This window comes from Carassius carassius, chromosome 2 (genome assembly GCF_963082965.1).
Source record: "Carassius carassius chromosome 2, fCarCar2.1, whole genome shotgun sequence".
NCBI lineage: Eukaryota > Metazoa > Chordata > Actinopteri > Cypriniformes > Cyprinidae > Carassius > Carassius carassius.
In genome coordinates, this window is record NC_081756.1 from 15,703,029 (window position 1) to 15,821,733 (window position 118,705).

General features: G+C 37.5%; 10 protein-coding genes and 1 non-coding gene across 18 annotated transcripts; 1 reads left to right on the top strand and 10 right to left on the bottom strand.

The window, feature by feature from the left end:
- Nucleotides 1-1,433: 1,433 nt before the first annotated feature.
- On the bottom strand, nucleotides 1,434-3,944 carry LOC132097159 (transcription factor HES-2-like). Its single transcript, XM_059502784.1, has 4 exons — nucleotides 3,754-3,944; nucleotides 2,958-3,053; nucleotides 2,720-2,792; nucleotides 1,434-2,551 (listed from the first exon to the last, which is right to left on the bottom strand). Exons 1-4 carry the CDS (start codon nucleotides 3,814-3,816, stop codon nucleotides 2,091-2,093), a joined length of 693 nt encoding a protein of 230 aa, XP_059358767.1. The 5' UTR covers nucleotides 3,817-3,944; the 3' UTR covers nucleotides 1,434-2,090.
- A 25,472-nt stretch (nucleotides 3,945-29,416) lies between these two features.
- Nucleotides 29,417-30,380, bottom strand: LOC132097168 (lysophosphatidic acid receptor 6-like). Its single transcript, XM_059502796.1, has one exon. It carries the CDS (start codon nucleotides 30,340-30,342, stop codon nucleotides 29,428-29,430), a length of 915 nt encoding a protein of 304 aa, XP_059358779.1. The 5' UTR covers nucleotides 30,343-30,380; the 3' UTR covers nucleotides 29,417-29,427.
- A 1,545-nt stretch (nucleotides 30,381-31,925) lies between these two features.
- Nucleotides 31,926-33,583, bottom strand: LOC132097177 (transmembrane 4 L6 family member 5-like). Its single transcript, XM_059502806.1, has 5 exons — nucleotides 33,308-33,583; nucleotides 33,065-33,130; nucleotides 32,672-32,808; nucleotides 32,281-32,467; nucleotides 31,926-32,131 (listed from the first exon to the last, which is right to left on the bottom strand). Exons 1-5 carry the CDS (start codon nucleotides 33,497-33,499, stop codon nucleotides 32,123-32,125), a joined length of 591 nt encoding a protein of 196 aa, XP_059358789.1. The 5' UTR covers nucleotides 33,500-33,583; the 3' UTR covers nucleotides 31,926-32,122.
- A 1,590-nt stretch (nucleotides 33,584-35,173) lies between these two features.
- Nucleotides 35,174-36,480, bottom strand: LOC132097188 (metallo-beta-lactamase domain-containing protein 1-like). Its single transcript, XM_059502817.1, has 3 exons — nucleotides 36,029-36,480; nucleotides 35,974-35,981; nucleotides 35,174-35,940 (listed from the first exon to the last, which is right to left on the bottom strand). The coding sequence occupies exons 1-3, from the start codon at nucleotides 36,431-36,433 to the stop codon at nucleotides 35,700-35,702; spliced, it is 654 nt and encodes a 217-aa protein (XP_059358800.1). The 5' UTR covers nucleotides 36,434-36,480; the 3' UTR covers nucleotides 35,174-35,699.
- A 7,472-nt stretch (nucleotides 36,481-43,952) lies between these two features.
- Nucleotides 43,953-53,465, bottom strand: LOC132104223 (uncharacterized). Of its 3 annotated transcripts, XM_059509542.1 has the most exons (6): nucleotides 53,089-53,465; nucleotides 51,761-51,812; nucleotides 47,927-48,927; nucleotides 47,677-47,832; nucleotides 45,733-45,822; nucleotides 43,953-44,381 (listed from the first exon to the last, which is right to left on the bottom strand). In XM_059509542.1, exons 3-6 carry the CDS (start codon nucleotides 48,026-48,028, stop codon nucleotides 44,073-44,075), a joined length of 657 nt encoding a protein of 218 aa, XP_059365525.1. In that variant the 5' UTR covers nucleotides 48,029-48,927; nucleotides 51,761-51,812; nucleotides 53,089-53,465; the 3' UTR covers nucleotides 43,953-44,072. The 3 variants fall into 3 exon arrangements, 1 of the variants encoding a protein (XP_059365525.1); XR_009423518.1 differs by lacking the exons at nucleotides 47,677-47,832; nucleotides 47,927-48,927 and having other exon boundaries at nucleotides 49,133-51,812; nucleotides 53,089-53,378; XR_009423520.1 differs by lacking the exons at nucleotides 51,761-51,812; nucleotides 53,089-53,465 and having other exon boundaries at nucleotides 47,927-49,082.
- A 1,500-nt stretch (nucleotides 53,466-54,965) lies between these two features.
- LOC132104234 (transcription factor Sox-19b-like) lies at nucleotides 54,966-58,341 on the bottom strand. The gene is made up of 2 exons (XM_059509555.1): nucleotides 57,395-58,341; nucleotides 54,966-56,739 (listed from the first exon to the last, which is right to left on the bottom strand). The coding sequence occupies exons 1-2, from the start codon at nucleotides 58,024-58,026 to the stop codon at nucleotides 56,502-56,504; spliced, it is 870 nt and encodes a 289-aa protein (XP_059365538.1). The 5' UTR covers nucleotides 58,027-58,341; the 3' UTR covers nucleotides 54,966-56,501.
- An 11,668-nt stretch (nucleotides 58,342-70,009) lies between these two features.
- On the bottom strand, nucleotides 70,010-78,084 carry LOC132104242 (eukaryotic initiation factor 4A-I). Of its 2 annotated transcripts, none has more exons than XM_059509573.1 (11): nucleotides 77,980-78,084; nucleotides 76,506-76,554; nucleotides 74,624-74,756; nucleotides 74,188-74,327; nucleotides 73,627-73,795; nucleotides 73,355-73,464; nucleotides 72,828-72,971; nucleotides 72,371-72,508; nucleotides 71,697-71,786; nucleotides 71,332-71,411; nucleotides 70,010-71,250 (listed from the first exon to the last, which is right to left on the bottom strand). In XM_059509573.1, the coding sequence occupies exons 1-11, from the start codon at nucleotides 78,000-78,002 to the stop codon at nucleotides 71,106-71,108; spliced, it is 1,221 nt and encodes a 406-aa protein (XP_059365556.1). In that variant the 5' UTR covers nucleotides 78,003-78,084; the 3' UTR covers nucleotides 70,010-71,105. The 2 variants fall into 2 exon arrangements, with proteins under 2 accessions (XP_059365556.1, XP_059365550.1); XM_059509567.1 differs by lacking the exon at nucleotides 77,980-78,084 and adding an exon at nucleotides 77,912-77,976.
- On the bottom strand, nucleotides 72,589-72,724 carry LOC132112578 (small nucleolar RNA SNORD10). The gene has a single exon (XR_009424991.1). It is a non-coding gene; the product is annotated as a small nucleolar RNA SNORD10 (small nucleolar RNA).
- Nucleotides 78,085-78,854: 770 nt separating the features above from the next.
- Nucleotides 78,855-83,696, bottom strand: LOC132104272 (uncharacterized). Of its 3 annotated transcripts, none has more exons than XM_059509629.1 (11): nucleotides 83,580-83,696; nucleotides 82,111-82,817; nucleotides 81,694-81,846; nucleotides 81,291-81,402; nucleotides 81,036-81,183; nucleotides 80,886-80,933; nucleotides 80,535-80,612; nucleotides 79,956-80,093; nucleotides 79,714-79,797; nucleotides 79,551-79,601; nucleotides 78,855-79,321 (listed from the first exon to the last, which is right to left on the bottom strand). In XM_059509629.1, the coding sequence occupies exons 2-11, from the start codon at nucleotides 82,778-82,780 to the stop codon at nucleotides 79,211-79,213; spliced, it is 1,593 nt and encodes a 530-aa protein (XP_059365612.1). In that variant the 5' UTR covers nucleotides 82,781-82,817; nucleotides 83,580-83,696; the 3' UTR covers nucleotides 78,855-79,210. The 3 variants fall into 3 exon arrangements, with proteins under 3 accessions (XP_059365612.1, XP_059365601.1, XP_059365620.1); XM_059509618.1 differs by having other exon boundaries at nucleotides 83,465-83,690; XM_059509637.1 differs by lacking the exon at nucleotides 79,956-80,093 and having other exon boundaries at nucleotides 83,465-83,675.
- LOC132104260 (activated CDC42 kinase 1-like) lies at nucleotides 82,858-100,610 on the top strand. 3 transcript variants are annotated; one of them, XM_059509605.1, is made up of 14 exons: nucleotides 82,858-82,877; nucleotides 92,964-93,146; nucleotides 93,265-93,335; nucleotides 93,419-93,607; nucleotides 93,715-93,867; nucleotides 94,077-94,354; nucleotides 94,513-94,639; nucleotides 94,751-94,897; nucleotides 95,276-95,370; nucleotides 95,803-96,009; nucleotides 96,130-96,194; nucleotides 98,914-99,401; nucleotides 99,900-99,995; nucleotides 100,095-100,610. In XM_059509605.1, the coding sequence occupies exons 2-14, from the start codon at nucleotides 92,987-92,989 to the stop codon at nucleotides 100,245-100,247; spliced, it is 2,229 nt and encodes a 742-aa protein (XP_059365588.1). In that variant the 5' UTR covers nucleotides 82,858-82,877; nucleotides 92,964-92,986; the 3' UTR covers nucleotides 100,248-100,610. The 3 variants fall into 3 exon arrangements, with proteins under 3 accessions (XP_059365588.1, XP_059365569.1, XP_059365579.1); XM_059509586.1 differs by lacking the exon at nucleotides 82,858-82,877 and adding an exon at nucleotides 90,379-90,689 and having other exon boundaries at nucleotides 92,966-93,146; XM_059509596.1 differs by lacking the exon at nucleotides 82,858-82,877 and adding an exon at nucleotides 90,379-90,685 and having other exon boundaries at nucleotides 92,966-93,146.
- A 5,140-nt stretch (nucleotides 100,611-105,750) lies between these two features.
- LOC132098644 (phospholipid scramblase 1-like) lies at nucleotides 105,751-111,692 on the bottom strand. Its single transcript, XM_059504722.1, has 6 exons — nucleotides 111,471-111,692; nucleotides 111,075-111,230; nucleotides 110,736-110,800; nucleotides 110,602-110,644; nucleotides 110,231-110,430; nucleotides 105,751-105,774 (listed from the first exon to the last, which is right to left on the bottom strand). The coding sequence occupies exons 1-6, from the start codon at nucleotides 111,616-111,618 to the stop codon at nucleotides 105,751-105,753; spliced, it is 636 nt and encodes a 211-aa protein (XP_059360705.1). The 5' UTR covers nucleotides 111,619-111,692.
- Nucleotides 111,693-118,705: the final 7,013 nt, after the last annotated feature.

The window sequence follows — 118,705 nt, forward strand, 5'->3', positions numbered from 1 at the left end:
TCGGGGTGTGGCAACGCTGGGAAGTTAAATAGACTGTAAAAAAAAATATATTAAAAACAAACAAATAATGTAAAACAAATATATTAAAAAAACAAAATCAACAAGGACAAACTGTTAAAACTGCCTGCATGTACAATGCGTGACAAAAGTTTTAAAGCTATTATATAGGGTGTGCAAACACTGGGTCACATTACCAAGAAGTTAAATGTATTTAATGTTTTAAAAATTGCTGTAAATTCAAAGACAAATTTCTAGAAACAACTTCATGTACCATGTGTGGAAATGTTTGTGAAGATATTATAGGGTGTGTGGCAACACTGGGTTAGCCTTCTTGACCAGTGGGTTAAAAAGAGGTTATATGACAATATGTGTTGGAGGTGTATTTTACACGTGCTGAGACATCATCAATGCTATTTTCAGAAGAAATTATGTTATAACAATGGAATAGTTACTACTGAATAAGTCATTTATGTCATCGTCATTTACTCCACGTGTTACACATAAATTAATTAGGCTATCCTTTCACATTGTTTTTTATGACAAATCTTTTATAGTATTGCACTTTTGAGATATTCCCCAACGTTTGTCCGCGAATGTCTGAGGAATATCCGATATAAAAACAACTTTACCGCGATGGAAAAACAGCAATATTACTCTGTAAGGGTTTAAAGAAACTTTGTAAGAAAAAAGGAGGCAGTTATCTTATTTTAGCACGTGACTAATAACTGTGGGACTTGGTTATGTGACTAGTAGGTATTGACATCTAGTGGATATTTTATGTAATTGCACAATTTTCATACAATATGGAACAAGTGCACATTTTGTTTACCAGAAAGGAACAGTTTAACAAAAAAATAATAATAATAATAAATAATAATAATAATAATAAATTATTAACCCTGCAAACTTAAAATGTACTCCCCCTCAGACCATCCAAAAATGTAGATGATTTTGTTTTTTCATTGGTACTGATTGAACAGATTTAGCCTTACATAACTTGCTGAGAAATGGATCCTCTGCAATGGATAAGTGTCTTCAAATTAAAATTTCAAACTATTCCTTTAATTCAGTTACTTATAATTTAAAAGATCTTTTGATTCTTTGATATTTTGATGATCCTGTGCTCTTTTCTTTTTGTCATGCTAAACTATCCATCAAGAAATTAGCAAAACTGAAAAAAGTGTTTTCTAATTTTCTGTATTTACACAGTGTATTGAAAATAATTTTCAGGTTCAAATTGTTGGCATAGTAACTGATAATACAATAGGATTGTAATTTACAAAATATTGAATTTGAGTAAATTAATTTAGAAGTGTCTGTGGTGCTTGTGAATGTAAAAAAAAAATTCCTAACCATATTTGTTTGTCAGTGGGCTAAGAGCCAGTTCTTATGAATGACAGATTAGATATTAGTTTGAAAAAAAAGCAAACTGATCAGTGTCATTTTCATTTATTTTACCTTTATTACCTTTATCATAATCATCATCATTATCAATTATTTGAGAGTACAGGTCAATACAATACACAGTTCTGATTTTTCATAAAGGAAATCAGTTTTAACTGCTTCAATATGAGGTACTAGTCAGACTCCTCTCTTCTTGTAATATACAAGGACGGAGTATATTTTTCACAAATGATCCTGTCAGTTCTACCCTTTCTGAATCACCATTAGCGTTTTGCATTTAAGGTAGAGAAACATGCATAATTTCAACAAATCCCCTAACAGCACACCACATCTAAAACCAAACTAGTAAAAAAATATAATTGTTAAAAAAAAGTAAGCAACGGTCATCTAAACCTGCCCTACAAGTGGTCAAGACAGCAATACTAGTATATATAGTCATTGAGGGCAACTTTGGTGTCATTTGTGATCATACCCTCAAAACAAGAACATAGCTAAAAATTAACTTCCAGTGCTTTAAATGATACCACACAACCCCATGAGACTTTGTACCCCAATATGATGCACCCCTTTGAGTGGAAAGCACTCCCACCTCCCAACAGATCAAATGTAATGGAAACTATTAGGTAGAAGAGGGCAGGACAAGGAAAAGCAAGGGGAGGGCAAATAGGGGGCTGGGCTTGATTCATTCACCAGGGTCTCCACATGGAGGGATCGGCTCCTGGAAAGAAAGGGGGAAGGGCTGATTGTGTTGGAGACTGAGGGGAAGGAGACCTGGGGGGAGAGGACTGTTCATGGGGTCTCTCTCTAATCGGTGGAACTCTGGGAGAGTGAGGAGGGCTGGAGGGTGGGGAAGGAGTTGGAGGGGTGTGCAGGTGGAGAGGGTGGGGATATAAAGAGGACAGGTTTAGAGGAGATTGGGTCGGGGATAGAGGAAGAGGGCCGGGAGTGCCAACAGAACTCGTGCTACCGGCTTCGGTGCTGATATGGGGAAGAGATTTCAGCAAGTGGTTTAGCAGACGAGCGCCCAGAGTCTTGTCCATCCCAGGGCAGCTCAGGAGCAGGTTGTGCACCTCATGCATGCACTGAATATAGCCACTACTGTATCTTTGTCGAGACTCAAAGCCAGTGCCTGGACTGAGGCTACCACCTAAAAAAATATAGATATCTAATTTACACATATAGAACCATGGGAGTGTTTGACCTCATGTAAACAATCATAAATGTACCGTTAAAGATCAGAAGGGTTTGTTTGTATGTTTTAAATAATATTAACCTCAAATATCTTTGAAAAGATATGGTTTTAACATAGTCTAACCTGAACCTCTTTGAAGGCTCTCCATGTGCTGAACTGTTATCTCCAGAACATCTGCCTTCTCTAATTTAGATTGCTGTGGGGAAAGTAAAAGTTAGAGAAAAAATACAATATACAATTATTTTTTAATTATTTATTTTAATAGAAAATAAATAAAATCAATGTATTACTTGAATTATATTTGTGCAAGGAGATCTATAAAGAGTGTTTCTATATTTTATTGTTTATTTAGGTCACTTACATCCAAATTGTATGCATCCACCATAATACCCTTTAGTTGCTCAAGGCTCGAATTTATCCTCTCTCTGCGTCTCTTCTCTATCAAGGGTTTCCGCAGCTAAAATGATGAACAAGCATGTTTTAGATTGTATGAAATATTCATTAGACATCCTTTAAGGGATTTATAATAAGTACAAATTTGACAATACAAGACTTACAGCACATGTGCCAGTTTTGTAAGGTGTATGTCTGAAGTGTGAAATATTAATTGGACATCCCAAATAAGTAAAACGCATGTAAGTATTCAACATAAATTATTGTAATGCCTTGACTAAAGTTTATTCGAGTGTCAAGTAATTTTAATGATTTTATTCGATATTTAATCACTGTCAAACTCACAACAGTATACTTGACATATATCAACAGATTTGAGCACTAGTTGAGGGGAAAAAAACACGTCGAGTCTCTTTACACTCATTTTCAATATGCATAAGGAACTAATAAAAATCTAAAACTAAGATACTAGATATACTGTGAAAACAATATTGAAAATAGCAAAGCAACTAAATAGATTTATGTAACAGAGTTCTTTCTGGAAATGTAGTTAAGTTTTTGTTTAGATATTGTCAATAGCTATAAGTTACACTATCAGCAATATACATTTTAAAGCTGTTCTGAATGATTTACATAAAGCTGCTGTTTTTTTCCTAGGTTCATTTATTTTTTATCTCTTCATGTATACCGCATTGAACAAATAAATACATATTTTGCCATCGTTGCATACATGAAAACAACACAAAATGATATTATGTCACTACCTTTCGCTCTTCTTTTGCGCTGAAATTCTTCTCCGGTCCGCTGCCGTTATTAGAGGCTGTCATTTTTCTGCACTTCTAGGTCGTTTAGAAACCCTTTCGCTTTCCCACGACTGTTTATGAAAGTTGAGGTTGCGGTGGCGCAGTCTTGATAAAGCTAGAAACTAAACAGTCTCACTTAACCTCGTTTAACAAGTACTCCCCCTCAAACCTCCACCCACTGAAATTACCATGACAATGCATGGGTGCTTTTTGCTGCGCAATTTCCCACAGTCTCGGGTTTTGCCTATTAAAGAGGCCTACAACGAATCCCACGTTCCACTGCATAGTGTTGGTGCTCTGAGAAGAAGCAGCACAGAGTTCAAAAGTTTGACTTTACAAGTGACTCACTGTCAGAAACAGTTACACGGATTTGACTCTTAACTCTTTATTTAGGGACTATTAACACTAAAGTAAAAACTGATTTTAGCACAACAAAGATGCACTATATATATGTGTGTATATATATATATATATATATATATATATATATATATACATATATATATATATATACATATATATATATATATATACATATATATATATACATATATATATATATATACATATATATATATATATATATATACATATATGTATATATATATATACATATATATATATATATATATATACATATATATAATTTTTTTTTTTTTTTTTTTTAATTGGATGAATGAAACATTTTTTCAGTGCGGGTATCCGCCACCCCCGCAAAGACAGAGGATGTTAAAAGTTGGAGGATGGTAACGTGCAACAATGGCAAAGGAATCTTAGTTTTTAAGTGTTTTCAAAGTAGGAGAACTTCTATTATCTCTTAGTTCCCCACCCCTTCCTCCATAGCGCGCGACCCATCCCCTCTAGCCCTATAGCCATTGTTCTTTTCACCTACGGGACGGGCACACGTCACTGAAGCACGCACGATCCCCTTTTCTGCTGTTGTCCGGCAATAATGACCCTCGGTCGACGGAATTAGACAGGGTGCCAAATCACTAATGGCCATCTTAAACGCTTCAGCAACCCAGAAAAACACCCCTATATCGAGTTTTCCAAGAAAGACTGATTTGTTAAAATAATGGCATATGAAAGACAAAAAAGAAGACAAATTTACAGGCAAATAATGTGATGTTATCAGCATTAAATATAAACCAGAGCCGCTGCAATAAACCAGCAAAAACGTGTCAAATTAATCATGATTATGTGTCTAATTAATTGATCATTTCCATTGCTCCGATTGTTAAAATGACTGACAAATCTGCTCCTGCGTTTAAAGTAAAATATTTGATTCAACCTACCACTAGGGGGTGCTCAGTCTACAACGGTGACATTAGAGTGCAAAACATAAATACATGAGCTGATAATGCTACCTCAAGATAGGTAGTAGGCCTCTGGTGCTTTAGAAACTCAAGAAATTCTACAAGTAGAACAGTCTATTATAGGCAAAATATATAATATTATAAAACATATAAAACAATTGTGACAGTTCCAGCGAGTAACCGGTTATTTCTGAGTTACAGGTGATTTGGCTGAGGGGTGTGGTTGCACACCTGAAGGTAATAATGGCGCTCTATGAAAGACTGGGACAGAGATGGACTGGGCTTGTGCAGCACTTGAGCTGTCTTTTTTTGCGCTGTACAGTACTTTGGGTTATTCATGAGGCTACCGAGGGAACTGATAAGTTGTGAGGTATATGGAAGATCACCACCGCTGTTGTGGTTCTTGAAGGATCCATTGACTGTGTTTGGTGGATTTCTGTCTCATACTCGTTACACACTTACATGTATCTGCTGACATACCATTTATATTGACATCCCGTGTTGTTCTGTTTTATACAGACAAATAAATTTACTTAATTAGCTGAGGTGTGTGGTGACTCCCTTATTTTGTTGTGATCCAGAAAAAGATCATAACAAATGGGGGCTTGTCCTAAATTTAAATTACATTATAACATATATATATATATTGATTGATTGATTGATTGAGATTTGGTATGATGTCGATTTGATTGAAGTCTTTCCTTAGAAAGCCACGTTTCTAGCATTTGTAAAACTGCATTTTTCCATCTCAAAAATATATCTAAATTACGGCCTATGCTCTCAATGTCAAATGCAGAAATGTTAATCCATACATTTATGACCTCAAGGTTAGATTATTGTAATGCTTTATTGGGTGGTTGTTCTGCACGCTTAGTAAACAAACTACAGCTAGTCCAAAATGCAGCAGCAAGAGTTCTTACTAGAACCAGGAAGTATGACCATATTAGCCCGGTCCTGTCAACACTGCACTGGCTCCCTATCAAACATCGTATAGATTTTAAAATATTGCTTATTACTTATAAAGCCCTGAATGGTTTAGCACCTCAGTATTTGAATGAGCTCCTTTTACATTATAATCCTCTACGTCTGCTACTTTCTCAAAACTCAGGCAATCTGATAATACCAAGGATTTTTAGGCTGCATTAATTAGGTAAACCAGAACCGGGAACACTGTACTTGCTACATCATTAGAAGAATGGCATCTACGCTAATATTAGTCTGTTTCTCTCTTATTCCGAGGTCACCGTAGCCACCAGATCCAGTCTGTATCCAGATCAGAGGGTCACTGCAGTCACCCGGATCCAGTACGTATCCATTAGGGTTGTGCCGATAGACGATAGTATCGTGTATCGACGATCGTCAGAGATATCGACATAAGCAGAATTCTCTGTCGATAATCAAGACGATATTAGGCTCATTTTCCTATTAATGTATTAGATTATAATAATAATAACTATTAATTTTATTTTTATTAGGCTGCTTATTATAATTCGGCTTTTAAACTGCCCAGCTATTTCACTTAATTTCACTGCCCGCATTTCACACACACACCTCGCACGCGCAGGAGGATTACAGCATGTAGTCGGTGAAGTTGTAACGCTTTGACTCGGATAACTCGTTAAATCCATGAAATGAAAGAGATAGAAAAGGACGAGTTGGTGTCCCACACATTTGATGGCTGGTATACGGCAACGCGCTCTTCTCATACATGAGAGATTAACTCTCTCTTGGTGTCACAAATAAAGTAAAGACAAAATAATTAACAAGGCGGCAGAGCGAATTTATCATCCATAGTGCATGCCCCTTTTCTTAAAGACTGATCACTTAACTTATAAAACACACTATGTGGTGATGACGTAGAAGTGTAGCCGGTCAATTTAGGCATTTGAGTTTTTTTTTAGTTTTTTTTATTTAAATTTTTTTTTATGCGTAATAATAAATGTAGTATATACTGTTAACTTCAGCAAAACTTGTTTTCAATGCACTGTTTTCAATGATTTTGATAGAGTTCCTATCCATTGTTGTATGTGGGGCTTTAATTAGTGGGACACCTACGTAAACTATAGCGCTTCTCCTTTAAGTGTTCGCGCTCAGACGCATGGTGTATGCAGACGGGGAAGCGGAGGAATTAGAGAGTAGGCCTTCTCGAATGTCCCTAATTGTGCCTCACTACTCTGTTTAAGGTGAATAAACAACACAGAGTATCATCACTTCAGTCGTTGAGTGGTCGTGTTTCCATGGTGTCCTGTGGTTACCACTTGAAGTCTGCTACATAAAACTGGTGCCGTGACCCGGATCCACTTGGTCAGCTGCAGCCGATCGCCGGGGTCTAGCAGTGTGCTGTGACGGGTTCTGCGTGGCCAGAGGATCTACAGAGCAGATATTCAAGTGAAGTTATTCGGACATTTGCACACAAACACACGCGTTTACCGGTCCGCCGTGAAGTTCCACTTAATTCCAGACTGCACCGTACACTGTACACGCAGGCGTACATCGGACATTTGCACATATTGGACGTTGACATTCACATTTACATTCCTTTGAAAACTGAGTTCATCTCAAACTATATATTTTCATTGAGTTTTTTTTGCAAATCTGTAACCACTGCATATTTACTTATTTCACAAATTTCTGTTAATTTATTTGGGATTCATTTTTGTCTTAGCATTCAGAATGGCCGGGAGAGGTTGAGACACTTCTGATATATTCACTCCATTAGCTGGGAGGGGTAGGGGTCTGTATAGTGTAAGAGAGAATACAGGGGCCATACCAAAACTGTTATTTCCAAGTACCTTGTCAGAGCCAAAAGTAAATCCCCATCCAGAGTTAGCACAGCCAACGTGTTCCACTCCAACTGACCCCAGCCCCAATGTCACACAGCAGCTACGAGAGTTAATAGGAGAGCTGGGTAGTCAGATTGGTGAGTCCATAATCAGCCATTTGCTAGCCAGTCAGAGTGTAGTCAACCCGTTACCTACAAGTCCACCAGAGCTAACCAAGAATGTGCTCCATCCTGAATCCCCCAAAGTCAACTTTATAGTGAGGTCTGACATCAAAGAGCCACCCATGTTCAAGGGAGACCAGAGTGACAAGTACACAGTACAAGAATGGATAGATGTTATGGAACTGTACTTGCAGAAAAGCAGTTGCCCTGAAGCAGAGAAAGCCGTTACCATCATGAGTCACCTCTTAGGAAGGGCTAAAAATATAATCAAAGTGGGACTAAAAAGAACAGCTTCTTCCAGTCCAGCTAGTGTTGAGAAAATTTATGACATGTTGAGACACTACTTTAGCGATCACCCAGTGTCACTGTTGCCATTGGCAGATTTCTACGCAACACAGCCTAAAGCTAAGGAAAGCCCCGTCGACTATTGGGTGAGATTGAACTCCACAGCTGAACGAGCCAATGGTCACTTAGAACGCAGTGGGAGTAACGTGGAGAACATGAGTGTGGAAGTAGCCATGATGTTCATACGAAACTGCCCTGACCCATAACTGTCCAGTGTGTTTAAATGTAAGCCTATGAGCAAATGGTCAGTCGAAGAGATACAGGAGGCTATTGATGAACATTTTCCCATCAGAGGGAAAGTCAGTTTTGCAGAGCACCCAGTACAGTTATGCCTCGCACCCTTCAAGTATTGACAGCTACAGCAATCTCTAACGTTGAAGTCGTGGAAAGTGAAATAACTGCTATCAATGCCGCAACATGCACTCCAAGTAGCCATCCTAAGACAGGTGATGCAGTCAATCCTGATGCATTAGAACGTGTCCTTAGCATGTTAGAGAGAGTGCTTGAGCGGACTAGTCAGCCGGCGTATGGTCCTTCAAGGCCCGTCCAAACACATGGAGCTCGCTTTCTGTCTTGCCGCATTTGTGGGGACACAACACACTCCACTCGCTCACACTGCATGCGAGAGAGACGGTGTCTTGTCTGCATGAGGGTTGGACACCATCGTAAAGACTGTCCTAGTGTTACAGAACCAGCCTCCCAGCCGAACATGGTGCCTCACACTCAGGAAAACTATCCTGCTCACATTGGGGAGGGGACTATGTGAGTGGGAAAAGTGAAACCCTCAACAGCAAAGATGACCTTTGGGTGTATGAAGAAAGCTGCAAAGCAATTCCTGATAAAAGTGTTCTATATCAAAATGTAATGAAGTTGGAAAGAGCTGACAGCCTGTTTTACACTGATGTTGTTGTTTCAGGGGCCCCAGTTACATTACGTGCTCTGCTTGATAGTGGGTCCATGGCCTGTACTATGAATGTGGAGGCTGAACGCAAGTTGAAGAGTGCAGGAGTTGCGCTCACCCCCAGTGAAATGCGCCCCGATATCGTCCTTGTTGGTTGCGGTGGTGTTAGCATTCAACCAGAGAGTATTTACCAGCTTGAAATGGAAGTGTATGGACATGAGGTTAGTGTTCCCACTCTTGCCGTACCTGGTCAGCGAGACGAAATGATCTTGGGCACTAATGTTATCAAGTACATCATCAGCCAGATGAAGAGTAAACATGGGTACTGGCGTGTCCTAAATCGACCTGAAAGTTCAGGAGATGAAGATATTATGCAGTTTCTGGACATGTTGTCTGGCCTCCACAGGTGGAAAGGCACTGAAATGCCCAACAAGATAGGAACGGCCAAACTCACCCAGGCCGTAGTGCTGTGTCCTCAGCAAGAACACCTTGTCTGGGGACGCCTACCTGATTCCACACCTGTTTCTGTGGGAAGTGCTGTCCTTGTGGAACCTGCAAAGTCTCAGTCACATAAGAACATAGTCATTGGGCGGGTGGTATCCTCCATGAGTGGTGACAGATGGGTGCCAGTCAAGGTGCTAAATGCTACAGACAAGCCCATAACATTGCGGAGGAACACCAAGTTGGCTGATGTATACCCTTGTGTAGCTTTGGAGGACTTGGATATCAGTCAGCAGCATCTAGCCAGTAATGAGCTGAAAGTCATGAACCAAACTGCAGGTGTTTCAGTCTCTGACAGTAGATCCGCTGATTCAAGTTTCTGCGATAGACTGAGCAAACTCGGTCTAAGCGACCTTGATGTTGATTCTTGTGAGGTGTCATCGCAATGGAAGGAACAACTTGTACAGCTAGTATGTAAATATGAGGACGTGTTCTCAAAGAGTAAATTAGACTGCGGTAAAGCGAAGGATTTCTCTCATCGAATACATCTTGCAGATAGTCGCCCCTTTAGACTGCCTTACCGACGTGTGCCCCCCGCCCATTACCACAAGCTCAGACATGTTCTTTCAGAAATGGAGGAGCTTGAGATAATTCGTAAATCCTCAAGTGAGTGGGCCTCCCCGCTGGTGCTCGTCTGGAAGAAAAGCGGAGATTTACGCATCTGTGTCGACTATCAATGGCTGAATGCCCGCACTACTAAAGACGCCCATCCTTTGCCACACCAGGCAGATTGTCTAGCTGCATTTGGCGGCAATGCCATATTCAGCGCTATGGATCTTACCTCAGGATTCTACAATATAGAGATGGCAGAGGAAGATAAAACATTCACTGCGTTCACAACACCAATGGGACTCTATGAGTTCAACCGACTCCCTCAAGGTTTGTGCAACAGTCCTGCAAGTTTTATGCGTCTAATGATGAGCATATTCGGGGACCAGAACTTCCTTACCATTATCTGTTACCTAGACGACCTTCTAGTATTTGCACCAAATGAGAGTATGATGATGGAAAGGCTCGAGCTGGTGTTCAGCCGCCTGAGAACCCATGGTCTAAAACTTGCCCCGAAAAAGTGCCACCTGCTACGTCGGAGTGTACGGTTCCTAGGTCATGTGATTGATGAGAGAGGGGTAACTGCCGACCCCGACAAAGTTCAAGCCATTACAGCGATAACCGAAACGGACCTTATGATGGAAGATGGGGTTACGCCGTCTCAAAAAAAGATAAAGTCGTTCCTGGGCATGGTTATGTTTTATCAGCGATTCATACAGAACTGCTCTAGCATAGCTAAACCCTTGTTCGCACTGACCGCTGCACCAAGGGGACAAAAGAGTAGTGGAACAAAAGCCATCTGCCTTCAGGAGGCTGAACCCAAGCGATTGGAAGAGGGAACAGCGTGACTCCTTCAATCATCTAAAGTCGGCCCTTTTGGAGTCAGTAGTGCTTGCACACCCAGATTTCAACCGCCCCTTCATCCTGTCAACAGACCCCTCTCTGGATGGATTGGGTGCTGTACTTTCTCAAGTCTCGGAAGGCGAAACTAGAGCACGTCCTGTCGCTTTCGCTAATAAGGCCCTCTCACGTTCACAAAGCAATTACCCTGCCCACCGCTTGGAGTTCCTGGCTTTAAAGTGGTCTGTCTGTGACAAATTCAGCCACTGGCTGAAAGGCCATTCCTTCACCGTCTGGACGGATAATAATCCGCTAACCTACATCCTGACGAAGCCAAAGCTCGATGCGTGTGAGCAGAGGTGGGTCGCCAAGTTGGCACCATATGACTTTAGTATCCAGTACATCCCCGTGAGCAAGAACGTGGTGGCAGATGCCATGAGTCGACAACCTTTTGTCCAAGGACGTGCAAGTCGGAGGTTGGTAACAGAGCCTTACGTGAGACTGCTGAAGGAGGCCAATCACTTCAAAGAGGACGTAGTACAGCACGCTTTCAGAATCAGTGCTAAAAAGTGTCGAACCCCCTGTCTCTGACCAAGAGCCAAATGGTTTCTCGTTCTCCTCTGATGAAGTGTCGGCCATACTGATGAACCAGGCTGAGTGGAATGCAGGGCCAAAGGGAGAAGTGCATTATTGGCTAACTCAGGATGTGCACAACTTAATTCCAGCAGGGCAAAGTGTGCTGCCAGTATTTACACTGAAAGAGCTTCAGGATAAACAGTCAGAAGATCCTGTTTTGGCTCGAGTTCTTATGTCTCCCGTGGCAGGAGGCCATCAAGACGTGAGAGTACAAAAGATTCATAAAATACTGAAGACTCTCAAACAGTGGGAGAGGTTGAAAATGTTGGATGGAGTTTTGTATCGTGTGTGCAAAGACCAGCTAACAGGAAAGAAACGTTGGCAATATATCGTCCCAGCTTCACTCACCGAACAAGTCCTGCAGGGAGTACATGACGATGCTGGTCACCAGGGCCAGGCCAGAACACTTCATTTGACCAGAGAAAGGTTCTTTTGGGTAGGCATGGAGCGGGATGTCAGAGAGCATGTTAGATGCTGTAAGCGCTGCGTGGTGAGCAAGACACCTGAGCCAGAAGCAAGAGCCCCGCTCGAGAGTGTTAAGACAACCAGGCCTCTAGAGCTGGTGTGCATAGACTTTTGCTCTGCAGAAGATCGCAGAGGTGGAAGTGTTGATGTGTTGGTGATTACAGACCATTTCACCAAAATGGCACACGCCTTCGCATGCAAAAACCAAACAGCCCAGCAAGTAGCTCGCCAACTGTGGGACAGATATTTCTGCATCTATGGATTCCCAGAGAGGATCCATTCAGATCAGGGTGCAAACTTCGAGAGTGAACTGATCCAGGAGTTGCTGCAGATTGCAGGTGTCAAGAGGTCGAGGACGACGGCTTATCATCCTATGGGGAATGGTCACACTGAGCGGTTTAATCGCACACTAGGCAGTATGATACGAGCCTTACCCCCAAGAGTTAAGCAAAAGTGGCCTCAGATGTTACAAACACTGACGTTCACCTATAACTGCACCGCTCATGAATCAACGGGTTACGCACCATTCTATCTGATGTATGGAAGGATCCCTCGTCTGCCAATAGATGTTATGTTCCATAGTGTTGGAAGAGATGACGACATCACAGACTATGGCAGCTACGTTGCAAAAATGAGATATGATCTCAAGGAGGCTCTTAACCTTGCTCAGGCTAATGCTAGTGCAAGTCAGCAACGACAGGCTGAATTCTACAATAGGAGAGTAAGGGGATGCGACATTGAGGAAGGAGACAGAGTACTGTTAGCCAACAAGGGTGAAAGAGGACGGAGAAAACTGGCTGATAAGTGGGAATCAGTGCCCTATGTGGTGGTTTCTAAAGACCCCAGATGCCACACTTATCGTGTTAAGAATATCAGTACGGGTCAAGAGAAGGTTCTCCCCCTCCTGCCTTCGACATCTCCACCCGGAACCGCTTCGCTCCCCTCCGCGAGACAGGACGCGACGCTGTGATCATCGGAGACTCCATCGTCCGACACGTAAGTGCTACGTTAGCCGAAGGTAAAGTGCACACTCATTGTTTGCCTGGTGCTCGTGTTCTCGATGTTTCTGCGCAGATACCCGCGATCCTAAAGGTCGACGAGAGCCCCAGAGCGGTCGTGCTTCACGCCGGGGTTAACGACACCACGCTGCGGCAGACGGAGACGCTGAAGAGGGACTTCAGCAGCCTGATCGAGACGGTTCGCAGCACGACGCCCGCGGCGACGATCGTCGTGTCAGGACCACTGCCCACGTATCGACGAGGACACGAAAGGTTCAGTAGACTTTTTGCTTTAAATGAATGGTTGTTGTCATGGTGTAAAGAACAGAAACTGCTATTTGTTAATAACTGGAATCTTTTCTGGGAGCGTCCTAGGCTGTTTCGCGCTGATGGATTACACCCCAGCAGAATCGGAGCGGAGCTGCTCTCTGACAACATCTCCAGGACACTTCGCTCCATGTGACTAGTAAGACAATTCTCTAATAACTATTATGATGACTTTTGTTCCACCCGCTTAAATGATAAAAGTACTTGTGCTGTAAAAACTATTAAGACTGTGTCTGTTCCCCGAATAGTGAGGTCAAAATATAATGTAGGATCTAGAAAAAATCTTATCGTAATTAAACCAGAAAAATGTAAAGTAAATGAACAAAAACAATTTTTAAAGTTTGGGCTCATAAATATTAGATCATTCACACCCAAAGCAGTTATTGTAAATGAAATGATCACAGAAAATAGTTTTGATGTACTCTGCTTGACTGAAACCTGGCTAAAACCGAATGATTATTTTGGTCTAAATGAGTCTACTCCACCAAACTACTGTTATAAGCATGAGCCCCGTCAGACTGGTCGTGGAGGAGGTGTTGCAACAATATATAGTGATATTCTCAATGTTACCCAGAAAACAGGATACAGGTTTAACTCTTTTGAAATACTTCTGCTAAATGTTACACTGTCAGACATGCAAAAGAAATCTAATGTATCTCTTGCTCTGGCTACTGTGTATAGACCACCAGGGCCATATACAGAATTCCTAAAAGAATTTGCAGATTTCCTCTCAGACCTTCTAGTTACAGTTGATAAGGCGCTAATCATGGGAGATTTTAATATTCACGTTGATAATGCAAATGATACATTAGGACTTGCGTTTACTGACCTAATAAACTCCTTTGGAGTCAAGCAAAATGTCACCGGGCCCACTCATCGTTTTAATCATACACTAGATCTAATTATATCGCATGGAATCGATCTTACTGCTATAGATATTGTACCCCAATGTGATGATATTACAGACCATTTCCTTGTATCGTGCATGCTGCGTATAACTGATATTAACTATATGTCTCAGCGTTACCGTCTGGGCAGAACTATTGTTCCAGCCACCAAAGACAGATTCGCAAATAACCTGCCTGATCTATCTCAACTGCTATTTGTACCCAAAAATACACATGAATTAGACGAAATTACTGACAACATGGGCACTATTTTCTCTAATACATTAGAAGCTGTTGCCCCCATCAAATTGAAAAAGGTTCGAGAAAAACGTACTGTGCCATGGTATAACAGTAATACTCACTCTCTCAAGAAAGTTACTCGTAGTCTTGAACGCAAATGGAGAAAAACTAACTTGGAAGTTTTTAAAATTGCATGGAAAAACAGTATGTCCAGGTATAGACAGGCTCTAAAAACTGCTAGGGCAGAGCATATCCACAAACTCATTGAAAATAACCAAAACAATCCAAGGTTTTTATTTAGCACAGTGGCTAAATTAACAAATTACCAGACGCCACCTGATTCAAATATTCCACCAACGTTAAATAGTAATGACTTTATGAATTTCTTCACTGATAAAATAGATAACATTAGAAATACAATAGCGAATGTAGATTCTACAGCGTCTAACACTTCAGTTTCATCCATCGCACCCAAAGAAAACTGCAGTGCTTTACAAATATAGGACAGGAAGAGCTAAATAAACTTATCACTGTATCTAAACCAACAACATGTTTATTAGATCCTGTACCCACTAAATTACTAAAGGGCTGTTACCTGTAGCCGAAGAACCGCTTCTCAATATCATTAACTCGTCGTTATCTTTAGGTCACGTCCCAAAACCATTCAAGCTGGCGGTTATCAAGCCTCTTATTAAGAAACCAAAACTAGATCCTAGTGTACTGGCAAATTATAGGCCTATTTCAAATCTTCCATTTATGTCTACAATTTTAGAAAAAGTTGTGTCTGCTCAATTGAGCACCTTCCTGCATAAAAATGATCTGTATGAAGAATTTCAGTCAGGTTTTAGGCCCCACCATAGCACAGAAACTGCACTTGTTAAAAATACAAATGACCTGCTTCTTGCGTCAGATCAAGGCTGCATCTCATTTCTAGTCTTACTTGATCTTAGTGCTGCGTTCGACACCATAGATCATGACATACTCATAGATCGATTACAAAACTATACAGGTATTCAAGGGCAGGCTCTAAGATGGTTTAGATCCTACCTGTCCGATCGCTACCATTTTGTTTACTTAAATGGGGTGTCATCTCATTTATCATCAGTAAAATATGGAGTGCCACAAGGATCCGTCCTAGGTCCCCTTCTATTTTCAATATACATGTTGCCCCTTGGTAATATTATTAGAAAATACGGAATTAGCTTCCACTGTTATGCTGATGATACTCAGCTATATATCTCAACGAGACCAGATGAAACTTCCCAATTATCTAAGCTAACAGAGTGTGTTAAAAATGTAAAAGATTGGATGACAAATAATTTTCTCCAATTAAATTCGGATAAGACAGAGATATTAATTATTGGACCAAAAAACACCACACAGAATCTTGTAGATTACAATCTGCAACTAGACGGATGTACTGTTACTTCCTCTACAGTCAGAAATCTGGGTGTTATATTGGACAGCAATTTGTCTTTTGAAAATCATATTTCCAATGTTACAAAAACCGCATTCTTCCATCTTAGAAACATTGCCAAGCTACGAAACATGTTATCTGTTTCTGATGCAGAAAAGCTAGTTCATGCTTTCATGACCTCTAGACTGGACTATTGTAATGGACTTCTAGGTGGTTGTCCTGCTTCGTCAATAAACAAGCTACAGGTAGTCCAAAATGCAGCAGCTAGAGTCCTTACCAGGTCAAGAAAATATGATCATATTACCCCAATTTTACAGTCTCTGCACTGGCTACCTATTAAGTTCCGTATCAGTTACAAATTATCATTACTAACCTATAAGGCCCTAAATGGTTTAGCTCCTGCGTACCTAACTAGCCTTCTACCACGCTACAACCCATCACGCACCCTAAGGTCACAAAACGCTGGACTTTTGGTAGTTCCTAGGATAGCAAAGTCCACTAAAGGAGGTAGAGCTTTTTCACATTTGGCTCTCAAACTCTGGAATAGCCTTCCTGATAATGTTCGGGGTTCAGACACACTCTCTCTGTTTAAATCTAGATTAAAAACTCATCTCTTTCGCCAAGCATTCGAATAATGTATCTCTTAAATTGTGAGTGTAGTTGCATCTGCATTTTTATTCTTTAGCTTGGGTTAAACTAATTTTACTTTGTTGGATCAGCAGCTATGCTAATGATGTCTCTATTTTGTTTCTATGTTTTGCCACGGGATGTAACTAGGATTTACACAAGCTCCAGTCTGGATCCAGAACACCTGAGAAGAGATTATGCTGACTCTCAGAGGACCCCAGATGATCCTAACCTTGAATCAACAAACAGAACTAACAACTATTGCTACATGTGTGACTGCATCCTATAATTACTATTAATTAATAATATTGATAGTTCATCATCTAGCTGACTACGTCTTGTATTATTATTATTATTTTTATTTTTCTAAAATCCTGTCAAACGTGCACAAACTACTAGCTACTACTAAATATTGTAGAAACATAATTTTCTGTAAAGTTGCTTTGTAACGATTTGTATTGTAAAAAGCGCTATACAAATAAACTTGAATTGAATTGAATTGAATTGAAGGTAGTACACCGTAACCTTATGTTGCAAGCCAACTTTCTGCCTCTTGAGGAAGGAGAACATGAAGATGAGTCTTTCCACGATGACTCATTAGCCAGCCAGGAGCAGTCAGGTGAAGCTTTGGCACATAATTCTGCACTGGGGAGTGACCTTCCTGAAACAGAGCGTACTGCTGAGTGGGTTGCTTCCTTACCTTACACAGATAATTCGGTGGAAGGGCGTTTAGATGCGGGAGAACAGGAGAGTGTTATGGATCTTGGAAAGCCTGAGAGTAAATCAGACGATTCTGACCCAGGGTCTGAAATTAATTTCCCTCAGTCCGACTCCCAAATCATCCCATCAAATCTTACAGACTCTCAAGACCAAGTGTGTGCAATTGGCGCAATGCCCAGTGCTAGAGATCAGTTGAGATCCACCAGCACCCTGTCCATCTCTAGCGCACCCCCTAATGTATCTGAAATAGTGACCCAGGTACGAACACGGGTTGGTAGGTTAGTTAGACCGGTAAACAGACTGATTCAAAATATGACTCAGAGAACAACTCACAACGCAGTTAAAGATGTTTCTAAGTCTCTTTTATTTTAAGAGGTTTTAAGTTATGTGGGCCCAGTAATAAGAATGTGAGGCAACAAAAAAAGTGTAAATTAAGTCACATCGAGTGGTGTATAAGGCACCTCTTGAGCAAAAGAATATCTGAGAGCCTGATCAACTTTCTTATGTTCTTTTTCCTGTGAGTGTCGGGAAACGTGAATGTTGTATGACAGAATGATGTTGTCAAGTAACAATCTAATTGCCCTATTTGCTCCTTTATTCAACACAAAGGTGTAAGCTCAAGTCTTGTGAAGTTAAGGGGGAAGTATGTAGCCGGTCAATTTAGGCATTTGAGTTTTTTTATGCGTAATAATAAATGTAGTATATACTGTTAACTTCAGCAAAACTTGTTTTCAATGCACTGTTTTCAATGATTTAGATAGAGTTCCTATCCATTGTTGTATGTGGGGCTTTAATTAGTGGGACACCTACGTAAACTATAGCGCTTCTCCTTTAAGTGTTCGCGCTCAGACGCATGGTGTATGCAGACGGGGAAGTGGAGGAATTAGAGAGTAGGCCTTCTCGAATGTCCCTAATTGTGCCTCACTACTCTGTTTAAGGTGAATAAACAACACAGAGTATCATCACTTCAGTCGTTGAGTGGTCGTGTTTCCATGGTATCCTGTGGTTACCACTTGAAGTCTGCTACAGAAGGACTACGTGAGAACCACTATGGATAATAAGTTCAATCTGCCGCCTTGTTATTATTTTCATGCACACCGCACTATAATGTGATGCATGCAAAATACATAGTTTTGGCCGTTACAAAGTCTCCATCCACAAACAGACGTAGGCTACATCGTCTGCAGATATAAGGTATTTCATTGCACTTTAACAAGTAATCTAAACGGCCTATATACTGTATGTGCAATATATTAAACGAGCCCTCACTAACTGAGTTTAATGCCACAGTTATGTTAGAATGCATCTCATTCTTGTTTCTGTGGCAGAGCGTCAAGCTCGTCATGAGGCGCGCGGTCCGGAGCGCTGTATGACTGATGCATCAGTTCAATTCAACTTTACTACAAATATATCAACTTACCTGTTTTAAATACTTTATATTTAAATGTTCGTTTATGCCCAATATTAGTGTTTAACTGTTGGACTTTAAATGAAATCTGCTATTGATTTTCACTGTTGACTGATTTTGGAGAACATTTAGACTGATAACTTCCCTGCGCAGATGCGGACGTGCGATATGACAGTTGCGTCCGACTATGTATGAACTAGCTGTTTTAAATACAGTATTTTTATATTTAACGTTATTTATATCAGTCAGTATGTTTGAAAGTAATTTTTTTTTTTATTATTGGTGACTCCATAGGCTCTCTCTCGCGTAACTGCGCGGTTTAAAACACCAAATAGTTATGCTATGACAAGAACAAAGAGTCTCTCTCTTGCTCCACCCATGCTCGATAATATTGTGTATCGTCGATCTCACGGGCTGACGATATGACGATTTGAAAAATGACCATATCGCCCAACACTAGTACTATCCAGACCAGATGGTGGATCAGCACCTAGAAAGGACCTCTACAGCCCTGAAAGACAGCGGAGACCAGGACAACTAGAGCCCCAGATACAGATCCCCTGTAAAGACCTTAGGTGTTTCTCAATGTCAAGGATCCTTTCTTGGCAGGACTGGTCCTTCCAAGTCACTTCCTTCAGAGGCTAGGCGAGACTCCTCTTAAGCATTCGGAGAACACGTAAATGGAACAGGCTAGCAAGTGCACGTAATTGCGTCATTACGTCAGTGAAAAGATCCGTTTGAATAATGCTGTATCGTTAAATTACTTTGGACAACTTAACTAGTTATTTATAAAAGAAATGCCGATGACGCAACCAATTGATAAATGACAGGTCCGGTTCAGTTAACCATTTGTATTTGTATAATTTACAATATAAATATGGTAGTAATTTGTACTGGCATTTAAACGTTAAACTTTACTTATATTTACTACAGTTATAACAAATGTTTGGTAACGTAAATAAAAACCGTTAATGCTCCGACTCCGCTAACGTTCAACATTTTTTAATTTTTGAACAAGATAGCAAAGCTGCGCGCATAGGATTGTGGGTGATTTGAGAGCGCGAAGAGCGCGAAGGATACACATATGCATCCTTTCCTGTGTATGGGATATTCTTCGAACGAAGGACTCAGTCCTTGGTTGAAATTCCGAGGATCCTTGACATTGGAACAGTCCTTCGACGGATGTTGATAACGTAGCATCCTCGGAATACTGGCTTCCGAGGATCCTTCCTTGACATTGAGAAACACCTCTTGTCTCAGAGGACCACTAGGACAAGACCACAGGAAACAGATGATTCTTCTACACAATCTGACTTTGCTGCAGCCTGGAATTGAACTACTGGTTTCGTCTGGTCAGAGGAGAACTGGCCCCCCAACTGAGCCTGGTTTCTCCCAAGGTTTTTTTCTCCATTCTGTAATCGATGGAGTTTCGGTTCTTTGCCGCTGTCGCCTCTGGCTTGCTTAGTTGGGGTCACTTCATCTACAGCGATATCGTTGACTTGATTGCAAATAAATGCACAGACTTGACTTTACTTGACTTGAAGTAACGTAAAGTTTTTAACTGTGTAAAATGAGCTTTCGGTATGCGCGTTGTTTTGAGAGACACGCATAAATATTGTGCATCTAAACTGTCTCATGAGTTGAGATATATCCAGCTGCAGACCCGCAGCACCAACAGTTTCAGAACCGCAGCCACTGGACCGGAAGTGAGGGCCTTCTCCAGTCGATGATCAAATTTGTTACTCAAAGTGTAGTGTAAAATCTATTGATCATGTTCATTCATTTTCAACCTTGTGTACTAACGTGAAGCAAAGGGGTGTCCTGCCGATTTGTTTTGGTTATCTTGTTTGGGTTCTGTTTTGTGCTAGGGGAGTAAAATGTATTTTACTTTTGTTACTCAGTTAGGTTATTTATTATTCTATTTTTCTTTTTAGATTTGTTTTGTTTGTTATTTTGGCCTTGGGACACCCTGTAGAGATACTTTTTGTTTCACTTCTTGGTTTTAAATTAAAGTGAATTACTTCGCAAATTAACATCGTGTACCTGTTTGATTATCGACCGGAGTGATTCGTACTTGGGATTCCATCACCCAGTCTTGTTATGCCCTGTTAAGAGTTTTTCCTACTACCCCTAGGCATGGGGTATATTCCAGCTTGTGTTAAGGGGAGTTATTTTTGTAGGATTTTCATAACAAAATGGACCTAAGAGTAAATTGTTAATTTTGTAAATTTTCATGCAGGATTGTCATGACAAAATGGGCTTAAAATGGTGGGACAGACTAGACTGAATAGCAAACAGGCAATATTGGATTAAGGAAAAAGAAAACTCATACGTTGCATTGGTTTGTCACATTTGATGACATTCAGAAATCATATAGGATACCTATAAAGAAAATAACATGTAAACAATTTTAAGCCTAGTTGGTTCCGGAGGTGTATTTTCCACTTATTGACATCCTGTCATCACTGATATCTCCCATGTCCCCAAGGCATTTGGATTCCTAATGGGTCTCTCTGTCATTAAATTTGATAATGTTATGACTTGGAATATGTATGTTCTCTTGAAAACAAATGTTGTTTCACATCACATTCTCTTATACAGTAGTGTACACATTTTTCTTTAAATTGACAAGTGCACTGCTTTTGCTTTCCTTTTTCTATCTGTTTCTTGTATTATGACCACAAAATTTAATCTTGGTTTCTCATTTTGACCAATAACTTGCACTATTGTGGGGGGAGTGCAGGTAAACTTGTGCAGGGTTAATATACAGTGTTTAACCTTCTGACTTTTCATATTGAGGTATGAAATTTAAAATGATCCCTTTTGACAAACACATTGTCTGTTGATGTGTTGACAGCAAACGTACTCGGTTACTAAACGTAACCTCGGTTCTCTCTAGAAGAGCGAACGAGTACTGCGTCTTAGCTAAGATGCTACGGGAAAAGTCTCTTTTCACGAAATACTGAAGCAAAAAATTATCCTTAATTTTGTATTTTTGTAAAGCGCATTTGCAGCAGTACACAGCCATAGGCGAGACGGCTCGTTCGTTCATTGGCTTGTTCTGCGGCAACTGCACAGCGTATCGAGCGCAGGCTGATGCAACATCAGACCAATAAGGGCACTTCGCGCCCTTCTTGCCACTTCCCGCTGAAACGGGTGTGGCCCAACCTATAAAAGGAGCTCGAAAAGGCTGACTCACCCGAAGCGAACCAGAGTGAATCGTACGCACAGCAGAGAACGCAGTACTCGTTCGCCCTTCTAGATAGAACCGAGGTTACGTTTAGTAACCGAGTACGTTCTCTTACGAGAGCTCTCTCGTACTGCGTCTTAGCTAAGACGCTACGGGAACCCAATGTAAAACGCCGTGCGCGCAGGGATCACACACCAATAAACCTGAAGCAATGCCCAGGATTTACAGTGCACAGTCACCTGAGGGACTCACAGAGAGTCCAGGACAGGAAGGGGGAAAGCCCTCCGTCCCATATCTAGCAACATCCGTAGATGCGGCAATATGACATCACACAGCCGAGGCAAGGCCTGACCAATGTGGCAATGCGGGTCTTATGCAATACCGCCCATATAACAGTCGGCAGCGCATAACGCTCACGAACTCAGAGTTCCCCTCAGGGCCCTGATTCGACTATACCGACAGCAGCCTTGCTTGCAAGGCGGGAACCTCCAGGTTATAGAACCTGATAAATGTAGACGGCGAGGCCCAACCTGCCGCCATACATATATCCTGCAAGGAGATCCCAGTAGACCACACCCACGACGAGGCGACGCCCCTTGTGGAGTGTGCTCTGACTCCCAGCGGGCACTGAAGGCCCCTGGAAGCGTAAGCTAACGCTATGGCGTCAACTATCCATCTGGATAGAGTCTGTCTCGAAACAGCCATTCCCTTGGAACGTCCACCGAACGAGACAAACAGCTGCTCCGTCTGCCGAAAGGCAGCAGAGCGAGACACATAAGCTCTTAAAACCCTGACAGGGCAAAGAAGACTCGAGTCTCTATCCTCTCCTGACACCGGCAGGGCAGACAGGGCAATAACCTGAGCCTGAAATGGCGTGTTGAGGGATTTCGGCACATAACCGTGCCTAGGTTTGAGTATGACCTTTGAGTCATTAGACCCAAACTCCAAGCACGACTGGCTCACCGAGAGCGCGTACAGATCACCCACACGCTTCACTGAAGCGAGAGCCAACAAGAATACTGTCTTGAACGACAGATGCTGAAGGCTAACTGATTGGATAGGCTCAAAAGGGGGACCCTTCATGGACTCCGCCCTGCCAAATCTCCCCCACACTAGCCGGACTGTTTGCGGGTGTAGAGACCATTCGCCCATAGGAACATTGCCTCTGGACAGCCTGTCTGGACCCAGATTCTGTAGCCCAGGCACATGCACTGCCCTCAGCGAACTCACGTTTGCCCTGAGCCCAAACCAGGAGGCGTTCCGCCAGCCTGTACAGGTTTCGGGACCCGAGACCGCCCTGGCGATTTATGTAGGACACCACAGACATGTTGTCCGAACGGACCAAGACGTGGTGGTCCTTGGTGAGCTGCTGGGCCTCTGAGCAGAGGGCGCGAGATCCACGGAGCTCGCCCAACCCTCACTGCCCGAAGCAAGCAGAGAGCACATGTCCTCTTCCTCCGACACGGGCTTGAGATCCACTTCCTCAGATGACGCGTCGGCAGACAGCGGACGGGAAGCGATGCAGGGGAGGCCGGCGAAGCGGAGGGAACTGGCGAGCTCGGCAGAGCTGGAGGCGGTTCTGGTAGACGCTGCTAGCGGCTCTTCTTACGGCGCTGCGGCGCAGCGGATGATGCAGGCTTCGAGAAGAACGCCCGGCGAGTCCTCAGAGTCACCATAGGCCAAATCAGGTGAGTCAGCCTTTTTGAGCTCCTTTTATAGGTTGTGGCCACACCCGTTTCGGCGGGAAGTGGCAAGAAGGGCGCGAAGCGGCTTTATTGGTCTGATGTTGCATCAGCCTGCGCTCGATACGCTGTGCAGTTGCCACAGAACAAGCCAATGAGCGAACGAGCCGTCTCGCCTATGGCTGTGTACTGCTGCAAATGGGCTTTACAAAAATACAAAATTAAGGATAATTTTTTGATTCAGTATTTCGTGAAAAGAGACTTTTCCCGTAGCGTCTTAGTTAAGACGCAGTACGAGAGAGCTCTCGTAAGAGAACTGCTTGTTCAACTTAAATGTGAATGAAATTGTTGTCTCTATCATTTAATAAATTAAATAATAAAAAAGTGTCTTGTCATTTTTATTAAAAAATTCAAGGCAGTGTAGTAACATTTGCTTAAGTTTATTGATCCAAGTAAATAAAACAAATGAAAAATCCCAGCTGACAAAACGTGATTTAGGTCAACTGGACTAGGAAATAATAGTCAAGTCAACTTAAACAAGTTTATTATCTGGACTAATTCCACTCTAGGGAAGTTGTTTAAACAAGAATTAAATTGTCAAGATAACAAAAACATTTAGCCAGCGGGGTAACTAAGTATTTTTAGTTGACTCAACAAATAATTTTTTATAGTGCATACATTTATCGGTGAAGTCGAACTCTGCCATACAACTTCTTTTTTGCAAAGGATCATGGGGGCCTGAGGTGTCCATCAGTTGTACCCTTCAAAATCCTTCAATCCGAAGAGCCCTGAAATGGCCAGTTTTGAGCACTTCGGTTTGGGACAACCCTTCAGTTTGGCAGTCTTAATTGTTTTCACTTCGAAGTGCCCTTTGGAGGGCTATATATCCAGTTTGGAATGCTAATTTTACCCACAATCCATTGTGCTTTGACCAATGATTCAGTTAAGAACTACAAACATGAATAAAAACGTTAAAAAAACATTGGTGGATGTGTGCGAACGACCGTTAAGTAGAGAGGTTTAGATAAAGGGGTTTGAATTATTAATAATAAAAATTTGACCTGTTAAAAATGTTTATTTAATGTTATTTGTGTTATATTTCATCTTCAACAACAATGTGAACTTTTTTCCATTAAAAGGATACTCCACCCAAAAATGAACATTTTGTCATTAGTAACATGTCGTTCCAAACCCGTAAATGATTTGTTTGCCTTTGAAATACAATTTAAGATATTTTGGATGAAAACCGGGAGGCTTGTGACTGTCCCATACACTGGCAAGTAAATTACACTGTCAAGGTCCAGAAAAGGATGAAAGACATTGTCAGAATAGTCCATCTGGTATCAGTAGTTCAATGCAGGCAGCTTACACTCTTCTGTGTCAACTGCGCCATACGTTTTAGTTTTTTTAGATACGTTTTCTATGTGTATTTACACTTTGATTTGAAAGAAAACAGTGCATTCTTGTGGCGCAGCTGACACAGAAGAGTGTAAGCTGCCTGCATTCAGCTCATATTCTCCAAAATGGCACTACAGTGATGTGGAGAGACACAAAGGAGACAAATTGTTGAATAAAGGCAATTTTTTTTTTTCGTACAAAAAGTACTCTGAGCAGCAATGTTCTCATTGCTTCATAATGTTAAGGTTGAACCACTGATGGCAGATGGACTATTCTGACTGCATTTCATATTTTTCTGGACCTTGACAGTGTGTTTTACTTGGCGGTCATTGGGAGATAGAATTGGCTGAGAGCGGACTTCACAAAACAAAAAAGAGACTGACATTCCTGCCCAGAATGCACAATTTCAAAGAAGATTAACTGACTGTAGCATTGTTTTTCAGATAAACAAGTATATTAACTTAGCATGTTTCTTAAATATCTGCAAACATATTATAGTATTTTTATGTTTTAGTAGAGTCAAAAACATGCATGCAGCACCTTTAAATGCAACATTATGAAAATTCTCTTCAATACGGTAGGAAGTTAAATGAAATTAAACAGAGAGGATGATTGACAGGGTAGTTTACAGAGACAGGATGCATGTAACTGTGCAACAGAGTGGTCCATTAGTCAAGTCACCTTTATTCATATAGCGCTTTTATCATTACAGATTGTGACAAAGAAACGGAACAGCATTAAATGGGAAAATAGTGTGTCAATACAGCAAAAAAGCAGTTAGTTTATCATTGAATTCATGGATGTCATCATCCAGCTCAGTTTAGTTTAAATAGTATCTGTTCAATCAAGTTGACAATATCGCTGGAATTTAAGTTTTAATTAAATTATAATTATATTACGTGATAGTATGTCCCAAAGATTGCTTACTCTTCTACTACACACTTAAATGTGTGCACTTTTTCTTCACTAAAAGAGTACATACTTTAAGGTCGTAGTATATGTAGACACATTGGGATGCAGCAAGTGCGTGATTGAATGTGGTTGAATGTGATGCAAAAATCCCTCCCTTTAGTATTTCCCTTGAGTCACCCCTGCTTTTGGGTTAGTCGATTACTCAGCAGACATTTGTGGTTATCTACATATCTTTCAAAATGTCAATCCTTAACTAAAATAAATGCACAGCAAAACCATTTTGAGTCTGCATTTAAATTTGACTAATGTTTTAGCACATCTGATCTCTTCTGGAAGCTGATTATTTAGAGGGTCTAAAGAGTAGGTCTGTTTTCCGGGAAATTATCTTTCATTTTACTGCCTTCATTTTCATTTTGCACCACTCAATGAGCAATATCCGAAATGATTGCACTATATTTTATATATAATAACTTTCTATTCTTGACTGTTTTAAAATCCTTTTAAACCTCTTAAATATTTTTTTAAATAATTTTCTAAGTTTTTAAATTCCTTGTTTCATTGTTGTGATTATAATTATGTATTTTTCTTTTATGTAAAGCACTTTGAATTACCATTGTGTATGAAATGTGCTATATATATAAACTTGCCTTGCCAGGTTTTAGGCAGAGCCATGAAAAACAACGGCTTCTTAGCAACAAGTAAATGATTCAAGTCAATCATTTATCATTTATGCAACGAGTAATTTTTTCAACTTCACTAATGAAAAGGTAAAAAAGCAGAACGATTAAAGCCGTTTGTTGGGAAACAGGCCATAAGAGGAACATGTTTCGCCATCCTTCCTTTAAATAAATAAGTAAAAAAGCCATATGTTTTTATTTATCAATGCAATGCCTGTTTTTTGTTTCCCTTTGGCATCAGAAAAAGAAAGCCACATGGATGGATAACAGTAATTAAAACTGCAAAAAGAGAATTAAACAAATATACTTTGGTCAGTTTTAATCAATTTCAATAACATATTTACACAATTTTTGTTGTACTCAGCACAAGCTATGTGTACCAGGTCAAACAGATGTGGTGGAGAGGGGGAAGGGTTTGGAAACAAGCAAGAAAGAGGATTTTGTTGTTTATCAAGACTTTCAAAACATTTCACTATGTGTAACAGAAAATTTCTAAATTAAACGCATATGTCCATACATACAGTCTTCTATTATATGAAAAAGTAACAAAATGTCACACACCTATAAAAAAATGCACATGCAAAATTATAATGCACCAATACTTACAAATTTTAACATTTGAAATACGTGTACAAAACTGCTGCAAAACTGAAAGGTTATGAATAATTACTGCAATGCAGGTGATCGAACTGTCCACTGTCTTTTGCATATATTCATAAAAAAATAATCTTAATTTGTCATACTGTTACATTTATTACAATGGCTTCCCAGTGAGAGCTTGTTGTGAAAAAAATAGGGGTTGCACATCAATGACTGAATGAGTCATTTATATACTTTATCAGAGATGTATATGATAAAAACCAAGGCTACACAGAACATTTATTTTTTGCACATACAGTGCTTGCATGCAGTCAGCAATTCATCCAGAAATGTAGAAGTCAAACTTCTTGTGGTTTTCTTTTGAAAAAATTGAATATCATGGAAAAGTTCTTTATTTTTTGTAATTTAATTTAAAAAAGTAAACATTCTTATATTCTATATTCATTGCACACAAATTGAAATATTTCAAGAGTTTTTTTGTTTTAATTCTGATGGCTATGACTTAAGAGGTTAGGAAAATAAAAAATTCAGTATCTCAAAAAATTTGAATATTTTCTCAAAGATCAATCAAAAAAAGATTTACAAGACAAAAATGTCCAAGATCTTCAAAGCTGGTTTTATTTATTCACTCAATACATGGTTGGAGCTCCTTTTGAACGAATTACTGCTTCAATGCAGTGTGGCGATCAGCCTGTGGCACTGCCGAGGCGTTATTGAAGCCCAGGTTGCTTTGATAGCGGCCTTCAGCTCCTCTGTATTGTTTGTCAGATCTTACTTATCTTCCTCTTCACAATATCCCATAGATTCACTGTGGAGGTTCAGATCAGGTGAGTTGGCTGGCCAGTCAAGCAATACCATGGTCAGCAAACCACTTGGAAGTGGTTTTAGCACTGTGTGAAGGTGCTAAAGTCCTGCTCCAAAATAAAATCAGCATCTCCATAAAGCTTGTCAGAAGATGGAAGCATAAAGTACTCCAAAATCTCCTGGTAGATGGCTGCATTGACTTTGGACTTGATAAAACACAATGGAGCAACACCAGCAGACGTCACGGCACCCCAAATCATCACTGACTTCAGAAAACTTCACACTGGACTTTGGAGTCTGTGCCTCTCCAGTCTTCCTCTAGACTCCAGAGCTTGATTTCCAAATGAAATGCTAAATTTACTTTAATTTGAAAAGAGTACTTTGGACCACTGAGAAACTGTCCAGTTCTTTTTCTCCTTACCCCAGGTGAAATGCTTCTGACGTTTTTTCTGGTTCAGGAGTGGCTTGGTTCTAGGAATGTGACAGTTGTAGCCCTTTTCCTGAAGATGTCTGAGTGTGGTGACTCTTGATGTGCTAACTGCAGTTTTAGTCCACTCCTTGGGAAGCTCTCCAAGTTCTTGAATTGTTTTTTTCCTGACAATATTCCCAAGGCTGTGATCATCCCTGTTGCTTGTGCATCTTTTCCTACCACACTTTTTCCTTCCAGTCTACTTTCTATGAATATATTTTGCAGCATTCTGTGAACAGCAAGCCCTTTCAGCAATGACCTTCTGTTGCTTACCCTCCTTGTGGAGGGTGTTGATGATTGTCTTCTGGACTATTGTCAAGTCAGTAACCTTTCCAATAATTGTGGTTACATGTTCTAAACTAGCACAAGAGGTACCAAGTATTTATACTCAAAATTAATCAAACTAATCAAGCTCAAAATGGAATATTATATATATTTTTTGAGATAATGAATATAAGTTTTCCTAAACTGTAAGTCATAACCATCAGAATTAAAACAAATTAAACTCTTGAAATATTTCAGTTTGTGTGGTAAGAATCTAGTATATAAGAAAGTTTGCTTTTTTGAATTAAATTGCAAAAAAGAAAGAACTTTTCAATAATATTCAATTTTTTTAAATGCACCTGTATCTCTCATTTTGTTTCCTAAACTATGTCGATGTAAGCACGAGAGACCTAGCCTACATGAACATTCATTTTGATCTTGTGAGTTGAATAGACACCCCACTGATGCTCTCACGTTGAGGGCACATGAGCAGTTGTGTCCGTCTGAGCTGTGTCTGTTCAGTTACCATTTTTGTATACAGCTTTGATGTCCTTTTTTTTCCGAAACGTCTCTGTTGTGAAGTAGTATGCCATGGGGTCCAGCATTGCATTCAGGCAGGCTATCATGAGGCTATACTGGTAGGCTTTAAACAGTGAGCAATTATCTTTATAGTCATCAAGTAGCACGAGCATAACGTGATATGGCAGAAAACAGAACAGAAAGATGGCCAAGTTTGTTATTATCATCCTTTTAATCTTTCCGCTGTCTACTAGGTTGCTAGTCTGGACAGCTGTGCTTTTACTTATAGCTCGGATGAGCGCCCATGAGCTGACAATCATTACAGTTAGTGGGATCCCAAACCCGACAATTAGAGTGGAAGCGAGAGCAGGTTTTTGAGTCGAAATTCTAGGAAAACCACTAAAACATGTGATGTTTTGTTTATTTTCTTGATGGTTTTTTCCATTATTGTTTAGCTTCTCTTGAAAGTAGATCAGTAAGCTTGTTGTGATAGTAAGTATCCAGATTCCCAGACACACGCACCATGCTTTCTTGCGGCCCTCACGGACACGAGAAGACATCGGGAAGCAGACGGCTACGCAACGGTCAAAGCTAATGCACGTGAGGAGTAAGATGCTGCTGTACATGTTACTTAGCAGTATGACACCAGCAAATTCACAGATTTTTGAACTTGGAACCCCCAACCCCCCATGGTAATAGATCCGCACAGGAAGTGTACAAACCAGAATAATATCAGCAAAGGCCAGGTGAATCATGTACACTGTGGTGTGCGAGCGGGATTTAGAGTTACGGAAAAAAACCACAAGTGCAGTCAGGTTGAGAATTAGTCCAAAAATGAAAACCACTGAATACACGGCAACAAAAACCTGGTCTTTTTCTGATTTTGGACATGTCATATTCGTAAGATTTGGCATCGCCGCTCTCAGGATTTATCTTCTTGAATAACCTTCAATGGCCTGTAATGACAGAGAAACAAATGGTTGTGTGATGATTGTTAATGCAACAACATCATGCCTAACAATCTTTGCACCAAGAAGAGATCTTGCAATCACTGGTTCTTTGCAGATGTTCAGCAGAGTATTGCAAGAATGTAGTAGCTTGTGTGTGGGGGAAATACAAAAGTGTCTGAGAATAAACCTTTGATCTACTCAAAGTGTTTAGAAATGAGTGTAGGGTTAAAATTTGTATTTTTAAAGGTCAAGTGACATCAACAGTCTCGTAAGGGGTACAATGTACATTTCAGATCTTGCCATCCTGACATCCACACATTTGCAATCTCTATTGAAAAAAATGAGTTGTAGAAAAAATAAAACTTCTGTATGTTCTGACACCTATTATTATTATTGTGTTGTATAAGTGATGTTTTTATCTTGCATGGTTTACTTAAATATATTTATAGCCTCTATATATATATATATATGTATACACGCTACTTGCACACTAAAGGAATACCTTAAGTGTAACATGCAATACTTTAATAGAAGTTGTTAAGTCAGGACTGCCCCAAAACATGCCATTTTAAATGTATTTATAGATGTGAATATATAGATGTATATATAAAGTGAAGTCAAATCCCTTTAATACACAAGGAATTTATTTTAATCTTATGTTTTACATTTACAGTATTTGGTAACACTTTGCACTAAGCTTTCATTTGTTAACATTAACTATATTATTAACATAAAAAATAATTACAAAGCATTTATTAATGTTAGTTAATATGAAGTTCAAAACATACATTTAATAATAATCCATTATAACAATTTAAAGTTGTATCTGTTAACATTTGTTAATGTGAAAAAATGATTAGGTGGATGTTGTAATTGCACTCACCGTTTGAGTTTTATAGAAGAGAGTTTCTTCTTTTGGTACTGATGCCAATGAAACAAAACGTCTCTTGTGCTGCTGTGTCACCACTTCACTTCAGGAAATGCTTTTGTGGTGAGAGCAGAAACAGTCCACTGCTTGACATTTTCTTTTTAAAGTCTCATCTTACTGTATACTGCTTAAAATACTAATTTTATGAAAATAAACATACATGCAAAGACACTCCAAAAACCACACTGAACCACATTGAACTCCTCAGTAGCAAGATTATCACAAAAGTGCAATAAAGTTAAAATGGAGTTTTATGTCAGCCACTACAACCAACTACACCAGCTAAATCCTTTTTTTTAGATTAAAAAGCTTTGAAAATCTGGGTATTCAGATCATAGTCAAAAAAGTCCTGCCTGGCATAAAAGTGGTTGAATATGCTATTACTCTTGATACACATGCACTGATGTAATTCCTTTTCTACATTTTTTACATAACATTATTTTATTATATTTTGCCATGTTAACATAAATGCATAAATATTAACATAACATTGACTATTATTAAAAGATCTGGATAAAATAAGAAAGAACAAAAAAAACTTTAACATATTTACATTTATACAAAAAATGGTCCAGTTATATTTGATTTGGAAATTACCAGAAAGGTTGTCCTGCCACATGTTCTCAATCTTTTATTCAATCTGTAAATAATGTTTTTATATGCAACATATAATGTTAGACAGTGAAGTACATTTTGTAGATCCTTTTTTGTTTATTACTATACACTCCTACATTTGCTAAAGGTCACAGATGAAGACTGATACGTGTCTGGTGATAAATCTTGCTCCTACGTTATCTGGCTGTTGTCATTTTGAACTTATGCAACCTAAAGGAAAAGAGCATAATTTAGATCAACTGTCAAAAAATTGTAAATCAATCTTTCTGTTAGATATTGTATGACTATCAGTAATAAATGCAGTAAATGAATGATTTGACCTTTAGAAATGAAGTCACCTTTGTATCTAGAGTACATACCTCTTTGTGATTGCATGTTCCACAGATGCAGCCAAAGAGACCGTTGAGCACCTGGAATCCACAGAGCAGCAGCTCTAAACAAGCAGCCACCAGCAGCGCAGAAAACAGCCCAATATTAAACACCACAATATCTTTTGGCTCTTCGCAAATGTCCCACATGTCAGAGTTCCCCAAGTAGCTTTCAGAGCTGCAAACAACAACAACAAAAATTGTCATATTAAAGAAAAAGAAAACCGTAACTTTCCAAAAACACAGTTAATAGAGCCATAGAGAGAAAGAGAGAGAGAGAGAGAGCCTCTGTTCCTCTTAATAATTTGTTTTCAGTAAATGTTCATTTTGGAAAACAATCTCATTTGCCATTTGAAATGGGACGGACCAGTCGTTTCCATACCTATTTAGGAATGGTCTGCTCCATGTGGCATTTTCAAATCTGCAAACTGGTCCACGAATCAGTCCAACCCCAGCTATAGTGCCACTGTACAGAGCACCAGCCACACCAACTGCAGCGAAGATAATGGACAGGAACATCTAATGGACAAATACAACACAACCAGCAAGGGTCACTTAATGGAAAAAGTAGAAGCACATTTGATCATGTTTGGAATGACACGAGGGTGAGTAAATGATAGAATATTTCTATTTTGGGTGAATTCTCTCTTATGAATAAATTATGAATATTCATTTTTAAAGTAAAGTAGACATGCCAGCTGTACTATTGAAGTGTATTAGAGTGTAGACCTCAAAAAAAAAAAAAAAAAAAAACATGAGCCTGGGAAAAACTCACCCCACAGCGATTTGCACAACAGCCTTGTCTCCCAGTGCTGTGGATGTGGATTGCAGGGATCAACACCTAAAACGGAAAACAGTTGCTATATCAGTATATATAAGATATGTAGCCCACAATGTATGCTCTGTTTTTAGGACATTCAGGTAAATAGTGCCAATAAACTGGTCAGACAACACCAGCAGAAATGTCAGGGGAAATGTGTCGTTGACAATACAATGAGAAAGAGTGGAATTTCCTCACCAAGATGCCTCCTCCAACAACACCTCCCATGTATTTGATCTCATCTGTAAGACGGTAGAGACCCTCTGCTTCCATCTTGGAATAACTGGTTTGAAAATCAGGGAAGAACATCAAAATGTTGCAGAAGATGGACAACACTGCCAGTGGATAGAGACAGATGCCAATACCCTTGGAGCACTTTCCTGTACACATGATGTAAATATTTTGTTTAATTAAAAGAAATAATAAGTAGACTTCAGCTGTGTAAGCCTTTCTTCTCAAGTGCTAAAGTGAGGAGAGGATGAATTATATACTGTATTTGACCAGACTAACACACCTACCTGTGATCAGGTCAGTAACTGATGTCACACTTTTACGATTTATTAGTTGCCATAAAAAATATGACTGTACTTTGAATTACCAATGTCAGTCTGTCAAAAACATTTTTTTTAAATGTAGAAACATACTGTATGTATGCTAGACTGAAAAACCGTGTTTTGAGGAAAGGAGACATTGTTCTTTCTTATAAAGCTTCTGTTATTGCTAACCAATCATGCATATAACCTCAACAGGTGCAATATAATCTATTAATTGATGTCATATGATAATTATTATATCCTGGGATCTATTTTGAAGCCAGATATCAGTGAATGTTATTAATTGTTGGAGATTTGCCTGCATGTGACTCTTTACTGAACTCTGAACCTTTCATTGCATTTATGTTCAGATCCCACATGTTCTCTTATCAAACAAAATATTAACCAGCAGTGCAAAATTAGATCAAGCTCATACTAGTACATAAGATATTTGCATAATTTTATTCCATGTAAAGACAGCATGTCAAACCTACTGGGTACCTGAGTATTTTTGACATTAAGTATCTTTAAAGGGATAGGTCACTCAAAAATGAAAATTTTATGTTTATATGCTTATCCCTAGGGCTTTCGAGATTAATTTGTTTCTTCAGTAAAACATAGACCAAGATTTTTAACTCAAACCATTGCACTGGATGGGAATCACAGCTAAAACATATAAAACTAAAACAAACATACACAAACAAAACCTAATTAAACCTCGTGGCTCGTGACGATACATGTATAAAGTTGTATGTATAAAGACACAAAACGATCTGTCTGTGCAAGAAACTGAACAGTATTTATATAGTTTTTTTCCTGATTCACACAATATCAGACTGTTTCGAACTGTCCTGAGCGTGTTCTCAAGCAGGCTTCTTCTTGGTTTATGGCGGATCGCAGACTTATAAGTGCATTACCACCACCAATCACTTTATTGAATATTTTAGCCGTGATTCCCATCCACTTACATTATAAGACTGATAGACTGCAACGGTTTGAGCAAAAAAATTTGGTTTGTGTTCTACTGAAGAAACAAAGTCATCTTTGATGCCCCGAGTTAAGCAGATAAACATCAAAATTTCTTTTTTGGGTGAACTATTTCTTTAATGTCAGGTAAAGTTCATTCCTGACCTAAATAAAGTACAAAATGTCAAATGTTGTACAGCAATAGCTCAGCGATTAAAAACTTACCATTACATTCAAAAGCAACTTACATCCATTATTTTTGACAGCACTCATGTGGAGTAAATGTTCTGTACTTAAATACTACCTGAATAATAATTAATTTCTCAAGCTGATGCAGCATTGCCTAAAGAAGGTTTGGGCTGATGATGAAAACAAGAACATGCAAACATAGTAAAATGCTGTAATTCATATTTATATCGACACAATAGAATCATAAAGCATATATTTTGACTGGCTAGGAGTTAACATTTAGGTCACATAAAAAGATATTAAAAATCATGCAAATAGTCACATTGTGTACCACACTGTACCGAACCGTACCACTCAGTGGAAACAAGCCATTAGATTGCTTGTTGCTACTTTTGATAACTTTATTTAAAGGCACAATATGCACGTACAAAAATTTTCAACAGCAGACATTTTTTTACAGGTTTATTTTGTATTAACCCTTTATAAAGCTTTAAGATGCCACACATAAAATGTCCTTTCCCCGTTTTTTTTTGTCAAAGTCCCTTCTTTGACCTCATTTACTGCTGAATTGCAACATACGACGACAATCATATCTTCCGTGGCCTTCTTTTGTAGCGAGATCTAAAATCAAGATAAGCCTAAAAATAACTCGAGCAAGTGTGTCACCTCTTTGAGCGCTGACTAAAAAAAACACTAAGAAAGTAGTATGAATCCCCGGCAAACACTGATAAATGAAGTTATCTCACACCTACAGTAGATGTAGCCTACAGTGTTAACGCCAAGGTAAAATTTTAAAATCCCTGCGTCAGACTGGTGATATAAATCAATGTGTTCTTTGTGATCAAGGTTTCATAATTGCTCAATAACTCTGTCTCAAGTCCAGGATTACGTCAATGCCGTTATTATTCCCGGTGTACTCTAAATAATGGCCCGTGTCCGGGAATGATCACGTCAGCCATCTGCAGCGCCTTCTGTCGGTGGGTCTCCTGTATCGGAGGATTCTCGCTCAGCTCTTTCCATGAATCTTCATCATGGCAGCGTTCAAACAAGTCTCCAGCACCAAGGACCGTCCCCTCCGATGTTCCCTTCACCAGGACACTGACATCTCTACCCATGTGGCCAGGCGTCGGAATGACGGACACCCTGAGGATAGAGTGGATCATGCTACTTAAGTACATATAGACCTTTTGTTAGTCAAATTATGGTCATATATAACATATGAATAACTTACGAAATCATCAATAGGGTATGGCTGTCCCTCAGCCAGCTGGTTGGGCAGATATCGATCCCCCACGCTTATGTCACATCCCACGATTATTTTGGAGTTTTGAAACAACCCCAAGTTTCCCACGTGATCAGAGTGACCGTGGGTTCCGACTACTGTAGCAACATCGTCTGGTGTCAGACCCTTCTCCTTAAGTTTTGCGACTAGAAAGCCTCGATCCCATGGACCTCCAGTGTCCACCAGGATAGTGTGTGGTCCAGTAATTAAAGAAATGGTGCCGTCAGCTCTGAACGTCCCGTCTGAATCAGCTGTGCAGTAGCCTTCTTTCAATACTGAGCCGCAATACGGTTGGCCCGAAATGTCGAAACTTAGTCCAGACTCACTTTTTCTTATTGAGCGATTCGTGTTCATTTCAGCCTGTTTAATGCTTCTTCTTCTTCTTCCTTTGTATTTATTGGGGGTTGGCAAACCAATTTGTAGGTGCTTTACCGCCACCGACTGGACTGGAGTGAGGAACAGAAGACATGCTTATGGGAGTGACATAATGCAAGAAAGAAAAACGGGGGGATTTTAATAATAATATTAATAATAATAAAAATAAAAAAATAAAATTGATTATTTTACTTAACTTAGTTTTTTTAATAAACTTAATGATGTAATCATATAAAGCCTTACCCCTATAATACCTGCTATAGAAAAGTATTTGTGATCAAACTTCTTTAACGACTTTAAATTTTTTTGAATAAAATGAAATCTTTCTTTGTTGTGTTTCCTGCATTGAACCAGTGCACTCTTTTCTTAAGATAAGAATCATTCTTTGGAATATATACAGCTGTACCTGCAGCATATCCTGTATCCTGATCTTTCGACCAGTAAATAAAAACACTGAACCTTGGAAATGTCTCTTAAAATCATTCTGCACTATATACCACACTGGAATTTGTTTAGATTTGTCATTTATTTCCCACTGTATTTCCCACTTAATGGAGGATATTGAGACTGTATTGCTGTACTTTAATTGACGTAGCCTTTGCATCACCTATCCACCCAAAACTTTTAAAGTTTGTCTCAATGTTCCTAATATACTTTTGACTGGATGCAAAACACTTTTTTTGCCCTGGATATTAAACTAATAAGCCAATATTAACTGGCATTACTCCCATTTCCACCTGCACTGATATTAGTAATGAATTAAATGATCCACTACAGATTCTTAGGGCTTGAGTTGCAATGCATCTTATTGTTTTTGAATAATTCTGTGAAGAAACAAAAAAACATTCTGCCAAGATTTTTGTAAATATACATTTCAGAATTGTAAAAAATACCAAAAATTACTAAAATACTTTAAAATTGCACATATAATTAATATGTCATCATATGCTATAGGCAGCCCTTACTAGAACATCAGGAAACTGTTATCCCCACAAGAAATTATTATTATTATTATTATTTTGTTCTATCTAGACAAATCCAACTAAATTCAAAAAGTCTTCCAGAACCTAGAAATGCCCATTTAGCTTCACACTCTAGAAAAGACATTCTTTTTACTGTTTTACTGTTGTATTTTTTATGTTGCAGTGGTCATGCAATACTTCATGTAGCCATGCTGTTGAGTGTAATTGTAGAAATTTACTACAAATAACTTTTTTGTATATAGATGTTATTATTCACCAATCAAAAGCAAGTTTCAAGCTGTCTGCAGGTAAAAGGAAAATTTTATTTGAATGATGAAAATTGCATATTTGCACACAATACATTTGTGAATTTATTTTCCATTTTTGCTTGTGAACATCTGTTGTTCTTTGTTGGCTTCTTTCATGAATGAAATATAACAAATATTTTTATTTTTTTTCATATCTAAAGTTGCAGTGTACTTCTGGCCAGTTCCATCAGATCATTTGTTGTGTTTGTTGTGTGAAAGGCTTTTAAAAAGACTCAAACAGCTGTAGGAAAAAAAAACATTTAAATAAATAAACTTTTATTCTTATATGAAGTTGTATTGCTGCATTTATCCATTATGGATGGTTCAAGTTAATGAACTGTGATACATAATTATACCACTAGAGAGAGGCAAAGAGTTACATAAACTTGTTTTCCACAATTTGACTTGAAATAGAACTAACTAAATTTTCATGGTTATGTGTTAATAAGCAATACCACATTAGCACGTGCTAATACAACCATCAAAGCTCCTATCACTATATATTTCCATGAAGTGTTTATCACCTTGAAGCTTTGTAGCCTTATCTCGTGCTATCCGCAAGCTTTACTCTTAACCACAATGATAAACTTATAAAACTAGTACATAAAAGAAATGTCGAAATAACAGAGCAGTAAATAATAGTAATAAAACATCTCCCCTTTATTTTTCTTGTGAAGAAAACACACAAAATAACACTTAATTTCAACATTTATTCTCCTTACACAATCTGACGTGAAGCATGCTGGGAGCTAGAAATCTGCTGCAACCACTCATCTCTATTATAAATCAGTGGCTCCAACTTACTAATATAACATTTTAGGTGCATATAACTTTTTTATTTTAAGTACAATGAACTTTCAGTAGTATTTGACTGAAACAAACTCATTTCTTTGCATTTCATTAGTTTAAACTCTTCGAAGTAGAAGTAGAAAGCATGGAAAGATACTAGCAGTATTAGTTCTGGTTCAGAAAATGCATTCAGTTGCTATTTTATTGAGACCACCTCAAGAAGTCTGAAATCAGTTAGACTGAAATCCGAATAAAGATTTTGTTTTAATTTACTACAACGAGTTGGATTTCTTTTCTTTCTTTCTTTCAAGAATGTCAGAGCAGGCAGACAAACAGAGTTAAACAAGCACTGCTTGAACAATATGAATGCACTCAGACAGGACGGCTGAATGCAAATGGCAGAAAGATAAGCCACAGGCATCTAATGAGAGTGTTTATCTAAATATTAAAAGCAGGAAGAGCAAACCATTTCTCAAATTATATAGTTCAATTTAATTTCATCATATTAATGCACAGACACTTAAAATGACTTGTGATATGACAATAAATATTACATTTAATTTAGTCTTAACACTGACAACCAATTTACAAGCATATCCTTTCAAATTACATTTTTTATTAATTAACAGTCATTTAATGGATAGTTACTCTAGTCCCATACAAAAAGTTTTCTGTGCCTTTATTTTCCCAGGATAAAAACTGCGACTAAAATTAAACTAAGAATGGATGTGTGAAGTGATGTGAAATGTGTGTGAGACAAAGCAATGAAACAATAAACTGGTATAAATTATTTTAAATAAAACAAAGTATAAAACATAATACAAAAGAATCTCCAAATCATCCACCCATTCTCCAAAATGCATATCCTTTGTAAATAATGTAGTGGAATTCTCAAATCAATTACGACAAACATTTACAAGCACCATTAAAATCGGCTAGAAGAAATATGTTTTGTTTCTGTATATTGTTCAATTTTTAGGAGGCGTTAGAATTAACCTATGTTTTTTTTTTTTTTTTTTACAGAGATTTCATATACGTAAACATAAAAGTGAAGCATAACAGAAAAGGTTCCTTTGTACGTTTCTCTAAAGGGATATTCTCTGCATGTTTTCTTTGGTTGTGGTCATAATTTAGGCTTGTTCATGGTTAAATAACTGCTTCAAATTTAGACTGCACATTTTCCTTAAGCTGCAGAGTCAACTCAACATCAGCATTTAGTTTGCTTTCATGTAGGTAGTGTAATTCCCGTAGACTGAAAAGCAGAAAGCATCTGATCTGATGGATCTCTTCTCAACTCCACCCCCAACTGCAACCGGCTAGTCTTGCTGATCAGCAGGGCTAGGCACATGTCAACACACCTACCATCAATGCTCATCAGACCCCATTTCAAATAAACTGTCAGACAGAGAATGCATTTTGTTTTTGATATTTACAGTTGAAGATAGCTAAAGATATGAATGAAGGTCATTCAAAGTGTAAATATCCTTGCACTATTCAAAGGTTTTGGGTCAGCACATTTTTTTTTAACAAGTTAAAACTTTTATTAAGCAAGGACACATTTAATTGATCTATAATGTTACAAAAAATCTCTTTCAAATAAATGCTGTTCTTTTGAACTTTCTATGAATCAAAGAACCTTAAAAATGCTCCACAAAAGTATTAAGCATCACAATTTTCAACATTGATAATGATAATAATAGTTTCTTGAGTACCAAGTGAGCACATTAGAATGATTTCTATAAAAGGTCATGCAACAAAATTCATCTTTTCAAACACAGGAATACATTTCATCTTAAAATATATTCAAATAGAAAACAGTTGTTTTTAATTGTAATAATATTTCAGAATAATATACCTTTTTTACAGTAAATTAATTCATTTACATAAAATACTTATTTTTAAATCATTCAAAATCTTTCTTTTAAACGGTATAACTTATCTATGTAAATAATATTCAGTGGAGTAAGGACAGAGGTTTAGTTAGTTCTTGAGAGTGCAGTTTTTTTTTTTGACAGTTAAATGAATGTAAGCCTATTATTAAAATCCATAATGTTGGATGACACAGTCTGTTGTCTTGTTTGTCAGGTCAAAGTTTGGCCTATATTGCTATCTTACCTCACCTGAGAAGGAGACTGTTTCCTGCCATATCTATATCTTTTAATCAGCGGTATGCACCAGCACCTTCCCATCTATGTGGGATGCTTGACAAATGTCCTATATCCAGCCTACAGTGGCAGATCTCCTGTGTCAGACCGGTTTGTCAAAGATATCCTTAGCTCCCAGCTTTTTGTCAAAGCATACACAATAGTAACATCATAGGTATGCCTGTTAACATGCATGTTAACATTGCATGCATAAAATCACAGGTGATGGATTTATCTTTTTTGGGAATAGTAATCCAGAGTATCTTGTTTCACTCTGCCTCTGTTTCACCCCACCTCGCTCTCCCTTGATTTGCTGCAAGACCAGTCTTGCCCGGGGTGTGGTGCACTCATTAGTGTTATCTGTCAATCACTCTTTCATTGCTGCACAAATGCTTCCTCTATTAACCACATTAAGAAATGTACACGTGCTCTGTCAAAGCCTGCCATGGATACTCAGAAAGCTGGGCTTAGACCTCTTGGGTCTCTCATTTTCAGTTTTTTTTTTCCCTGTACACCGTTTAAAAACGTCCTGTAGTTTGTACAGAAAAAAAACAGCCAGAATAATTGTGTAACAAATACAGTTAAAATGTAAACATATTCACAGAACAACCTATACATTTTACATCTTAAAAGTGTAATTTATATTATTAAATAGATTAGATTTTAAACTGGTAAACCCAACAGCACTTTTCTGCTGAATTATCAAGCCTATGCTGCTACTAAAACCGATTATTATGCACCATTAACATATACTGATAACCACTAATAACAAAGGTGGTAAGGCAAGATAAAGAATCAAAGTTCTTCACAAGTAGACTTTCCCCAGGCTGAGTGTCGTAACACAACAATACATTAATTGAACCATATAGGATGTATCATAAAACCATAAACTGATAACAAAACTATGAAGAAACACAATTATTTAAAATACCAACAAATGTGAAGTGTCAGCCAGGGAAATCTGGAAATGTCAGTCTACAGATTCACTTTAAATAAGATCCATTACAGTTTTCCTGTATAGTAAGAGAACATAGTGTTAACCAATTAACATGTTTTATGGTAGAATTTTAAAGTTTCACTTCACTAAGTTTTACAGTGTGAAGTAATAACACACTTTATTCAACTTCCTATTCAGCTTTTTAAATTCATTACGACAAAAAAAACTAATTTATAGGGGTATTACGGTTGTCTTATCCAAAAAAAAAAAAAGAAAAAACACATTTTACCCTGGTCATTGCCAACTATATGAGCTAAGCAGGTAGACTACTGCCTTGGCCTTATGCCAGTCTTTTGATGTAGATATGTTTTGTTGACAAGCTGGAATCTGTCTGTGTGTTTCATTTTATTTCCCTCTGAATAAATAAAGCAAAAAACGTATGAGGTACACACCTACTCCAACTTAAAATAGCATCCAAATCTTGATTTTAAAAGATAGCTCAAGATACAGGAGGTTGATAGATTTGGCAGAAACGTCCCACCAATGGTGTACAGATTTTTTTTCTCTTATCTTTTACATTTTTATACTGTGCTTTTTTGTCTGTGCACAAAATACAAAGTATAAAGTATACACAAACAGATGTTTCTATTTAAACAGGTTTATTAACCTATAAAGTTACATTTGACATGTGGCAGACACAACACAGACTGTTATCGGATGAGTCGGGCCACCCTCCTGTTATTGCGTGACAGGCAGTGTTCATCGAGGCTGACTCACAAACATGCGTGTATCCAGCCTTGGTGGCATTTCAACCAAGCATAGCGACTCGTTTAAAAAAAAGGAAGAAAAATGTACGCCCACTCACTCACCTGTGCATACACAGCGTCTGAGGTAAGACTGACAAGTCATCGTGCAAGAGTGATTAAACATGCTTTAATGTAGGCCTGTGAACAGGTTGAAAAATTCATTACTTAGCATATAGTCTGATTAAAGAAATAGCTCACTCAAAAATTAAAATGATGATAATATTTACTCACCATCAAGCCATTCAAGCCATTTTTTTTCTGTGAAACAGAAATGAAAATAAATGTTAAAGTATAGTACTGAGAATGCATAGTTTAAGACATTTAAGACAACCATAACGGCCATAAACAAACCATGCTGACAACGAAGAATGAGACAAAAAATTTTTAAACCTGCTCTGGACAAAAATGCAACATGCTGCATTGTAGCTATTTCCATTTGCATAACTGAAATCAAATCAAATATCAACATTTTACAGTAAATTCCTCAGTTCATACCCACAGTCACCAGGTTCTTCATATTCGCAGTTTTTATTTCACCTGTTGGCAGAAGCCTGTGCGTGTGTGTGTGTGTGTGTGTGCACTGAAAAAAAAGATTTGTTGGATTTACTCAATTGAATTATGGACATTGGTTCCACACATTCAGTTTGAGTTCAGAGTATCCTATGCATTTATGCGGTTTCATTATAATACGGTTGTGTTAATCATATGCAATTTCAAAAAGTAATGTGTACATAATCTTTTTAAGTTATACTTACATAATTCAGTTATGTTAGTTTAACATTATTATTTTACTTCAGATATATGCTTCAATCATGTTAATTCTGTGCAATTAAATCAAGTTATCTTAACATAATTTTGATAACTTCACTAAAATTCAATTTTAATAAATATTTCAATGGTTTGTTGTCGCATGTTTAATTTCATGTAACACAAAAAACCTTTTGTAAATCATTTATTTATTCATTTAAACAATGTGTAATTTAAATGGCATGTCTCAATAACATTGTGCTTTCAAAAACGTAGCATTCTGCATACTGTAGCATAAATAACTCAAAAATAACTTAAAATAAATTTAATAAAAATACATATCAGTTTTAATTAGACTAGTATAAAAACAAAGACAGTTCATTTTGTATGCATAACATGTAGATCAACAATATATGTAAACCTTCATAAGTTTTACAAGATTTACAACTTTTTAAAAGTAACATTACACTACATGTAACTGTGTGTTTAAAAACGAATAAAACATTGGAACACTAATTTATTTCATTTCTCTCAGAAACCTTAAAACTGTACCCAAGAAAAGCAGTACCTGGAACTGTTATTTCAAGAAAAACACTTTCGTTTCAAAGATAATTATATATAGACATTACAAAATAATGTGAAAATACAGTATCTGATCCTTACCTAAACTATAAACAGTGTATCTTATTTATGCTAGTTCATCCATGTGTCATAGATTCAGCTCTCTAATAAATCAATTTCTGAGCCAGTCCAAAGAAAGATAAAGATTAAAAAAAAAAGATAAAGAAACAAGAGGAGGCAAAGGGGAACAGTCTAAACAACAAGATCACGGTTTATCCTCTGCGGTGGTATTGCATGAAGGCTGCTGAAATTTTCTGAGGTTTCTTATTTGTAGTCTCAGTAGTCATTCAAAAATCGGTCCATCTCACTGGTGGAGTTTAGATTTGAAATTTTGGGCCTTGATAGAGAGTTCACCTGCATCCAACTCCATGATGAGTTTTTGCAAAATTTCAAATGTAAAACGCAACTTTGTGGGGTACTGCAGGTTAAGAGTATAGATTAGACCAAACAACATTGAAGTTGCAAAAGCCACGCTGTCGAGGTCCTGAAGCACTGCCACACCCTCTAGCACAATTCCTATATTATGGGCTTCATTGTCTGCAGTGTGCTTTATCACGAAGATGCCCATGGTAGTCTTCTCAATAGCACTCTGTAAAAGATCTTCTTCCATGTCCTAAAGACAGAAAAAAAGATGAATATGTAATTATCACATGAACAAGAAATATGAAGGGTAGCATAATGGAATATTACTTAAAGAAAGGACTATCACACCCCCCCCCCCCATTATATTTTTTACTTAAGAACTACTAAAATTGGGTTAGTTTTTTAGAACCCTAAACATCTGTGTTGACATCTCACATTCCAAATTAGCACATGGATGTATGTTAAATTTGACACCATCTGTAAAATATACATCAGGGGTGGCCAATCCTGCTCCTGGAGATCTAATGGAGATTTCTAGTAATCCTAAAGACCTTGATTAGCTGAATTAGGTGTGTTTCATTAGAGTTTGAGCTAAACTGTGCAGAGCTGCGCCAGGAATTGAGTTCGACACCCCTGGCTTTAAGTCATAACACTGTAAGAATAGGAGATAAGAAAAATATAATTAGACTTGTTAGAAATTAGAAATGTAATTTGTTTCCCACATGGGATACTAGCCATGTGCTGGTTTTAAGTAATGTGGCATATCATGGTATTGAATATGCACAGTAGTATTATAGGGAATAGGTTTGCTGCAATAGACAGTGTTTTTAGTTATACCGGTGTTAAGCCATACTGGTTATGTCATATTGTTTACCGCGGCACCGCCCCCCACCACGGTTTTGATTTTTTTTAATAGTAACAAAAATAATTTAGCCTAGTTCAGTTAGAGGACAGACATGTTTAAAAACTAAACGCATTCGATCAACGTCAGTGCATCTGAGCACTCACAAATCTTTCTGCAGTGTCGTGAGCAGAGCGGCAAGAGCAATCTCTGATGCTCTTGATGCCGGCGGTGTGAACGCACAGTAAGTATTGTTATTTTATTAGGCATATAAATTTTATTTTTATTTGTTTTGTTAATAAAAGTTCTGAGTTTGACGTATTTGTTGCTTGTAAAAGTTAAAGTAAAATGACAAGAAGCCAAGAAATCAGAGGAAAAGAGGAAAAACTCAAATAATTGGTTGACGCCGAATTGCAGCAATTCAATTGCTGCTAATTTGAAAGTGAAAGTAAAATGTGCATGGTACTTTTACAAACCATTTGCAAGCAAAGTAAATGAGGGAAACTCCAATGAACTAACACTTCCCCCCACACCAACGGTAATATCGGTATTACCAGTGTTGTCCTTGAATAAGTAAATATGTGTGCTCTGTACGAACATTTAGAAGTTAAACAATTATAGCTACATGTAGTGGATAAACTAATTTTAATTTAGTTATGTTGCAATGTGCATATTTGATAAAACCATGGTTTTTAGATTTAGTAATGTATTGCTTGTTGAACATAGTACAGATTCCATTAGTTAAGCTATAACTACTCACCACATACTCCTGAATGAGATCTTTAGGGTCCTCATTAAGATAGATACACAGTCCTCTGATGGCAAGTTCACGAGCTGCATCAATGTCATCCTTAAAAAAATAAGTCAGAGCAGAGAAAGAAAGGTTAGGTTAAGACATTACTCAAATCACAATTAAACAAAGAGCACAAATGTAGGTCTCATTCACTAAAAGTTTCGTAAAAATGTATGTGTATGGCAAATATGTTGTAGTCTAGAAAAATACAGATAATAGCTTGATTTTATTGTGAAATGTAACGCAACTTACCTAATGCTATTAACATCAATTACAAAAAATAGAGTGTGAATACATGCACACAAACAAAAAAAAAAATTAGTGTGCTAACCTGACATCCAAACAATGCATTTTGAAAAATCAGTTCAATAAAGTCAGGTGCAAAAATAACTGTTCATGCTAGTGCTGGGCGGTTTGACCAAAAATGTATATACCGTTTTTTTTTGTTTTTTTTTCAAAATTACACCGGTTTTCCGGTTTCTGACGTTTTTTTTTCATGAATAATCAGGTGTACAAGGCATTTTCTGCTGGTTGATATTCCAAGACGTGCTTGCGGCTAAGGTGCTGGAGCAAATTGCTCGTATTGCCGCCTTTGCGACAATTTAAGCCCAACAGCACTTGCATAAAATGGATATTATATATGCATAATCTGCCTGCAGTGCACATTCCAGCATAAATCTTTCACATTGATCAAGAGTGAATGGTTTGTCCAGTTTTTTTTTTTCCCTCATCGCTATTGTTGTAATGTCTGGGAATCCAGAATGCACATCCATCAACAGAAACATATATTAACTGCTATTTATAGCAAACCATATTACAGATGCTTTGGATTTAAGTTAAACCGCTGTCCCAGCACGTGCCGAACCATGTGTGGTGAACCGAACGGTACGGGTTTCTTTCAGCGAACCGTGCAACCCCTAATATACACTGACAGCAATTCATTCTTTATGAATTATGAAATGTTGTATCAATTATGAAATGTTGATGTAAGAGATTATGTGAGCCTGGAGACTGTAAAATACCTTATGACTTTATATAATTTTTGGTTAAGTGTGTGACATGAAATGGATCTTTTACAGGCAATCAGCCATTATCACAAGAATAAATCCAGACAGTGTGATCAGGACCCGACGTGAATGAGGGTCTTGTATCACACTGAAGGGGTTTATTCAGTTATAACAGCCAGCTGTCTGTACATTACCCTGCTTATTACGTGGCTACTTACCTAATAATTACTTACCTAGTAATTAAACATGATATATTGATTCAAATTATTTTATTAGCTAATTACTTTTGGTTTCAAGTTAAGACATGACGTTTAAGAAACCATGCCTTAAAACAACTAAGAATTGCAATTGTAAAGTTAAACTTTCCATTCCATTTTATTAATTATTTGAAGGCCAAGTCCCACTTATGTTCAGTTTTTGTAATGTTGAAAGGTTTAAATAAAGGAGTTGTTTGTACTGTTGTACTGACTGTATAATGTATAACAAACTATTTCAACACCTGAAGCACCGCTACAATGAGCTCTATGAACAATACATGACAAATAAAAAGTCCCCGGACACGGGATTTACTTATTTATATTTTTTTGCCATATGTCTAGACATTTTGTTACACCTTTAATTAGTGATTATTTTGACTTATGTCTGTTCTAGAGACATGTTACAACTTTTTGATAAAGCTCTAATTGGTTTTCTTTTGGAAATATGTTTCAAATTCATACTGAATGCATTAATTACTGTAAAGCATAGTCTATCTGTGTGTCAAAATTGTGATTAAAATCGAAATCAATTATGTTGCTGTCTATGGGTGCGACTCAGAAAGCCTTCTGAAAAGACTTTGTGAAAGGGGCTTATGTGAATGTTTTTGATGTGATCACCAAATGCAAGTGCAACTTTGCTCACTTACTTCAACTACAGTTGACATCTTCTCTTTCAGCTTTCTGCCTTGTTGCCCTGGTCGCCTTTCAAAAACCTTCAGAAAGCCTTCATAGTGAAGGTCAAGCTGTGACAGAAATTTTGACTGTAGAGGAACTGTTGTGATTCGCTTGAACTCTGCATTCACCTGAAAGCAGAATGTTAACAAAAAGAAATTAGAGCAGCAATAAGATGACTCTCTGTAAAACATATTCAACCAATTTTGGAAATCCATCACAAACCTCAGTGACATCAAAGAGAGCTGGCCATCTCATCATGAAGTCGCTGATCATAGGGGCACAACGAAGCACTTCTTGTCTCCTAAGTGCAAATGTTCTCTGCATTTTAGTTTTAATAGTCTCTGTTGTTTTTTTTTTTCACATCTGAAAGAAGCTCAACTCTTGCAATCTCCAGAGTATGGTCGTTCTCTCCAGGGGAATAGGAGGGGCAGTGGTGCACTTCACCTCTCTTGGGCTTCTTTACATTGTAGGCAGGGCTTTTTTTCCCATCTGGCTTATGCTTTAAAGAATTTACAGTAACTTCAGGACATCCAAGTTTTCGGAGATGTGTGCGATAGTTAGATAATTTGTACTTAAGGCTCACTTTCCAACCCCCATACCCAGTGTCTGAGCCCCTTTCTGTTAAACATGGATGCTTCTTGATGAGTGCCTCTCCCACTTGTTCAAACTCTCTGTCTGTGACATAGACCTTGTATTGAACAATTTTTTGGACCAACCCCTCAAGTATATCTGACTTCAGCTTTATATCAGGAATAAGCAGTGTTCCATTTTCTCTAAAGACACTGTTTGCCTGTTCAAGCTTAAATTCTGCATCATATGAAAATGGTGGAATGCAGAATGTTTCAGGCCAAGAAGATCGTGTGGTAGAGGAGAGAGAAGAAATGGATGTAGAGACTTCGGAATGTCCTGGGGCAAAAGTTGAACTGTTCATTGTGCCAGCTGAAGTAGCATTCAGAGGTGAGAGGGAGTCAGTCATGTTTATTATTTTTATTGTGGCTTTGTCCTTAATTTCATTCATTGAAGTCAAATTCATAAACTGGTTATCAAAAAGAGTGTCCATAAACTGCAGACGAAAGGGGTCCTGTAGCTTACATTGACTCCTTACAGCATCTTCAAGTTCAGTCACAGATTCAGGCAAGCCAGATGGAAAAACTACTCTCTGGCAGCTGCTCTCCCCCAAAATGATTCGAAGAACAGCTGATGTCATTGTCCAGTGCCTCAGTCTGTAAGTTGAACAAAAAAAAAAAACAATAGTGAACACACCTGCAACACCTGTTTGCATGTTTGGATACAGCACTTTTTAAATGTGGAATAATTAAAGAATTTATACAATATCACTGTAAATCAAAGTAGCTTTTCCATTATAGGAAACAAAAAAAAAAACGTAAAAACCGATTTTGAAGCTATTTTTACTTTTTTATTCCTTACCTTTGCAGCAGACAAATCTCTTTAACGTTACCATCTGCAAATGTCCAATCAAATAGTCAGCCAAAGGGTATTCATCAGTTAATTCACTGACTTCTACAAGGCTTACTACCTTTGTTGGGGACTGACTTAGCTCGTAAGCTCTATAGTGCTCTCTATACCATCCACAGAGTTGTTTCACAATAAAGAACAACTTTTGATGCAAAACACAAATTTGCTCAATTTGACCAAATTCAGGTAATCCGCCTTCAGATCCATGAACAACGATCATTCCTGTCCTGTAGTTGATACCCTTGCTCCAAACATTTTTTGTGATATGAATTTCAGAGAGATTAGGATATCTCTGCCTCACAACTATAGCTATCTCTTCCTTCAAAATATCCACTGGGACTGCAGATCCACTTGATATTTCCAGCTCTGACTTCTCAAGACTTGGTGAAGTTAGCTGGTACCCAATCATTAGCTGATGTTTTGTGGCCAGGGAGAATGGGACATTTTTGAAGCAACTGGTATGTCTAATGGCCTGTTTAAAGAAGCTGTGCTTTGCTTCAAACCTGATTGTCCAATACCCCACAAGAGGACCAAACAACCTGATTATTTGAGGGTAGTGCTCCAAGTAGTGGTGTTTGGGCAGCAATCTCTGTTCAGGAAATAAGTCCTGATATCTTTGTCTGTGCTCTGATATTTTACTTTCTAAGTAAGCAATGGACTCGTCATTGTGAACTGGGGCAACAACAAGTTCTACAATCTCTTTCAAGTCTAAGAGAATGTGCCATGCAGGCTCATTTTCAGGAATCTGAGGACCAATTAAAAATGGAAGCAAGCGCAACAAGCTCCAATTCTCATGAGCATTGCCTCCTATTGTTTTCCTGGTTGATAAAGGTTGAGGCAAAACATGAGGTTTATTAGTCTTATCGCTATATTTGTATGGAAAATCCAAAATTGATTTGTTGATTTTATCCAAGGTAATGTATTTTTTTGATATTATCAATGTGAGACACTGTGCAAGCTCAACAGGTACAATACCCTCAAAAATATCATGGGCAATGTCTGGAGGGTAGCCAGTGAGGACATGAAAATGAGAAAGAGCTTCAGTTAGAGGACAAGCTTTTTTCACTCCAAAATAGTTAGTATCACTATCCTCAGCCAGCCTCACATGAGCACTGTGGAGCTCTTTTGTTCTGAGGCTGAGAGCACCTGTTCTTACCTCTATTGACTGAATGTCTTGTTTGCTTGCAGTACAAAATCGACAAATATAATGCCCTGAAAAACTTTCATTAAAGCCAGCTAAACCATGAGCTCCTAAATTGTCTGCAGAAACAGTAACAACAGTTCCCTTCAGTGTTTCTCCTAACAGTGGTATGAAAATTCCATGTTCTTCCAAGTATTGGAGGTCTTTTAGGAGTGGTTCAAGCACTCTGTTATAGCCATATGTTTTGACATCATCAGTTCTACATAGTAGGGCCAAATATATAGAGGACAATGATGAATTGGACCCAGGAGGTAGGTTACTTAGCACCCAATAGACTGCACAAAGCTTGTGTTTTTTGCGGGATGTCCCCAGGGGGTTGCAGAGCTCAAAATCATCAACATATAAACCCACAAAAAGTCTTAGCTCCTGACCTGACAAAAAGCCATTTTGTTTAAAATGAAGACCATCTCTAAAAGACCGATACACCCTGTCTTCCTCAGTTTCTTGTGTTTTCTGATTCTGAGATATCTTTTCTAAAATATCTTTCCGATTTAAAAGCACTTGAAGGGAATCAAGAATTGGAATGTACTGAAAAGTCTTTTTGTTTTTAGCATCCAGAATATATTCAACAGGATCAACTACATTAAAGTTAGTCTTATAATACTGCCTACGTTGATAAGCAGAACCAAGACAGCCACCTTTTTGTATAGCTTTGTGTATAGGGTTATCTGTGGACAGTGTAGTTGCTATTTCTTTCAGGACAGATTTGTCAACTTCAAGATTGTGCTTTTGAAAAGCATCTACTAAAACATCTGTAGTAAGAGGAATTGACAAAGTGCTATTTAGGATGTAAAGCTCTTGTAAAAATTCATCAATGGCTGCACTGGGTACATGGGACAGATGTTCAAGCTTTAACAATGCTGCTGCAAAATTGTGTTTAATTTCATTTGGAAGGTTATTTGAAGAATGGACATCAGATTCAATTTCATAATATGCCTCTACCTCAACATCATCTGCAAAATCTGACTCTTGTGAAGCTACTGTTGTAGTTGTTACTATCCCAGGTTTAAAATCATTTAGTAAAAAAGAATGATGCTTTCTGTTCTTATGAGATTTAAAAGTACCACAGATATTTGTTTTAAAGTTACAACCTGAAAACATACAAGTTATCAATTCATTTTTCTTAAGATGTGCATTAATATGAGCCCAGTAATCTTTCTCCAAGTTAAGTCCTCCACAATTACATATATGGCAACTAAATATTATATTTTGAAACTGTTTCTGCCTAGTTTCAGACACATGAAATCTATTTAAATGAATTCTAAGTGCATTCCAAGTTCTAAATGTGCAGGGGCAGTTTGAATAAACACATGGAAAACGACTACTATATCCGAAATGCCTGTGTTTTAACCTATAATGCTGCAGAAGTTTTAACCTACTTGGTACAACAACTGAACAGGCTTTGCAATTCCACATATACAGCAAATGTCACTGTAAAGAGAGAAACATCAGAAATTAGTCATAAATAACAACAACAATTAATCATTTTAAGTATCAATTTACTGTACTCTTCCAAATTAAAGACAATGCTATTTATAAGATTACCCCCTTTTAAGATGTACCTTTTTGGAAAAAGGCTTTTAAATTTTTTCCAAAATGTATGGTAAGTACTAGAAAATTAACCAACATTCACTTTAAAAAACACTTTATAGCATACCATAAAATAACCTTTATTGCAGCAGTCATTTATATTAATTATGATATCCATCTCAAAGTGACAATCATGTTAGTTAGCCTACCAAAATTTAATTAAGTTAACTTAGATGTGAAATCCTAATATTGTAATTTTAAAACCTGTCTGAGAGAGATTTTTGTGAGTTATGGGGCGACGGCGGGGCTATCGAGAATTCGTTTACTTGATAAAATAGGTAATTGCACTAAAAACACTGTATGTTTAACTTAATGATTATTCGTTGGTAAATCAAAGACATGCACTGACGGAGCATTGAACGCTTGATCCATTGCCGTGATATGGTAACGGCTATGAACCCCTCCCCCACACAAATCCTACAGTCAGTGGAGGGGAGCTCATTTTCAGAGATGTAGCAAGATTGTAGAAATACCGGTCCTAAAAACACATAGCAGTGAACTTGGAAGCAGTGGGTTTTTTTCTGGATACAAAGCACAATAACGTTTACATTTTTAACTGATTTCAATGCTTTAAGATCCACGTAAAGTGCAAAAACATTTGTTAATCTCCAACTCGATAGTTAGACTTGGATAATTATTTATTTTTTGTCATTAGGTAATATTAAACTTCGATCTTGTGAAGCATTAATTTATGCTTCAGTTAGGTTCCTTCTTTTTTTTTTGTTAATACGTACGCATTATTTCCTATAAACCCTCAGCACAAAGAGTGAAATATTTATGATCACCGATTTTGAAAATCTAAATCAAGTTAGCCAATGTATTGAAAGGCATTATTATTCACCTGATGAAAACTTGGTTTCCATTTTAAAATTATTTATTCGCATTGTAGAAGTTTGATAAACTAATGTTACCAGTAATATTTATGGTTTACTTAACATTACAGTTAACCTAAAGTTACCCACAAAAAAAAAAAAAATCTGCGACGACACTCGACGAAATATACCATCGACATGATTTAAAAGCGTGTGTGGTTATCTTAAAACATTATTATTGCATTTAATCTGACAATGACTGCATTTTTATAATATATCATATGATTTTCTACTGAAATTCTTACCTTTTAACGAGCTTAAACAAGTCAGTCAGTCCCCTCGTGTCCTTTCCAAACCAACGGTCCTGGTGTGGGCTGGATTTCAAAGCGCATGCGCACGCGCACGTTGCTCCCGCGCAAACGACGTATTTCACATAACAGAATTAGATTAATTATAGCCTACACAATGGAATTAAGTTGAGAAGAAAATACAAAGTAATTGTGTGACACGGGCCTATTTTAATTAAGTAAATCAAACAGCAGAAAAAAATCATTTTATGTGAACACCATTTGTTTGAAATCTGAAACAATTTGAACATTTTCTTGCAAAGTGATTATATCATGTTTTGATGATTGTGTTGAATTTCATTTAGAATTTAAACAATAAAATGATGTTTCCATCTTAAACATAAATGTATTAAGTAGACTGTAAGTGTATTGCTTTAGTAAATTCAGTAAAACTGCTTTTCCTTTTTTTCAGTGTGTGTGTGTGCGTGCAATAGGGGAGCGGCTCCCTCGGAATGCATGTAAATATTACGCCCCCCCCCCCCCCCCCCAGTTTCCAGGGCAACCATTAATCTCGTTCCAGGGTTTATGACGAACTTGCAACAGGCTGTCAACTAATTTATAACTTTTTTTTAAATACACATTCTCCGACATCGAATTCTGGCCTTAATCTGCAAACTGGCAACCCACAATATACACTGGTAACAGTTCGTTGAAGCCTCACTGGTTGTTGCTAAGTGATTGTATTTCTCAGCAGAGCATCCAGCTCCCCCCCCACATACACCCTCTTACCCCCCACCACCACAAGTTGTCTGACCATACGCGAAGCTCTTTAAAAAAACTAAGAGGGCTTAATTTTCTTCCTTTAAACATTTTTATCCAAAACTGATAATAGATAATGATTTACTTAATCTAACTTGAAACACGCCTGAACTGTAATCAAGGTAAATGTAAACGTGACAGCCTCTTCTCCCCCCCGCCCCCCTGCGCCCTCCGATTAGCCGCAGCGAGCTCTTACATTTTCATGAGAATGACATTAGGTGGAGCGGGGGTTAAACCCGAGGAGAAAACGGGGAGAAACGACGGCAACGCTAATTTTCCGCACAGCGGGGAGCGAAAAAAGAGAACAAAGTGGTCCAAGGGAGCCTCTCCGGATTCAGTGGCTTACTACGTACACCTGCGAGCTCAAAAGACACGGACAATGTGCCTCCGAAACGGCCAATTACGAGCGAGACAACAACCAGTTTTCAATCTGGATAGAGAGGGTTATGCTGAGGTGGACAGTGAAAGTAGATGCGTTCGCCCTTAAATCGCTCCTTTCTGGCTGTTTGCTCTATATTTAACCCTCGTCTCAAACTTTTTTACGACACAAACGTATTATTAGAAAGTTTATTATTATTAGTGCCCCCCCCCCACACAATACAGTAGTCTACATTAAGGACTCAGCATTTTTCCTCGTTAAAAATCTTAATAGGCCTAGTTTAGAAGAGGTTTTAATAAAACTATGAAACAAATTCATAATTATAAGATATTAATAATAAACACTGGGTACTATTTAAGGATTTTGGCCCCATAATGCATTTTACATTTGTTTATAATTTGTGAAAAATATAAAGCTATAAGATAAATGGCCTTATTTTACATGGAGCAGCACCTCTTTGAGATCACCATGTTAATATCACAAACATTGTGATTTTTTAACCTTTAGTTATTACCAGACATGGTCACATTAAACAGACCATGACTGACTGCAAATAGTAGGTACTTCGTCCATTAGTGTGATAAAACTATTGTGTTGATACTGAAGGTCCAAAATGAAAGCATATGAGTTGCATGCGACTTGGAAATTACAAACATTCAAAAAGATTCACTTCAAAATTACAACTTGAAACTAGACATTGTGTTTTCATTTTTTATTCTGCAAGAATGGCCCTTATAAGAGCCACAAAAACACCTGTACAAAAAGGTATTTACAACCAACATTAAAACCATTTTTTTAAAGAAAATTTAAACAGCAAGCTGCAAACTCACTTCAATGGCAATGTAAACTTTTCATTGTGCTTAAAATCATTTAATTAACCAAAACATTAGTAACTAGCTAACCAAGCTTTGTGGCAAAGGACTGACAAACTTAAATTTTTGACTGCCACAAAATGCCACTTGCACAGTTTGAGTTCAAAACAAACCTCAAGACTGACATAACTTTGCATTTTGTTGACAGAGGACCAAGGTCACTGTGGGGGGTATATTATAAAAAAAAAAAAAAAAAAAAAAAAAAAAAAAATAGCCACCAAAAGAAATATTCAGTCAAGTGCACTGAACTCACTGGTCAACCATACTGTAATGGCAGAGGCAGACTTAATGCTGTGGTAGAATAAGAATGACCAGGTGATTAGTCGATAACCTCCTAGTCTAACGAAGTGCATTGACTGACAGCAAAGATCAGTGCAACGAAGTTTGACCCATAAGAGGGAAAAGCTGGAATGCTAAGCCAGACAAACTAAACATTTAGCAAGCTATAAATATGGCAAAAATTCACCATTTACAGGAGTGCAAACAAAAAAGGACTATAAACAAAAAAGTTAGTTCACAAATGCATGTGCACACTGGTATGGTACATATGAATTTACAGCTATTATTAAAAGTAGGAAAAAGCAGATTGTGACAATTACTTTTTTCTCCCCTCAATTACAAATTGAGGAACAGTTCCAAAGATTTCTAATTATATGAAGTAAAAGTTAAAGCTGATCTATATGGTCATGTCCTGCTATTTATTTCAAGAAAGCCCTGAGATATTCCAAAACACTTTACTATATCATTGCCCAAATTTAAAGAGACACTTAAAAGGTAAACTTAACCCATTACTCAGTTATTCCATGTGCTGAGCCAGTTGAGCATACATCTGGGGAAAACCGGGTTCAAAAAACTACATTTTTACTCTCCTCAAGGTCACATATACCATCACTGGCCATTGCGATCATCATTAGCTGACCTGTTTTTTAAAGTTCCCAAAATGCGGTTTCGCCCCATTTTGTGCCCCACTTAAGACTTTGAATAATGATTGCCCAGTGCTGCATGAACAACACATGTTCTAAACATTGCACAGAGCACAAAAGAATACTTGTAGAAAAAGAAAAAAATCTATTGGTGGAATAAAGAGGATGGCTGTGCAAGAATATCTGGAATACAGAAAACGGTTGACTTGACCTTAATGTGATGAGAAGTAGTTATGCCTGGTCATTGTGTGACAGCAAAGACAGAAAACAAGAGACTGAAACAGCTAAATTAGCTATACAGGTTCAACAGACAACTTCAGATCATTCACAGCCAGGAGGTAGTAAACAATCAGAAGTGTTCAGTAATCCATACAGTCTATTTGTAGCACTACGGTCCCAATAAGGGTCCAACTAATAGGAGTTCAGGGAGCATTCCCTTCAGATATGAGTGAGGGGAATGGTTCCACCAAGATAGTGCTGTTGGACACCAGGGTAGGTTCTCTGGTTTGAGCTATCACTGGCATCACCACCTGGAATGTACATGCTAATCATGTCCCTCAGGTCCCCTTGGAAAGCCCCACGGTGGTGGCCAGTGGGCGAATGGGATAGTGGTTCCGGTTTAACCATAGACATCACTGGACTGGGCTGCTGAGGGCTGCCGCTATATGACATTTGGCTGTGGACAAAAACAAAAAGACAATTAGCCATAATAGTGAAAAAAAACAACAACATTTTGATATATAGATCTCAGACAGACAAGAGCAGCATTAAGAATCTGTATCTTTCCACACATAAAACGCCCATTTGCTCCCAGTAATGCTGACAAGCAATTAACAGGTCTACACAGGTGAAGCCAGCTTAGTTGTGGTGATTCTGAGAGAAAGTGTATAGGCAAATCATGAATTAATGTAAGGATATGATGAAAGTAAATGTATAGGCAAATTGTGAATAAATGTGCGTTGATAACGATATTATAGACTAAATAGGTGTGCGGTTTAGAGGATATTAAGTGACAAGTTGAGCACATTCAGCACAAAAATCGTTAGTCTGAGAAATGCAATCTTCAAAAAACTTAAACTAAATAGAAGTACTTTTACATACTAGAATTTATTTTAAATATACTCCAATGGGAAGAATTAAAGAGAACGATGTGAAATTGTTCACAAACGTTCGATTCGTCAACTTCTCTTCATAAAATGTATGCAGAACGAAAATCGAAACGTTTAACACAAATTTCTGTGCGCGTTCACCCCAAACCACTAGATTTCCAGTTCCACAGATTGTCAAGCCAACCTAAACCTAAAAAAAAAAATGATAATCACAAAAGAAACCTGTAAGAGCTGGCTCCGTTCATGTAGGTCTGTGCCGGCGGGTACTGGAGAGCTGACAGCTCGTACCGGTGCAGTTGTTGCGGGTATCCGAGCGCTTCACCCTGCATTCCCATATAAGCGCCGGTGTGACCCCAGCCATAGCCTTCCATTCTCGGGCTCCCGCCTTGTCCCTGTGCCACGGCTGATGCCAGCAGGCTGCCGGCTCCGAGAGGATATTTACCGACGGGGTTATCCTTCCTGAGGAGAGCTTTGGTCTTACGCCGAGGTTTGTATTTGTAGTCGGGGTAGTCCTTCATGTGTACGGCCCGCAACCGTTTGGCCTCATCGATGAACGGCCGCTTCTCCGTGTCCGTTAAAAGTTTCCATTCCGCCCCGAGGCGTTTGCTTATCTCCGAGTTGTGCATTTTGGGGTTCTCCTGTGCCATCTTTCTCCGCTGACCCCGGGACCACACCATAAACGCATTCATGGGGCGCTTCACTTTGTCCATGGGGTCCCCGCCGGGTGGACATGAGGTTTTTGATCCGTGGTGCGCGTTTCCAACCCCGCTGACCGGAGGAGCCATCCCTGGACTGTTGTGGTGGGGATGAGGTTGACCCGTGGTCTTCATTTCATACTCCATCATGCTGTACATCGTGCCACTACACACTTTGAGTTTCAAGCGCTCAATGTGTAAGGCAGCCAATTAAAAGTGTCCAACCGAACCTAATCAGGTCAAACAAATCCGGCGCAGGTGAAGTCTCTTTACAGCCGGGATTGTGTGGCCGAATGAAACGCCAAAAAGCAGCACTGAGGAAAGAACTCCACGATGTGTCAAAACATGAAGAACAAATTCTCAAACAAACTAAAGTAAAAAGGGGGCGAAAAGCTCCTCAATCATAGCTGTTTGCCTAACTTCTGCTGAACTCTATCCACAAGCCACTTGTTGAGCCGCAATACTTTGCAGTCCACGTTGAACCGATTGTATAATTGTATTCCACGTCTGACCAATCAGCGCTCAATGCAACCATTTGCTCATTTGCATATCAATTGTAGGGGTGTGGTGTTTTTATGTAGCAGATCACTTGTTGCAAAAAGGAAGAGCGGAATCGAGGCAAGTTTGTTGTTCTAAGAGCACTAATTATCTGTTACTATTAATAATTACATACTGTAGTAGGCTAGATATGTTCATATAATGTTTTCGACACACTCCTTTTTTAAATGAACGAACTTTTAAAAGATGCACACGTAAATGTGTTATTCCGGACCTGCTTTCTTTGAATCACTTTCTATGACTTCATTAGTTTCACTTACACTTTTACACTTTCTGTGTCTTCTATTGTTAGTTCTTAACCCTGACACCCTGGGGTCATGGGAAAAGGACTGGTCTGAGAAATTTTTCTGTGAAAACTAGCAGTGCATAACAAAAGTTATTATTTTGATGTTATTTCAAACTATTATTCATAAAACACTATTATAAAATAAATGAGTGTTTTGTTGTTATATTAATCAGTTGTTATTGTAACAATTGTAACTGTATCCTTATACAGTATTGTGCCATTACTCCATTTTGTTGACAATTTTTGGCATGTGACTTTCTATAGGTGTGGGATTTTCTGTGTTCGTAGTTGCTTGAGAAAAGGTGTGGGAGCGAAGCTTTAAGATGGCTCTTTTTTTTTTTTTGTAGACACAGGTGTGAGTGCTTGTGAGTTTGCAGGTCCTTTGTGAACCATGTGAGTGGCCTCTGTTCGTGACTGACAGTTACGCCTTTATGCCAATCAAACCACAAACTGTTGGGCTTCATTCTTATAACCATATCCAAAAAAATAAATAAAACATATTTTGGATGAACAGACAACCTCTTATGGAGAATGCCTGACTCGTTCAGCCATTCTCTTTCTTTCTCCCATTTGGTTTGTGACAGCACCAAGACAGCTCTTTCTCTGTCCAAAATGTTAAGGTTGGCCCCTACAAACAAACACGGGTCGTTTAAAGCCCTCATGTTTGCATACACATGTGCTTCACATGCCTCTCTGACTATTGTATGGCTTTTTTTAAACCAATGTTTTCATGGGTTTGAATATGTATGTCCAAAACAAGTTACAACACAGTTGTTTTTCCAAAGCGCACACAAAAGATAACCACCCATTCAGCTGGGCTCTAAGCTGCTCAAACACTTCTACCTGAATCAACCTGTAAGGGAGAACCAACGTGAGTTGAGTTCTCTTACTGAACTAAATAAATATTGTGTCTAGACTGTTTTTGCTTATTTGTTCTTCCTTTGTGTGTGTGTTTGCGTTTTTCCCCCATTTAATTATAGTCATTGAAATATAAATTATAAATTCATCAGAAAATTTCAAGAAAGTTTATTCGAAAGTTTCATTAGAATAAAAAAAGGCATTGAGCATCCTAGTTGAATATTTTAGCTTCCTTGATTTGACAAGAACTTGACATAGAAACTTTGTTATGCATTTTTAAAAGGACAGTGAAATTCTAGAACTTAGCCAGTTGTTGTTGTTATTATTGCTATTATTATTTTGTAAATAGTAAAGTACATTTAATCATCATCGCTGGCTCCATCAAAATGTGTAAATAAATGTAAAATCTTTATAAATGCAAATAAATAAAAGAAAAAAAATATATATTTTGCCTGATTGGAGGGAAAGAAAGAGAAACAAACATACGAAAAAAAAACTTTAAAAAGGCTTTAAATGTTTTAGTTTGATGCTTTTTTTTAACAATATTTGGACTCAAGCATTCAAAGAATCCTTTTATAAGTTAGAATATATTATAGTGTATTGATACCTTTTTTTGGAGTTTTTGTTTTAATCTGTCAACAATGAAACTTCAAATGCTGGGACAAATATATGACAATTTGATATGAATTCGGAAACCCAATAGAGTAAAAGAAAAAAAAAATTAAGTGGCCTAAAAATGAAGAGACTGAATACCCAATAAATTACAATGGCCTTAAGAAAGGAGGACGGATGAGGAAAAGCTTGAGGAGAAAGGAGAATGGCAAAGATAAAGAAGAAAAGAGAGACTGAGAGGGGAAGAGGGCAACTTGGAGAGAGTGCAGTTTGTCCCTGAGTCCTTCCTGACAGACTGAGTGAATGGGGCCTCTATTCTCTCCCTTCTTATGTAAATGGAGGCTTCAGTCTCCTAGCCATCCGTCACTGCATAGAAAGACCCTGGCAGGCCCTTTACGAGCCTCCTGCTCGCATAATCCCTGAACCCACAATCATGCACCCAGCAGGGGGAGAGGGGGGAAGTGGCGGGGGGGTTACCATGCAGACAGTGATAGTGTTCAGCAGGCCACCTACACTGAGCACACATAATCCAAACATTTCTCATAAGGTGTATAGCCCTCGGTGAGATGGAGGGGAGAGGCTGTTATGCCTCCGACAGAGGGCTGTGATAGGAGGAAGAATGTCAGAAAAGAAGACTGTGGGTATAAAAGGGCAGGAAAGAGAGGGGATTGGTACAATGAATTGAATGAAGGGGACGTGGGACAGGGGTACATGATGCGGGAATTAACATAGTGTTTGCGTGATGGACAGGAGAATGAGAGCCCATGCATTATGTCAGGGAATGTTGGTGAAGAGATCTCGCTGAAGTGATCAAAAGTTGCAGCCGTGGAATTGTAGTGACACAGGCCTTCTGAGAGTTCGGATAACTATCGGCTCACATATGTGTGAATAAAACATTTCCTAATATATCCTCGTGTGCTGGAATGCCAAGGCCAATCTGATTATTATGCGTCCTGAGTTTGTGGCACAGCTGAAAGCTCCTTTCGCTCCTGTGGATACAGATGTTGTGTACAAATCTGCCATCCTGTGGACGCACTCAGAACTTGCCATTAAAAAAAAACCTTGTAAAATGATCTCTTGGGTCTTGGTTCATGACGTGCATCTCGCAGGAGTTCTTCACAGTAAAATGGGTACCGGATTTACCATAATAATATAATAACGTAGTGATTAAATACCTCATTAAGTATGTCTATCGAACAAGAAGTAATAGTTTAGTTTTGCCCAAATGAGAATATAGTTACAACGAATAAGATTTAATATAATATTTAACTCATTGATCAAAGTGCACATGCTTCTGTTAATGTAACAAACATCGTAACATAAAAAGGTAATTCTGTCAATAGTTGTGATCAGTAGGCATTGTTTTGCAAGGATCATCCCGAGTATCTAACAAAATGTAGGATACATATTTTTGAAACAATAGTCGTAGTTTATCTGTGTCAATTTATCTACATTATCATATTAAGTATATTCACACAAAATCCTTAGCCATCACTATAAATCTTTGTCAAAATTACATTTAATTATTTTAAAAAATGTATAAAGATTGTTTAAATATAGCTGGCTGAAGAACAAGCAATATATAATTAGTTAAAATGTAAAAAAGATAATTAAATGAAATGTATTGAGATATATAAAAATGGATAGTGTATTTAAAAAAAAAACATTTATTAGTATCATGACATAAATCAGACGGTTTTATTTGGTTGACAAATATGCACCAAAGGTTTAAGTTAAAACAACACAATTTATAAGGACGGACATTTGTACATGCAAATTTAAATATTCATTTTAAAGGTATGGCTGACTCTAAAATGAAGATTTGCTGTACATCTACTCATCCTCAACCCGTCCGCAGTTTCTTCAAAACAGCATTACACTGCACAAGGCAATAATTGTGAATTAGTTATTCTGTTGTTTTTAATCCACTGTTTTGACTCTCAATTCTGACAGCAGAGGATCCACCGGTGACCAAATGACCTACAGTCGTGGCCAAAAGTTTTGAGAATTACATAAATATTAGTCTTCAAAAAGTTTGCTGCTAAACTGCTTTTAGATCTTTGTTTCAGTTGTTTCTGTGATGTACTGAAATATAATTACAAGCACTTCATACGTTTCAAAGGCTTTTATCGACAATTACATGACATTTATGCAAAGAGTCAGTATTTGCAGTGTTGGCCCTTCTTTTTCAGGACCTCTGCAATTCGACTGGGCATGCTCTCAATCAACTTCTGGGCCAAATCCTGACTTATAGCAACCCATTCTTGATTAGTTCTTTTTTTATTTGATTAATGCCAATGTACCAAAGATAAAAGTACAGATAGGTAATGTCAATATTGCATACAAAGAAGTGGCATTATATGCAAAGCACCATTTACAGACGTATGTAAACATAAAAATAAATAATACTAATCGAAAACTTAAATAGCATTGAAAAGATTAAACATTTTTGACAGCCTTAAGATTTTTGGAAGATTAAATAGTTTGGATATACTGTTGAACCTCTTTTAAAAAAAACAAAAAAAACAATATATAATGGATTTTGATGAGTGAATTTACTGCGGTGAATATGACATTTTGCAAGAAGTCATAATTGGTTAATAATGAAATATACATTAATTTTGTCTTTTTGAATATTAAAGAAGCCAAACAGTACATCCTTAAAAAGCAGAGAGAAACCCTGTAGCACACTGCGATAGATAACATTAGAGAATTCATTCCAAAATAGCTGTGTGTGAGGACAATCCCAAACGATATGTATATCAGTTTCATTAGGGTCTCCACAAAAACAACAGCTTGTATCTATGTCTGATTTAAACCTTTTCAAAAAGCTGGGTAAAATCTGTGTAACAATTTGAATGAGATTTCTCTAACCTTGTTAGTTATTATATATTCCAAAGACAGAGTCCATACTTTTTTCTCATCAATATGATCAACCACATTCCTCCAATAAGACACCACATATGGAGTCGTTACACGCTCCTTTTGAAAAAGCGATCTAATCTTATAGTTACGTGATGAAGGATACTGGACAAAGTCGTGGCCTAGTTGTTAGAGTGTTTGACTCCTAACCCTAGGGTTGTGGGTTCGAGTCTTGGTCTAGCTATACCACGACTGAGGTGCCCTTGAGCAAGGCACTGAACCCCAACTGCTCGCCAGGTGCCGCAGCATAAATGATGAACACTGCTCCGGGTGTGTGTTCACAGTGTGTGTGTGTTCACTGCTGTGTGTGTGCACTTTGGATGGGTTAAATGCAGAGCACAAATTCTGAGTATTGGTCACCATACTTGGCTGAATGTCACATCACTTTTTCACTTTCATGTAACAAAAAGCATAGCTTTCCTACTGGGATTTCAAATGGGTGTAAAGATAAAGATAAAGTGCTGGATGATCTAATGAGTCTCTTGAAAGCGTAACAACTCCTTTAGGAATAGTGTCCATGATGATGGAGAATTCTTTGGGAGTTACTGGAAAATTACATTTAAATAAGAATTTTTTGTGACTTAAAATAAGACCTTCCAAGTTAAAGAACTAGGAAACAACCAACACAGATTTCCAAATGAGGTACGGCTGAGACGTGCTTAAAAATGATTGACCATGCAAGTAATGCCTGTTTATGAAATTTGGTTAAATTGTAAGGGATTCTAGCAATATTGTAAATACAGATCAATAGGAAAGGGAGACCACCTAATTTGGAAAAGTAGTCATTGGGGATAAAAATCCATATTGAGTTTGGATTACACAAACACTGTCTTATCCAATTAATTTTGAAAGTGTTGTTCAAAGAAGAGAAATCAAGGAAATTAAACCCACCATAATCATATGTGTTCATTAATAAGTACTCTTTATTACCTTTGTTACAACATTCAGTGTATAGAAAATAACCATTATGACAGAAATTTGTACATTTATAAACTGTAAGAAGTAAAAAGCTCAGAAATGCAGTAACTGTAAGAGTAAATAATAATTATAATAATGATGATGATAATAATAATGATTAGGCACCTGTTTGTAAGGAAGCATGTAAATTCATCCATCCAAATGCTGTCACGTCACGTGACAAAAGAACGAATGATAGGATAAAGCCTTTTATACAGTCTTTATTATTATTATTGTAATTATTAAACAATACAAACATTAAAACATTAAGGCAATACACTTAAAACCATAAAGACAAATAATAATAATAATATACACAGAGATTTGTTGCCAGGGTAACTCCAGTCTATGGTCAAAGCTTATGGGTCTGTCACGTGAGGAGCGACTCGAAAACCCGAAAGACTCAAGAGATGAACTAATCAATTCTCTAACACCGGCACCCACTGCATTGACTGAAACAGGTGAACTAGACTATTCCTGTACAGAAACTATAGAATTTTGCGCATGCGCGACTGAAATGACCGAATCGTTCAAGAATGACCGTCACTAACTAGCATCAGACGATAACACCAACGTGAAACACACACGCTTGATATCCGTTTTTTAAATTCTTGATATTAGCATAAATTTGAAAATCGGAAAACGAAGCTTTATCTGTTTTTTCATTTTGGTTTTGGAAACAGATAAAAAAAAACAAGTCGTTTTTTTATTTTTCCATTTTTGGTTTCAATTAGAAAAACGAAAGAACGAATGATACACGGATTGTGTACGTTTTGATAGTTTGTTTTTTCGTTTGAAACACAAAACAAAATAACGAGAAACCACCTGTTTTTCGTTTGTCGTTTCAAACCAAAAACAAAGAAACGGTAAAAAAAGAGCCGTTCTCCCGTTTTTGGTTCTGAATCCAAAAACGAAAAATGACAAAACCAAAATCAAATAACGGTCCGATTTTGGTTTTTTGAAATTCCTTTTTCCATTTTTTCGTTTGAAGATCTACATTGAAATACAGACAGGTTGGCCACGTGACCCGGAAGTAATAGTAAATATGGCCTATCAAAATAAAAGCCAAGCTTTTAGAACGGTCATAATATGTAGCGCTTACGTTATACCAGAGTAACGTTAGAAGAAGAAAAATCAATTAATAAATAGCCTTATATAAACCTGGACCGGAATAAATATGTTAGCAACAGTACTTTATTACAGCTATTTAATATCGTGCCTATCCAGACATCACCAGTCACGTTTAATGAGCGAATTATTTGGCTCAATAACCGAAGAACTTATTGTGTGTGCAGAGTTGTTACTGTAAGCGCTATATTATATAATTAAATTTATATTTAATGTGGTTTCCACCATAATGGACAGCGAACTGACAGCGATTCAACGTGAATTCCCACGTGACGTCATGCGTAGGCCTAATAACGTTACTAATAATGAGGGATATTGGGATTCCGCCATCAAAATATCAGTCCCTATCTCGTCTTTGCCATTCGATTGACACCCTCGTAAAACCTGTGTTGGTCCTCAAATATAATTTTATCCTAACGCATCATATCTATTTTCAAAAATCCCAAGGACACGCTGTACCTCGCTCACGTTGTACAGTGTTAATAGAAATGTATTGAACAGGCTAGTTAACTAATAGTGATAGTAGTTTGTTTATAATACAATCAAAAACGACATATGTGAAGGTTCTCAGTCCTCCATGTAACGTTAATAATCCAACGAAGTTTAAAATCAAGGGCAGTTCAAAACGATTACAGACACCAGTAGGTGTCGCACTGTGTCTGCTTTGTGCGAGCTACTGTCATGGAGATATTGATTTATGTTCTGTAATTAAAACACTTTCCATTATTTTAATTACAACTGTGCTTTCACAAATCACGTTTCTTAGCACAGCTGCTTAAGGCATTAGCCTACTCAATAGAATGAGCTCTTTCTCCTCATGTTTGATTGTCTGATTTACATGTGCTATTATACTGCGTGAAGTTTTAGGAGTTGACTGTAACACTCACAAATTTAAAAACATGTCTCACATATAGGCCTTCAGTCCAGTGGGGTGTGTGGTTCTAGTGTGTATAATAGACAACAAGCAGTATGCCATGCAAGTGAACATAATTTATTTTATTAAAATATTTATATTAATTTATTATTTGCATAAAATAACATAAAATGAATACAACAAAAGGAGTTCTGCAAGTGAGAATAATAGAAAATAAAATTGAACAATTTATTAATTGCATAAAATAACATAACAGATGAACATAACCAAACTTAACCATTTAACTTAACTTAAAACCTAAACCTAAAATAAAAACTAACTAAAACAATCCCCTAACTAATAGTGTCCTTCAAAACATTCACAATCTCCCCCATCCCTGTAATTTCAAAAAAAGATTCTTGGAACATCTCGTCCCTGCATTTTGGGCAGTGTGGCAAGGTAGTTGCCCACTGCTCAACGCAGACCCAGCATCCAATGAGGCTGATGCAGCACGGTGCCACAACTGGGTTTTCCATCACATCTGCAAGATGTTTTGTTTCCATTCCAGATTGATTTTAAAGGCTAGTTGTTGTCAGCAATTACTAGGCATATTGGCAATGATAAGCAGAATAGCCTATACTTAACAACTGCCATCATTATTTGATAAAAGACCACACTATGAGAACACCTAAAGTTTTGATAATATTTATGGAATATAATTTATGGAATTCTACTTTTACATACATTTTTCAGATAAAGTTCATGTAAGCATAGTGATGCACAGTTCACTTCTCCATCATCTATTGTGATATCTGTCATTGCACAGTCCAAATGATATATTGAGCTGCAGTCAGAGGGACTGAAAGCAAACAAAAGTTGAATGCTTATGCTGATTAAGACACAAAGGCTAGGTGTACAGATACATTCTCATTTCTTAATTTTATGCCATTCTAAAACATTTTTATGTTAACATTGAAATATAAAGACAGTGCTGCAAGTCTGATCATAAGTAAGGACATTCAAAGTATGGACAGATGAGGTCACCACCAAGGAGAGCCTTGAGGATTATACATCATCAGTGTGACACGTTACATCAGCAAATGGTGGTGATCACCTGACTGGAAACATCACAAATCGCCATGGGATGTGCACGGCCCAGGACCGGAGGGCTCTGCAGCGGGAGATTAAAACTGCTCAGAAGATCACTGGTACCCAGAGCCAAAAGGATACAAAAGGACAGTACCCACCCAGCCACAGCCTGTTCATCCTGCTGCCTTCTGGGAAGAGATATAGAAGTTTCTGCTGCCACACCAACAGACTGCAGAGCAACCCCCCCCAAGCTATCAGACTCTTAAACTATAGTTCATCCTCAGCACTGCTCCACTGATCATAGTTTATTTCTGTTTACCATTTTTATAATTGCTTCTATATTAGCCTGATAATGTCTGCTATGTACCAGAAGGGAGTTACAAACTCAATTTATACTTTATACTATTATATATATTATATTGTGACAAAATATACCCACCTACCTTAAAGAAGAATAAAGTGAATGTTTTGGAAAGGCAGAGTCAAAAGTTATGACCTTAAAATGATTGAAATGTCGTGTAAGGATGAGGAAGCAAGCAGCTCATGTGAGGAAACCCACCAACATCCAAGAGTTGAAGCTGTTCTGTACAGAGGAATGGGCAAAGATTCGTCCAAGTCAATAAGCAGGACGTATCAAAAGTTACTGGAAACGTTTTGTTGCAGTTATTGCTGATGTAATCAGCGTTGACAGCCTGTTTTTAGTAATGTAATTATGTTTTTGGGTTTTCTTTTGAGGACCTTGTAAAATGTTCTTACCTTAGGGCTTAACACATTTTCCGCAGCCATTGATTGTACATGCAATGCCCTTGAAAGCATGTATGTGCTATATAAAGTTTCAAGACTTGTATGGATTCTCTTCACTTGCATGACACAATTGGAGTTTTGTATGTTATACAAACTGGAATGTGTATAGAGAAGAAAGATTCACACAGTATATAGCACACTGGTAAATCATTCGTTTGGCCAGATGGCCTACATTAAAAATAAAATCAAAAACAAAATAAAATGAACAACAATAAATACATCTGTATCAGTAATCTTGATTTAAAACGGTTACCAAAGACACCATACAGTCAGTCATTTAAATACAGCCACCTGCTGGTAGAAAGGGGGAACAGTTATCCATTACGGTGGAAACCACATTAAATATCAATTTGATTATATAATATAGCGCTAACAGTAACAACTCTGCACACACAATAAGTTCATAGGTTAACCTATATTACCAACTGTATTGAGCCAAACAATGCGCTCATTAAACGTGACTGGTGATGTCTGGATAGGCACGATATTAAATAGCTGTAATAAAGTACTGTTGCTAACATATTTATTCCGGTCCAGGTTTATATAAGGCTATTTATTAATTGATTTTTCTTCTTCTAACGTTACTCTGGTATAACGTTAGCGCTACATATTATGACCGTTCTAAAAGCTTGGCTTTTATTTTGATAGGCCATATTTACTATTACTTCCGGGTCACGTGGCCAACCTGTCTGTATTTCAATGTAGATCTTCAAACGAAAAAATGGAAAAAGGAATTTCAAAAAAACAAAATCGGACCGTTATTTGATTTTGGTTTTGTCATTTTTCGTTTTTGGATTCAGAACCAAAAACGGGAGAACCGCTTTTTTTTTTTTTTTACCGTTTCTTTGTTTTTGGTTTGAAACGACAAACGAAAAACAGGTGGTTTCTCGTTATTTTGTTTTGTGTTTCAAACGAAAAAACAAACTATCAAAACGTACACGGACCAGGATGCTTTACTGTTGGCATGACACAGGACTGATGGTAGCGCTCACCTTTTCTTCTCCGGACAAGCCTTTTTCCAGATGCCCCAAACAATCGGAAAGGGGCTTCATCGGAGAATATGACTTTGCCCCAGTCCTCAGCAGTCCATTCACTATACTTTCTGCAGAAGATCAATCTGTCCCTGATGTTTTTTTTTTGAAGAGAAGTGGCTTCTTTGCTGCCCTTCTTGACACCAGGCCATCTTCCAAAAGTCTTGGCCTCACTGTGTGTGCAGATGCGCTCACACCTGCCTGCTGCCATTCCTGAGCAAGCTCTGCACTGGTGGCACTCCGATCCCGCAGCTGAATCCTCTTTAGGAGACGATCCTGGCGCTTGCTGGACTTTCTTGGACGCCCTGAAGCCTTCTTTACAATAATTGAACCTCTCTCCTTGAAGTTCTTGATGATCCTATAAATTGTTGATTTAGGTGCAATCTTAGTAGCCACAATATCCTTGCCTGTGAAGACATTTTTATGCAACACAATGATGGCTGCACGCGTTTCTTTGCAGGTCACCATGGTTAACAATGGAAGAACAATGATTTCAAGCATCACCCTCCTTTTAACATGTCAAGTCTGCCATTCTAACCCAATCAGCCTGACATAATGATCTCCAGCCTTGTGCTCGTCAACATTCTCATCTGAGTTAACAAGACGATTACTGAAATGATCTCAGCAGGTCCTTTAATGACAGCAATGAAATGCATTGGAAAGGTTTTTCTGGGATTAAGTTAATTTTCATGGCAAAGAAGGACTATGCAATTCATCTGATCACGCTTCATAACATTCTGGAGTATATGCAAATTGCTATGATAAAAACTTAAGCAGCAACTTTTCTAATTTCCAATATTTATGTAATTCTCAAAACTTTTGGCCACAACTGTACATTTAATTCTCATCATAATTAATGTAGTCGACATGACTGATATTTTGATAATGCAATAAAAATTGCAAGTTATTCACACTGAGCTTCAAAAGGGAAGTTTAAAAAGTTCAAACAGGACAGGAACCATGAACATACACTGGAGATCTCACGTGTATCAGATCAAACCATAGACTTATTGTAACTTATACAATTAACTGGTAAGAGTCAGCTTAGCACGTTAAAAATGGGAAATACCTTTATTTCAGACCATTAAAATAAATACTATGCAGAGTCCAATGTAGAAAACATTTAATACATGGCTTCCATCTCAAAAAGGTTAATAATCATCACATTTGTAATAAATTTGTTTAAAAAAATAGCACTGACCAATGTAAACCCCACATCCAAACCTACTCAACAAAAGACAGGCATTTTTTGAACAATACAAAGACAATGATCTCTATATACTCTACTACTGCAGTTTGGTCCTTTACATATTTAGACCCATCCAACACAGTTTGGTGAGGTAGGTTGTAGGAGCAACACTCCCCGATAGGACTTTGATGCAGAGAAATCTGAGGCAATACAAAGATAGGGTGTTAACCAGCCATACCAAATTCCTTTCCAATGCTTTCAGCCACCCATCCTGCCACAGTGAAGCCTATTTACAAAAAGCGACAACCACACAGACAGGACAACACAAGAGATGCAACAGAAGAATTGGACGAGAGAGAGAAATTAACATACTTTGCAACTTTACAATCTGGTTTGTTCTCACAACCCAGCTTCCTTTTGGACTGAAGCATCTTACAGTACTCAGATGCTTCTGTAAAAGGAAAATGGCAGTGACTAAGATTTGGAACAAGTCCTAGTTCCCCATATAAAACATGAATAATTCTGTATTTTACATAATTTGCCCTGTTACAAAAAAAAAAAAAACAGATGTTAAACAGTCACATCTCAAAATTGGTTAAACCAACACTATCAAGAAAAGCGGACATGTCTTCAATCCATTATACCAGTCAGTGCATCAACATTTACACCATACATGCAAATAAGCCTTGAAACGCTGCCTCTTGATCACTAGATGGCACTACTCAAAAAGGTCTAGATTAAATGAGCCTTAGGAATATGGAGTATTCATTCTGAATAAATGAGTGACCGACATACTGGATTTATGAAAAAAAAAAAAGCACATCCTCTGAATTAACAGTACTTGAATTTTGAGGGAGTTGCTAGAAAAGTTATGTGGGTTGGAATGAGATTAAAGAGGGAATGGAGCAGAGGGGAAAAAAAAAAATTGTGGGGAAAGAATGAGGCAAGTTCTTAGATCAAATCAGCAACATTCATGGGCATTTCCTCCACTGTTGTATTGTAGAAGGTCTCAATGTCTCGGAGTGTGCGCTTGTCATCTTCAGTAACCATGTTGATAGCGACACCCTTTCTGCCAAAACGGCCACCACGTCCAATTCTACACAAATAAAGCACAAGATATTACACAACAGCCAGAATTGCACAAATCAGACAAAAATAACAATGAGTTTTGACTTACCGGTGGATATAGTTCTCCCTGTTGGTTGGTAGGTCATAGTTGATTACCAGGGAAACCTGCTGCACATCAATGCCCCTTGCCTTAAAGTATATTAAAAAGAGACTTAGTACAGATTTAACAAAAAAAAAGTCAATTAGTAACCTAAAGATGATTAAAAGCACAGATTTATGCATGCGTTTGAAACAAATGTGAATGTCAACTGCTTTTTAGTTGTGTTTAGGGACTTGGCAGCCCAGGCACTGTGGAGAGCAGTTAGAATAGTCTCCCAAAGACCTTGATGCCCATCACAGCACAGAATGCTGGTGGAAGAGGTAATCCTTGGTGTGACCCATCAGAACTATGGATGAAGGTGAAAGATTGCTTACCAGCAGGTCAGTAGTGATGAGGACTCGGCTGGAGCCAGAGCGGAACTCTTTCATGATGACATCCCTCTCCTTCTGCTCCATGTCACCGTGCTATGAAGACAGAGTACAGGTTCATAAGACATGTTAAATTATATATCTTTACAAATGTCACAATATAGCCCATTACACAGTGCACATTGGACCCGGAAAATTGCCGGGTCACCTTCTGTGTCAACGCAAACACGTCCCGAGATTGATCCCGGGTTGTGGACCTATTAATTGCCGGGTTCAGTCCCAGAGCGAGCGCTGTGTGAACAAAAGCCAGAACTAATGCTGTAAAGGGTGTGTCATAGTGATGACATGTTATCGCGCAACTCTTTTAGCGGGTGTTTTGAAGGCAGATCAGCGTTCGCGACAAATTGATCAGTTAGTTCCTCACTTTCCGCTCTGACACTGATATCATTCGCAAGCTTAAGTGAAAGTTAACGTGCCTAGCATTTGACTCGTATATTACAAATCACATTCTGATGTCACGTGTCTTTGCGGGTTGTGTGTGAAAGCAAGCACATATTCCGGGTAATCACTGGCAGTGTGAAAGTGCAAAATCTAGCAACCCGGAAACAATTGTCGGGACACATTACCTGTGTATTTTCCGGAATCACAGTGTGCAAGGGGCTTATGTTAATGTCACTTACCAATGCAGAAACAGTGAAGTCCCTCGCATGCATTTTCTCAGTCAGCCAGTCCACCTTTCTACGAGTGTTGATGAAAATGACAGCCTGAGTAATGGTCAGGGTTTCATAAAGATCACACAATGTGTCCAACTTCCACTCCTTAAAAGATAAAGAGAAACAACTTAGCACCAAAAAAAAAAAAAAAAAAAAAAAAATCAGCTCCGCCACTGGGTGGTGCTGTTTTCAGACTAAAGTCAAGATCATGTTCACAGAGCCTGACAGGCTCAGATGCACAGATAAGCAAAACGCTCATCAGGCACTGAGCACTGCAGGGAGTCTGGGATCAGTTGACACGCATGGGGATCATCACAAAACAACATTCACAACTTTAGTATAAAATGATTGTAACTTTGAACAAATGATGAATAAAGCTTTGAGATACAAATACTCCTTCCTTAACCTTAAATTCTCCACTCACCTCTTTCTCAACATTGATGTAGAACTGGCGGATACCCTCAAGGGTCAGTTCTTCCTTCTTAACTAGGATACGAATAGGATCTCTCATGAATTTTGTGGTCACCTCCAGCACCTCCTGAGGCATGGTGGCAGACAAAAGAATCACCTGGAAATGGTAAAAACGTGCACAAGTTACAGTTTACAAAATGAGACAACTCTAACCAGAACCTAAAAAATGCCAATGACATGAAAAGGTACATTTACAGTCACAGTGACCTTATTGCAGTAGATTTGACCGAGACAGATATAATATACTGGTATGCCAGCTCTCGTCTCTCTTGAAGTCAAAATATACAGCAATTAAAAACTTTAGGATATAAAATGTCAGCTGCTTAAAAGTCATGAAGAGGGACCTAGGAGCCCAATCATAGTGGAGAGCAGTTACATTACTCTACCAAAGTTCATGATTCCCATCACAGCACAGAAAGCTGGTAGGTGAGGGACTTTGGTGTGGGTACCAAGAAAATCAAACCAAAAGGATTAGCTCACCTGAGTATCTGTGGCCAACTTCTGAAAGATCTCATAGATTTGGTCCTTGAAACCACGGCTTAACATTTCATCTGCCTCATCCAGTGCAAACATCTTTATATATTTGGGAGCTAAAAAAGCAAGGAAAAACAAGTGGTCTTTAAAGCCATTGCAATGCAGAATATTAAACATTTAAGTAACAACTCAATTAAGAGAGCAGGTAGTTGAGAAAACGCTAGTACATCTCAATTTAAGACAGTCCACTGAAACACGTGTTTGTCATCTGCACTTACAAAGATATCTGCGGTTGAGCATGTCAAACACACGGCCAGGGGTTCCAACCACTATGTGGGGCACATCAGCCTGAAGCTTCTGAACTTCATTACGGACATTTGTCCCACCAATGCATGCATGGCAGGATGCCCCCATGTAGTCTCCAAGAGCCAGCACCACCTTCTGAATCTGAAGACAAAGACATTTTATCAAGAACTAAAATAGATTCACTCCATTTAACTTCAACTGGATCTGAAAAACCACCTGTGCTCATGAGTCACTGCAAATTACTAGTCAATCATCTTATAAGAGATTTGACAAGTATCTGTGCCCATACCATGAAACAGTCTTTTCTCACTGTGTTGAGCTGACTGGGATGAATATGGCATTCAATTGTTCTGCCCCTACCAGATATAGGACTGTGCGTCACTAACAGACACAGCCTTGCCCAATTAATAGGGGACATGCTTATAAAACTGAAGTGTTAGCTACACTTTGTATTCAACCTCTCCAAAACCTCCAACAAAAAAGCAGAATCAGTACAAAGTGCTAAACAAACCTGAATGAGCTATGGTTCTCACCTGTTGGGCAAGCTCTCTGGTAGGAGCCAACACCATAGCTTGTGTAGCCTTCAGATCCACATCAACATGCTGCAGGATGGAGATAGCAAAGGTGGCGGTCTTTCCTGTGCCAGACTGAGCCTGTGCAATGACATCATAACCTACATACAGACAAAAACAGGCAGAAAATAAACAAATGCCTATTCAATCAATGGCTGTTACAATTTACAGTACAAGGGCAGCTTATGCCCATACCATGAAACAGTCTATGCCTCACTGTAATGAGTTGACTGGGATGAATATGGGTTTTATTTAATCTGCCCTTACAAGATATAGGTCAGAATGTCACTGACAGACACTGCCCTGCCCAACTGATAAGGGCGTGAATTAACTGAACTTATGATTCCTAAGTGACTAAAATACAGATAGACCATTCTAGAAATTAGGTTTTACGTACCCTTGATACAAGGGAGAATTGCCCTCTGCTGAATGGCGGAAGGTTTCTCAAAACCATAAGCGTAGATTCCTCTGAGAAGAGTCTCTCGCAGGTTCATATCATCAAAACTATCAACAATCTCCTTCCAGTTGCTCTGTTTAAAAAATAAAATGATTTTGAAAAACGCATACACACACATACATATATATATATATATATATATATATATATATATATATATATATATATATATATACACACACACACATACATACATATACTAATTACATAGGAATGACAGTTCCCTCTCTCACACACATATATACATATACTAATTACATAGGAATGACAGTTCCCTCTCTCACACACATATATACATATACTAATTACATAGGAATGACAGTTCCCTCTCTCACACACATATATACATATATATATATATATATATATATATATATATATACACATACACACACACACACACACACTACACACACACACACACATAAGGGGTGTAACGGTACGTGTATTCGTACCGGACCGTTTCGGTACAGGGCTTTCAGTACGGTGCACGTGTGTACAGAATGCAATATTTTGTTTGCGGAAAATATACATTTTCGTGTTTCCAAACGAAGATATTAAGTGGCGGAAGTCTCCGCGTTCAGCGCAAATCCCACCCTGCAGCTGATTCTAAGGCCGGCGACACACTGGATGCGTGGCTCAAGCGTCTCAGCTGCGTGGCGTTTCCGCTTTTAATTCGGCTCCCATGTTAACAGGTTAGAGCTTGCAGACTGCTTGCGTGAGACGCGCATCTCAGGCACGGCTCAAGCCTCACGGAAAACGCGTGCATGCTAGAAATAGAATCGACGCCTAGTTTTCATGCGACACGCAAGCGTGTTGGAAGCGTTTCCAGGCAAAATAGAATAGGAAAATATGTTTATATGTCATTTTGTACACAAATACATATTCATGACACTTTGATGTTTGAAAGTCTGTAGGTTGACAAATTCAGATATAAATGTAATTTAAAAAATAAATTAATAATTATCGATTTTCAAATACTGCACCTGTCAAACATAGTCTATTTTGCCGTCAATACTGTTCACGGTGTCCTTGATCTGTAGGCTTTATATTTATGCTCAACATGAAGTATAGATGTTATGAAGACAAGAGCCTGGGTCTGTCGGCGGTCTCCCTCTATGTCACCTACAGCAGCAGCATGCTGGGATTGGTAAAGCTGCACTGTAATCATGGTTATTTATATTTTTCATTATATTTTATTATATGATATCGGTTTGAGATTGAGAGTATTTTATTTAGTGGAGAACTTTGCAGCAGTATTTTATTTCTTATTCTATTTTTATTAAAAAGTATTAAAAAGAAAAAAAGTTTATAGTAATAAACAACCTGCAGTTTAATGTTTGCATTTCTTTCCCTTACTGTACCGAAAATGAACCGAACCGTGACTTTAAAACCGAGGTACGAACCGAACCATGATTTTTGCGTACCGTTACACCCCTAATATATATATATATATATATATATATATATATATATATATATATAGTGTGAGAGAGGGAACTGTCATTCCTATGTAATTAATTCCAAACATAAAGTGGGGATCAATACTACACCATCTTGGACAAGTATCTGTGCACATACCATGAAACAGTCTTTTTCTCACTGTGTTGAGCTGACTGTGATGAATATGGCCTTCATTTGCTCTGCCCCTAACTGATATAGGACTCTGTGTCACTCACAGACACTGCCTTGCCCAATTAGGGGACATGCTTATAAACTGAAGGGTTTGGCACATCTTTTTGGAAAGGTTTAATACACTGGAAAAGCACCAACATGCTTTACACACACACTTTACATTAAATGGCTCTTATGAGACACCAACCTCAATGACACCATCAGGCTCCATCCCCTCAGGGCCATTGTCTCTGGGTCTGAAACAAGACATTGTAATTAGTATAGCTTTTATGTTAAACTCATTTCACATTCAGTTGTGAGCACTTAAAAAAATAGCCCCAAAGAGCACATTTTCACAATACCTTTAACTAAACAGTAAAGAGTGGATTCTAACCATTATTTGCTAGACCCCGTCCCTTATAGTGCAGGGAATAATGCACGAACACATCCCATACATGTACATCTATTGTTAATGTGTGAAAGACCTAGTTCAAATGAAGTTTCACGCAAAAACTAAAACTTACTTAACCACATGACTGCTCTATGGAACACAAAAGCAGAATGACAGCCTCAGTCACAGTTCACTTTCATTAGATCATTTTCCATAAAATGAAAGTGAACAGTGACCCATCATTCTGTCTAACGTTTTCTTTTGGGTCCACAGGGAAAACGTCACACCGGTTTGGATGACGATTTTGATTGTAATCATCTGCAATACCCATAAAACAGCGTTAGTTTTAAATTTAAACACAGACATTGTAACCTCGTCGTTAAAAAGTGGCAGCCATTTTCGCTCTGCGCCATTAACAACGTGGCTCCACTAATTCACAAAGACGCTTCGGTAACAAACGATCATTAAAATGTTGGATTTTATAAAAAATATATAAAATTACCTTGTGCGTCACCACATTACTATTCCAATACATAACGACATTTAATTCTAGACATACAGAATACTAGTAGTTTTCAACGACGACATTGCTTCCCTTTTTCTTAAATTAAATAAATAGTATATTTATATAAATCGTAATTATAAAAGAGGCATATCTGATGATAGGCCTTGGGCCTGCTCTGCCAGACCATTCTATTGTCTCGCCCACCAAATGCCATGTGGCCTACGTACTCTCTCATTTTTAGGCCTAACGTGACATCTGCAAACAATCATAGATTTATCATTTCATGGGCACCGGATAAGGAGCTCTCAGGTAAAGTATATTACAACAAATATTTAAAATGTAGACAATCGGCTTAAAATGAGGAGAAGGGAGCGACCATCCATGTGCCGCATGGACACACGAGGAACTGAACGAGCGCGTGAGACACGTTGCGTCACAAGAACCGGCATTCTAACGGAACGTCGAATAAACGTTACAAAACCCATTTAAAAGACTTTCCAACAAACATTACGGATATAACGTAAAAATAAAGTGACTGGTACTTAACACTACCCGGTGAAAAAAAAACACTTTCCTAAAGCATTTCACGTTGAACTAGGCGGGAACCAGAGAACGGACGAACGTGCCAAACCGGCTGATAATGTTAGCTTTTGAATCGCTGATGGAAAACAAATGTTCTATATTTTCAAACAAATCCTGTGTAATCAATGATACTGACTGAACATTTAAGTAAACGGCGACCATTTACACAAACGGGGAAAAGAGTCTTCGAACACGTTCTCTTACCTATCTTCATGTTCAGACGACATTATCACAAAAGACTGTAGACTGACGGAAACGCGCAAATACTTAAACCGTGACGACCGCTAAAGCTAACCGATTGGACATCGTCCCGTTCAGTCAGCTTATACACCCGCCCACCGTGTTTTCCCATTGGTTCAGAAACGATCGGTGCCGCCTGTTTGAAGACGGACAATCCTAGCTGGACGTTAAAACCACATTTAAAAAAAAAATCTTTTTGGTTTTCCAGAATATGCTTTTTTAAATTACCTGTTTTAATAAGTAACTTTACTAAATTAATAACAATTTACAAAGGGCAAACCATGTTTTTTTCAGCCCTAAAATTTGAGGTTATTATTCTGATTTAAAAAAATGAAGACTATTTGTTAATGGGATTCTAATAGACTGTGAAGGTACTTTCATTGTTAATGTCTGTATAACTTATTTTTGCTTTTGTACTTTACTAACTGTACTTGAATTAAAAAGTTAAAACTTAAAATAAAAAAAAAACCCTTCTGTTACTATGTCAAATACTAATTGGTTCACTTCCAGAAAATACAGGGGTAACAGTTCCCTTATTACCCAAGAGCTGTTTTCCTGTACATAAATGTTGCAACTGAGTCATTTATGATTCACAGCTTGTGTTACTAGTGTCATTTAATAATCCATACAAATACGCATTGAGGAAAAATCAGCTAACTGGTATTATTTCCAGTCTGAATAAGGGCGAAAACAGCTTAACCTGAGAATACTTCAGCCTGACACATTGATTCAGTAACACTTCATTATAAATCCCGGCCATTTCAAAATATCATGTCATCATTAATTGCAATGTGACTGACAGAATAATAATTTAAGTGTTCTGACGAACACACAGATCATTATTTTCATAAGATTATTTATTAAAAACAAAACTGCAGACATGATTTGTCACTTGCATCCGGGCACAGATACCCTCATGCCAACATTTCGGATCAGCTACATCTTTATGCACAGAACAAAAGCAAAATCTGAAACAGTTTTCCTTTTAGGCAGTATGTCACAAGGGCAAGACAGGCTGTCCACCATAAATCACTTCATATTTCTCAGGCAATATGTTGGGCTCCAGTACGAAACCAAACAAAAAAAGTTATACAAAAAAATAAAATAGTAAGCGAGGATGAAATATCCTCAGTGTGAAGTCTCTCAGGTAAAATGTATCTTTTTCTCCACTGGCTGTGCAGTCTTTACACAAATATCACAGTAAGAGCTTGCAATAACACAGTTCTTTGTACATAAGTCTCCTCAGTTTGGGCATGTCCTGTTGACTGAAGCTGAAGGGCTGACGCAATGCGAGACATTTGCTATACTAAAGAAGAAAATAAAAAGAGAAATAAGAGGTAAATATTTTGTGTGTGTAACTGAGAAAAAGACATCTCAAACAACATATGTTCTGACAAATGTTTTGTGGTTTTTAAAAGAGCTTTATGGATTTTCCTCTGGATAGACTGCTATAAATGTACAGTGCTTTGTCAGGTTAATCTGATTCTGATCAACCACAGATAAAACTTCAGTATGAAGTTGGTGTATATACAAACCTGCAGGACAAATGCACCACAGTCACTGTCATTATTCTGTCTGCCAACATTCTGTAACATAAAATAGAGAGGTTTTAATAACTGTCATTCAAACAGCACTAAACATTCCAAAAAAAGTCAGGCAGTAATTTATGGTAACAGTCACTACAGTTACTGGTCTCACCATTTTAAATAAACCTTTCCACCCTGTGAGAAAGTCTCTCTTCTCTTTTATCATGGCTTCTGCCTGAAGGTATTTAAAAATATGCTGTGGAGAGAAAAAAATGTCACTTAGCTGACATGAATTACAAACATAAAACAAATAATTTTATAATGTTTTTGCATTACACACAACTTTAAAGAAATTTCATAGCTTTTAAAGAAGTTTTTGACTGTATATAAAACAATATTTTTTAGAGCTTTTACTTTGGGGCAGGGGCGATTAAGGGTTCGCTGAGAATCGAAGTACGTGATGGAGCGTTGTTTAATATCAACCGAGACCAGTGACCAGTGCACTTCTAAATGAATGGGAATCAACAACAGATCCTTCTGGAAGATGTCCACCTAAAACATGTTTGTACTTGTGTAAATAAAAGCATATCAAGAAAAGTTCTGCTGATTTGCCTTAAGGATTGTTACTAAAGAATGGACCCGAATCAATTAATCATTAGATAGTACATGTCATGCACACAAGAAAATCATACACTGAAAAATGTGGGGTCAATAAGATTATTATTATTATTGTTGATTACCAGGAATGCAGCAAGGATGCATTAAATGTATAAAAAATTACAGTAACAATATGTGTAATGCATTGCATTAAATGCTGTTCTTATGAATTTTCTATTCATCAAAAGAATCCTAAAAAAAATTCAAATTTCTTCAAAAATGTTAAGCAGCCTTGCTATCAAAGTAATACATCATTTTTTTTTAAATATATTAAATGATGCCTTTTAAACTGTAGTGTACAACAAATCAAATAATAAGAGTTTACAGCTTTCTTACATTCTTTGTCCACCGTTTCACTCCATCATAACCTTTGGTCCTCAACTTGTCATAAAAGAAACTGTTAAAGAAGTGCACCTAAAATGCAGGAGATGCCATTAGATATAACAGAAAGCACTGAACACAACGGAATACAAATAACTTTCCCCAGCAATCAACAACAACTGTAAAACTGACTAACCAACTCACAATAATTTGTGTCTAAAAATGTTCACTTTATTAAACGCATTGATTACTGAACTGTCCAGGATCCATTTGTATTTCACGACCTTTGTTATTAAGGTTGAACTAGGATCAGGTTAACTAATTTGACAGAATAGGAAAAAAAGAGAAATAACTAAAAATAGTCACCTTTTCAGGCACTGAATCCATCACAAGGTCTCCATACATGTTCATTACCTTAAGAAATCAGATGTGTGCATAAGAACAATGTGTGCTTTAAGCAGGACAGATGATAAATTAATGCAAAATAGTGCTGTGCATTTAGAACTCAAAACTGACCTGGTCATTGAGCCAATTCTGTCCATAGAGGGTGCTGAGATCATCCATTGTGAGAACATGACGCTTGTAATTCACCCGGAACCCTTTCACCATGGCAGTCCCTGATGATCTCTGATAGGACTGAATTAAATGTTGCACCATGACTCTCCTGTGGGCACATGGTAAAGAAAAAAAAATCATTAGTTCTTTCCAAAGATGCATGTGGTATAAAAAACTGAAAGAAAGAGTGTATTTGAGCTTGTGCATGTGTGAGACCTGTGAGGCTGAGAGAAGTCCTCGCTGAAAATGCCCTGCAATTCCTCAACAATGTCATCTGAATGTACAGGAATCAGACTTCCATACTTTTGAAGGTACTCGTCAAGAAGACCTGAGAAATAAATAAATGAATGCATTAAGAACCACAGAGTTCAGAAAATGTTTTCCATTTAAACATCAAATTATGTGGAAAAAAATGGATGATGCAGATGTAAAACAAAACTAAAAAAATATTTTCTTACTACCAGTTTCATCTCAATAGATTGAGGAGAACATCAACTTTAAACTGCTATCTTAGTGTATAGTCCTATATTATCACTGGACATACTTCCATTTCATTACCAAAAGAGATTATAAGAGATTAGATGTATGTTTCTACAGCTTTTAGAGAAGAAGAGTTTACCTTGGACATAAGACCTGTGCTCCTCTGTAAGAGTCATCTCCATCCTTTGAGCGGTGGGCTTCAGGGGCACAGAAAGATATTCCCGACCACCACTGACTGTTGAATTTGACCGAGAATCCCCACGATAACCATTGAAACCAGAGAAATTGGTTTCTGTGGAGAGAGAACAAACATATATTGCAGTTTTGACTATAATTATGCTTACTCTTAATCAGTGGTTTTCAAGTGTGTGTGAGGGACCAACTCTGCAAAATAATCAATTTCTATTATGTTACATTATTACCATTATATTTCTACTCACTATAGAACTGCACTGATGCATTTAAAATATAATTTATATTATAAAAATAAATAAATAATCAATTTTAATAATTTATTTCATTTATGTAGTTTAATAGATACAGATACAATCCAAACCTGTTTGTGATGAGCCTGTGGTGTCACATCCCTGCTCATCCCGACTCTTGCTGGCACAAAGGCTATACTGGCGGCACCTCCTTGCCCGTCGATACCCTAAGGTGTTGACCCACTGGGCCCGTTGTCTCCACGTTTTCCAATTCTGCACAAGCCGCTTGTGTAACCTTGCACTAGACCGTAGTCTTCGCCATCGCTTCAGCCTTTGCTGTCTAAGTCCATGAAGCCGAATCCGGAAGGGATTCTCAACAAAGTCTCTGGCTTGGAATTTGGCCTCACCTTCACACAAGGACTCCTGCTGCCGATAATTATTAGCGAGCAAGGCTTGCGGTTGTGATTCAAATGGCATTTGCCAGTCTTCCACTTCATCTTTCTCCTCCCATGGAGCACATTCTGAATTTATGTCTTCCTCATCTTGTTCTTCTTCCATATCTTCATCATCCTCATCAAAACCAGCTTCTTCATCAACCTCTACCGGTTCTATGTACTCTCCAGTCCAGACTTGTTCCTTGTGACCTAGTTTGAGGTGAATGGGGCTGGTAGCATTCAGAGGGGAGTTTGGATCCATTAGAACACCTCCCATTCCCCCAACACTGCTGGCTTCCTGGCTCACAATCAAGGAGAGTTCACCTTGCCAGTGGTTCTGGGCCAGGCTTCCACCGCTGTCTCTCATAGTCCACTGGCAACCTGCTACCTGCGCCAGCTCGTCTCTGCAAGAGTGAGAATTAGGGTCATTTCAGTGCCTTGAGTTTTGTTTACGTTGCAGGCAGGTAATTTGCACAATACAGATGTGTTACTTGTTACTTATAAGACAAGTTATCAGTTAGTTATATGGTGAATGGTATGTGAAGCAGATGTTAGCTAGCATCCATTTATCTACTTTTGACATTTTACATACAATAGCATATTTTAAATACTGTTCTCATTCACTCTTAATTTAAACGCATCGAATACTGACTGGAGCAGAACAATTTGAACAGAATGCAGCTATTGGCGTTTTTAGGCGGTATGCATTCTCAAAGTAATTAAATTGTCTGTGCTCGTTTAACAAAACACGATTCGTGAAATTTGCTGATTTATTCATGTCCAATATATTCAGATATGTCCACGGTCAATTGTAAAAATCAACAAATAAAAAAATGAACGGAGAACACGCAGCTTCATATCCACCAAGCTTTTCGAAAGCCATTTAATTTATTGGAACAACTCGCGTTTAGTGTGTTTTGCAATGACGGCAGACTTTATAATTCACGGTTCCTTTGGTATTTTTCGCTTGTTGGCATGTGCAAATTTGCTAACTAGCTTTCGAGCTAACAGCAGCTTACAGCCTATTCATTTGTGCTCACATGTCACTCACCTTTTAAGTGCAGTTTTACACCAGTGTAAGATAATATCACACACAGCAGCTTAGCCTTTATTTTCCACGCATTTGGGGCAAATAAACCAAATTATGCATGACGAGATTTTTTCACCTCAATCAATGAATATAGTCGCGTTGTTTGCACGAAAGCATAAACAGCAGCGCTGCGCGAAACTGATGACATCATTGGTCTCCTGTAATGGCGTTGCAGATGCTGACCAAGATCCTTGTCCGAATACCCACACTTGCGGTCTTTGCACTTGATCACTTGACTACTTGTATGGCGTATTTCCTGTATTTGGCCCTAGTGAGGATGAAGACAAGTGTGTAGAACTTTTCATTACCTGGTGGGACACAAGTGTTGTAAAAACGCATTTTTATTTTCGATACTTTGCATTTTAAAATAAACTTTTATAAATGTCTGTTCAGTAGTCTCTAAAACAGATGACACAATTTAATTTCTGGTGCTCCTAATTAAGTGATGAATTTTTTTTGTAAACGATGCACAAAATAAATATAGCTACTCACCTTTGCACCATTAAAACGTGTCGCACTTTGTTTTACTACCAAATTATATGTAATATCTTATTATTATAATGATCTTTTTCACTACATTCTAATTTATTGAGATGCCCCTGTATATGTGTACAGAGTTTCATAAGAATAGGTGCAAGTATGTGTGAGATATACATCACGTTTTCTGACTGTGTTCCAGGGGGCACTGTAGAGCCTCTGTGCCATGCCCAGGTCCCAGCCTCTGCAGTGTTTTCAAGAGTTTTTGAGCATGTTAAGGCCCCCAAATTACCCCGGATAATCAAATAAAAATAAATAAATAAATAAATAAAATCCTAAGGAAAAGGAGAATTTGGTGCAATTTGGGGGCTGGGACCCGGGCGTGGCACAGAGGCTCTACAGCTCCCCCTGGAACAGTCAGAAAACGTGATGTAGGCTATATCTTATACATACTTGCACCTATTCTTATGAAACTCTGTACACATATACAGGTGCATCTCAATAAATTAGAATGACGTGGAAAAGTTCATTTATTTCAGTAATTCAACTCAAATTGTGAAACTTGTGTATTAAATAAATTCAATGCACACAGACGTAAAACTCTTTGAATGTTTAAGTCTTTGGTCCCTTAATTGTGATGATTTTGGCTAACATTAAACAAAAACCCACCAATTCACTATCTCAACAAATGAGAATACTTCATAAGACAAAAAAAATGTTTTAGTGAATGGTTGGCCTTCAGGAAAGTATGTTCATTTACTGTACATGTACTCAATATTTGCTAGGGGCTTCTTTTGTTTTAATTACTGCTTTTAGTGCCAGAAAGCTCTCGGATTAAATCTAAAATATCTTAAACTGTGTTCCGAAGATGAATGGAGGTCTTACGGGTTTGGAACAACATAAGGGTGAGTCATCAATGACATAATTTTCTTTTTAGGGTGAACTAACCCTTTAACCTGAGGAGGGGCATCAGAAAGGCCAAGTACTGCTACAAGCTAAAGGTAGAGGAATACTTTTCCAACTCTAACCCCCGACACACGTGGCAGGGCATCCAGGTCGTCAGTGACTACAAGCCAAGCAACTCCAATCCAGCGGTCACAGACTTTTTGCTTATATTCATTCTGATTGACTATTCCGAACTTAATGTTTACATGAACGCTGAATAAAGTGATCGGGTTGATATGCGCCTTTATATGTCACAAGCTTCTGATCGGATTTACTCTTTTGACATGCGCACACTCCATGAATGTACAGAGGTTCCCGCTACTCTTTTAAAAAAGCACACATGATATAGATCTACTTCGGGTTCTAGACGATGACCAGCACATGAACTGTTGTGTAGTGCTGCTTACTTAAAAAAAATTGGTAAAATTGCCCCTTCCCACACCTAAAACTAGTCGTTTGTTGATGAGAGTCTTAAACAAGGACTCTGGTGGAATGTTGTCCTGCTCCACTTTACAGATGCTTCGTGAAATGGGAGTTTTATAATGATGGGATACTTATTTATGACACTTTATTCGCCTGGAAGAACAGCTCGATCCAAGCATCATACGTCATTACGCTATTTCTGCGTCACTGCGCATGCGCAGTACTTTCCAGTTTCAGTTTTCAATCTGATCAAGTGTTTACATGTTCTCTTGCTCGAATTACAAAAGGGATAGACCACCCCTTACAATCCGATCAAAATTTTAGTCAGATCTGGCAAATTCAATCTGTCTGACGTGTTTATATGTGACTTTTTTTATTCTGTGCTTCTAATCCTATTATGATTGGATTGGTAGGGTCCATGTAAACGCAGCTACTGTCATTCCCTCCAAGATGACCACAAAACTTGGAGACCTGGACATTAAAGGGATACTCCATCCCAAAATGAAAAATTTATCATTATTCACCCCCATGTCACCCGTAAAAGCTTTGTTCGTCCTCGGAATTGTGCCTTTACGGGTTTGGAATCGACATGGGGGTAAGTGATTAATTACAAAATTTACATTTTTGGGTGGAGTAAACCTTGAACACCTCTCTCTGTTACTGGATTATGGACTTTCTGACCTACAGACCTACAGCAAAAGCATATTAGGTCAGGCCACACCTGCTACACCAGCATCAAACTCAACATCTGCATACCACAGGGCTGTGTGCTGAGCCCATTCATCTACTTCCTCTACACCAACAACTGCAAACCTGTGAATGGATCCAACTCCATCATCACATCAAGTCTGCAGATGACACCACGGTGATTGGCCTCATCAGAGACAACAATGAGACAGGGAGGAGGTACAGCACCTGGCCACATGGTGTGCTGTCAACAACCTGCTCCTCAACACCAGTAAGATAAAGGAGCTCATTGTGGACTTCAGGAAGAAGAAAGGAAGCAAGCATGACCCCATCCACATTAACGGGATGGTTGTTGAACGTGTCTCCAGCTTCAAGTTCCTGGGAACCAAAATATTGGAGGACCTGTCCTGGACCACAATAACCTCCAGCCTGGTTAAAAAGGCTCAACAGCACCTCTTCTTCTTTAGGAAACTGAAGAAGAACCAGTTGTCTTCAGCCATCCTGGTGAACTCTGATAATGACCAGTGTGCGACTGAGAACATCCTGACCAGTTGCATCACGGTCTGGTATGGGAACTGCTCAATTGATGACCGCAAGGCACTGCAGAGGGTGGTGAAAACCACTCAACGCATCACAGGGATCCAGAGAAAACACTGTCTACGTCAAGCTTTCAGCATTCTCAAGGAATCCTTTCACACCCTGACCATAGACTGTTTACATTTATGTTTACATTTAGTCATTTAGCAGATGCTTTATCCAAAGCAACTTACAAATGAGGACAATGGAAACAATCAAAATCAACAAAAGAGCAATGATATACATGTGCTATAACAAGTCTCACAGTTAGCTTAATGCAGTACATACTGTATAGCAAGGGCTTTTAAATAATATAATAAATAAAAAGAAAACAGATAGAATACAAAAAGAATAGAGCAAGCTAGTGTTAGAGGTCTTTTTTGCTTTTGTTAATTGTATAATAAATAAAAAAATTGATAGAATACAAAAAATTAGAAAGCCAGTTAGATACATATACATACATATGTATATATATAATTTTTTAAAGAATATAATTAGAATAGTGAGTGTTAGAGGGTCAAGAGATGTGTTTTAGGCCGATTCTTGATGATGGCTAAGGACTCAGTTGCTCTGAACTCTGTAAAAGTGACTTTATGCTTCTTTGGGTTGGCACAATCAAGCGACGTTCACTTGCAGAACACAAGCTTCTAGAGGGCACATAAGTCTGAAGTAATGAGTTTAGGTAAAGGGGTGCAGAACCAGTGGTGGTTTTGTAGGCAAACATCAATGCCTTGAATTTTATGCAAGCAGCTATTGGTAGCCAGTGCATAACTGTTTAAACTCCTCCGGACATGGACCAGCAGACTCTGGAACAGGTTTTTCCCCTACATCTGTCTTCTTTCACACACACACAACTGTCTGTTCATCCAGAATACTGATAGATCCATTTGCACACTGGAATATTTTTCTATGCACTTTTTTTTATGTCCATTGCACTAGCGTAAATTATGTTTATGTTCATAGTTTCTGCTTATATACACTTATTACATAATCCATCTGTATAGTATGTTCATAGTACACCTATCTGTATGCTGATAGTATTAAAACATTTTAAAATTATGTCCATAGTACTGCCTTATCTGTATATTATTGTACATTTGTAACATATTGTAGACACTGTATATCCTGTACTTACTGCTTATTGCACTTCTGGTTAGATGCTAACTGCATTTTGTTGCCTTGTACCCTACATGTGCAATGACATTAAAGTTGAATCTAATCTAATCGAATGCGTTAATTCTGTATGAAATTATTTTCTCTGGCCATGAAAATATCCTTCCTAGAGTTGATATGAAATTACACTAAATATTCGCTGGATGTTTATGTTTTAGAATCTATGTAAATCAGATGTTTTTACACAACAAATGTTTCCCAGAACAAGTGCTCTTTAGCAGACATCTTAGAGACGTACCTGTGCAATCTGGGTAATAATATTCTGTAATTTTTACATTAATTAAGTTTTTGGGTTTTATACCAAAAATATTGTAAATTATGTTATTTCGGAAAGGCGTATGGAGCAAGAAATATGACAAAATGATTTGAATTGTGTAAATCTGAACTACAGGCTAATGTAATTTAACAAAACTGAATATTACGTGGCATTTTATTGAATTCAGTTTTTTAATGGTTTAGTTTAATTACTTTGAATAATGTAAATATATTTGTGCACGTATAACAGACATCGATCAACACTTTGACAAATTTGGCTGAAGTAAAAAAGCCAGAAGTGGTTTCTTACTAAAAAGAGACATCTGAGAGCCGAAACAGATGGTTCTTTTTGCTGAGCTGAGCCAAATCATCCGGATCCCTAAAAAGAGCCAGGATTCCCTTCACTAATGCTGACAAAAGCACTAAAAATAACACCCAAACAATTGTGATACTTGCAAAATGTATTCTAATACTGGATAAAAACCGTGTGATGAAGAATGAGCTTTAAATGTAAATAGTGGGTTTAAGCAAATTAAGAGTAAAGAATAAAAATAGAATAAAAATGAGAAACATAAAGGAACTTAAAGAAGTTTTTACATTTTTTTTTTCTAGATCAAGTATCTAGTATTTACTTAAAACAAAAAACATATGGTTAAGTACAGGCTGCATATTTCTAGGTCTGAGTCACAATGTGATGGGAAGGAAGAACTTATTTAAAAGATGGCACTAGTCTGGACTAAATGATGAGGCCTTTTAATTGCAAAACACAGTTGACTCAACCTATTCACAGTTAATGGGATTTCTCAGAACTCAGAACTGTTAATATCCCCCTTTACGAAAGGAAAATATACAGTATTTACCAATATATTTCTTAAAATATATTGTGATATATTGTAATATATCATTTTCCCTTTTTATTTTTTAATATATTATATATTTGAATACATTTAATAATATATTGATGATACATATATTATATAATATATTGCAAAATATACAAATGTTATATATATTAAATCCCATATATAAGAATATATGCCTAATATATTACATGATATTTTCCAATATACTGCAATATATTTTTGTTTCATAAGGGCCGTTATATTATACTAATGGTTCACTACGGTATACAAAGATTTTATTTGTGTATTTGGTTTATTTTCAAATAAAATTACTGTTCACTGACAAAATATTTAGTTGATGGCATAAATATATAGTGCTTAATAAGCATGTTCCCATGCAATGCAGCTAGTTTCTTTTCCATGGTTTAAATCACCTACAAAAAACAACAACAACAACAAAAAAAAATATATCTATATATCATAAATAACTATTGACTGTTAACTTTGGAAAAAAATGATATATATATATATATATATATATAATTTTTTTCCAAAGTTAACAGTCAATAGTTATTTATGATATGTACAGTATCATAAATAGATAACCAGGAAGTGGGTTGTTAATAAAAGTTTTTTTTTCCCCCCAAAGGGTAATTTTTATAAGGTGACTAAGGATAATCTAATATATGATTTCACGTGATCATTTGCATATGTGTGCGTGTGTCTGTTTTTGTGAGAAGAAGAAAGTCCATAAATATCCAGTCAAACTGGAAAGACAGGATCAGAAAGGCATTACTGAAAGGAGCACTGGTGAACATAGTCTCTGTTTTCAAGTGCTAATAATGATGCAGGGCTTTATGTAATTTGTGAGAGTTTCTTCATGATGAGTGTACTAAGACAATATTTACAATTTTCTTTTCACGCCCATTTATTGCCATTTGTCACAATTGTTGACGTCCTTTATTTCAACACTTCCGACTTTTCAAAACCAATAACAAGAAAATAAGCCCATGTTTCCTGTAAAGCTAAACACATGGTAGCTGTGGAATATTACCTTTAACCTAGGCCTATATAACTACATGCAGCACGTTTAAATTTAATCATTAATTTAGTAAAATGTATTTAAAAAAAGGATATTGGAAAACCATGATATTGCCTTTGCCCACTTAGATAATAATTTAATTAAAATGCAAGTTGCAGATACAAACAGACGGTGTTTTGTATTATTCATCACACAGAGTAGGAATTAATAAAATATGTTTATGACGGGGAATACAAATAACAATGTGGCTTTGAAGTAGGCTATAGGGATGTAGCTTTTTGAAAAGGGGCTGCTCTACGAGCCAAGCATGGTAAACAATAGAGGAAAAAATAAGATAGCCTAAACATCATAATCCATATGAATATCAAATTTGCGGAGGAAAAACAACAATATTACGGTATGTAATAAAGGGCATAAATGCTGCAGGCGGTGAAGGGGAAATGTTGGTGTTGAGGGCGGAGGACGCGAGGAGGCGGAGTGAGGAAGAGCTCAGACTGGATGCTTTCTTTGGAATCGCAGAGAGACGTCAGATGCAGTCTATAAAACACCTGTCTTTAGGCTACTTTAAAAACTACTCATAACCCACAGATTAATGATAGGCGGACTATTTAGACTATGCTAGCACGGCAGATTATAATAAACATACGTGGAACTCACTGAAAATGAAAGATTCATAATGGACAGTTTATACCTGGAGTGCAGCAGACTTATGAGCTGAAGAAAGTGATTCGACTGCCGAAAAAAAACGTCGCGCATTTATTTGTAAGTACAAGCTATTGTTAACGGCAATAAGCATTTTTATTCTGAAAAGAAAACTTAATGATGCATGGAAAAAAGCAGTGTATTAATTCAAAATGAATGAGAGTCTAAGCACAAGGGATTGTTGGTCAAAAATAGCTAAAGATTTACCATGGAATTACTTTTTAAAAGCGTCATTTCCGCTTTGGTCTTATGCTTTAAACACTTACCTGGTTCAAGGTATCTAAAGCCGTCCATATCTGCCGTCATGGTTGATTTATAGCACAAGGTGAACACTAGTATGTACGTTTGTTTTCAAAAACTGCATTAAAGACTTTGTGTCAGTGTATATAATAATTACTCTATATTCTAGTATATACAGGCTTATATAAACTACAATATAGGCTTATATAGACCCCCCCCCCCCCCCACTGTATTTGTAAGTATCTGTGTAGTTTCAGATTCAGTATAGGCCTTTTTCATATTAGTTGAAATGACTGTTCTTCATATGACGCAAGTTTTGTTTCTCTCCTTATTGAAAAATGTATTATTAATGAGGGACCATATTGCTATCTGCTGCTATGAATTTTTTTTAAAATAACAAATAAAGTAGTTTTTTTGTCCTAAACTCATTCTAAATATCAGGTGGGCAGGTAGCATTATATAGTACACTTAACTAATCTCTCAAATAACTTTGATATCTTAATTAGTAGCTACTGTGCCATTAATTGGGAAATTAGTATGTAGTAATGACCTGCATGTTGTTTGTGATTAACTACCTGGTCATAGGTCAAGTGCAAATGTTTGACGCATTTCTAAAGTTATTTATACATGAAGGATTAAAGTCACGCCTTTTGACAAAACATGACAAACATAAGCTGTCATTTGTTTCTATACACTGGGTTTACACTTGTAAAAGTCCATTGTTTTCTGCTTTTAAGACTTTCAAAAGGTTTAAAACATATTTGATTACAATAATACTGTAGAAACAGTTTGATGCATCAATTCACACCCAGTTTCAGAGGAGATTGTATCAAATGTTAACAGAAGCATGGCTTTATCAAACAAGTCAGCTTGTGGACAACCAGCCTAAAAGTTGCAACCTCATGCTCCGATTAACGACTCAGTCCAATAATCCTGTAGTTATTACAAATGTAAGATCTGGTCTAGAATAGACCCTGACAGCTAAACTTTAAAGCCTTGAGTTTCACACAGAGTCTAGTTTTTGTCATTCAGGGTGTGGACTTTGGGTGTGTTGTCTTGGAGAATCTTACTTTGATACTCTCATGTTACCTGCTCAGACAAGCCTCCATAGTTTTAGAGCGGTCTGTTCTGAGGCATGCTGGCTGATTATTCACTAAAATGATCATGTGTCTGAGTTGGTCTTTATGTTGTCATGGTTCTGTAAACACAAGAGTGCAGAGAGTTTCTAGTTGTTTTTTTGTACACATGCTGAAAGGAGTGTGAGGTTCATGTACTTGTGAAGACAATGACACTGCTTGTTGACAGGCAAAAAAATGAAATAAAATCTATTCTGTGCTGCACATAACTTCCAAATCTTGCTTTGCATACTCGTGTATACAGTATGCAACTGTAAAAAGGGGATTTCCTTGCCAATACAAACAAGTTAGTATACTTCAGAGAGGTATTCAGTGGTCATTCATAGCATAATTGCTTTATGAATTTAATCCTGCTGAGCAGGTAAATCATTCTCTCTTAATCAAATGCCTGAAGTGGCTGGTAACATACCTCTCTTCTCATTGGCATCCACTGAAAAAAAAGTGGTTTGTTTGGTTTATAAACTCAACTGCTTCCTTAAGATTTAGTCTGTTTGTTAGCCTGTACAGTAGATATTAATTTCTGCATTTTTTTTTACCAGTAGTAAAAGTAACATGAAACTTATAAACATATATATATTTATGTAGTTGGTCACATGTGCAGTTGAACTATAGCTTAAAATTATCTCTTTAACAGTTAAACTGGCAATTAAAAATATATATGATTTATGTTCACCACCCTTTTAAATCTAAACTGAATAAAGTAAAAAAGGAAGTATTTTGAGTAACATGCACTTTAGAGGACTTTCTCAACACAGCTCTGGTCTCTTGTTTGTTTGATTTCTCATTGGCTTGCAGCAAATTCTCAACAAGCATCCATAGCAACCCAGTGAGGACTCAAATTGTAAGCAGCAGCCATGTTGTGTATATTCAGGAATATGGGAAAAACAACGAATGTCTTCGATTGTTCAGATTTATTTTACATTATTTTCTGATCTCATTTCATTGCTCTGTTGGTCTTTCAGAGCTGCTGTGTGACAGTCTAATAATGATGGATCATGACACTCAGTGGCTGTACCAGCTCCTTGCTGGTGTGCAGCTAGAGAGATTCTACCTAAGGATGCGAGATGGACTCAATGTGACACGTTTTGACCACCTGAACTACGTTAAAGAAGCTGATCTTGAACATATTGGCATTAGTAAACCAGGTTTGTCTTGTAAAGCAGTTTGTTATTTGAAGATCATGTTATTTTGTTTGATTTTCTTTGTGCACTTCAAGACCCCACAATGGTGAATATAACCATTAAGTGCTTTCTCTGTCAACAGGACAGCGTCGATTATGGGAAGGCGTCAGCCATTACAAAAACAACATGCAACCACGGTCATCGATGATTAAGGTATTTCACATCTTTACATACCCTCTCTTTTTATTCATTCACTTAGCCTAAATATGATCATCACTGTCTGTTTTTTTTTCTAGGCCTTCAATGGTCGCTCGGCAGAGGGACGTGAGCTGTTTAATGGTGTTGGGTCAGGCCAGGGGCCAGAACCAGCACGTGCACTCCCCTGTCTTATCCAGGACAATGAACTGATCTTTGGGGACAGGCTAGGCTCAGGTTCCTTTGGGGTAGTTAGGAAAGCAGAATGGCAAACACCGACTGGACGAGTGGTGAGTGCTTTAAACCAAATATAAGTATGTGTTCTTTTTTTTCTATCTAGAATCTTAATCACATAGTAATAAATAATGCATTAACAGTCCTGTTTTCCTATTTTAAGTTGTCTGTAGCAGTGAAAACCTTGAAGGGTGGTGCATCCAGATATGGAGAAGTGGTGACCGAATTCCTCCAGGAAGTTACGACCATGCAGTCTCTGGACCACCCCAACATTATACATCTCTATGGTGTTGTCCTTACTCATCCTCTTAAAATGGTAATTGTTACTTTTTTTTTTTTAAGATCATATTCTGCACTAATAATTGACTCTTTCAGTTTTTTAATGCATATATTATAAACATAAATAACTTATTACCTTTTCATATTTATTTTATTGTTCATTGAAGGAGTTTCAGTCTTGCTTATATTCAGCAAAGCAGAGTTAACCGCTGCACGTTCCTCAGTGAATCAGTATTTTTTTATTAGGTGACAGAGCTGGCTCCCCTTGGCTCTTTATACGACACTCTGCGTCTACAACAGGGAGAATATCCTCTTTCAAGGCTCTGGCTCTTCAGCACACAGATTGCTGCAGGTATGGAGTACCTAGAGTCCAGACGCTTCATCCACAGAGACCTCGCTGCCCGGAATGTGTTCTTGGCTGCCAGAGAACTAGTGAAGATCGGAGACTTTGGACTGATGAGAGGCTTGGATTTGGACAGGGACCACTATATCATGACGGCACACAAGCGCATTCCCTTTGCATGGTAAGAAAGCTGGATGAACCAGAAAGGGCTATCTCAGAATTTTGAATACAATTTCATAAATCAAAGGATAAGTAGAAACAGTGATCTTAATGAAGAAAAGTTGTCACTATTACCTGTTTGCTAGGTCGAGGATAGTAACTCTTTCTTGCTTCCTATAGGTGTGCTCCTGAGAGTTTGCGTGTAGGTACTTTCTCTCATGCGTCAGATGTCTGGATGTTTGGTGTCACATTGTGGGAAATGTTCACGTACTGTGAGGAGCCCTGGTTTGGGCTGTCTGGCAGACAGGTATATATGCTGGTTTGATGCAATACAATTGTGAAAAATGCTGTGTTCTGTTTATGAACTATATTTGTAATAAGCACTATTTCCTTTGATGAAATGGTGTGCTTTGTATAGATTTTATATCGTGTTGAGCGGGAAGGCGAGCGTTTGGAAAGGCCTCCAGACTGTCCGCAGGAGTTATATTCTGTGATGCGTAAATGTTGGGCTTGCAGTCCTGCTGACCGACCGACCTTCTCACAGCTCACCACCATGGTAGCAGAGGTCAGTTTTTAAGCTCTGCCTCTTATTGATCTCATTGATATTCACATTGGAGTAATGGCTGCTGAAAACTCAGCTTTGCCAATGCAAAAATAAATGACAATTTTCATTGTCATAATATTTCATAAAATTGCTGATTTTACTGTATTTTTGATCAAACAAAGGCAGTCTTGGTGAGCATAAGAGACTTATTGACCCCAAACTACTGAACAGTATACTGTACCTCTTGTGCTATACAAAAAAACATATCTAAAACCAGGACAGTTTCCTCCAGTCTTGGTGCAGTGTGTTAATTGTGTACATGTACTATAATTAATGAACGATACACATCAAATGTATTTTCTCTCACAATTCTGTCTTTCTTTTAAATTAATTTTTCAGGCACAGCCTATGGAGGTTCGTGCAATGAAAGACTTTGCTGAGCCCAGAAAACTCTCTCTACAGGCGAATGATCTAGTGACTGTAATAGATCATGGGTAAGAAGGGGTTTGAGGGCAATCACGATAAAATAATAAAAAAGTTTTATTTTTCTGTATTTTATTTCTCTCTTTATTTTTGCGTATTTTTGAAAATGTACTTTAATATATACATTTTCTATATTGTCTGTTTCCTTACCTTATGTAAATATTAATTTATAGAATTAAAATAATTAGCATGTGCAATATGCAATAGCAGATTGAAGGTAATAATGAACAATAGACTGAATTTTGGAGCACAAATTAAGAACACATATATTAAAGCCGATCAAGAATTTTCAAAAAAGAAAGGTGCTGTAGATTTTCCATCTAAATTTATTTGTTGACTACAAGTAGAGATGCTAAATCGGGCTTTGTAGTGATCACCAGAAACTATAAAAAATAACTTCCCTTCGATTTCTATATTTTTTATGCTCTTCTGTTGTGTTGTAGGTTGGAAATATGTGAGTGGAAGGGCCAAAACCAGAGAACTCTAAGTGTTGGCTGGTTTTCTCCTTCATTGGCTGCCCCCGCTCTCACAGCAGTTCCTGCATCTGGTCCGACTCTGATCTCTTCTCCTATTAAAGGTAGTCTACAGCACTCTGGCCATGGACATACTGACCCAGCACGCAGCTGGGACAACCCAGAACGAATAGAAGAGTGAGTGACATCTTAACTAAAGATATAAACTGAAGGTTTGAATTCACTTAACAGTTGGATGTCACTCTAATCCAACTGTTTATGTGACTTTTGCCATTTTTTTGTTTGTGTACTTTTCAGCTCCAAATGTTGGAGGATTCCATTAGCAAGAGAGAAGGAAGGCTCCAATCTCAAGAAAATGGCAGGTTAGAACTTAAAATATACTTTAACAAACTTCACACCTTATCATTTAAGTATTATTCAAGGCCTGAATTTACTATAAAAGAGGTTATTATCTTGTACACATACACTAAGAGTGTATGTGTTCAAAAGTTAAGAGGTCAGCAAGGATTCTTTGAAAGAAATTAACTATTTTATACATAAAGGATGCATTAAATTGATCCAAAGCTACTGTAAAGACTTTTGGTTGCACTTTATTTTACAGTACGTGTACTTGCATGTACTTATAGTGTACTTTCAGTGTATTTATATAAGAAAGTTCTGGTAATACAAGGTAACTACTTGGGGTAGGGTTATGTTCAAGGGTAGGTTCAGGGTCAGTACCTAGTTATTACATAGTTATTGTAATTACTATAATAAGTACATACTATGTACATGGGGAACAGGACTGTAAAATAAAGTGCTACCAGACTTTTACATTGTTACAGAAGATTTCTGTTACAAATAAATGCTGTTTTAAAAATTTCTATTCATCAAAGAATTCTGAATCCCAATAGAAATGCTCCGGTTACTAACGTAACTTTGGTTCCCTCAGATAAGTGAACAAGAGTTGCGTTATATGCTACACGGAAACTCCTGTTTACTCTGAATACCAAAGCCTGATTTGTTAATGTTTGTGTAGCTACATGAACAGATGGTGCTTCAGCTTACCAAAAGGGGTAGTGCTGACTGCTACAAGTCAGTTCTGAGTGCCATTGTGTCAGAATCTTTTGACTGACAGCAGCAGTCATCAACTCGTGTGTGTCTTATAGCACGGCAACGTATACAACGCTCGTTCCCTTATCTCAGGAATCTGAGGTTACATTAGTAAATGGAGCATTCCCAACTGAACCGTCTTACCCATTGCGTTATACACTGTGGGGAACGTATAAGCAAGTGCAGAAGGAAGCAGCTCTGCAAGCCAATCCCCTGATCGCCTGCAGTGAGGGCTCCTATGAGCATGAGCCAATAAAACGGATGTGTTTATCCATTTGAGGGCGCTGTCAGGGCCTCAGCTCTGAGGCTGAGCTGGAGACAATGAGGGCATCGCAGGATGCTGGGAAGATGGAGCCTTCTGGCTACCTGAACAGGTTGCTTTGTCAACGACTTATGTGCTGCAGTGAAACTTTCGCACATGGCGAGGCTGAATAACCCCATAGGCGAAATGGGAGTCGTGGAAGGCGACTTTGTCTGTGCCCTTGATATCCTTCAAATCTCAAAATTAGAAGAGTGGATACGCACAAAGTAGGGGGTGTGCCCCACCTTGGTAAGTTCATTGTGAACTTCCAGGAAAACCAGCACTGGTTTATGACAGGGTAGAGATGTGCAATGACCATATCCCCTTTTACTCAGTGTCATCAACAGAAGTGAGGGCGAGCCACTTTTTACTTCTAGTTTGCTATCCATGCCAGCCCATGTTAATTCATTGGAGAAAGGGTGGCTGGATCCTGTCGTAGTGAGAGCAGCCTCAGCATTGGCATGGACCAGGCGAGCAGCGTGTGCTCATCTGAAGTGTGCAGGGGTGCCCTGCATGAGCCGCATAAGTGGCATGGCATTTGCAACAACGCACATTCTGATGAAGTGAAGTGAAGTGAAGTGACATTCAGCCAAGTATGGTGACCCATACTCAGAATTTGTGCTCTGCATTTAACCCATCCGAAGTGCACACACACAGAGCAGTGAACACACACACACACTGTGAGCACACACCCGGAGCAGTGGGCAGCCATTTATGCTGCGGCGCCCGGGGAGCAGTTGGGGGTTCGATGCCTTGCTCAAGGACACCTAAGTCGTGGTATTGAGGGTGGAGAGAGAACTGTACATGCACTCCCCCCACCCACAATTCCTGCCGGCCCGAGACTCGAACTCACAGCCTTTCGATTGGGAGTCCGATTCTCTAACCACCAGGCCACGACTTCCCTCAAATGGGGAAATGGGGCTCAGAGCCAACTTATGTAACAGTCAGCCCTACACCAGAAGCGCCATTTGTTCATGCAGGTTGTGACGGGGTGAAGAAGTACACGACACGAGGATCATGGTGAGTCCCCCGAAGGGTGGATTTTTATTGATGAACGTGTAGGGAAATTAGCCAACGTGAGGGGTTTCCGGTGCTCTGTGCTCGGCCTTCCTCTCTCTTTCTCTCTCTCTTGGTGCGAAGTGCTGTGTGGGTCCGTGAAGTCCATGTCTGATGAGGGCTGGCGGTCGCACGCTGCTGTCTGGAGGGAAACACAGAGAAATATTAGCAGAGTCTTTTGGAGACATCTCTCACCTCTGTGTTCGTCGGCACAGCTTATAAAGCCCGTCTTTGATGGGCTGCAGGTGTGACTCCTCAGCCCGTAATGAGCAGGTGCAGGTGTGCCTGCTCCTTTTCCAGGGCGACGCTGATGAGAGCCCGGGACATGCGTCACAAGGTATACAAACATTAAGAAATCAGGCTTCAGATTTTAGAGTAAACAAGAGATTTCCTAAAGTGTATAAAACAATGGGAGAGACTGTTCCATAGGGAATCACAATTTCCACAAACAATTTAACTTGCACTGTAAAGTTGCTTTGTAACGATTTGTATTGTAAAAAGCGCTATACAAATAAATAAAACTTGAAGTTGCACAACTGTTTTTGACACCAAATCAGCATATTAGAATGATTTCTAATGGATCATGTGATTATCTATCTAGTCACATTCTGTGTCTTACTCTCAATCCTCAGGCATGTCAAGGAGTCTGGAGTCTGTCCTTGGTGTTTCACAGGGAAAAAGTCAAAGTGCTGGTGGGAATGCAGCTCAGAGACCTGATCCACACAGTCTCATGCAGAGTAATTTATTGCAAGATCCACGCAGGTTTAGTGATGCTATTGTTGTCCCACCTTCACGGCCATCACGTCCCTATTTCAAATGCATCAGCTCACCAAACACTGGCTTCAAATTCATCAAACCCCAGACGATGATCCATGATCGGAGACCAGTAAACCCAGCGGGCTGGGCCCCTCAAACTCATTCACAGCTACAGATCCAGTTCCAACAACAACAGCAGTATTTAGGGAATAGTAACCTTGCCAGGATGACACATCTTGCCAAATCAAGCCCTCAGTTAGATGATGGCCCTGAGAAAGAGAAGGAGCAAGAGAAAGAAAGAGAGCGGGAGAAGGCAAAGGAGAGGTATCCACCACAAGTTGACAAGGAAGCAGTCATAGTGCAAGTATGTAGATTTCTTTACATTCAACAACTTTGCTTTGTTGTAATTAATTAAAATACTATTATAAAATTTTGGTGTTACATAAAGAATAGCTAAATTAATTGTATTCCCTAAGCAATACAAATATTCATGATTCAGCTTTTCATGAATTTTGTTCAATAGCTACATAAGGCTGCACTCTGTCCCTGACTACATAAATGTAAAAAGTTTTAAATATTGTATATTATTAAATAATGTGTTTGTTATTTATATCACTATCCATGATACTTATTGTTACATTTTTGTATTGGTATATTGACTATATATTGTTACACTCCTTGAAAATGTATTAAAATAAATGTTCTTTTTAACTCACAGAAATAAATTCAATTTTAAAACAGATTAATATAGAAAACGGTTGAAAGTTATTCAGTTTTTTGCTGAAGTTATGGATAACCTTTTTGTAAATAATATAATTCCTCAATGCTGTTGCTAATATGTTAAATGCTGATTGGTCACTAGGTTCAAGAGGCAGTACATGGAGTGACCATTGAGCAGGTCAAAAAAGCTCTATATAGCAATGACTGGAATCCTGTAAGGGCAGAGCAGCAACTTAAGGTAATAGAGAATTAGCTCTTGTGCTTTCAAAGTAAATCATTTCACTTTATTCAATGCATTACTTGTAATCATTCTTTTGTGTTTGCCTTACATCATCAGATAGACCAGCTGTATTACATGACTCAGTGCTCTCGTGAGGAATGTCAAAAAATCCTCGCCAGCTACAACTGGGACCTACAGCTGGCAGGACGTTACATCATCCGCCAAGACAGAGATAGGACTGCATTTGATAGACGAGGAGAAAGAGTTTAATGCAAGACAATGTTAAAACTTAACATGGATCATAATTATTGATGAGTTCATGTTTTTCAGTGATATCACTGAATTGTCAAGAGGTCAAAATAATCCAAGGCACACAAAAACTCTGTTTTCTCATTCTGAACAAGTTTCTATCCATCTCCAATGTGAAACTATTTTTAATGATTATGTTTAATGTGCTTGATTATTAAATTGGTGATATTAATTATTTCACATGTTTGGAAAGACAACATCATCATTCATATTAAATGCAGAATGTCATTTCAGTTGCCATTGTGACTGTTTATTGTTACTTTACTATTGTTTGTATATAAATTAGGTTTGTAAAATTTGAAATGTATTAAATTCAGTGAAACTGTGTAAATGTATATGATGAAATTGTAAATGTATTAGTGCTGTCAAATCGATTAATCTCAATTGATTGCATCTAAAATAAAATTTTGTTTACAATATGTGTGTACTGTGTATTTATGCATGCATTTATAAGAAATATGTGTAATATATAGTATTTATTAATATATACAGTTGAAACCAGATATTTACATACACTTAAGAAAAAAAACACTAAAACTTTTATTTCTTTACTGTCATACATTAAATCAGAGTAAACTTTTTCTGTTTTAGATCAATAAATATTAACATATTTTTTGCATTTGTTAAATGTCAGAGTTGAGTGAGGGAGAACTTTTATGTATTTTTTTTTTATCACTTTCATCAAAGTCAGAAGTATACATACACTAAGTTTAATGTGTCTTTAAACAAAAAGAAAACTCCAGATGATTCCATTCTGAGCTTAAGAACCTTCTGATAGGTTAATTGATACCATTTGAGTTAATTGGTGGCACACCTGTGGATGCATATAAAGGCACACCTGAAACACAGAGCCTCTTTCTTTGACATCATGGGAAAATCAAGAGAAATCAACCAAGACATAAGGAAAAGAATTGTGGACCTCCACAAGTGTGGCACATCCTTAGGTGCAATTTCCAGATGCCTGAAGGTCCCACGTTCATCTGTTCAGTCAATAATACGCAAGTATAAAAAACATGGGAATGTACAACCATCATACCGCTCAGGAAGGAGACAGATTCTGAGTCCCAGAGAGGAACGTTTTTTGGTGCGAACTGTGCGAATCAACCCCAGGACAACAGCAAAAGACCTTGTAAAGATGATAGCTGAAACTGGTAAGACCGTGTCATTATCCACAGTAAAACGAGTCCTGTACCTATGAGCTAAAAGGTTACTCTGGGAGGAGAAAACCATTACTTCAAAAGAACCATAAAAAAGCCAGACTACAGTTTGCAACTGCACATGGGGACAAAATTCTTAATTTCTGGAGACATGTCCTGTGGTCTGACCAAACAAAAATTGAACTGTTCGGCCATAATGATAAACGGTATATTTGGAGGGAAAAGGGCGAAGCTTTGAAGCCTCAGAACACCATCCCAACAGTGAAGTATCGGGGTGGGAGTATAATGTTGTGGGGATGCTTTGCTGCAGAAGCGACTGCTGCACTTCACAAAATAGATGGCATCATGAGAAAAGAAAATTTTGTGGATATATTGAAGCAACATCTGAAGAAATCAGCCAGGAAGTTAAAGCTTGGGTGCAGATGGGTCTTCCAAATGGACAATGACTCCAAGCATACCTCCAAATATGTTACAAAGTGGCTTAAGGACAACAAAGTCAAGGTATTGAAGTGGCCATCACAAAGCCCTGATCTCAATCCCATAGAAAATTAATGGGCGGCACTGAAAAGGCAAGTTCGAGCAAGAAGGCCTACAAACCTGAAACTGTTTCACTTGGGCCAAGCTGCACCAGTTCTGTCAATAGGAGTGGGCCAAAATTCCAGCAAACTATTGTAGAAAGCTTGTGGAAGGATACCCAAAACGTTTGGCCCAAGTGAAGGGCAATTCTACCAAATACTAAGGAAGTGTATGTATACTTCTGACTTTGATGAAAGTGATAAAAAAAATACATAAAAATTCTCCCTCGCTCGATTCTGACATTTAACAAATGCAAAAAATATGTTAATATTTATTGATCAAAAACAGAAAAAGTTTACTCTGATTTAATGTATGACAGTAAAGATATAAAATTTTTAGTTTTTTTCTGAAGTGTATGTAAATATCTGGTTTCAACTGTATATATAATTATATATATTATAAATCATACATATATGTACACATGTATGTGTATTTATATATACATATAAATATACATAGTGCACACATATTATGTAAACAAACGTGATTAATCAATTTGACATCACTAAAATACATATGAAGTATTAGAAATATTTGTATTTGTTCAATAAAGTAACATGCATTTTTTTTTGGTTTTTTGTTTTCTGTTTTTCGTACGCTGGAATTTAAAACAACAGATTTTGGAAAATAGCATGCTGAGGATTTTCCATAAAGATACATCTCAGTTTTCACTAGTGTGGTAATAAAAAATGTCCATATTGACTCAAAGTATCAAAGTTAAGGTATACAAATGCATATATTTATGGCAAGGACATATTTAAAGTGAGGCACATATAAAATGCTTACATATCATTGAGATGGGAATGTTTTCATAAGTTTTGAAGATCAAGCAGTCATGCAGTTTTTAAGTTAAATGTGCTTGTAATACAACTTGACATTAAAATAAGATTTCAAATCGTAGAATATTGATTTACAAATATATGTCCTGTGAAGACACAACTCCAATGGGAACTTAAAAGAACCTTAAAGAGTTGCTGTACCCAAAACAACCACAATGTGTCACAGTAACACAAATGTTTGAGAGAAGGCTTTCAAAGAGTTACAATGTACAGGATCTACTTCATTCTACTAGCAATATTTCTGCTGTATAGTGGGACAACAACTTAGGGAAACATTGCTGTCTTCAAAACTCAACCTGAAGCATTTGAGCTACAAGATGTCTGGCCAGTGCTTGATTTCTCTCGGATTTGTAGCCTATGCTACACTTTCAGGAAAAAGGTTCAAAGGCTGTCACTGTGCAGACAGTACCCTTTCAAAAGGTACATGTTTGTACCTTCCCTTACGAAAAAGAAGTTTATTCAAGTGTGCTATTAGTATACTTCCTAAACTAAAAATAGAAAAGTAGGCTTTTAGTTTACTTTTTATGTACTTCTCAGAAATGGGCTTTATGTATTCCTCGGAAATTTACTTAAAATGACATTTAAGTATAGCTGACTTATACTTACAAACATTCTAAATATATTTGAGGTATATTCCTAGAATCTGTGTTTTCATTGTTATACGGTAGAGGGCGCGAGTACACATCTTCTGTACAGAAGTTTCAAAAAAACACAAGTGAAGAAGAAAAAAGAAACACCAGATACGAACACCTGTCACAGGATCATCTGACATGAAACAGCACCAAAACTGTAACATTATGGAATAAAATGTCGACTGATGATGAGGTAACAATAACAGTCAAGGTTTGGGGAGTTGATCGGCTCCATCTACATTTTGATCATCATTCTGAATCCAGTTCATAGTCTTTTTACAGCTTTTTGTTTAAAATGTTAAGTCTTTATTTTTTTTTTTATGAAACTTACCCAGATTAAAGTGTTTAAAAAAATAATGCATGAAGCTAATATATATATATATATATATATATATATATATTTATATATTGTTTACAAGCAGATACCCTGTTCTTTCTTTGGATGTTTTGTATGTTCAGATATTTATATAACAAAATACATACAATTTCAAACCTAAATAGGGACATAGTAGTATACTTACTGTATGATGTAAAGTTCACTTAACCAAAACATATATTCTTGTATATACACGAGTATACTTGTAGTATAAAACTAATAAACTAGTAGTTTACTGAAACTATGCTTCAAAGTGTACAAAGTATTTAATTAGTAAACTATCAGTATACCTATAAGTTCACTTTTAGTATACTTGAAGTACAAACTACAAACATAGAGGTAAACTAGTAGTGTACTCAAAGTTTGCTACTCTTATGCTTAAAGTATACTTAAAAGTATACTTTTATATTCTAGAGAGTGGGCCAATTTAGTCCCAAGGAGTATTGAAGCCGTACACTTACAAGTATACTACTAGAACACTGATATTTGTATACTTGCTACATAAAGTATACTTAAAAATATACTTGAACTTTACTTAAGTATAGTTAGTAAAATAAATTTGAAGTATACTACTTTTTCGTAAGGGTTATTAACCCCTAAAGAGTGCATTTTAGTATTTTAGAGGTACATGTATTAGTGCCTTTTGTACCTTTTGAAAAGGTACCGCCCCAGTGACAACCTTCATAAGTTACTTTTGAGTGAGGCATTTAATTCCAAACATGCCATACTAACAACATACTAACATAAAAACATGCCATTGACATAAATGCATGTCAAATTCTTTGAACCTGACCTTAATTACTGGAAACCTGTCTGAGACTAAAAGAAAAAAAAAAAAGGAGCAGAGGAGCCTGGGAGTCTGTTGTGATTGGTCCACTGCATACAGCGCGTGTCAGAATCAGAATGCCAAAATAAAGAATCAGAGGGGGAAAAGTTGTTTTACATTTATATTTGTGAACCAGGTCCACAGCTTGGAAGTAAAGACTCAAACAACAATATGCCAGGGTTCTCCAACTTTGGTCCTGGAGTTTAGCTGGCTATAAACACCTGCCATTCATTCACTATCGCAAAAAAGTTAGAGATCAGAGAGTTAGTAAGTTTGTAAACCCTACACAATTCTCTACATTTCTAAATAAATGTTACCCAGAAGATCATCAGCTTTTCACAAGTCCAAGTTGACAAAAATAATCTGATCAAACAAATTAGACAAAAATATACACTACAGTATGTCATTTATTTATTTAAAAAAATATCCAGTGTTACATATCTGTAAGTGGCAAAAGTATGTGAATCTTTGAAGCTAAACATTTATTGTGACTGCTGATCAGTCCTGAACAACGACTTGTAAGAATTTTAGCCCATTCCATACAGAATAACTGAACTCTGTGGTGGGTTTCCTCTTATGAACTGCTTGCTTCAGGTCCTTCCACAACTTTTCCTTTGGATTAAGGTCCGGACTTTGACTTGACCATTCCTAAAAATGAACTTTGTTCTTCTTTAACTATTCTTTGGTAGAACGTCTTTTGTGCTTGGGGTGGTTGTCTTGTTGCATGACCCACTTTCTCTTGAGATTCAGTCCTTTTGCTGGTATAATTCAGAATTCATTGTTCCATCAATGATGGCAAGCCGTCCTGGACCAGATGCAGCAAAACAGGCCAGAACTATGATACTATCTCCACCGTGTTTCACAGATGGGTGCTGTGTTTTCCTTACTCCAAACATAACGCTGCTCATTTAAACCCAAAAGTTATATTTTGTTCTCATCCATTCACAAAACATTTCTCTAATAGCCCTCTGTCTTATGCATGATCTTTATCATACTACAGATGGGCAGCAATGTTCTTTTTGGAGAGCTTTAGCTTTCTTCTTGCAACTCTGCCATGCTCAACGTGGTTTTTCAGTGTTGTCCTGATGGTGGAATCATGAACATTAACATTAGTCAATGTGAGAAAGGGCCTTAGTTACTTAGACGTTACACTTGGGTTCTTTCCAACCTTGCAGACTATTACACGTCTTGCTTTTGAAGTGATCTTTCTTGGTCAGTCACTCCTGGGGAGGGTAACAATGGTCTCTAATTTCCTCAAAAAAAAACTACTGTGATTTTAACGGTAAAAAACTGTGAAAATGCTACAGTACAAACCTGTTAAATGGTTAACAGTAATTTCCTGTAAAATTTATAAACCATAAACTGACATTCCCAGAAATTCTCTGCGTTGCATTTCAAATTTTGTTTGAATTTTATGTTTTTTCTTTGAAATAAATATGTTTCCTCTTATTTTTTTTTATGTTATTAACGTTATTAACGTTTATTGCATATTTCAGTTTAATGAGTCTCACCATGATGGTGTTTAGTGTTTGTGTGAATGACACTGTGCACCTTCTATGCATCTTATTATTTACAAGCTGTTTGTGTTGGGCTTTGTTTTATTACATGACTTTCTCATCACCTCCTGCTTTTGGTGGTTACCAGTGTATTACAAAGAAACAAAACAGATTTCAGTACTTTAATAAGTTGGTTTAAAAGTATAACAATTATATTACAGTATTAAACTGTAAATTTAAGGTAAAACTGTTAAACCTAAAATGGTGTTACCATATTTTTTACGGTATAATTCTGGCAACCACAGCTACCATTTTTTTACCGTTTATTTTACAGATTTTTTTTTATAGACTAGATTTGTGGAGGCCAAAATCTTTAGAGATGGTTTTGTAACCTTTTTCAGTCTGATGAGCAAAAACAACCTTTTTTCCTGAAGATCTCCTTTTTTCATGACATAATTCACATCTACAAACATAATCAGACTTTGATGGATCCCTGTTCTTCCAATAAAACCGGGCACGCACTGACACCTGATAGTCGTCTCACTGATCAGAAACACCCCTGAACAGATGGACTCTAATTAACAGCTGATCCTAGAGATTCACATACTTTTGCCATTCACATGTAATATTGTATCATTTTCCAGAATAAATAAATGAGGAAGTATATATTTTGTCTCATTTGTTTGATTGGATTCTCTTTGTCAACGTTCAGGAAAGTGTGGATCATATTTATGCAGAAATATAGAAAGTTTTGAAGGGTTCACAGACTTTCAAGCACTATTTTACATCATTTACATCTTCAAAGATATATATACAGTATGTATATATATATATATATATATATATATATATATGATACACATCAGTAAGGATTAGATATCTGTATTTAGCATTATGATCAATATCATGTGGAACCAGATGGCTAAAGGTGAAGCAAAAACAAAAGAAAGGTGCAATGCCTAAAAAAGAAAACAAAATTAAATGCTACAGAAGTGTTGCATTCTTTTCACTCATTTCACAACATGAACCGGCTCGACAAGAAGTCTTGTTGATTTATGTTCTGTAACCCTCCCCTGTCTAATATGATTCTACTGGGTCCTGACTTCATGGTTTAATGTGCATTTAACCTTTAATTTTGGTGGGCATAATAGTCTAAAACATTTTGGATCCACTTTGTAATGTGTCCTAATTTACTACTTACATTTAAATTATTAATTGGATACAATGCATGTATTGTGTATGTACATGTTTTTACATTGTACTTATATTTGAAAATACTGTACATTTACAATTAAATTTTGTAGTTACATCAATATTTACACCATTGACCCTAACTCTACCCCTTAAACCTAACCATGATACCAAACCTGCCCCTAACCTTAATCCTATCCCACCTCATCCCCACATTTTCCTTTTGGTGGTATAATTCAGAATTCATTGTTCCATCAATGATGGCAAACCGTCCTTACATGATTACAATTTAGTAAAAACATATGAAAATGTATAATTAGGCTCTATAACATTTCCTTTCCACAGTTATTCAAACAGCGAATAAATTATTGCTAACGTTATATAGCTAGAAATGAACGGACATTATCACTAACTTTAGAGGCGTCATGTCCATTCAAAGTGTCCGAGCCAAGTGGATTTTAAATGCAGCTTCCAAAAGACAAAAATAGCCAAATAATATATTTGATATTTGATTAATCACACCAGTGTGATTAGATAATTCAGTGACCAACATATTTAAAAAGAGATACCTCAGCTGACTGCTTCAAAACTTTTAGATCAGCCTCCTTCAAAAGTTTTATTCTTAGCAAGTTGTGGTAAAAGACTTTGGCTTTTTTGTTGTGAAAGTCCAATTTGTAACAGTTAATGAACTGGTCTTATATTGTTTAAAAAAAGTCATTTATTTGTTTTAATATAAGACCACCTTTTGCACATGTAATATGTAATCAAAATAATATTAGCAATTTATTTATGGCATTCCAGAAAATACATTCCAAAAGTCAAAAACAAACAAACAGAAAACATGGGTATTTAATTGGCTGCATATTACCTCATTAACCCTAACAAATTCATGGAATTTTTATTGTTTTTTTTATTTTAGTTTATTATTTATTTTTTTTGCACTCAACATTCTATGAGCTAATGTTAAAAAAAATATATATATATATAATCATTATGTAAAACAATATATTCTTGGAGGGGTAATGAGTCACAATTCTGTATTGAAAGGAAGATATCCAACTTTAAGCGATAAATGTGTCAATTTAATTGAAAGGACAGTGTGTAAATTATACATTTAGAAGTGAAGTGAAGTGAAGTGAAGTGACATTCGGCCAAGTATGGTGACCCATACTCAGAATTTGTGCTCTGCATTTAACCCATCCGAAGTGCACACACACAGAGCAGTGAACACACACACACACTGTGAACACACACCCGGAGCAGTGGGCAGCCATTTATGCTGCGGCGCCCGGGGAGCAGTTGGGGGTTCGGTGCCTTGCTCAAGGGCACCTCAGTCGTGGTATTGAGGGCAGTGAGAGAACTGTACATGCACTCCCCCCACCCACAATTCCTGCCGGCCCGGGACTCGAACCCACAACCCTTCGATTGGGAGTCCGATTCTCTAACCACCAGGCCACGACTTCCCTCAAATGGGGAAATGGGGCTCAGGGCCAACTTATGTAACAGTCAGCCCTACACCAGAAGCGCCATTTGTTCATGCAGGTTGTGACGGGGTGAAGAAGTACACAGACAAGAACATAACTTTTTTTTAAGTTAAACATGTGTAAGATTAATTTATATTATATATATGTGTATATGTAACATATTGTGTTGCATCTTTCCTCTTATAATCTCCTTCCACTAATGCAATAAAGCACCTAGGTACATATTTTTGTATTCTTAAAAAAAAACGACATTATTTCCTATGACAAAAATTCTACTCAATCAAAATAAAAAGAGAGAGAGAAAAAATGCCAAGCACACAAAAATTGAGCCTATCAGTTAGAGAGCCAGGGACAGGGTGGAAAATGTTGGGATATTATTAAATTCATACCCATTATAAAAAAATAATTTTTAAAAAAAGGAAGGGATTTTAAAACCCCTTTAATAATTTTAGAAATAAATTTCCACCTTTATCAAAGAACATGATGTCCTATGAGGAGAAAAGGAAAGAGAATGAAGAGAGATTAGTTCAAACAATCACTACTATAATACTATACATTTTAACACAACTGCATACTGTTGATATTTTATTAATTGATGTTATTTATACAATGACAAGTCTAATTAATTTCCCCCAAAAATAAAAAAGTTAATAATATCAGCTCTGAATGAACTTCCAATATTTATCACAGACTAGGAATGTATAGCAGATTTAAGAGTACATTTAAATTACTTGCACAAGAAGAACAGGGTAAGTGGCTGTGTAGAAGTGACAACAAAAAAATTCGGATTCTAAAGTATGGAATTTGTAATAGTGAATCGAATAACTCAAATAGTGTTAGACACATGCCCAAGAAGTGTGTGTAAACAAAGCTAAAAATAGAGTGCTGTCCATCTTATGCTAAATCAGTTTAACCCCTGTACCACTGTCCCATAAAAAAATAAACTCAAATCCCTGCACAGCTGCGTGCCAGTATGTCCTTAAAAATTCAACAACTAAATCATATCATATCCCCATTAATACCAAGATTAGTTTCAAATTAGCCCTTCAAATCGCTATCCTCAACCTTTAATTGCACAATTAGGAAAAAACAGCCAGCAACATTGTGTGGGTCTACAAAGGTTTTTTAAGCGTTATTAAGTCACATAGGTGAAAGCTGATCCATAGCCATCTTTAATTAACAATTATGTAAATTGTCAACTAAATAATTTTACTGATTCCAATGATATTTCATTCTAGGTCAAAAAATGATTTGTCGGTTTCTTTGTCCCGATGCCTAGTATATTGGAGCTCCTTTCAAAATTGGCATTAAAATGTTTTATTTAGCTGCTACATTAACCTTGATAAGACTGATAAAGTCTGTTCTACCTCTTGCATGCAGCAGCGCATTGGTCTTTCCAGATGAATGACCTCTTGGTCCATGTGGTCTGTAATTTTCATTATAAACCCGCGTGCTGGACCAAAGAAATTACGCACAAAGCAGTTACTCTTTTCTTTGGCGAGGTAGATCTTTTGCCCGATGCTGTTCTTGATCTCAAACTTGTTGTTAGTCTCAAAGCCAGTAATCACTGTAGACAAGTATGATCATAGTTTGTCAGATTAAAATATCTCTTATGTTTAAACAGGGTGAAAGTATGCAATCTTTTAGAAATCAAAGTGTTAACATATGTTTTCAAACACTGATATTGCTCTTAACACACTTAATAAAAATGAAAAAGAACTAATAGAAGACGACTCACTCTCAATACATCCCATTTTTTGGTGAACGAGTATCTGGTCAATCTGAAATGCACACAAAAAAAATTACCTGGTAGTAACCAGACATTAAACTTCCAGAAAGATCTACTTATAGGAAGAAAAAGGGAAGCCCCACCTGAACGAGGTATTCGAGACCGGGGGGTGCTCCATAAAGTAGAAGTAGTGGAGGAACTGCAGGTGCTAGAGACGTTTGTGAGGAGGTTTATTAGAGTTGCATCGTCTTTAAAGCATTGATGTTCGTTAAGTACACACACACACTATTCAACTGTGCATAGGAAAATATGAACTTAATAGTTTATTTTGGGAAGTACGGATTTTTTACTTCAGTTGAGTTGTTTAACTTAATTTAATTTGATGTTGTTAAAGCTTAACTTCCTTCCAACTTCAAAGTAAGTAACATTTCTTATATATTAATATTAAATAACACTCAGATATACATTTATTCTAGGTTTACCTGCATATGGCTGAACCTGGTCAGGTGCAGGATTACTCGGACCGGACTGATTCAAGACTGGCTGGACTGGAGGTGGTTGAGTCATTGACTGAAGTTCTATGGTTCCACCTTCTGACTGAGGCATGAGATTTGGAAGGTTGTTTTGGACAGGATGACCTAGTTTAAGAAAATAATCACCATTTTTGGTTTTATTGATTGGTGTCCTCGTTTGTATTGATGTACTCCTTCCTATGTCACTGGATGAACTGACAACAAAGCACACTTGAGAATTGTTAACTTTTTTGTACATTGAAAGAAAAGCCTTTAGTTGAACATTTTAATATCTAAATATGTCATTCACATGTCATTTATTTTTTCTCCCTGCATATGACTGAACCTGGTGAGTTGCTGGATTACCTGGACTAGATGGATTCATGACCGTCTGAACTGGAGGTGGATGATTGCCCTGTGGGAGCCCTGCAAGTGGAGGAACCTGTGTCACATAACCTCCCACAGGATAAGGGTGCTGTCCTGGCTGAGGCATTGGATTTGGAGATTGAATCATGACTGTCTGAACTGGAAGTGTTTGATTCTGTGGCTGGAGCCCTGCAGCTGGAGGAACCTGTCCAGGTCCTGCTGTCTGAGGTATGGCATTTGGAGGGTAGATTTGGACTGGATGGCCTACTTTAATACAATAATCAATAAAGTTTGAAAACCATGAACTTTTTTAGTTTTAATAATCTAGTTAATTTCCTTATGAGATCACAATAATATATATACACTCACCTAAAGGATTATTAGGAACACCATACTAATACTCTGTTTGACCCCCTTTCGCCTTAAGAACTGCCTTAATTCTACGTGGCATTGATTCAACAAGGTGCTGAAAGCATTCTTTAGAAATGTTGGCCCATATTGATAGGATAGCATCTTGCAGGTGATGGAGATTTGTGGGATGCACATCCAGGGCACGAAGCTCCCGATCCACCACATCCCAAAGATGCTCTATTGGGTTGAGATCTGGTGACTGTGGGGGCCATTTTAGTACAGTGAACTCATTGTCATGTTCAAGAAACCAATTTGAAATTATTCAAGCTTTGTGACATGGTGCATTATCCTGCTGGAAGTAGGCATCAGAGGATGGGTACATGGTTGTCATAAAGGGATGGACATGGTCAGAAACAATGCTCAGGTAGGCCGTGGCATTTAAACGATGCCAAATTGGCACTAAGGGGCCTAAAGTGTGCCAAGAAAACATCCTCCACACCATTACACCACCACCAGCAGCCTGCACAGTGGTAATAAGCCATGATGGAACCAAATTCTGACTCTAACATCTGAATGTCTCAACAGAAATCGAAACTCATCAGACCAGGCAACATTTTTATTTATTATTACAGTCAAAGTTGCTCTTCTATCAGCTTGAATCAGTCGGCCCATTCTCCTCTGACCTCTAGCATCAACAAGGCATTTTCGCCCACAGGACTGCCACATACTGGATGTTTTTCCCTTTTCACACCATTCTTTGTAAACCCTAGAAATTGTTGTGTGTGAAAATCCCAGTAACTGAGCAGATTGTGAAATACTCAGACTGGCCCGTCTGGCACCAACAACCATGCCTCGCTCAAAATTGCTTAAATCACCTTTCTTTCCCATTCTGACATTCAGTTTGGAGTTCAGGAGATTGTCTTGACCAGGACCACACCCCTAAATGCATTGAAGCAACTGCCATGTGATTGGTTGATTAGAAAATTGAATTAATGAGAAACTGAACAGGTGTTCCTAATAATCCTTTAGGTGAGTATATATATATATATATATATATATATATATATAATTTTTTTTTCTTTCACCTGTATATGACGGAACCTGGTGAGGTGCTGGATTACTCAGACCAGATGGATTCATGACTGTCTGAACTGGAAGTGTTTGATTCTGTGGCTGGAGCCCTGCAGCTGGAGAAAACTGTCCAGGTCCTGCTGTCTGAGGTATGGCATTTGGAGGGTAGATTTGGACTGGGTAGTCTAGTTAAAGAAAAAACAGAAACAAATTGAGATTGAAAGTAAAAGCCTTGAAAGTTTAAAGAATCTAGTTAGGACAGTGACGTAACATTTCTTCTTTATGTGGCACTATTTTATTGATGTGATGTGTTTAGAATTTGAAAATATTAACTTTTATCGTCTATTTTGAAAAAAAAAGCCTTTGAACATCTAAATGTTATGTAACACTCAGATATGTATATTTTTCACACTTACTTTTATACGTCTGAATCAGTTGTGGCACTGCATTAACTGGAGCAGACATATTTATGACGGGCTGAACTAGAGCAGCAGGTGGAGAAGCTGGATCAGGACCTAAATGAGAGTGAAAAACTTCCTAGTGAGTATAGTAAATTAAATTATTCTAAATTTTATTGAGCCACTATTTGAATTTATGTGTAAGTCGGTTAAGTACAACCTAACTTTCATGTTGCTAAATTTAATTTATTTCCAACTTCTGAAAATTATAACACATTCAGATATACATGTATGTATGCTCTTCGTGAACCTGGAGAACAGTTTCATAGACTGGTTCAGACTGAGTCAAACCTGGCTGAACCGGAGGCGGTTGATCATTTGTCTGGGGTCCTTGGGCTGGAGGAGCCGGTGCAGGACCTTCTGACTGAGGCATGGGATTTGGAAGCTCATTTTGGGGTGGACAACCTATTTAATAAAGGGAGAGAAAACCCAGTAATAAAAACACAGCACTTTTTTATTTTTGATTTACTGTAACTGTAACTTTACACGTGTGACCAGAACAAATTTGAAAATAATACATTTTATTGTTATGTTTTTTTGTTCAGCTGAGCTATATCACTGATTTAGTTGAATTTTGTAAAGTGCAATTTCCTCCCATGAACATCAAAACATCATAGAACGCTCAGATGCAGATTTATTGTACATTTACCTTCATAAGACTGAACCTGGGCAGGTGCAGGTTTACTTTGATCAGACGGATTCATGACTGGCTGAACTGGAGGCGGTTGATTCATCGATTGAAGTTCTGTGGCTAGAGGAGCCGGTGCAGGACCTTCTGATTGAGGTATGAGATTTGGATTTTGGTTTTCAGTTGGTTTTGTTGGACAGTCTGGTTTAAGACAATATTCGATAAAACTGAGTCACTCTGGTATCAATTTTCTTGCAGTCTGAATCAGTGGATGGATTTCAGATCATAGATATCCATCTTTACAATCTGAATGAAAGTGAAAGATGCCAAAGTGTGCCTTAAGATTTTCATTGAATAACCACTTTAATTTTGTCTGTTCTTTCATCAAAGCTGTCAGACGGCATACTTTTAGGATCAGTGCCTTTTCTGATTGATGTGGAACCGGGTTAACCGGTGATACTTATTCAGAGACACTTACAGTAAAGAAAACAAGAAAAAAAAAGGTTAAGACATGGACAGACATAAAAACTAAACTAAACAAAACACACTGATAACCCATTGCAAACGTTCCATACTGTAGAATGTGGTCATTCATGTTATTGTGCATTCCATTCCTTCATCTTCTTGATTAGAATTTTTAAATTGAAAAAAAAAAAGATATTGGGCATTCAAACAAGACAAAAATCGCTATATAAACTAAATCACCTAGCAACAGGATGTGTATGACCTGCTACAGAGAAAAATCTAGCACAGTAAAACTGACTATTAACTGAATAAATGGAGGTCATTTAAATGACTAGAATTCTTTTAAACAAATAAAACTTCAGTACATGGTACTGAGATGCTGAAGACTTTTTGTTAGAGAAGCAGCACAGCCACTATGGTGATGAAGGTGAAATAAATGAAATTTAAGTTGTACAAAAAAATGTGTATCCAAATGAAATCAGAAATAGACATACTGTAGTATAATTTCCAACAACTACAAATAACAAAGGTAAATAATCACTTACCTATCAAAACTCTGAACAAAGTCTTACCTCATGGGATGATCCACAAATGGGATGTTCTGTAGAGAAATTCCTTGGTGTTGGAATGATTGTCTGGGCAGGGATTGGTACTTTTTTTGGGGATTTTGTCTGGTTTAACATATGGAGATATCTGTGCTTGTGGTATTATCCCATACATGTATTTATGGTTTCTGTTTTGATAGTATCTCCTCCCCTTTCTTACATATGTAAATTAACAACCTGAGAAAGGTGTACCACTTTTTTAAAAAGATAATATTACACTAATGCCTCACTCTCTAGCAGACCCAGGAGTTTAAGATATACCTAAAAAGCACCACAATTTTAATGTCTGTCAGTCTGTCTGCATGTCTTCGCAGACCGTCTATTTTCATGTCATTTATTATGTAATGTTACATAAAGCGGTGCTGTAAAATCTTGATCCGATAAATTGATTTTGGCCATATTGGATACTCCAGAAAATGACTTGATTTATGTAATGTTTTTGAGAATCCTGTGAAATATGAACCCAGGAAAACGGATGTAGATAAACAGAAACAGGTACATCTTGTTGACATCAGTGATAGCTATTAAAAAAAACCTGGGTTGTTGAAATGTCCATCGTAAATACTAATCTGCATGTGTGTGTATTAAGGCAAGCCATTTGAGTGTACAGTGCATTTCAAGTTAATGCTCCTTTCCTCATTTTGTTTAAAAAGAGTGACAGATATTATATCTTTAGGCACTGTAAAATTGCAAATGATGGTTATTTTAGCTTAAGCCTACATCTAAAGTCCTTCAGTTTGGCTACATATTAGATACAGTAATATAAATCACACAAACCACCAACATAATATTATACATTTATTAAGTATAATGTTATAATATGGCATACACATATACACAAGAAGACACATATGCAAGTATATTGATTATGCATCGGCAGATCGGAGAACTAAGTTAATTTAACACATTAGTAATTAGCAACTGGGATACTGAATTTGACATTGTTTTAACAAAATGAATGTTTAACAAATTGTTTTCTATTATTGTTAGAATTCACCCTGTTAGTGATAGGGTTAGTGTTAGTGATAACTTTCATTTGCAGTGTAATGTAGAAAATTTATATCAAAGTTTGAAATACAAAGTGACCAAAACATACATAAAACAAAACAAACTGTCTGTATATTTTTAGAATGATGTTATATATACTTTTTTATTGATACTAGCCCAGTGTCTAAATAACCAACCAGAAAACAAATGTCATGTGGTATGTTATGACAGACTCATACATTTATGACAGGGATATTATTAAACTCTATCCATAGGACTTTTTTGGAAATGTTTAATGAATTTTCATGTGTTTTTCATGATACTCATGGATTTAATTGGCAAATTTTGAATAATTAGCACCACAGTTTGAATAATTAGCACACAGAATTAAAAGTGTGCCTGAATGAGAGGCTGGCTTTTATCAGCTGACAAGCGCCCCCTGGCGGACACGGTCTTCACACACATATCAAAAAAAGGGAAAAAAATGATATATATATACACACAGTGCCTCTTGAAAGTTTGTGAACCCTTTAGAATATTTCTGCATAAAAAACCCCTCAAAAAATAAATCAGATTTTTATGCAAGTCCTGAAAGTTGACAAAGAGAATCCAATCAAACAAATGAGATGAATATATATATACACACGTTCATTTATTTATTCTGGAAAATGATCCAATATTACATATCTGTGAGCGGCAGAAGTATGTGAATCTCTAGGATCAGATGTTAATTAGAAGGTGAAATTAGAGTCCATCTGTTTAGGGGTGTTTTTGATCAGTGAGACGACCAGAGGTGGGTAGAGTACCCAAAAACTGTACTCAAGTAAAAGTAAAAGTACTTCTAGAAATATTTACTCAAATAAAAGTAAAAGTACTAGTCTTGAATAGTTACTTGAGTAAGAGTAAAAGAGTATTGGATAAAAAAATCTACTCAAGTAGATAGTTACTAGTTACTTTGGGTCATATATACTGAGCCTATTTTTATTTAGATATATAGATAAAATGTATGTAATGTATGTGTGCGTGTATAAATGTATATATTTCATCAGCCTTTACTCCAATTTATGTAATTTATTATAAAACCCTGTCTGTTTACTTAAGTAACAGATATAGGTGTCATGCCATAACATTTTTAATACGACTGACTTTATATTAAATGTGAATTTAACATTGAAAGTTAATGTGATATAAATATTGCTACTAATCTTTCATTGATCAGAAAGAGAGCAAATAACATTTACATTATTAAAGATAATTTTCACTGACAGTCTAGATTTCAATCACTCTCAGAAACTCCCATTAAAATCACTGAAACTGTTAACACTGTGAAATCAATATCTTAATTAAAGATTCGTACACACATCTGCACTTTGTTGTTTCTGACGAGAGAATTCGCCAGAAAGAGGTATTCAGTCAGTGATCGAGTGAAGGAAGCACCGGCATTTTAGCGATGACTCATCTGAACGCCTCTGATTGGCCAATGCTTTAATAAGCTCAAAAGAATCATGTGTGATTGGTTATAATGCGCAGCACTGTATAAACGCATCTATCTCTGGCTAAGCGCCAGCAAGCGATCACAGATCTGAATTTAGCAGCTGATGATGATATGACTTGCTGAATGTACTCGCACCGGTGTGATTGTATTAAAATTAATAAAATCTTAAGCGGCTATTTTTTGTCTTTTGGAAGCTGCATTCAACTTGGTTCCCTTCTGTTATAAGCCACACACGTACAACAAACTAATGTCACAGTGGTATCGTGTACTGTAATCGAATGTAGCCCAAGTTATTACCTGTTAAACAGTAGACAGCACACGCGGTGTTCATCTAATAAGGATCTCCATCGCTAGCAAATAATAACCTTTGCAGATTTGCTTTCAATTCAGTGCAGTTCCAGCCACGTTTTCAACGCTGCTGATGTTCTTAAACGTTACAACTCCGAGTGAACCACTTCAGACACTCAGCGCGTGCGGCAGGGAACTGAACGACTCATTCAAACTGATTCATGAACCAATTCACTCGTTTGCCAATTGGTTTGATCAAGCCTTTGAACAGAATTGACTCAAAAGAATGAATCATTCGCGAATGGGCATCGCTCATTGCCCAGAGAAAAGTAGACGGCGCGTTTGGAATAAACTGAAGCATTTATAACATTTATTGCATTAAGATAAAGTACCGAGAGGAGCGTCGCCCACAGTAACGTAGTAAAAGTACAGATTTTCCCCAAAAATTTACTCAAGTAAGAGTATAAAGTACCCATCTTTAAATATACTCCGAAAAGTATTAGTTACCCCAAAAAATTACTCAAGTAAATGTAACGAAGTAAATGTAACTCGTTACTACCCACCTCTGGAGACGACCATCATCTGCAGTTTGCTAAAGGTCATGCCCAAGGAATGCTGGAGAACTGTTTCTTGGATGGATGAGACCAAAATAGAACAATTTGGATTAAATGACCAGCCTTATGTTTGGAGAAAGAAAACACTGCATTCCAGCATAAGAACCTTTCCCATCTCTGAAACACGGTGGAGCTAGTATCATAGTTCTGGCCTGTTTTGCTGCATCTGGTCCAGGACGGCTTGCCATCATTGATGGAACAATGAATTCTGAATTATACCAGCAAAATCATGAATCTCAAGAGAAAGTGGGTCATGCAGCAAGACAACCAAAG

Excerpts from the sequence above, each read along its gene's own strand:
- LOC132097159 (XM_059502784.1), bottom strand. The coding sequence starts at position 3,816 with ATGACAGCCTCTAATAACGGCAGCGGACCGGAGAAGAATTTCAGCGCA. Across the intron at positions 3,054-3,753 it reads GCGCAAAAGAAGAGCGAAAG|CTGCGGAAACCCTTGATAGA; the intron begins GTAGTGACATAA and ends TCATCATTTTAG. Across the intron at positions 2,552-2,719 it reads GAGCCTTCAAAGAGGTTCAG|GTGGTAGCCTCAGTCCAGGC; the intron begins GTTAGACTATGT and ends ATATTTTTTTAG.
- LOC132097168 (XM_059502796.1), bottom strand. The coding sequence starts at position 30,342 with ATGCCAAATCTTACGAATATGACATGTCCAAAATCAGAAAAAGACCAG.
- LOC132097177 (XM_059502806.1), bottom strand. The coding sequence starts at position 33,499 with ATGTGTACAGGAAAGTGCTCCAAGGGTATTGGCATCTGTCTCTATCCA. Across the intron at positions 33,131-33,307 it reads TTGTTGGAGGAGGCATCTTG|GTGTTGATCCCTGCAATCCA; the intron begins GTGAGGAAATTC and ends TTTCCGTTTTAG. Across the intron at positions 32,468-32,671 it reads AGCAGACCATTCCTAAATAG|CTCTGAAAGCTACTTGGGGA; the intron begins GTATGGAAACGA and ends TGTTGTTTGCAG.
- LOC132097188 (XM_059502817.1), bottom strand. The coding sequence starts at position 36,433 with ATGAACACGAATCGCTCAATAAGAAAAAGTGAGTCTGGACTAAGTTTC.
- LOC132104223 (XM_059509542.1), bottom strand. The coding sequence starts at position 48,028 with ATGCAGAGAACATTTGCACTTAGGAGACAAGAAGTGCTTCGTTGTGCC. Across the intron at positions 45,823-47,676 it reads AGATGTCAACTGTAGTTGAA|GATGACATTGATGCAGCTCG; the intron begins GTAAGTGAGCAA and ends TATTTTTTTAAG. Across the intron at positions 44,382-45,732 it reads ATCTCATTCAGGAGTATGTG|GACATGGAAGAAGATCTTTT; the intron begins GTGAGTAGTTAT and ends TTCTGTCTTTAG.
- LOC132104234 (XM_059509555.1), bottom strand. The coding sequence starts at position 58,026 with ATGTACAGCATGATGGAGTATGAAATGAAGACCACGGGTCAACCTCAT. Across the intron at positions 56,740-57,394 it reads AACGGAGCCAGCTCTTACAG|CCAAATGTCATATAGCGGCA; the intron begins GTTTCTTTTGTG and ends TTTTGTCCACAG.
- LOC132104242 (XM_059509567.1), bottom strand. The coding sequence starts at position 77,937 with ATGGTCGCCGTTTACTTAAATGTTCA. Across the intron at positions 76,555-77,911 it reads GCCGTTTACTTAAATGTTCA|ACCCAGAGACAATGGCCCTG; the intron begins GTCAGTATCATT and ends GTCTTGTTTCAG. Across the intron at positions 73,465-73,626 it reads GCTCAACCGCAGATATCTTT|CTCCCAAATATATAAAGATG; the intron begins GTAAGTGCAGAT and ends TTGCTTTTTTAG.
- LOC132104272 (XM_059509629.1), bottom strand. The coding sequence starts at position 82,780 with ATGAGAGACAGCGGTGGAAGCCTGGCCCAGAACCACTGGCAAGGTGAA. Across the intron at positions 80,613-80,885 it reads TGGATTCAGTGCCTGAAAAG|GTGCACTTCTTTAACAGTTT; the intron begins GTGACTATTTTT and ends CCTGCATTTTAG. Across the intron at positions 80,094-80,534 it reads TGAAACGGTGGACAAAGAAT|GTGGACATCTTCCAGAAGGA; the intron begins GTAAGAAAGCTG and ends AACATGTTTTAG.
- LOC132104260 (XM_059509605.1), top strand. The coding sequence starts at position 92,987 with ATGATGGATCATGACACTCAGTGGCTGTACCAGCTCCTTGCTGGTGTG. Across the intron at positions 95,371-95,802 it reads GTGACTGTAATAGATCATGG|GTTGGAAATATGTGAGTGGA; the intron begins GTAAGAAGGGGT and ends GTTGTGTTGTAG. Across the intron at positions 96,195-98,913 it reads CAATCTCAAGAAAATGGCAG|GCATGTCAAGGAGTCTGGAG; the intron begins GTTAGAACTTAA and ends CTCAATCCTCAG.
- LOC132098644 (XM_059504722.1), bottom strand. The coding sequence starts at position 111,618 with ATGATTCAATCTCCAAATCCAATGCCTCAGCCAGGACAGCACCCTTAT. Across the intron at positions 111,231-111,470 it reads CATGAATCCATCTAGTCCAG|GTCATCCTGTCCAAAACAAC; the intron begins GTAATCCAGCAA and ends TTCTTAAACTAG. Across the intron at positions 105,775-110,230 it reads TGCGCTGCTGCATGCAAGAG|GACAACACTGAAAAACCACG; the intron begins GTAGAACAGACT and ends TTCCACCATCAG.